Source organism: Vigna unguiculata, chromosome 3 (assembly GCF_004118075.2).
Source record: "Vigna unguiculata cultivar IT97K-499-35 chromosome 3, ASM411807v1, whole genome shotgun sequence".
Lineage (NCBI taxonomy): Eukaryota > Viridiplantae > Streptophyta > Magnoliopsida > Fabales > Fabaceae > Vigna > Vigna unguiculata.
In genome coordinates, this window is record NC_040281.1 from 38,572,068 (window position 1) to 38,715,883 (window position 143,816).

The 143,816-nt window shown below is 32.5% G+C and overlaps 4 protein-coding genes, 1 non-coding gene and 2 pseudogenes across 5 annotated transcripts; 4 read left to right on the top strand and 3 right to left on the bottom strand.

Annotated features, from left to right (window-relative positions):
* Positions 1-13,048: 13,048 nt before the first annotated feature.
* LOC114178866 lies at positions 13,049-14,511 on the bottom strand (annotated as a pseudogene).
* Positions 14,512-37,862: 23,351 nt separating this feature from the next.
* On the top strand, positions 37,863-41,324 carry LOC114175667 (inorganic phosphate transporter 2-1, chloroplastic). Its single transcript, XM_028060445.1, has 3 exons — positions 37,863-38,798; positions 39,296-39,487; positions 40,122-41,324. Exons 1-3 carry the CDS (start codon positions 38,109-38,111, stop codon positions 40,941-40,943), a joined length of 1,704 nt encoding a protein of 567 aa, XP_027916246.1. The 5' UTR covers positions 37,863-38,108; the 3' UTR covers positions 40,944-41,324.
* A 236-nt stretch (positions 41,325-41,560) lies between these two features.
* On the bottom strand, positions 41,561-42,725 carry LOC114177570. Its single transcript, XM_028062967.1, has one exon. It carries the CDS (start codon positions 42,659-42,661, stop codon positions 41,831-41,833), a length of 831 nt encoding a protein of 276 aa, XP_027918768.1. The 5' UTR covers positions 42,662-42,725; the 3' UTR covers positions 41,561-41,830.
* On the bottom strand, positions 42,322-57,413 carry LOC114175424 (serine/arginine repetitive matrix protein 2). Its single transcript, XM_028060189.1, has 17 exons — positions 56,910-57,413; positions 56,773-56,815; positions 55,774-56,199; positions 52,775-53,082; positions 52,503-52,694; positions 52,232-52,417; positions 52,073-52,147; positions 51,907-51,973; positions 50,665-51,784; positions 50,537-50,593; positions 49,261-49,355; positions 49,001-49,128; positions 46,620-46,945; positions 46,155-46,407; positions 45,318-46,064; positions 43,652-43,898; positions 42,322-43,381 (listed from the first exon to the last, which is right to left on the bottom strand). Exons 1-17 carry the CDS (start codon positions 57,246-57,248, stop codon positions 42,897-42,899), a joined length of 5,094 nt encoding a protein of 1,697 aa, XP_027915990.1. The 5' UTR covers positions 57,249-57,413; the 3' UTR covers positions 42,322-42,896.
* A 9,980-nt stretch (positions 57,414-67,393) lies between these two features.
* Positions 67,394-74,259, top strand: LOC114178132. The gene is made up of 4 exons (XM_028063860.1): positions 67,394-68,084; positions 68,574-68,726; positions 68,818-69,023; positions 73,792-74,259. The coding sequence occupies exons 1-4, from the start codon at positions 67,665-67,667 to the stop codon at positions 73,997-73,999; spliced, it is 987 nt and encodes a 328-aa protein (XP_027919661.1). The 5' UTR covers positions 67,394-67,664; the 3' UTR covers positions 74,000-74,259.
* A 22,001-nt stretch (positions 74,260-96,260) lies between these two features.
* On the top strand, positions 96,261-96,367 carry LOC114180050. Its single transcript, XR_003603625.1, has one exon. It is a non-coding gene; the product is annotated as a small nucleolar RNA R71 (small nucleolar RNA).
* Positions 96,368-112,835: 16,468 nt separating this feature from the next.
* LOC114175425 lies at positions 112,836-116,785 on the top strand (annotated as a pseudogene).
* The last annotated feature ends 27,031 nt before the right edge of the window (positions 116,786-143,816 follow it).

Sequence of the window (143,816 nt, forward strand, 5' to 3'; positions counted from 1 at the left end):
TCGAATGAAAATCTTTCTTGAATTAGTAGACAAAGGGGTATGGGATGCAGTGGTAAATGGACCTTTTAAACCAATTAAAATAGTGGATGGAGAGACTTTTCCTAAAGAATTCTCACAATGGACCCCTGATGAGAATAAGAGGGCACATTATGATGTTAGAGCCAAGAATATTATATCTTCTGCACTAACATTGGATGAATTTTACAAGGTCTCTGTGTGTGAATCAGCCAAAGAGATGTGGGATGTTTTGGAAGTCACCCATGAGGGCACGGATGAGGTTAAAAGAGCTAGGAAAAATACTCTTATTCAAGAGTATGAAATGTTCAGAATGAAGACTGGGGAAAGCATATGTGATGTACATAAGAAATTTACACATATAGTAAATCACCTCCTAGCTCTTGGCAAGACCTTTGACAAGGAAGAGCTCAACATCAAGACCTTGAAGAGTTTAAATAGGACATGGCAACCCAAAGTTACTGCTATTTCAGAATCGAAAGACCTCACTAGCATGAACATAGCCACACTCTTTGGGAAGTTGAGAGAACACGAACTAGAACTTGGAAGACTCAAGGCAGAAGAGGATGGAGAAAAAAGGCACACAATAGCTTTGAAGAGTGCTGTAAAATCTGCAACAAAACAGAAGAAAAAAGATTCTGCATATGACTCCAATGATGGAAACTCTAACAGTGAAGCCTTGAGCTTAATGGTGAAAAAGTTCTCAAAATTTTTAAAGTATAAGAATAAAACTAATAACGGTCATGTAGGAAACAAGAAGCAGTCCATATCTGGAACTCAAACCTGCTATGAGTGTGGCAAGACAAGACACATCAAGGCAGATTGCCATGTGCTGAAGATGAAGCAGAAACTGGAAGAGAAAAATGAGGCAGAGAAGCCCCTAAAGAAAAAGAAAGCCTACATTGCCTGGGAAGAAAATGATTCTAGCATTCCAGTGAATCTAATGACAGCACTGAAGAGGAAAATAATTTGTGTCTGATGGCTAAAGCAGAATCATCCAAAAGCAGTGTGAGTAGTTTCACATCTGAACATGAGGAAAATAATTACTATGAACTGCTTGATGCATTTAATGAACTACATAAGGAAGCTACAAAACTGCAAATAGCAAGCGTAAAGGAGAGATTAAATGGCTTGAGGGTAGGATAAAACAGTTAGAAGAGGAAAATGAGAATCTAATAACTTGCTTGGAGAAATTAGAAAAATCTGAAAAGCATCCTAGGTCCAGATGTGAGCACTGCTAAGGACAGCTAGAAAAGATAGAGTATTTGATGAAAACTCTCTCAAAATTTACCCTAGGAAGATCCAACCTAGATGCCAACTATTGGTCATGTTACAAGAGGTGATAATAACAAAGGTCAAATTTTAGGCATTGCCAAGGTGAAAAGTTCCTCTTCTATTGTGATCAAGTATAATTGTTGGTTGAAGTACCCTCATATTTTGAATTTACTGCATGTTTGTTCACTAAAAAGGAAGTAAAATGTGCATTTTTTTTTCATATTTCTGCATAAATTAATCCATTAGGTAATTCTCTAATGGATTATCGTTTTCCTGCTATGGCTAATTTGTTTCTGAACATTACATAATTCATTAGATTAGTCATCTGCTAGTACTATAATCCTTAACTTCCTGTATGCACTCTGATATTCCTGCTGTTGGATATGTTTATCCATCCCACTGGTCTTGGTTTTTATTTACTCTATACTTCCATAAATTTCTGCACTACTGATTTAAACTGATATTGCAATACTTAATTGCTGATTTGATTTATGGCTGTCTGCACTCTGATGTTAACCTGTGCTACTGATTTCACCTACTGTGTTGTTAGTATTGTCATACTTTGTATTGTTACTCTGTGATGTTCATGGTATGTGCTGGTTTGGTTGTGTTACACATCCCCTCATCTTTTAGCTAATGTCCAAAAAGGGGGAGATTGGTATATTGTTGGTAGGGGGAGTATGTTAATGGTATATGGTATGTGCTGTTGTTGTTGTTTGCTTTGTTGCTGTTGTTGTTTGCTTTATGTGTTGCAGGCAGGCCTATCACAGTCCAAAGTTTTGGACATCATCAAAAAGGGGGAGATTGTTGGTAGGGGGAGCTACTTCACCTATGAATGAAGAATGGTTTTGATGATGTCTACTGGATTAAAATAGAACATAGATTTGGTCTAGTTAGGTTATGCATTAGGCTAATAGTTTTTCTTTATCAGATGTAAATTAGGCCTGCTTTATGCTGCAATGGACCATTACACTCTTGCTTGTGCAAACATGAATAGCTAGCTATTTAACTAATGGATTAGCTGTGAGTATTACACTAAGGCAGTGAAAATATACTCACGATAATCAATTAGGTAAATTGCTAATCCATTAATGACAGCAAAGAAAGCTGTATAAAAGCTGGTTTTAAAATCTGTTTTAAGTCTAGAGAAAATTGATAGATTACAACAGTTTCCTTCTGAGAGAGAGCCTTCTGAGAGTAATAGAGATATTGAGCATTCTGGAAGATCATTCAAGTGCAGATCCAAGAAGATTGATAGTTGATTCTACCATGATGGGTCTTGCTTGAATCAAGGAGCATATTGTCAAATCTGCACAACATAGGTGTATTCGTTTCTTGATTTTGTTTATTGTATTTCTGATTACAATTGCTTCAGTGTGTGAAGTGTAGGCCTAGGTGCAATTGTGTGGATGCATTGCTCCTAGGGGGAGTTCTTGATTGGCAAATCAAGTTCTTGGGTTTTAGGGTCTAGAATTATATAGGTGTGCTTGTAATTCTTTGATCCTATCCATGTTAGTGGAATCCTCCTAAGTGAGTTACTTAGGAGAAGACTGGATGTAGATTCATCCTGAGTCGAACCAGTATAAATTCTTGTGTTTTGTTTCTTTCTCTTCTCTCATAATCTTTCTTGATTGAATTAAAACAGTCCATTAATCCAGAACTGTGAAATTGATTAATTGAGCTTTAAAACTTAAAGATTTCTTCAAGATTCACCTTAAAACAGAAGAAAAGCCTATTAATCAATTCAGATCCCTTTGTGGTTAAGATAATTAGATAGATCTGTTTTAACAATTAAGTCATATTAAAAATATTATTTCATCTATTTAAATCTAATTTAATAAGATATCGTGATAATTAGTTAAATTATCTTGTGAATTTAATTAAATTGTATTTAATTTATTCACATGTTTTGAAAAATTTATAAGTTTACACAAGACTAATATTTTTATTTGTTTTTAATAACATTGTAACTTTTTTAATTTTTATTAAAATTGTTTTAACTTTTTAAATATATATTCTCTAAATTTACTCTCTAATTAACTGTTTTCATCAATTTCTTCTGACAAAAATTTGTTCTCATTTATTTTGAGTGATGAAAACTTTTTCACGCATAAAAAATTATTTAGCTACTTTATATTTGAGTGTTGATAAAAAGAATACCATTTTTATAAATTTTATTTCGTGAAGGTGATTTGTTTTTTATTCTTTTTGTAAACCTCCGTTTTTATTTTCTCTTAAAGATTTGATTCCAAATCTATGATTCCAAATCTAATTTATCTTTAAGTAACTTAATTAGGTTTGAATTTTTTTTTAGTATAGTGTTGGTATGTCGGTGTTGTTGAATTTTAATATTATTGAATTTTATTTGAGGTTAGAATCTAGAATTAAGTTTGTGGTCTATTTTATTTGGTGTAGTGATGGGATGTCGAGCAAAGATTTATTTATGTTTGATATTTGTCCTGTTTGTTATCGAAACAAAAACCTTTTTTTTGTTGGAAATGATAAGATATAATTATTTGACTAATTGATTCATGGTAAAAATATATAATTGCAATTCTGATTGATGGAAAAGTTCAAGAACTTACTTAGATTTATTATAAAATATCTTTTTGAGTGTGATTGATATTTTCTCTTTAGTTCCATCCTTGAATAGTCTTATCGAGGACGTAAAAAATGTCGTTAGAATATTCTCTTCTAACAAGTCTCTTGATTTTGTTTAAAGATCGAAAAACTTTCATTTAATAACGACTTCTAAATGAGAAAAGATCATTGTGTTCTTTTAAAACTTTAATAAAAAATTATAATTCATTCTTTTAAAACTTTATTACAAATTATAATGCCCTTAATAAAATTAGAATTAATAAAATTAGAAGAAAAGAAACTAATTTAATATCTTTAAAATATTTTTTATATCTTTACTATATCTATATAATCTAATAGTTATCTTATTGAAAACCTTTTACATTAAACCAATATTAAATTAAAATAATCTAAAAAATAATAATTCTAATTATAATACATGTACATAATTTTATTATGTTGTTTAAATTGTATCTTGATTCTTTTTAATATTATTTTAGAAATAATAATACTAGTTATCTTAAATTGAGAATTTTAAAACAGTATTGTATTTTTAGATGACTTTGATAATTGTACATATATGGTTAAGTACGTGCCTACAACTTAAAGGTCGACATAAGATGAAAGGGGAGACACATATGTTATCGCTATAGTATGGATCCACCTAGTCAAAAGGACAAGTCACAGAGAAATTAAGGGTAAGTAAACATGTTAAGCTAAATCTTAAGATGACCTAATCCTGCATAATCTAGGCCCAACAATCTTGGCTTATCCAGGTAGTATAAATAGCACTATTCATGCGGTAAGAGTCTGATCACATTTATTGCAACAATAATATTTACTGTAGTAACTAACTTGAGTGTTAGAGTGTCCTTGTAGTCACCCTTGCCGCCCAGGACTTTACACTTTTATCGGAAGAGGATATCTCGACATAAGAAGTAAAGATGACTAGTGACTTATAGATAAAATTGAAGATTGGACTCAAGTGCCGACCTAAGACATCTCAACATCGATAAAAGATTTATCCTTTTACAAACATTTTGGTCCCTACAAGAACAAAAATGACTTTTATTTTTTCATATTGTTACAAATTTATTTTTATTTTATTGAATAATAATGTATTAAATTCACTAATTAAGAAACTAAAATGTAACTAATATATGTGTATTCTTATCACGTTTAAACCAAAGACGGAAGTATATATTGACAGATGGGCATTGTCCTCCCAAATTCTTTATATTTATATAATTTTATATATGATTTCAAATATTTTCTTTTTTAAATTTAATATATTTTTAATATATTTTATATATTTGATATTTGTAATATATATAAAGGAAAATTTCTTTCTTTTTTTTCTATATTTTGTTTTCCAAATTTATCTTTTAAATAAAACTTTTAAAATTTAAGTAATTATTTTATTAATCTTTTAAGTGACCATTTGTTTAATTTACCTATTTTTTCTCAATTTGAGTAATTTTTTAAACATAATCATAATAAATGAGAATTAATTACAGTAAAATTATAAAATTTATTTATATTTAAATTTATAATTATAAGAATGATAATAATAATAATTTTATTATTTTTTATTATCATAAAAAAATTAAATATAATGATTTTATTTTTTTATACAAAAATTATATTGGACTTAATTACTATTATGGTTGTTATTTTCGTTCAAAAATATCAAGTTGGTCTTTCAATTTTGTTTTGTTTCAATTTGGTCTAGATTTTTGAAAAATTGATACAATTTGATTTTTTTTTGTTAAATTTCTTGAAACATATAAAAAAATTTTCTTCAAAATTGAACCTGTGAATAAGAATGATTTGCTTTGTTCTTGTAATTAACATAGTTCTAATGTAAATTTTGATAAAAAATTCTTGATACATGATAAACCTTTGGTCGGACAAAAGTTTAATCAAAACTCAATGTCCTCATTTAAAGCATATTAATGTAGCAATGATGGATAACCGAGGATCAATCAAAGAGATAGACAAAGACAAATGAAAGATTTGTTGAAATTGATTTGTGAAAAGAGAGGAAATCTAATAACTTCTACTCAAATTAAAACTCAAACAAGTGTATAATGCTATGAAAATGCAAAAATGCAAATTGTTCGATGAAATGCCTAAATGAAATCTAATGCACCTAAGGTGTTTGATAAAGAGTTAACACTAAGCTATATGTGCCAATGCATGAATATGCAATGCAGCGTGCCTAAATTCCACCTAACTATGCATGACACTTCTAATACCTAATTAGAGCTTGACTCAACCTCTGAAAATAATTTACAACTTGAAAGTGCAAAAATCACATTTCTGCAAAATTCCCGAGAGCGTTTATCATGTGTGGATATAGGGCACTATCGAATCTTGAACCTCAGTGCATGGAATGCAAATGTAATAATGTGAAATGATCATAAATGGTCTCTATTGAAGAATCGAACAGGAATCATGCAAAAATGTAAATAAAAGTCAAAATCGCAATTTTAGAACCCTAATTAACTAAAATAGCGAACAGATGCATAAGCGAGCAATTGGATGCAACAAATGATGAAATGAGTGTGGAAATGGTTCAAAAACATCACATATAACATCATGAATCAATAATTTGCAACACAAAACCAACATAATCGAACATGAGCTGCAAATGGAACAATGAAACTTCGGTAGAGTTGCAATTCATGGCTTAAGGGGCATGATTTATGTCTGATTGGCCTTAAATAAAATGACATTTGATATAAAAGTAAGATGACAATGCACCTTTTGAAATTTAGAAAGACTTCATCCTAAATTTAGTGTTGAATTTGGCAAATATCACTCAATAAAACACTCTTAAACCATGGTAGCAATCCAGCATAAAAGAGAAAGGAAATTCAACACAATTAAAGGGTGAAAATGTAAAGACATAATGACTTGCTGCTACTGGCTAAACCAGGTTCATTCCCTTTGATTCATTGCTAGCTTGGACTTCATGACTTGCTACAACATGTGATTGAAGCCAATTGGCTCAAAGCAACTTTAGCTTTCTCTTTTCAAGTGTTCACATGTTAAGCTCTTCTCCACTCCTTGTCCATTTAATTACGGTCCACACCATTTAGCAGTCCTCCTTGGTTAGAATCAGCTCCAACATATCTCTTTCTGCATTTTAGGACTCAAGAAACGAATTAGAACCTACCAAACAATGCTATGCTACAATTATAAGCACCTAAGAGGACTAAACATGTGAAAATGAGTTTCTTTTAGAGTGTCATGCAACTAGGAACCACTTTTCAGCCATCTTAGAGTTAGAAAATGTGTATTTTGATGTGCTAAAACTTTTCCCACAAGTTCCAACCCATTTGGAATTGAATCTCAAAAAGTCAACTCAAAGTCAACGATTTGGTCAACAATTCCAAGAAAAGTCAATTATGCCATTTTGGGGTAACTTGGCTGATTTAGAATTTCTCCGCTGGCCTTCTTGAACTCTAAAATGATGTTTTTGGCCTTCCTTCTACATTCCACTCAAAAACCTCTAAAAAGGATGTTAGTCACACCAACTATTCCTAAACCTCTAAAGCTAGACCAACTCTACTTCTATGCTTTTACACTTAGACCATGACCAAACTAAAATGCTATTACCTAATTATGCGCCTATCCTATATGCTAGACTGAGCCAAAATAACAATGCTCCTAAAGATTGCACTAGAAATGCATAAAAACACTTAATTACACTACTTTTATAAAACTAGACTTGGAGTCCTTTTAGACAAAATCTATGCTAAAAAATCCTATTTAACCACTTAATCTTCCTAAAACAATGCAAAAAGACTAAGAAAAACTCATTAGACATGGGACTTAACAATCCACTTCAAAAAATTTAATGAGAATGACCAAATTGCATCAATTTTAAAAAAATCATGGCCAAATTAAGACTAAAAAAAACCAGAGGACCAACTTAACATTTTTAGATAATAATTGGGAAAAAAAAGTAATTTAACCAAAATTTTGGCACCCCCAAAATATTGGTCAAGGATTCGTCACTGTGTATGTGTGTCTATATGTCTGTGTGATTGTTGAATTGTTATGCATGTGATGTGTGAAGTGTTTCCAAGGAGGAAATGCTATGTTTGAGTGGTTTAGGAGGTGTATTGAATAAGGATTCTTTGATGAGATTTTCCAAACTACACTAAATATACAGGCTCATAAAAAAAAGTTTTTTTTTGATAAGAGCCGATAGAGGTTCTTATAACATGAATTTGGTAAGAAAGAAAATCATTTCAACATGTTATAAGAATTAAATGTGTTATAAGTATTAAGTGTGAGGAGGACTTAGTTCCTAATATATATGACCAAGTAGAATGAGGACATGATGCCATAACTGTAGTATGATATAGATTAAAAATCAATACACTAGTCTTTCAGAAGTAATAGATTCATTAGGTCATTAGATGATTCTATGTAATGATGTGTGTGAACTTGTTGATAATTTATTTTTGTTAGGGCTTCTATCTCTTTTATATATATGCTATAGCTTACTTTGATTTGTAGTTGTATTTTTCATGTCCTATGATCATGCATTATATGGGAGTAGAAGATAGTATATGTGGAGAGGTTGAGAATTTTTCTTTTTGTACGTGTATAATTCTTCATATCCCTCTAGACAATATAATTTATAAATTTATTTTAAATTTTTTATTGAGAATTATTGTAAACATATTTATACTGGTAAATAATTTATACAAATATAAAATACTTAGTAGACAATTAGTTATAATGCTGTTACAAAACTGAAATCAATTACTAATTGTGAACCTTTATTCAAAATTGTCAACTTGATGATATTGAGGTAAGTATACTTTCAATATAGGTGATATCTTAAACCTTCTATTTTATACTTCAAATACTCTAATTTTTATGTTTAATTCTATCATATTTTTAGGTAACAACTATTTATACTCTATTTATGTTATTTTAAAAAAAAAGTATAAATATAATAAAATAAAATAATGAAAACGTTAATTTTTCTTTATTTTAATATTGAGATTTATTTATAATATTTTCCAACTATAGTTACTATTTCTAAAATGGATAGATCCAAAAGCTTATGGATTAAGTCGAAATAAACCCACTTGACTTTGAATGTAAAAGGATTGGGCAACAAATAGTCTAATATCATTTAAGCCACAATGCTAGGACCAGTCTATTTTAGGGACTATCCATTCCAAACTATTTTAATAATTATCGATATAAGTAGGGTTACACTTTCCAATATATTATCTATTGGATATCCATTTAACTTTCAATTCTTAATTGAAGATTTATTTAGTCATACAATTAAGATTAATTCTAGAGTAATAAATAAATTATATTTAGACATCTTTAAACATAATTATACTAGTAAACATTTTCTACAAATATAAAATGCTTAGTACACGATTAGTTAGAATGTGACTCCAAACGATGGGTGTTATAAAACTGAAATAAATTATAAATCGTGAATCTTGTATTCAGAATTGTCAACTTTGATGGTATGAGGTAAGTATAGTTTTCAAAAGGAGGTATATGTAAAATTCTTAAAAAAAAAAATAATAATACATTTTTTTAAAATAACAAAAGCAGTCCAACTCTTAGTTTCATACACATAAATCTTTTTGTTGTGAAATAAATTTTCCTCCTTATCTCAATTTTCGTTCTCCAATTTTTCACTTTCACTTCATCTTCTTTGTGATCAAAGGTAGGAGTTTTGATCGTGACGGAGCTGTCTTCGAGTCAACCCGATCAATTGCGTTTTTGTTTCGCGTTGTGATCTTTTTTGGATTTTATTTATCTTTTTAGGGTTTTGGTTTAAGTTCTCTACTAATTCGTGTTTCATTCCTTCGGTCCAATCGCTCGTGCATTGTCTTTAGGTTGAAGAAGAGTTTTCGTGACTCGAAGGGTTTGGTGGGTTTCGTAAAGTTGTTTCGGGTTGTCTTTCAAGATAAGATAAGCTAATGATTGTCTCTTAGTATGTTTTTTCGATTTAGTTATGGTACTATATGTTTGTTCTTGTTTCAAATTTGGGAATTTTGTTTTTAGCAAATTTGGAGATTTTTGTTAATTGATAGTTTAATTCCATGTATTAATAAGAAAAGTTGAGTTTTCAAAATGTTATTTGTTACAAAATGGATGCATCTCTTCAAAGATATTGTGGTTGTCTATTTTATGAGAAACATATTGAATTTAGTGGGTTATAGTGACATGTTGAAAGTTGATGTGAGGTTAAGTTGTGGATTTTAGAGAAATATGGTTCTTGAGTTGAATGGAAATAAAATTGTATTATTTTTGCAGGTTACGTAAAATGTGGTATAAGGTTGGATTTTGGGGTTGTAACCATGTTTGAATTGAGAGTTTCATATTACTTAGCTAAGGTCTTCCTTTTACTCACATATGGATTTGGCAAATGTAGAATATAGGTAGTTTAGAATTAAATTGGAATGGGAGATCTTGATTGTTGCAATTGTTCAGTTTGGTATCATTTACAAACCACTTTAAAATGAGTTTGAGAAGAGAAAAGTGCAAGATACCAAATTATACTGTAAAACAAGTCAAAATCTCACAACCAAGAAACATATTGTGTGGCACTACCCAGTTTCCTGTACTACAACCTATTTGTAGAATGAAATTTTAACAGCTGATCCTAGACACATAATTCTTGACTTTGACTAGTCAGATCTTGAATTAGAAGTCTGTAGTGAGAGCAATTTTTATCGTAAGGTCCTCGTAGATTAGGTTATTGACAATCTTGACCTTTGTTGCTTATTCGGTGCATAACTTTCTCTATAGCTATTCAATTAGGTTGATTTTTTTTTTTGCATTTGGTTCTTGATTCAATCATCTTTAATTTGAATGTAAATATAAATTTTTTTGGAGCTTTACACTAACTGCAATTTCATTTCTAAAGTCCCAAACAATTTGTACAATGTGTTGTTAAATTGGATTGGATAGAAATGATAAGAATTAGTTATTTCCAAGAGAGACATATGTCGTACGGTTTCTAATATTTGTTTTCAAATGCCTGTGTGAGAATGTAGCTGATTCCATGGGGGAAATCCTATTTGACGTAATTAGCAGTGTGTGCATTGATGTAAGGAGATAGTGCTAGAGGTTTATCTTGATACTCTAATCCTCATTCAAGACTCATGTAGAGTAGAATGGGATATGTGTGAGAGAGGCAGAAGGTCTTGTTATTAAGAACGACCCAAGGGTTCTTATGATGATTAAAGGGACTAACCATTTTTGTGGTATGGTGAAACACATTGACAATGATTCTACAGGTAGTAGAGGTCATCACAAGTGCAAAAAACACCAGGAATCATACATCAATGTTTAGATCCAAATAATTGAGTCTAGAGTGTCATTATGTGTGATGGGTTACTTGATATTGCTTAGTTTGTTGTATTTGGCGCATTGTTTTGCAATTCTATAGTGTTGTATATATGTGTCTTTTGTTTTGTTTGCAATTAGTTTACCTTTTTATGTGTTTGTGTACTTGTGTTATTCTCTCCTTTTGCAATAGTCACCATTATTTAGTCTCAGCAGATGAGGATTTAGGTTTTGTCTCCCCTGACGATGATGATGATAATGCAACTGTTTATATTTTAGTTAGCATTTTAGTACTCGTTATCTTTTGAAAAATTTTGTAGTTACCATCCTTTTTAACTTATGTTTTTCGGCTAAATTTAAATTTATTTTAATTATAATTTTACCTTTATGGATGATTATAAATAATGTAATTTATATATTTTATGTATACTTTTTGAATAGTAATTATATAAGATCATATCAAGTAGTTCTAGATTATTCTTTTTGAGGTGTTATAATATCTTGAACCTTCTCTTTATACTTAAACACTCTAATTTTTAAGTTTAGTTATATCCTATTTTTAGGTAACAATTATTTATGCTCTATTTATGTTTTTTTTAAAAGGTATAAATATAATAAAATAAAATAATAAAACGTTAATTTTTCATAATCGTAATATCGTGACTTATTTATAATCTTTTAAAACTATAATTACAATTTCTAAAATTGATAGATTCAAAAGCTTATGGATTAAGTCGAACTATACATACTTGACTTTTTAATGTAAAAAGATTAGGCAACAAATAGTCTAATATAATTTATGTCACAATGCTAGGACCAACTTATTTTAGGGACTATCCTTTCCAAACCATTTTACTAATTACTGATATAAGTAGGGTTACACTTTCCAATGTAGTATCTATTGGGTATCCATTTAACTTTCCATTCTTATTTGAAGGTTTATTTAGTTATACAATTAAGATTAATGGTAGAATAATAAATTAATTATATTTAGACATCTTTAAACTTTGCATAAAAATAATTAGTTAATTAAAATTGTCAAGAAATTGGGACTAAAGTAATCAAGATTAATTTATGATAGAAGAAATTTTTTTATAATTAAGTGATGACACATACTTTAAATATAAATTGAATTTGATTATGAGAGGTGATTAATCTTACTTCTCGACTACAACTCATAACGTCACACTCTACTGGTCAAGTGCTCAATAATATGTAAATAACTTTTACTTGAATATATATTTTATTTAGAATTTCATTAAAAACTCGACTATTTTCTCTTAATTTAAATAAATACTTAAACTATTATTTTATGATGCCATTGTGTTAATTACTTTAACTTAAATTATTTTATTACTAATAGACTTGCTTCACACATTGGAACAAATAACTTGATTGATTTCTTAATTTCCACCTACATTCTCTCTTTCTTACTTCTTTCTCCGAAGCCAAACAAATCTAAAACAGAGTAAGAGATTAGAAATTATGACAGTAGAAAACAGCATTGTTCTTTTCAAAATGAGAGTCGGCAGTTGCTAAATGTAACTTCAGGGGTATGATTGTGTAATATACAATCTAGAATCTTTGACTTAAGGTATTCAAGCCACTACCTTTGACTCAGAGGTGAGAAACTTAATCACTTTGTATTAAAACAATTAAACTGTACTTCTTTCTCATTTTCAAAAGATAGGGTTAATTATTTATTTGGTTATCAAATTTTTATAATCTTTTTCTAATTCTTAAAAAGAATAAAACTTTAATATTTATAGATTTTATTATTGAATAATATAAGCTAAAAACTGTTAACAGAGGAAAAATATGCAGAGAAAAATCATGAAGAAAGTTGTTTAGAAATTAAAAATGAAACTAAAAGACAAGTTAACCTTTATTAATTACTTCATATTAACTTCAAGGTTGGCGTTGCAGCATAAAAGCTTCCTTGAGCCTCTTCTTTTTCCCCTGTTGTCGATAGAATTCTTGCATATATTCCTTGTACCTGTAGTTTCTGTAGATCGGAGGGTGCTCCTCATCTGTCATCTCCTCCATGGGGCCAATAAGTGTTTCATCATTCGGTGCGTAAAACATAGCCAGCGACAACCGTGGTAGCATCTTGTTAGTAACTGCTCTGTGAACTGGACTCTTGTACCTCCCATTACTCAGTAACTGATGTTTATCAGTGTCCAAACAATAACCATAACTGTAACAACATCGATTCATGACCTTATCTCTAATAGTGTTATCTTGAATCACGATCAAAGTATAGTACATACCTGGATCTGATCAGCTAAAATGATGACGAAGGCACCGGGGAGAGGGTCAACCGCCACCCAATTCTCATCATACTTAACTTGCAAGTCAGGGACTCCATTGAACTGGTGCAGTAGAGTGAGTCCAGTGATGTCGGCGTGCTCATTCAATCCCATGGTGAGGTCCGGTTGAGGACATGGTGGATAGTAATTTGCTTGTGAATAAAAGTTAGGGTTCTCACCTAACCTTCTCACCAAGGCATTCTCCTCTAGACCCAGTCCTTTCGACATCAAACTCAAAACCCTATTCATCACACTGCCTATCTCCCTTGCATATGCACTCAACACATCTCTGTATCCAATCCCACAAATTAAAAAAATTTAAATCATTGCTTTCACAACCAACAAAAAATTGAAAATCTCACGAGATTATTCGTGGTTGATACCAATACTCCGGTGGTTTTGTTGGCAAGTGATGGGTGAAATCCTCCGATGGATGCCAAGGGTGAGAGAAAGTTTCGCTCCACATCGTAACCTTCGTTTGCTCATCATCATCACTCTTCAAATAGTAGTTGAAGATTTTTATTCGTCGAGAGTGATCTTTCGTTTCGTAAATGGCTCTTTCTTCTGCAGGCAGCTGAAAGAATTTGCTTACAGCAACAGAAACGCCGTGGCATAAATCTGGTGGAACTCCATGGTTGATGACCTGAAACATTCCCACTCCTCTGCATGCCTCTGACACAGTTTTCACCAAACCATTTTCGCACTCATCATAGCCTTTCAGGTCAACGATGGGAACCACATTCACATCGGAAACCTCTGAAAGACATGGCCGTTGCTCCTCTGGGAGAATGAACTCCGGCGAAAGCCTCAAAACAGTGTTATTTGCTAAGCGATATGGTTTCTTCACTTCCATCTCTCTGAATTGCTTTTTCAGAATAAGTTTCATCCATTAAAAACCATGAATCAGATTACTATTCTGCTAATAATTTTTTTACTTTTTTCGATAAACATTGCGTAGCGTGCACACAATGAAATACATCCAAAATCAGCATCTTGCCTAGATAGACTTGATTACAAAACTGTTTAGTTTCCTTGTTGTATCGTCACTCACAATGTTAAGTTTTAGTTTAATGTGTATTTTATAATTAATTCTTTATTTGTTTAGGTTTAAGTGTGGATACAATATTTACAAGATAGAAAATAAATTTTTATTTTCATATATAATTTAAGATTTTATTTTAAATAATATCGTATAACATTAAGATGATACAACACGTGAAAGTTTTATTTTTACTCTCTTCATATGGTTACGCTTTAAATCACTTTTTTTAGAGAATGATATTACAATTTTTATGTTTTGACTTTTATTATTTATTTTTGAGGGTCATTAATTAATATATTATATTTTTTTCTTTAAAAAAATTAATAACTTACACTCAACCACCTTAGAAAGTAAAAAAGTGAGTAGAAAAATAGAAGTTAAATTATAAATTTCCTTCTTCTAATATGAAACGTATTTGATATAAACTATGCATTGTGTTGTTTATTAAATAAACCAAGTGCACAAGCTGAACCAATGACTTTGACTTGGCATAACAACATATCAAATTGCCACACTTTTTTATTCTAATTGCAGAGTGCCCCTTTTGTTTATTTAGACTAAACCCTTTACCGTTAAGAAATTGCGATGCATCTTAAAACCTTATTTTTATTAAATTGTGTTGTCGACTTATTTGATTTTCGTTTAATCTCAACCCCTTTGATTAATGATGGATTATATGATATCGTCACTACTACAATTTCTTCCCTGAAACACTATCTAATCTCTAACTTTTAAAATACTCTGTATGGTTGCAAACAACAGAACCCCCCACTTTTTTTCTCAAAGAAAAATCCATCAAGGTTATTTCCCCCTGCACCGCTTTTTTTTTTTTTCTTTTTCTTCCTCCACCACCGTAAAATTCATAATCTCAAATTATCCTTCATTAAACTACAATGAAAAGGTAAAAGTTACAGCTTATCTCATTTTTTTAATTGTGCAATCCAAAATATATTTTCAAATCTAGAAATAGGTTTCAAAATATGTGTTTTGAAATACATTCAAATAATATATTTGAAAATGTATGTTCTAAATTTTCATATTTAAAAGATATAATATAACAATTCATAATACATTTTAAAAAAAGTATTCCAAATTTTATAAGAATACATTTAGAAAATACATACAGTTTCAATTGTGTAATTTGATAGATATTTTCAAATCTAAAAATGCATTTTAAATTGTATAATTTAAAATGCATTTAAAAATTAAAAAACTTCTGAAGTAGGTGTTCTGAAAAATATTTCCTCTTTACTCCTTGTTCTTCTTCTTCCGTACTTCTTCTACTTTCTCTCCCATTTTCTTTGACTTTGTCAAGTCAGAAATAAATATTGTAGATATATTTATCAAATGGTTGATGCATCAATAAGTATTTGAGTCATCGAGGGGAATGAGACTATAGCCCATAAATTAGTTGTAATAATGGACACTCATCTTCACATGAATGACAATCCCATGGAATGGAGTTCAATGGGTAACAATAAAGTTGTTGTTGACTAAAGTACACCAACTAATTTGATTAAATTTTATGTCTAATTCCTTTGACGATGTGTACTATAAATTGTGACAATAATTAGGTTGAGATATATTCATTATTAAGGTTTTTTTTAAAAAAAATACTTCTTAGTAAACCCAATGACAATTTATTGTAGGGGTGTGAGTCACAAACCACCTTTTGATAGTTTACCTAGTGAGTGTGATGGTGGGGCCGCCATTGTCAGACATGAGGAAGTCTCTAGGTGACACTCATGAAACAAGATACATGCACAAGGCCGTAATGTGCACCCACTGATTAGAACCTAAAATGAACACTGATATTGTACGTATTATTTACTAAAAATCAGTCACAGGGGATGTAGCTCAAGACAATTAAGTCTCTGCATCTTCTCGGGTGGAAGTTTATAAACACTAGGTGTAAGGCTCAAATCCAGAAGGTTCCTTATGTTGAACTACAATATTTTGTTTTAAAAGATAATATATTTTCTTTTATTTTATTTTTTAAATTATGTGGGGATTGATGGAAATATTTTAATATAATTTAAAAAATAAATAATTAAAATAAAAATTCTACTGTTACTAAAGTTTTCATGAACTTTTAATCTTAGTTAATGTTATTTATGACTAACAGCTATATTTTTATTACAATTTACTCTTATGTCTCCCTTTTCTACCTATAAATAACACTTAGGTGCATGAAAACAGATACAACAATATACAAAAAATACTAGAGTTTTCTCAGGAGTGTTATTCTTCATCTTTTTTTCTCTATACTATCTCTTAAAACAGTAGTGTTATAAGGTTCAGAGATCCTCTGCTGCACTCAATCGAGGTTGTTGTATTTTGGGAGAGAAACACATATGATTTTTTTTTTGTCATGTGCAGTAGGACGTTTTCTCTCCAAAGATAGCGTTATGCGTGTCCCTCAACCCAGACTATTTCTACTCTTTATCTCATTTATTTAATATTTATTATTTATTATTGTTATAAGACTTATAGGATCTCTAATTAATATTATTTGATTCATTTATATGTCAATATTATTATTGCTCTAATAATAATAATAATTATTATTATTATTATTATTTTATTATTAATAGTATTGTTTGTTTAATATTTTTCTAACACTATACACAAAAGAAGAAAGTGAGGGTAAAAATGTCATTTCATCATTGTTATGTAGTGCAAAGAAGCATTAGGAAGTTGGTTTTTTAATCGAAAATACATGAAGGGTCTCCATGGTGAGAAGAAGACGTCCAGTTCAGTGAGAGTATTATCATTTGTGGTTTGGTGCACTACAAAGAAAAAATTTGCAACAATAAAGGTTTCTATGAGTGCAGTTGAAGTCCAACCAAAGCTATAACAGATTTTGGCTTTTTTTTTGTATTTTAGGGTCCCTTTGACCAAAAAATTGTAAAATGGGGTCCGTTGATTTTTTTTTTTTAAATTGGGTCAAGTCGTTAACTGGGAAGACGACTTCCGGGATGAAATTGTCCTCTACAAGGCTTGTTTCATTTTTTTTTTAAATTAAGGTCGTTGCGTCAGATAACGACTTCTATTTAATAAAAAGTGAAGTCGTCCTGTAACATGACGACCTCACTTTTCATTTTTTTTTACTTTTCAGTTTTTCAGTTTTAATTATTTATTATTTTTTTCCTTATTTTATTTTTTAAATATTTTATATATTTTTTAATTTAACTGTTTTGCTTATTTTATTATTTTCCAGTTTTGATAAATTTTTTTATAATTTTTCAGTTTTCATTATTTGTTTTTTTTAAACGGATGAGTTTTCAATATATTTTGAATTTTTAATTTTTTTTTCAAATTTTGTTAGATAAAAAAATTATATTGATTGTATTTGTAATTAATTTTATTCCTACAATAAATTAACTTCATAAAATAGATTAGATAATATAAACTTACATAATAAAAATAAACTAAAATTGGATAAAACAATAAATTACTGACGATAAAGACAATTTCCTCTATGATGTCCTTCATTCTTACAATATGAACATTTACTTCGTCTGTTGGGATTTGGTTGATCCATTTCATTATGGATTCTATTAGTTGGTGGTCTTCCCCATACCCTACGACGCATGTTTGGGTCTGGAATGAAATTTAGTGTGGTGTATGTGGATCAATATTATTTATTCTTAACCGGATGAAATTGTATTTCATATGCTTTGTTGATGTTGTAGAGGCTATAAACTGGATGGATATATGAGGTTAGATCTACATGGGAGAAAGAGCACACAACTATTACATGATGACAAGGCAGTCGAAGAGCTTGAAAGTGACCACAATCACACCACCAATAATTTAATCTAATTGTAAAAGACATTGGTAGGCGGTGATCATGTGGAGAAAACATCTCTTGAACTTCAAATTCATTATTTTCTCTTGAGTATCGACGGACTTGACACATTCTCGCTTGTTTTTGATTTTTTCTAATAATAGCAATAATTTCCTCGGGATACTAGTGGCCTGCTCGTAACATAGAGTCTACCTTAACCTCTCTCTCAACAAACCATGTTGCGGTCCTTTCAAATGTTGCTTTAATTAAAGCACAAATTGGTAATGAACGAGTTCTTTCTAAAACAGAATTCATACATTATGCTAGATTTGTTGTCATGTGTCTAAATCCACTACCCCCATCGTAGGCCTGAGTCCACTTTTGTAGTGGTATCCTATCAATCCAAGTTGTCACTTCGGGTGAATGGGATTTCAATGCCGCCAATTTTGCATCCAATAAAGGTTGTTTGACTTCGTAAGCTGTTAAAATGCAATTATATTAGTTAGTTTAATTTAGGAATACCATTTTTGATGAAGAGATAATATGGTGAATGAAAAAAAAAATTATTACCCATATTCTTTAACCGACTTTTCAACTCGTGATTCTTGAACTTTTTGTTGAAGTTTGAAGCAATATGGTGTATGCAGTATACTGATTGCAGACCATTTGCTTCCCATTCTACTTATTCATATTGTAGTGCTGCCAATATGCCTTTCCCCCTATTCGTTATCAAACAGAGGTTTGATTGTGGTGTCACGTACTCCCTTAGGAGTTGAAAAAACCATATTAAGGCCTCCTTTGTTTCTCCTTCCACTATCGCGAAGGCCAAAGGGAATATATTACGTGACTCATCTTGAGCGATTGTTGTTAGCAATGTCCCTTGATATCTACCTGTGAGAATGTCACATCTACTTGGACAAAAGGCTTGCAATAATTAAATCCTTGGATGCATGGTCCAAAAGACCAAAATACTCGCCATAATATAGCAAGAAGGGTCAGGTTCGTCATTGACAACTACAGGAGGTCCTGTGCATTGAATTATTGTGTCGGGGTTACTTTCTTGTACAACTTGATACCATCGTGGAAGTTCATTGTAAGACTCTTCCCAATATCCAAACCCCTTAGCAAGGGCCTTTTGGTTACCATTCCAAGCTTTGTCGTATGAAATCGAATATCCGAAACGATTTTTTATTTCGGCTATCAAACTTTTGATAGGTACGGAAGGGTTTTCCTTTACAGAGTTCATGACTTCATGACAATAGAACCAATTTGGTTGGAATCAAGATTGACATGATCTGCAGGTTGCATGGTTGACAAACATGTGTGTGAACCGTCAATCTTCCTTATTTCCCACTTGAAACTGCGCTTGTTATAAGAAGCCCGTAAACGCCATGGGCAACCCTTTTCGTAGTCGATACATTGACATATATATTTATCATATTCGCTCTCAAGAACCACAAATCTAAAACCATTATCAATATGGTCTTGCTTTATATATGACATTGTCGACTCCTTTGTGTCAAAACACATGACGATACTTAGTTGTTGTTCACTCGCTGGAATTGAAGTTTGAAAGGAAGTGTGACTTGAGGAGCCGCTTTGACTTGATGATCCCCAAACCATTGTAGGGACTGTGTACTGGTTTGGCAGTTAGGCCCACTGTGAGTATTGACAATTATTTGGAGTTGGTTCACCTATGGTATCCATCTCATCCTCACTAAACTCAAAAAGAATATCAGGATACTGATTACACGAATCAACCATTGTATGAAAATTTCACCACCAGAGAAATAATAGAAATTATGGCTAAAAAAGTGTTGTGCACGAATAACTTTTCACACATAAGTACACGTTTGAAATGGGTATGCATCAGAAACCCTAATTTACTGAAACCGTAATTAATGTCAACGACTTCCTCATTTAATTTACTGAAATCGTAATTAATGTCAACGACTTCCTCATTTAATTTACTGAAACCGTAATTAATGACAACGACTTCCTCATTTAATTAACTGAAGTCGTCATCAATGAAAACGAGTGCTTTAATTTTGTCTGAAGAAACCATATTAAATGAACTGGGTGCTTTAATTTTGTTTAAAGAAAACATATTAAATGAACTGAAATGTAATAACTCGCTATAATGAAGCCGCTGACCACAACCACGACATTAATTATCATACTAATGGGAAACCGGTCCAGTAGAGGACGATTTTGGTTTCATTTAATAGAAATCGGTCCTAGCAAGCACGGTTTCATTACACAGAAACTAGTGTTGCTGCGCACGGTTTCTCTCTGCTCATGTGTTGATTCACGTTCACGGGACCTGCCTCTTTCACGGGACCTGCCTCTTTCACGGGTTTGCTTCCAACAGTGCACTGCACAGATTCCTTCCTGTTCAATTTGCATGCAATGGTCTACTACGACAGCTTTTCAACAATTATTTTGATGCTTTCAGAACCTCATTCATTGTTAATTTGAATGCAGGGTACAATAATTTAGGGAGTGCAACTGGACACCAACCAATGCAGTAATATATTTCATACATTGGCTCATTTCATACACACTTTGCTCTCACTTTCCTTGGGTTGCCTCGTTACAATTTGCTCTTGTTTTCCAGCAACACTTCTTCACCAACTTCATTGCTACTATTTTCAAGGTTTGCATTTTTTTAACTTTTAATTTGCAAATCACATTTTAGTCAATAATTATGATGTTTATAATTAATATTTTCCTCTTACTCTAATTTCCTTTCACCCACTTTTTTTAAGCATGGTTAACAACCGACACCTTCCCCCTGATATGTCACTACTTCGCCTTCAGCATGAACATATTACGAAGGACTTATGGGAAGGCAACGAACGAGTTCTTAGACCAAGACGAGCTGGAGTCTGGATTCTAAACAACCAAGATTTAATTGATCCGCGTGTCAAATTTTTAATGGAACTGGCTGGTTTTGGAGACGCATATTCCAGACATGGATGTCAACCACCTTCTAATCACTTCCTTATTAGAAAGGTGGAGGACAAAAATTCATACATTCCACTTCCCACATGGAGAGACCACTATGACATTAGAGGATGTGGCAGTCCTCCTTGGCCTACCGATAGATGGAGATGTGGTCACCGGTCCCACCATCGTGCAAGACATATTCTCGATGTTCCACGAACATCTGGGGATAATTTCACCACCGACGGTGATAAGAGGAAACTCAATTAGAGTTTCTTGGTTAAATAGTACTTTCCAACAACTCCCACAAAATGCAAACAACAATGTTATTGTTCAATATGCAAGAGCGTACATACTAACATTGATTGGAAGCATTTTAGTGCCAGACACGTCTACCGCAAGGGTACATGTGATGTGTCTTCTCAAGCTAGTTGACTTGAATGTAGTCAACAACTATAGTTGGGGGTCTGCAGTTTTGGCCCGTCTATATCGTGGCCTAGATCATGACATTCACCTAAGGCAAGAAAATATTGGTGAATGCATGATTTTGTTACAATGTTGGGCTTGGGAGAGGATCACTTCTATAACTCCATAACTTGACCCTTTAAGTGATGAGGAAGTGGTTGTAGGGGATGGTTTCCTCGTATGCAGAAGGTAAAAACTAACTTTCTAGCAATTATTTGTTTTTTTATTCTGCTTTCCTTGTAATTTAACTTACTTCAAATTCATACACTTTTTAGGTGGATGAACCAAGCAGATCGGAGAAATGCTGGTTCTTTATTAGTTAGTGAATTTCGCTTGAAATTTGATCAAATTCGTACAAGACAGGTAATAATTAAGTTAAGTAATAATTTATTTTTCTAAATTTGAAACTAATGTCTACAATTTTTTTCAGTTCTTGTGGAGGCCTTATATTCAAAATGAAGTTCGTCGATTGATTGCGGTTGACATCCCTATAGTGGCTAGAGCAACAATCCCTATAATTTGCTTCGTGACAGTCGAATTCCATCAGGCGGATAGGGTCATGCGTCAATTTGGTTTAAGACAGAACATCCTGCCTGACCCAATTAACCTCGATCAAGTCCACAGGGATGACTTGAGGGGGAGAAATGAAAGAGATTAGGTGGCACATCATCACCGTTGGATTGTAATTTGAAATGACCGACAAAATGGGGTCATTCAAGGTACACCATTTAGCGGAAACAGCCATTTGCGTGATGAAACACCCTACATGCAATGGTATATAAACCACATTATCCGCTATATATCTCCAAATACGGAATCTTCCGACGATGAGGTCAATTTTACTACAATGTCGTACATCTCTTTATCATGCGTACTTATTCGTGGGAATGACCTTGCTATTTATTTTACAGTATGATATGTCACAAGAACCATCCCAATTTGCTTCACAACCCTACACTGGCCATATCGGGTCTTCTCCAGATTTTATACATCATCCCCAACAATTTTTTGGGCAATCGTCTATGGGTCACGGTTAAATGTTTGGACATCCATACCCTCAGTTTGGCAACCCATCAAACACCTAATTCCAACATATCCCTTCCTCGTACGATTTCTTCCTGCATCAGTCAGGTTATGGTGCTGTCCATCACAAATGTTTGACACTTCAACCATGACACCACCATTCGCCTATTATCCAAGATTTTCTTCATCAATGTCATTCTATCCTCCGCCAATGCCTTCTCAAACTCCTCAAACAACGGTTCACCAGCCCCAATTTTCTCAAAGTCATCAACATGAATATGATGATCATGATGAACCACACCAAGAACAACCACCAACACGACCAACCAGACCCAGAAGACGACCTCCATGTGGAAGTGGAAGACATAGATGATTTTCTACTAACTTAATTGTTGTATTTTAATTATTAATCAATGTTAAAATATATTAATGTATTGTTTATTTCTATTCTATTAATATTTTTTACTGATTATTCTTCCAAATCCTAAAAAATAATCAAAATTTTTTTATTACGAAAAAAAAATGAAAAAGTGAAGTCGTCTATGTGTGAGCACGACTACACTTTTTTCGTTTCAAACAAATCGGTCCTCTGCATAATGACATCATCTTTTTAAAAAAAAAAATTAAGAAACCGGTCAGAGAGATGACGACATTGCCTCTGATATCGTTACCCTCCCTGACGACTTGACCTACTTTGGCAAAAAAAAATAAATTAACGAACCCATTTATGCAAATTCGAGTTTCAATAGACGCTAAACTACAAAAAAGTTGCAGATTTTACTACATTCCCACGGAGTTAACCACGAAGCCGACCATGGAGTCAAGTACTTCATTAAACCGATTGAAATTTTGATGGAGAAAACAATAACAAACAATATACCAGAGAATGCAGCGGATATAATTTCCCCTAACTTGCAAGAATCTATGAGGAGCAATAATCAAAGAGCAGCAATAATAAATCACCAAAAGAACAAATAAAGGCACCAAGATTTTTAACGTGGAAAACCCCTCAAATCAAGGGTAAAAACCACGAGTCGTCCAGACCAAAGAAATAGCTTCACTATGATCAACAAGAGTACAAAAGAGTCTCAATCAATAGCACAAATTAGTGTCAACACCCAACCAAATAACAAAGCAACAAAGCTTTCAGTGTAAAGTGCACCACTAAATGACTTTACCTTTAATGGGCCACAAACATCAGAATGCACCAATTCAAGCAATTCTGACTTCCTTGAGGGAGGATGCTTCTTAAAAGATACTCTGGTTTGTTTACCAGCCATGCAATGAGAACATTTCTCCAATTCTGCATTTCTCAATCCCATAAGCACATCCTTTTTAGCTAAGCAGTTAAGCCCTTTCTCACTTATATGACCAAGCCTCCGGTGCCACAAAGATGCCTCCATATACATAGCATTCACACTGTCTTTAGCAACCAAAGCTTTAGTCCAGTACAATTTAGATTGTTTCTCCCCTCTGGCCATAACCAAGTTACCTTTAGTGAGCTTTCATTTACTAGAACCAAAGTGGTTGTCATAACCACAATCATCAAGCAACTGCACAGAGATTAAATTAAAACGGACATCCGGAGCATGTTTGACTCTTTTAAGCAACAACTGCACTCCCATGTTGGTTTGCAGGCAAACATCACCAACATCAATCACTTTAGACTCACCATCATTACCCATCTTCAACACTCCAAAATCACCAAAAGTGTAAGATGTGAAGAACTCCTTCTTAGGTGTAACATGCAGTGTAGCACCACTATCAATAATCCACATGCTCTCATCAGATACAAGATTAACGGACTCAAAGTCACGAAGAAGAACAAGATCATCATCTGTAGCAGTAGTGACACGATAATCATCATCATGGTCATTCTCTCTCTGTTTGCCCTTCTTGTCTTTGTTCTCCTTTTTCCACTTAAAACAATATTTCTGAATGTGCCCAGTTTTATGACAAAAATGACACTCTAAATTCTTGTATCTTGACTTGGACTTGCTCCTACTCTTCTCTCTACCACCTTTATGTTCCTTTTTCTGACTTCTCCCCCTAGCTTCTGTAACAAGCATCTCAGACTGAGATGAAGAACCATGTGCCTTCCTTCTCATATCTTCATTAAGAGCACCGTTTTTTGCCATCTGAAAAGAAACAACACCATTCGAGGCAAAGTTCATAATTGAAACCCGAAATACCTCCCAAGACTCTGGTAGAGTATTAAGCAACCATAATCTCATAACTTCGTCATCAAACTTTATGCCCATTCTTGACAATTGATCTAGGAGCCCTTGAAACTCATTTAAGTGATCAGAAATAGAAGAATTCTCCCTGTACCTCAAATTCATCAAGCAATTTAACAAATACAATTTATTATTGCCCGACTTAGAAGCATACAAAGACTCAATCTTCTCCCACAAAGCTCTGGCATGTGTCTCATTAGCAATATGATTATAAACATTATCTTCAACATATTGCCGAATAAAACCACATACATGTTGGTGCTCAAAGTCCCATTCTTCTTCAGACATAGAATCTGGCTTCTGTGTAGTAAAGACCGGAAGATGTAATTTCTTGAAAAATAATAAATCTTTCATCTTGCCCTTCCACAAATGATAATTTGTACCATTCAAAGCAACCATCTTTGCATTTGCCTCCATCATTCAAACAAGTAAATATAGCCCAACCAAGAGCTCTGATGCCACGCTGATGGGGAAAACAATAACAAACAATATACCAGAGAATGCAGCGGATATAATTTCCCCTAACTTGCAAGAATCTATGAGGAGCAATAATCAAAGAGCAGCAATAATAAATCACCAAAAGCACAAATAAAGGCACCAAGATTTTTAACGTGGAAAACCCCTCAAATCAAGGGTAAAAACCACGAGTCGTCCAGATCAAAGAAATAGCTTCACTATGATCAACAAGAGTACAAAAGAGTCTCAATCAATAGCACAAATTAGTGCCAACACCCAACCAAATAACAAAGCAACAAAGCTTTCAAATAGAGAAGAACAAGAGAGGAAAACCTCTACAAATCACTGCTGCAGTGCGAAATTAATATCTCCCAACTCAGACCTCGTATAAAAGATCCGACCGGTCAGAATGAAGAGCAATGAGTTCCGAACCTGCTGTAAAAATTTCAGCCCGATCCAACGGTGAACGAATCCGCAACACCGAATTTACTGCGACAGCTCTACGAAAAACGTGAACAGAATTTTCCCTCTACCTCTCCCTCTCCCTCTATGTGTTAGGGCTTTCAGTGTATTCTGACTCTATTGTTCTACCTCTCTCTTTATTTTATAGCCTCCTCTCCTCTAGGTTAAATGAGATATGGGCTTCCCAAATTTTGGGCCTTTTCTCCACATAAGAAGGGAGCCCAATACCCAACAAATTTGAATGAGAAATCTAGTAGAATGTTACTACAGAAGGCGTTGTTAGAGAGATCCACAAACATATCAAGATGGAGTAATTAGGATTTTTTCGATGAAGAGATCGTAATTACAAAATCATAAAAACATAAATTTACGACAATTATTCAATGTGACGAGATAAGTTAATAATCACATCACCAATTAAAAGTCATGTTATATAATTAGAAAAAATAACAAAAATTTAATTGAAAAATATATTTTTGTTAAATATTAAATTGATCATAAAAATGTATTAAGAATTTAATTGAAAGTTGAGAGATTTAAGATTTACCATGAATTTAAAGAAAACAATAAAGTATGAAGAGAAAGGTGCACGCATCATGTGTGAATTGACATCCATCGACACTACAAAAGCTATGTGCATTTAATTTTTTTCATAGTCACGTGAATCTGGATACCCAAAGGAGTAAACTCCAAAAAATATATATGCATTGTAGATGTCACATCAACCAGAGCTTGGAGATATTGATCCATGAATACGCATATAGAGTAGAAGGCATTAATATAATGTATTGATTTAGAGAGCCTAGGGAAAGTTTTCTCCAAGAAGCACGAGGAGATTAGAAAAACCGATATAATCTAGGAATAAATAAGTTATATCAAGAACAAGATATTGAGGAATATCTTCACAATAATGCATCCACGTGATTTAGATCGTTCTTAAATGGGTTATGCAAATAACATCCCATAGTTTTGTATATGTAATACTTGTTATATTCAGATTTATATAAAGACAGTTTAATGGTTTACCTTGTTTTGATATTTTGTTGAAAAATATTGCATTCTTATTTAATGTTCTATAACTGTGGTTAAGTCACCAATAGGTTTCTTTTTTTGTGACGATCTTCTATAGATGGTAAGACGTACACCTCAATTAATTTATCCTAGTTAGCAAAATCATTTTTATTGAACGAGAAAGCTCTTTTCAACGATACTCCTTTAAGTCATGTATGTTTCTTCCACTGTCCTTTTGTATATTTTTCTCTATCTTATGTTATTGTATAAACTTTATAGATACCGATACAAATTTATCTACCGATAATTACATATGAATTTTAATGTGTGAGTAAATTAAATATTTCTTTTGTGATTCATATTTTATGTGCTACAGAAAATATTTGGAAGCATAAAACCTTGATCATCCTCAAAAAGACAAAGAGCATCCACAACAACACAACCAACAGCAAAGTTATCAAGACCAACACCAAGACTATTCTAAATATTAGTTATTTATAATTTTGCATTTCTATATTATCATTTTTAGATTGTTTTTCTGTTAGAACCTGATTTAGAGTATATCATTTTAGAGTTTCAATATGGATTATGAGTTGTCGACAATTATTTCTTTTTTTTAGGTTAGATGTTGTTACTTTAGTTTTGGATTTTATGTTGTTTTTAACTTGAATTTGGATTAAGTGAAGTGTTGGTATGAAATTTTAATTGTTAATAATGTGTTGGTAAAATTTTATTTCATTTAATTCAAATTTCATTGCAATTGACATAGAATATAAAAAAATGAAAATAAAACAAAAAAATATTTTTTAATTTGAAAAATACATTACTTAGATTTACATATGAAATAATGCATATGTAATTACACTAGCTACAAGTTATTTTGTATGTAACACACACAACATTACCTTCACATTTTTCTTTATGTGACTTATCTACGGATTATTCCATATATAATTTAAACGTATGTATACTTCCAACATTACCTATAGATTATTCTATATACAACTTACATATGGATTATTTTGTATGTAACTTATAAACAAATTATTTCGTAAATAAATTTTTGTATATAGTTTTCTATGAATTCTATTATCTACGAATCTTATTTTGTATGACAATTTACCTAGGCATGTCAAAACAGGCTAGTTTGGCCCGTTTTGGGCCGATCCATTTTTGACCCGCCAATTGGCGGGTTGGCGGGCTGACCCACCACCTTCTCCCCTCTTTTTTGACGTCCTAGATTTTTTGAATAAAAAATCCATGAATCCAAGTTTCTCTTCTTCTCCTTGGTGATCAGTACCGCAAAACAAACAAAACCAACAAATCTTTCTCTCAGACAAAACACAACATATATGAACATTTGGGCTTGAGACAACAAAGACATCCCCAATTCGAAGAAAATCATGAGCGAGCAACCATAAATCCCCACCAACCCTATCAACGAAATCACCGAAACAAAAAATGAAAATCCCCAATTTGCAAAAATCATCACAACGCAGGTATAGATCACAGATTCACAACATAGGTTCAAAGAAGAAATGAAACCCCCAAATCAAATAAATAAGAAAATCTATAAAACACTAATTTTTCTCAGGAAAATGAAGAGTGGAAGGGATATTCAATTTGAAACCCTAATTTTGATCAAAAGATCAAACATTAGAAGGGAAATCCAACAAAGTACGGACCTGTGAATGGTGGAACCTATCGTTGTGGTTGCTATGACCATCGTGTGTGTTGGTGCGCCTGTGGGCTCTACATCGTCATTCTGGTAGAAGAAGACGAAGAGTCCTTTTGGTCAAAGAAGAAGAGAACTTCTACGTGAAGAAAAAGAACGAATATGATTGGTTAAGGGTTCTTTCTCTTCTCGGAGAAGACGGCCAAGCAACACAAAATGCGCGTAAATGAGTCAATAAACAACATTGTTGTAAATGTAAACCAGAAAAATAACACTACAAGAAAAAGTAGAATTATCTACAACAAAAATTCGTAGATAACATGTAAAATTCGTAGGTAAAATAGTTTTACCTACGAATTATTTACAGACAAAAATTCGTAGGTAAAGTGATCGTAGTTAACTTATCTATGGATCAGATCAATAGATAATTACATACGAATCAGATTGGTAGGTAATTACCTACATAGGTAATTACCTACCGATCTTATCTATATATAATTATTTACTGATCTAATTTGTAATGTGTTTCAAAATTTTAATTAAATTAAATTTTTCTACAATACCTGCGTGATCATAACCACATTAAAATACAAAATAGTAATTAAAATGACAAATATAAAGAAATAGATAATTAAAAATATCATTAATACAAATAATTGTTATTACAAAGTTCATATCTAAGTTTATTGAAAAAATCCCCTAAGTGAAGTGGGTTGGCGGGTTATAACGGGTTGGCCCGCTTTGTAGCCCAACGGACTGGCAAGCCAAGTGGAGTGGGTTGGGCAAGCTTCCAGGTTCAAACATGCAACCCAGCCCACCTTTTTCATGGCAAGCTGATAGGCCGGTCCGGCTAGTCTGACCTACTTTGACGTCCTTAAATTTACCTACATCATTTTTAGACACATATTTTTTATATGATTAATATCTAATTATTTACATATTTCATATATTACATACATATTTGTTTCGTGTGAAAGATGAATTATATTTTATAGTACGAACTATAATGCCAAATTAGTAATGTAAAAACATAAGAAAAATAACTCAATTATGTTCTTTTAAAACATTTTCTCTATTTTCTGAAAGATATTTTAAAGGATAACATATTTTTGAGCAAGAAGAAAATCAAGAGATAGACAATTTTTTTTTATATTAGTTCATATCAATTATTAAGACTATGTCTTCTTGGAAACTTTCAAGTTTCAGTAATATACAAAAATACACACAAGGATTTTTTTCACAACCACTTTCCCCATTTTTTTCTTTTTTACATCTCCAAGAAATCTCTCCAAATATTATGTTTGCCTCCTTCTCCAAACAATCCCCAAGTATTATTATTATTTTTTTAATATTAACCACTTCATACCTCTACGTTCTCTAAAAAAGTTAATGAAAGTATTACTAACCTAAACGTCTTAAATAGACAAATGTAAGGATTAATCTTGTGTTTTAAGCAAATTAGTCACACTGCCCAGCAAAGCTTGATTTCAAAAGGAGATTCACAAATAATTGTGGTTATCTTTTTATTTGTGGAACTTTATATATGGAATTCTCAAAAGATAGTTACTACAAGATATCGACAACATTATTCAAAGAGTATCATCAAGATTTGATGAGACGAAAACAATATATCATATATAGTTAATTAACATTTAATATTTTTCATCAATTAATAAGTAACTCAATTTGCTTAAATTGCTTTCTTTGGTAAATTATATTTGACTTTCCGCAGCATATTGACACGTATTAAAGAATGATTTTATGCTCAAAGTACGTTTTATGACGAATTTGTTTCATCTAAAATCTTAACTTCAATAAATTATTTGTTCATAAATGTTGAACAGAAACATAACGAACTATGAAAAATAATAATAATAAATTACATTTATAGTTGTAATTACACATAATTCTACTCAAGTCGTGTTTCATGGTATTGTTTCAAATATTTTAGATTTAAATATTAGCTCAGATAAATAATAAAACAATGTATAATCTATGTACTCTTAGTATAGGTCCATGTCCTTTGACCCCAATCTCACAACGTTTTGATTATAATAGTATAAAAAATAAAAAAGTCAAATACAAACTCTTTCACTCTGGACAAAAAATATCATGAACTTAGAGTCTATTATATAGTTACTAACACTCACCTCATTGGTTGTCCTAGATGATGTGAAACTTTTCAAAACATGTTATTTTCATCGGCCCAACATTTTTCACCCTGATTAAAATAAATACATCTTCATTGTCTATACCAACAATCATACTCCATCATAAGGGATATCACTTGAAATCAAGTCGTCCCGAGAATTTCCACTCGAAATCAAAATATATCAAACTATCACAAGAATTTCTACTCGAAATCAAACCATCCCAAGAACTTTCACTCGGAATTAAACCATTCGAAGAATTTTCACTTGGAATCAAATCATCCCAAGAATTTCCACTCGGAATCAAACCATCCCAAGAATTTCCACTCGGAATTAAACCATCCCAAGAATTTCCACTTGGAATCAAACCATTCCAAGAATTTTCACTTCAAATTAAGTCATCCCAAGAATTTCCATGCAACCTGCATCAATGCTAACCAGTGCCCATGTATAATCACCACACACCTTGCGTAAATATTAGCTAAGCTTGCGCATAAACACCATACACACTTTGTCGGGACCATGCCGCAACCCACGATGCAAAACCACAGAACATTGCAAAAAGCCATAGATCGAACATCTGCACTTCGCATCCACCGTGTCATCTGATTCCCTCGCCAGAGAAGCAACACCTACTAGTGTAGGACCTCCATTGACTCTTGTTAAAGCATATATGTAAACCACATAGAACTTCTTCTACACATATGTCGCAAACTGTGACTCACACATATCAGATCTCCATCGTACATCACTCACTAGGCAACCCAGTTGTAGATTCACTGCATCAACACAACACTGACAATGATCCTTCCACAAATTTATTATTGCAACTTCAACAATCAAGGATGATTCTCCAACAACAAGGAATTAATCTTTTCTGATGTGAAAGATCAAACTATACTGCAACCACAAAACATACTAATTTATTCTTCAAAATGTGAAATTTAACTACATTTAGTCTAAAATTTTCTAGCCAATTGCATAATACAATATTTTCAGGACTTGTGGTAAGGTTGGAAGGAAGAGTATCAGATACTGTGAGTTTAACTTCTCCCACTAACACTTCAAAATTATAAGATTGGTTTAATAACAAATTCTCGGTTCAACTCTCCCTATCAACAAAATAACAATTTAGAACCTGAGTTTTTTTATAAAGTAACGATGAGAAGTAATTGATAATTATATTCAAATATATCAGAGTCATCTTCGTTAGACATCAGGTGCCATACATCCTCCTCAAACCTCTTTCCTCCTTAACCAAAGCTATAAGACAACGCACTTCACTCTCTGCACCACACGTTTTTTTTTTTTCTTAAATTCTACGTCCAACCTTTTTAAAGGCAATTTGTAAATAACTTTTTATTCATCATTCAACATAAAATCCTAAATTCCTGTGGTAGTTGTGCAGTGTCTACAAATGTGAAACAACAAGTTGTTAGCCAAAGACAAAGATCTTGAGAAGGCACATTATAACAATATATCATGCTACACTAAAATAATTTATTCAATTTTTTTTAAAGCAATTCACCCACATTATAGTTTAATGGTACCAAAATATTAATCACCCCATTTTTTATACTTTTTAAAGTATATCAAAATTATAAGGAAATAGAGCTGATAGATATCTCATTGGTATAGTATAACTTTTCTAGTTAAAAATAACTAAAATCTCACTTGTTACTGAAGTATTATTTATGGTACTTCTTTTTCTCATTAAAAATAGTATAAATATATTCTATTTATACAAAATAAAAATAATTTCCTACTACAATTACTTATTTCTACCTTAATCTTACTCTCTGTTAACTTTTTTAATTAATTAGTTTTAAATTTTTTCAAATAAAAATATTAACAAGTTGATAAATTTAATTTTTTGAAACATGATATCTTTTAGAATGTAATTTATTATACCACTACTAGAATACTACGAGTATACTCATAATATTCCTAAGTATGGAATACGTAGTATTAGACTTTAAACTATCAAAACTAGCAAATTTAACTCAACCGGTCTTACGTAGATCAATGGACTATTTAATGAATTTAAAAAAAAAAAAAAGTGAATATAAAAGTAGAAGTATATTTTCAAAATTTAAATTATATTATAAAATTAATTTTATTTTAGATAAATAAAGTATAATATATATATATATATATATATATATATATATATATATATTAATTTTACTTATACATAAAATTATTATTTTATAAAATGAGTAAATGGAAATAAATGAGAAGTAGAGATGACAAATAAATCCGGCCCTGTGGGTATTGTCTGAACTCATCCCCGTTTAGACGAAGAATCTTCGCATTGACTAGGTATTGGTATGGGTATGGAGAATCCCGACTTTTTCAATTAGGTATGGGGATGTACATATCTCCGTCATATCTTTGTCCTTGTTTAAATTTTTAAAATATTCACAATTAATTAAGTTACCATATATATATATATATATATATATATATATATATATATATATATATATATACTTTTTATTTTTTATTTTTTCTAATTATTTAGTTTGTCATGAAACTCATTTGCATCTCCAATATATTTTTAATTTATCATAACCTTTATGGAATTATGTTAAAATGATGTATGTCAATTAAAATTTTTTTATGTCTCACATTTGAATATTTCAATTATTTTTTAATATTGTTATTTATTGTATATTTTCCTTTCACCTGAGAATGTTTAATACTCTCAATTTAAGTGTTTAATAGCATAAACTTTCATTTACTAGGTAATATAAAAAAAATTACTTATTATTATTAATTTTTGTTTCATTTGAAGAACTTTTCTGTTTCGCTAAAATAATTTTTGTTATTTCTCAACCATTGAGTATATATGTTGATATTTGAAAAGTTTTCTTAAATCTTTAATGTATTTTTCATCTTATCATACCTTTGATTATACTTTTATTTTTTGCATTATGTGATTCCTTTCAATAATCTCTCAAATTGTTTATAAGATACACATTTGTTAATTTTTTAATATTTTTATTTCTTGTTTATTTACATCACATAGCATACTATTTTGATATATTTTATCTAGTTATTTTTTATTTTCTAACTCATTATCAATCATACTATAATTGTCTCACTATAATTGTATAAATAAATTTTATTTGCTATAATATAAAAATTTAATATAATTGTCATGAATGTTCTTTTATCAACATCCAACATATATTAGAGTTCAAAAGATACAAAATCTATGTTAAAATTTTATTATTATTTTTGTTCTTTGTGTCATTTTGATCAAATAATGTATTATAACTTTTATTAGTGTATAAAAAAGAGATTCATTAGAATTTAAAAAATTGAAGTAAACAAACATTTAAAATATATTTTAATTTGAATATTTATTTTCCTTTTATATTTTTTAAAATATTTTTAAATTTTATCAATTAAGTTTCATTAATATTTGCAAATTCAATAAATATTTTGGTTCTTATGAAATTTTATATGGTATTCTAATCTAAAATGTAAACAATTATAATTTATTTTAAAGTATTTAATATCGAATAAACAATCATCCTCATAATACTGAATATTTAATAATATTATGTTTACTTTGCCGTAATTTTTTATTGTTTTATGAAAATTAATATTAAAGTAGTAACAAAATGGGTACAGGTATGAGTACGAGATTATACCGTTATCCAATGGAAATGAGGATGCGACAAAAATTTGATACATGTTGAATTTGAATATGGGGATGAACATAATTTATTTTTATAAAAATGGATATGAAATACCAAAACCTGTGTCCCGCCATGTCCGGTTGTCATCCCTAATGAAAAGACAATTCTTTTATATAATGCATTGTCTTTAAACTTTTTAAACGGATCCATGATTGAAGGCCGTATCACATTTATTACAACAACTTCTTCTAACAAAGCAGCACGTGAAGAAATAGGAAGCAAACAAAGGAGGAAGCTAATTATTGGTATTTTACTTCACAGGAAGAGGGGAAATGTGCTTAAAAAGTTACGGTTGGAATATTGGAGAATCTCACTAAATTGACCTTTCCTTATCTACATATTTGGAGCTATACTGTTGCTCTGCGCAATATTTGAAGTGGTTAAACAAAGTCAATATTTACAGACAAAATCTCAAGAGCAACTTCATTATAAAATCACAAATAGAGTCACATGCAAGCTAAAGAGAGGAATACATGCACAATTTCTTGTATAAATACAAACACAAATTTAAGCACAATTAAAAATATAAACACTTTTACAATAACAAATACATATCCAAATGCAAACACAAATAGAATTTTTCAAGACATAAATATTTCATGCATTAAGATATCATCATTATAGTTTACCAAGAAACGTAGGGAGAAAAAAATATGAAGATGATAATATTGTTTCATTTTGTTTTAATCATGTATGTTAACAATTTTGTGATGTTAAAAGTCCATTTTCATTATGTTCTTGAGTTTGATTATTTTGAATATAGTTAAATTTGACATGTTTCCTATAAATTGTTTAGCAACACTTATTATATTTTTACTTAATGTTATTAAAAGTGTTTTATAAGGTACAAATAAAAGTATGAAATATTTTGGTCTAATGCAATTTGCTATGATTTTGTTAGTGATTAGTTATGGATATATTGTTACAATTTGTTACACTTCTGTTGAGGATTAACTAGAGATAATTTATTATAATTTGTTATGGATCAATTAAGGATCAATTGTTACAATTTACTAGGGATTAGCAAAAAATTAGCTAAAGAAGAGTTGTTATAATTTGCCATGGATCAACTAGGGATGAGTTAGGAATAAGTAGTAATAGTTTTATACGAATCAATTATGGATTGACTAGGAATAAGTTATTATACTGTGCTACGAATCAACTAGGGATTTACTAAAACTAGTTTGCTATGGATCAACTAATATTAGTTAGGGAGACATTGTATATATTGCTACAGATCAGTTAGGGAGTAACCACAGATTAACAAGTTTTCTTTAAATTCATTAGTGAGACATTTGCTACAAAAATTGTAAGCATTAGTGATAGAGTAACTCCTTCGCTACTTAGCTACCTATATTTAGTTACGACATAGTGTCTTTATTGTTTCCTCGTTAATCCTTTGATGAATCGTTTTGCAAGGGATCGGTGATGGATGAGTTAGGAATAATTTTGTCGTAACTTTCTTGTAGTGACAATTTATTTATTCTAAATTTAAAACTTAAATATAAAACAATATATCACTTAAGTACATATGATGTATAGAGATGTCAAAATGGGTTCTAATCAGTGAGCTAATTTGTCTCGCCACAGGTTTGAGCATGTTATGTTGCACAAATTTCTGTTTTTATAAATGTGGATTCAATTGAACTCGATTCATTTGATCGTTAAACGAGTTTGAGCCAGGTTGAAGGTAGGTTGACTCGTAACCCACCACACTTTATTAAATTTTTTACCATTTTTTATAACTTTTTTAATTGTAATTATTTATTACTTCTAATTACATAGATTCACAACTTGATCTTTTTAAATACTAGAATATTATTCAATAATATCAGAATAGTTTGGATGTTTAATTTATTTGTTTACTTTGATATTTTAATTTTCAACTACTATCTTTATAATAGTATTTAGATAATTAAGTGAATATTTTGATTCCACTAATATAAAAAAAGTGAATTGAGTTAATCCATTTTTATTGTATATTTAAATAAATATGTAAAAATAAATTACAAAAATAAAATATTCGTAAGTGAGTCAACTCACTAACTCATCAATCCGTAGTCGTAGTGTCAAACAAAGATACAAAATTTCTAACACACCAGAAAGTAAAACGAATTAAACTGAATTTTTTTTAGTTCAACTCATAATGAGTGAATACGTGTGAACTGGATTGACACACCCTGATAATTTATTAACTAATCTAATACTCAAACAATTGTTTAAGTCTTGAAACGTAAAATATATCTATTCATATTCTATTCTTAAAATATGAAATTTAACCACATTGGGTCTAACTTCAACTAAAAGAAATTTCTAGCCAATTACGTAATACAATATTTCCAAACTCATACACATAACAATTTACAACCTGAGTTTTTTATAAAGTAGAGATGAGAAGTAGTTGAGAACTATGTTCAAATATATCAGAGTCAGGCATCAGTTGCCATACATCCCCCTCAATCTTTCCTCCTTCACCAAAGCAAGTGTAAGACAACGCACTTCACTCTGTGCACCACAAGTTTTTCTCTTTTCTCCTTTTTTTTCTTAAGTTCTACGTTGTCCAATAACCTTTTTCAAAGGCAATTTGTAAATAATTTTGCATTCATCATCCACCATAAAATCTTAAATTCATGTGGTAGTTGTGCAGTCTCTGACCCAAAGACAAAGATCTTGAGAAGGCACATGATAACAACACAACATCTTCGCTCAATATCATGTTCAATCCAATGATGGCTCACTCAACCAAAGTCAGATTTTAAAGCATTCATAAACAGTAGTTCGTAATCACTTTCTCGAGTTGTTGAAACTCAAACTTTTTAAAGTTTTAAGGACCGAAATATATAAAAGTTTATTTTAATTTAAAATAAAAGTTAAAGATTAAAAATATATTAAACTTATTTTTAATATAATATATTATGCATTGTGTTTTTAAACCGATCCATGATTGAAGCTCGTGTCACATTTACTGCAACAACTTCCTCTGAACAAAGCACCACGTGCAGAAACGGGGAACCAAACAAAGAAGAATCTAATTATTAGGTATTGTACGTTACCGGCATAAAAAGAGTGAAAAATTACTTAAGAGTTACAGAAGGGTGGATTTTGCACAACCGAAAGTTGCAACTGTTGTGAGGCCTCTAATAACCGAATTAGTATCTTGAATGCAATGGAATATTGGAGAATCTGACTAAATTGACCTTTCATTATCGACATATTTGAAGCCACACTGTGTTTTGTGCAATATTTGAAGTGGTTAAACCAAGCAAATCTTTACACGTGTAACACGTTGAGACAGCACATGTAGAAGTTTGTGTTTGGTTGAAGATAATGGAGTGAGGGAATTTGTCTTCCTATTTTCAACCATAAGTTTTCTGACAAATAGTTGGTGGCTACAGATATATTTTTGGAAAGAACGCAGAGAATCACCATTCACCACTCATTCCCCTCCACACTTCGCTATGCTCTCTGCCACATTCCCCTCCCTTGTCCTCACCCACCACCACCATCACCACCACAACCTTCACCGCTCAACGCCCAACAATCTTAACGAATAATCAAACACAAATTCCGACCAGACACACACTTTTTCACATCGTTCTTCCTTCCTCAACCAACATGAATCCCTCCTGTCGCTTCGCTTCGGCTAAACACACTCCCTTCCTTCGCAACTCTCACGCCACCTCCATTTTCTTCCTCCGAAACTCCCACCGCGTCAACACCCTCGTACCCTCGCTACCGCCGATACCGCCAAAACCTTCCTCGCTTAGCATTCTCAGGTTCAGGCACTTGAGCGCCGCCAAGCGCTTTGCCACGCTGTCGTCTTTCGCCGAAGGGGAGGCGGAGGGGCGGAAGGAGGGAGTTCGAGCGGCGAACGGCGATGAGGTGGATGGGATTGCGAAGGCCTTTGACATATCATCGGGAACCGCGTCGGCCATATCGATATGCATGGCTTTGGCGGTGCTGAGCTTCCCGCTGATGATGAAGTCGCTGGGGCCGGGGCTGGCGTTGAAGACGAGGGTGCTGTCCTACGCGACGTTGCTGTTCGGGTTTTACATGGCGTGGAACATTGGCGCCAACGACGTGGCGAACGCTATGGGGACCTCGGTGGGGTCGGGGGCGCTGACGCTGAGGCAGGCGGTGGTGACGGCGGCGGTGCTGGAGTTTTCGGGGGCGCTGTTGATGGGGTCGCACGTGACGAACACGATGCAGAAGGGGATTCTGTTGGCCAATGTGTTCAATGGGAAGCATACTCTGCTCTTCGCTGGCTTGCTCTCTTCTCTGGCTGCTGCTGGTACTTGGTTGCAGGTAAAGGAAGCACGAAAAAACAAAAACAAAACCTCCTCTCTCTTTCATAATCTTCTCATTCATAACGCAAAATGAAATTGAAACATAATGTCCTCATTCAAAATCATCTCCCTCAACAACTATGCATGGTAGTGCTCATAAGATCAGGTAGAATCAGATGAGAACAGAGCTATTAAACTATTGTCGTTGTTATACTTACTGAACTTACAGACAAATGTGCTAGGAATTGCGACTTTAGATTCAAGTTTAAAACCTTCTAATTAAAAGAAATATTTAATTTAATTGGAATGCACTCTAAGCTTCTTGCCTATTTTATATCGTGTTTCAAGATTGTAATATTTAACTCAAACGGAGTAACCAGTTTTAGTAAACTTTCAAATTATTGATTTGTTCTTATTATTACTTTGTTCAAGAGATAAATGAAGAGTAATGTTTTGTTTATATATTGAACCATTCCAATGAAATTGAACATCTATTTATTATTTTGCTCTATGCAGTTTGCATCATATTATGGTTGGCCAGTATCTACTACACATTGTATAGTAGGAGCAATGGTGGGGTTTGGTTTAGTATATGGAGGTCCTGGAGCTGTTTACTGGGGTTCACTAGCAAGGGTGATCTCTTCCTGGGTTGTGTCACCACTGATGGGAGCAGCTGTATCATTTCTTGTCTACAAGTGCATCCGAAGGGTAAACTCTTGAATCCAACATGCTGTCTTCAGGGTTCTAGCATTTTCCTATTCGATTTCAAACGCAGACTAGAAAAAAGTAATCAAATTTCAAAAGAAAGGTTCTTTCGGTTCAAAATTATTTGATTTTAATGTATATGCACTCTGAACGAAAAAGGTTTAAACTGCTTGTGACATCTCATAGTTTAACGAGCTTAATGACATGAACTGTCAAACTCATTAATGGTGTGTTTGGTGGAGAGGATGAAACTAACATGGGTTTGGTAAGAAAGACAGAAAGAAAGATAATTTTCAATCTTCTATACTATTTCTCACTAATTTTTACTCATCTTAGTCTCTCCATCATTTTTCTACAACCAAACACTATTTTCAGTCTTCCATTTTATTCTCAATCAACTTATTTCTCTATTCTTCAGCAAACAGAGCATAAAGGATATGATGACTGGAACAATGTAAAAATTGTCTATATAAATATATATGAGGAGTACATCAAAATTAAACTAAAATATTTTGTGCTTAAGATTTATTATTCACACTATTTGTATTCATTTTCGAACTTTTTTATTACTTCAAAATTTAAAGTTTTCAATCAGAAAATATGCTGAATTCCTGCTCTTAATCCTTTCCCTGTCCAGTTTGTATACAGTGCACCTAACCCCGGACTAGCAGCAGCTGCCGCCGCACCAATTGCTGTATTTCTAGGTGTTACCGGGATTTCATTTGTTGCGTTTCCCCTTAGCAAGAGTTTTCCTTTAGCTTTGGCACAAGCTTTAGTGGGTGGAACTGTTGGTGCTTTTCTGGTTGACAGAATCATCAGAAAGCAGCTGGGCCATCTTCTTGTCAAGTCAAATACTCCAAAGCCTGAGCCAAAAGAAGGAACTGTCCACCACAACATAGGATTCCTGGACGATGTTGCAGGCCCAAAGGGTGCTCAATTGGAAATAGTTTATGGAGTGTTTGGTTACATGCAAGTTCTTTCAGCATGTTTCATGTCATTTGCTCACGGTGGAAATGATGTCTCCAACGCCATAGGTCCACTGGCAGGTGCACTGGCTATCCTTCAAGGTGGTGCCATGGGAGCTGAGATTGTCATTCCAACTGATGTTCTCGCTTGGGGAGGATTTGGAATAGTTGCAGGGCTAATGATGTGGGGTTACAGAGTGATAGCTACAATAGGAAAGAAAATTACAGAACTTACTCCGACCAGAGGATTTGCAGCTGAGTTTGCTGCTGCCTCTGTGGTTCTGTTTGCTTCAAAACTGGGGCTACCCATCTCTGGAACCCATACTCTAGTAGGTGCAGTAATGGGTGTTGGATTTGCAAGGGGATTTAACAGTGTTAGAGCAGAAACTGTGAAGGAGATTGTGGCTTCATGGGTAGTTACTATTCCGGTTGGTGCTGTTCTCTCAGTCATCTACACTTGGATCTTGACTAGGATTTTGTCCTATATTTTATGAGGGTGCATTCTGAGATATGAAAGCTTATATATAGGTGGTTAATTCAAGTTACTGTCACCATCTTTCAAAGCATTGTTTTGTGCAGTACAAATTGGAGAAGAGGGGATTGGTGTGGCTGCACATGCATCGTGGATGGAAGATTCTTAACTCAGTTGGCAAGGGATGAATCTTTTATGTTCGGATGTCAAGCCTGTGATTACTATGTTCATTTAATCTCGGATGGAAATTTAATAAGAAAGAAAATGAGTGGAGCATTCCTCAGCTCCAGCATTTTTAGACTTTTACTATTTTTTATTAATAAGCTTCATTGTTATGTTAAAAGGTTACAGATTCAGCGATATTGATCTGTATTTAGTGAATTCATTTAACCTTGTTGCCTCATCTCTGCTTAAAATCCATTTGTTAAAACATCTTATGAATAGAACTGTGATTCAATTAGACTTCTTAATCTCCAGCCCAATCTTATAGAGCCATATAATGTAAATAAAAATCGTACAAGAGCAATAACAGAGCCTGAATTAGAAGGCGATCACTAAGAAAATAAAAAAATCTCTAAGATAACAGGAAAATCTGAATTTAATAAAATAAATAAATAAATGAGATGTGATGGAGATACCTGGGTTCAAAATAACGAGATAACTCACTTTCATTTGTGGTGTTAGATTTGTGAGAAGTTCCGCCGATGTTAGCAATATTTTTATGCAAATGGCTCACATTTTTTTTCTTCTTCTGTCTAATACACATGCCAAGGTTCCTTATGCACAAGGAAACAATACAATTAAAAAAAAAGGTGGGAATTATGTATTGATTTTATTAAAATGGTGTAACAGCTATCCAATAGAGAAAGCGGTGATTCAATAGCAGAATAAGAGCTCTACAGCACAAAATCATGGCGAGAGTTCCCTCACAGTTGGGAGGCTAGGTTGCCATGCCAAGCTCCGATATGGTCGTGGCTTTGGAAGAGGTGCCACAAAAGGCTTCTTCCCTTTTATTCCTTTTCGTCTTGAAGGTCTTGGGGTTATGGATTTCTCCCTACGGACATAGAAGTCCTTTGCAGAGTAAAAACAGTCCTCTACACCTCCTTCACCTAAACAACCATCCACATTTGACTCCACCTTCTCTACACCTAGCCCCATTCCCTCTTTCGCAACACTGTTGCTCCCTTCTCCTCTCGGAGAAACACTTGTCCTTTTTTCCAACCCTTGCCCTGCAACTCCATTTGCCTCTTTCATTTTCCCATTCTCTCTGTGACTGTTTCCACCATTGATGATTGTATCCAGCGTCTCATGGCCTGCTACACCATTTCTCTCCTTAGGAGACCTGGTCTTTGTTTCCACCACCACCCCATCACCCTCTTTGCTCTTCTCTTCCTCTGAAATTTTTCGTTTCAGCTTCTCCACGTCTTTAAACGAGATCAGGATATATTTGTGACCAGGCACCAGAATCTCCTCTCTCCATAACACCGATTGATGCGGCACTCTGAACACTTCTGGCCGTGCAACACACATCCCTGGATACTTTGTCATCAACTTAGACGCAGGAACTGCATGTCTATACAGTTCCTGATGTCCACCCGCGTGAGTTATCCTCACAACAAAATCCCTCGACTGTGAGTACAATTCCGGCGATGGCACCCTCTGACTCTGATGGTTCTTCCTTCTGGAACCTTTATCTCTGTGTTCCACCCGGCCTAACGAATGAACCACACGCTTCAGCATAGCCTGCACCTCAAATTTATTATTATGCTCTCTGAATCTTTCACCATCTCTTTTAGAAACTAGAGCTGGGTAGCGGAAGAGCGTGCGCCACGCAGATATTATTTAAAGAGAGACATCATAGATGCTTCTCAGTTTCCTATGGCCGGCTTTCTCTATGGCGCGATGAATCCGAGGTTGTGCCATGTGCAAACAAAGGGAAAGCAATGGCTTTTATTTGAGTGAGGACAAAACAAGTTCATAGACTTGATAAGAAGGAATCAACCCTTTCCTCAAAATTAACTTCACTGTTTGATACCGTGCCATGCCAGCTCCAAAGGCACATTCTTGTGCCAGGATCATACTCCCATAAACCCGACAACACTTGGCGCTCGAGTTTCTTGAGCCTCCCACTGATCCAGTTGTTGTGGATAATGTAACTACCCTTCTTCAAACATGCTGCTTTAACGTCTATTTCCCACCATAGTTCTTGGTAAGCCCCGTTTGGGAAAAGGTCTCTGTCTAAGAAATGTACCGTTAGGTTTGTTTCAGGTTCCACACATTGGTTGTCACCAACGCGGTTGGATCCTCCTTCGCCGCATAACGTGTCGTAGAAGCTTGGCTGCTCTGATAGACCAGAAGTTTCTGCATGTCTTACCACTTTCTCTATAGCAGCAATTGTCTGAGTGTCGGAATGAGCGTAATAGAAGCCGGAGTTTAAGCGTCTAGGTAGGTTTATTGGTCCTGCACAAATGACAACAAAAGAATATTTGAAACCTTGGAAACATCTGCATCCAACCTCGGAAACATTATGTTCGAATGTCTTTCTCTCTTTTACTCACTTGTCAGTCCAAAACTATCATTACCAGTGCAAAATAAATGATCATAGAATAGAAATTTTGCTATAGGTAAGCAGATAGGTTTATACTTTTTTCTTAATCAAATCATGGTAATGGATGTTTTATGTTTCTAGTTTGGAAAAGTGTGAATTCTAAGTGCAAAATAAGCAAGAACCTTGTTTTTTGTATTCATCAGACTGTGCAGCAAGAACAGCAGGGCCAAAAGAGTGAAGTAAGGGAACTGGGTTTTTGAACCAGTATACATCAACATCACTGAGAAGTACATTGTAACCTAGCTTCAGAATCTTTAGAACAATTCTTGACTTCACCTTTGTCACCCTTTGGAAGCACTTGGTGCCAAAGTGGCAGTCATCAAAACTTATGTTACTTGGAGCTGTTGGATCTGTGAAAACTGGAATTCCCTGTCTCAACAGAAAACGAATAACTGCATTCAGATACAATAAAATATGATAACTATACTGAAATAGTTAATTAAGCTTCGAGAGCGTTTAGGTAATGGCAGCATGAACACAAATAGAACTTTTTTGTATTATTATTATTATTTGAACACAAATAGAGTAATCAACCGTTATTGGTTTGTAACCTGCATGAACAGTTTTCACATTTGGCCAAAAACTAGCATAAGTGCGTTAACAACATTAATGATAGATTCGTCTCCTATACTTCTTCACAAATTGCACGTTGTACTAAACATAGCTAATGTGTATAGCTAATGATGAAAGACTGCATAAGTTAAAACTTAAAACAGCTTTCATGAGCAATATAATAAGATGAAATTATCTGAGTTTGTACAGGGTTACCGCATCAGACGTGATCCCAACCAATATTGTTTTATACTCGGACAATTTGTAATCTATTTTTTTATGATTTGTGGTATATTTTTATCGTTAAAAACTATTCAAATGCAGAACATTTTTCAGATTTTAAAATCTCCCCACTAATGCTGTTTTGTATATTGTTAATGAATTTGCTAAATTATTCACGTTTTGAGAGAAATATTGTAGCATAGCTGACTTGATGGTCCAAAACTACTAAACCATTTCAGATATCACGACTATGTAATTTTAGCTTTCAAGATTTTAATTATGTCAACTAAATATTGCTTGATTTCTAACTATGTAATGAGTTCTCAATTATTCAAACATCGAAGGTCAATGTTACGTATCTAACTTATCTTAAGCCTGAAAAGATCAACACTCCATTTAAGAGAACGACTCATAAGGTTCTTGGTGTTCATTTTGATGTAATAGTGTCAAGACCCACTAATATCATAAATAATATAGTTAAGTTTGAAGTATCTCCTAAATATGCTAAATATGGATATTTTTAATTAAATTTCAATTAAATTCCTTTTTATATATTTAATATTAAAAAACTTTATACATTTCTATTGACATCAGTTAAATATGGAATGATACTAAAACAACAAGTATTTTTTTGTTGTTTTAATTGAAAACATTTTAGATAATGATATCATTATACTCTTTGATGTCTTCCATCTCGTCACGTGCCACAATTATGGGACTATCATTGTTAGGTCCATGGTGATGACATGCTCTCTTATTATTCAACATGTTTTCAATAATGAAAGTCATTTATTAGATTATAATTTATAACTTTTAGCATATAGAGAAAAAGTTGGATAACAGTCACCTTATTCATCTAAGGGACAAATTAAACAATGTATATTCAATTGAAAAATACATAAAAATTTTGAGTAATTAATATGGGCACATTTAAAAATATCAAAATTTGTAAGAGATCAGTTTAATTAAGCCTTGATTTTGCACAAATATTATGCAGAGCAGGAACGCACATACCTGCAAGATGGAGAATTGATAAGTTTCCTGATCAAGGGCACACACAACAAAATTTTCAACAAACAGTTCTCGTAATCTGCAAACCCAACTCATGAGCATATCCTTGTAGCTATATCCAGCAACGGTAACTATAACTGTTTTATTTTTGTCTGCAGTGATAGACAGGAGTGATTCTAACGAGAACGGAAGCTCCAGAGTTGCTGAAATTTTCATCTGATCCTTCATACAGCAATCTAATGATGCAGTTTGTGGTTTCTGACGATCAACACAATACATTGTATTTTCCTTTAACCAAGATGGAAAATATTTTTCCTTCATCAGGTTTATTGCACCCTGGTGCCCAATTGAATAAACAGCATTTTTCTTGGTGTCAACCATAATGTACTGTTTATTGCACTTCAAAAGTTTGACCAGGTTAGAGTTATCTTCACTGTAGAAGAATGAGCCATAGTTTGCCCCAACATGGGAATTACCAATGTACTCCCAATTTCTATTCTCAACATCTAAAGCACTAGAATTTCCTTGTGTGGTCAAATAGAAGCTTGTGATGGTGAAACTAGCATCAAAGACAAATCTGAACTCAGATGACATTGCTTCATGAATCACCCAATTGTTATGTACACCTTTACCATACAAGAAAGGAGGAAGAACTCCATCATGTAGAGGCACATCCTTGCTGTTCCACACCATCAGCATTCTTGTATAACAACGCTTCCCCTGCCAATTCTGTTGAAGTATTTTCTGCAGCTGAAGAAGAAAGGACAATTCAATTTAGTTTTTTGAGCATAGAAATGTCTTCAGTGAGTAGTTTTTCCCAGATTTTACAATTTTTCATACCTGCTGGATCTTCATCCGTTTCCCATTACTTGACTGCCAATGTTTCCCAGACTCATCCAAATGGAATGGGAAGGAAGAAACATTTTGAGGTGAAGCAACAAGAAGCCAATCATGATCAAGTTGATACACATGGTTTAGGGTGGAGATGAATCCAGAAAGGATAATGGTTTCAGGGTCAACGATAACAGATATATCTGATATGTATGAGCTTGATTTTGCAATCATGGAGTGGAAAAAAGGAGTACCTAGGAAGCTGGATAAAAATCAATTGTTATAAAGCAGTAATTAAGATATAATAAGTTGACGATACAAGAACTTTTACACTGATAATATACAAAAACAAACACTAAAAGTAATTTAGTCTTTTATAAGTGTCTAGTATACCTTCAGTGTAACAGAATCTGTTTCAGACAGAAGAACTAATGAATATCAAATCATGAATACTAGGCCAGTTTGTTTACTTACGTAAAATCAATGTTCGTGTCTGCTAAAACCCTGGAATCAAAAACATCAGCAAAAGAGGCAACGGAAGGATCTTGACTGTACAAAACAACAGTAACATATGGAGACAGAGCCAGCCATGACCTAACAGCAAGTGTCTGTTTGGTCCCAGTAGAGCCCTTAAAGGGTTTTGGAGCTGTGAATATTGTAATACTTGTGGAATCCGATATTACATCTTTGGAAGCTCTGCTATGATCCTTCAATGAGGGTAATCTCTGAGTGGCATAGAGAGAGAGAGTAATGAAGACAAACCCAGATAGCCAAACAGACCATAGCTCCACCTGAGATCCCTGCAAATCAAATAGAAGATTAATTTACATGTTTTGAAACAATGTTTTTAAAGAATGCAATTCGAGGAACGGAAAAATTAAGGACCTTCATGGGTTGGATTAATGACAAAATTCTGTCCTTGTTTTGTGAAATCTTCATGGGTTGTTAACAGAGAGAGAGAGAGAGTGAGTGAATGATACTTTACCTGAAAGAAAGAAATGCATCTCTAACAAACCCACTAGGCCCCGACTAAGAATGTGAAGTTTGACGTCACAAGCACGTTAAGGGTTGCAAGAATTGAATTGAATATACAAAGCTAGAGATGAAAAAGAAGTAGCTAGTCAAGAATCAAACGCGTTACATATACTAAATTATAAACACTATCATGATTCATGAATAAAATCGAAGTTAATGACGTTCAATGTCGTTGCCTGTGTTTCTGCACCATGAATTCATGAATGGCATGTGGACGTTACCAAATGAATACGTAAAGGAGACAAAAACATGGCTATGTGCTCGAAAGCCGGTGAGTTGGTTAAACCAACACAAAAACGTACATATCAATTACCAACCTAATTACTGTTAACAATGAATAGTAGTTTAGTGATAGGTTAGTGCTTTCTTAACCAAAAATAAGTGACAACCATGATTGGCCCTCTAAGAACGATAGAATAGGACCTAGAAAATATAAAAATACAACCTTAACATATTACCACTTTAAGATTTTTCAGACTTGCTCAAAATGAACTTGTTAGCCTAACTTTTTCATGTCAAAGCATAAATTATTTTACATTTCTTGCAAGTTTATTTCCATTTGCAATTTTCTCGTTACTTTTTCTTCTCAAAACTCAAATTCTTTAAATTTAGAATTTACTTTCAAATGATTTATTCTATAGTAGTTTATATTTTTTTCGTGTTGTTGTTTTTCATAGCATATATTACGTTTACTCTGTTATAGTTTTCAAATAAATTTTACATTCCTTCGAAAAAAAATTTACACAATTCCTTCAAAAATTTGTTACACACTATTTTGAACAATTTTAATTATTCTCGAATTATGAAGCTATAAAGTTAATCTTGTAATAAAAGTTGGAAAGGAAGATAAAAAACGATGTAAGTTCAATTTTCTCACTACCAACTAATATTTGAAAGAAAAAAAATTATCCTCAAATTATGAATAAGATTATTCCGATGCATTGTTTGCTATTTTAAACTTGTTAAAGATAACAAAGTAAAATCATAATATGGATTTTCATAATAAATTTGATATTTTACGCACTAATTAAAGTTTTGATCTAATTCGAATTGGGGTTTCGTATATCCCTATAATGAAAACATAGGGTTTGAATTTTAACTAGAACACAGATTTTTATTTTCAGTGCTACAAATAGGAATATATGGCATGTTAGATTCCCCTTGAAAAGTCATCTATTTGAAAATAAAAGATATACTAAGATCCATGAATAAAACATTTACTAGTAATATATTGTAAAGTACAATAGTACCTCGAGGCTTCATAAAATTATGCAAATTTTTCCTATTTCTATCCTTACATCGACTCTCTTAATTGTTTGTGTGTGCGTGTGTATATCGGAAACAGTAGGAGCGTGTATTGCCACTCACTTTAACTTAAGCAATGTCATTAAACCAAACACGTTCAATTCGTAACTGTTTAGCACAGTAAAATTACCCGATCTAATCAATATTTGCGTCATAAGGGTAGTGTGGAAAGGGAATAAACACGGGAAAATTGGTCAGTAGATTAATTTATTAAGATTTATCTGAATCATTCAGATAAGGCATCCACCAAATATTGATGTTGATTGGATCAAAGATATATCGGAGTTCTGATGATGAAAAAGTAATCTATCAATTTTTTTCATGCCTTTTTATACACAAAAGCACATTACACCACACATCCAGCTCTACCTAGTTATATACTACCCTTAAACAACAGTAGCAAAACCAGGAAGAAACAACAGTATATATTGAACGTACAAAAATGGGAAAAAAGTCAGCACTACCTATTACTTTTGAATCAAAATTCCCTTTGCAGTCCAAAGACAAGATATCACATGCTTCGCCCTACTCCTCCTAATTGATGTTTTGGTGAATGAACCTCCACGATGAAAACTCAACCTTCTCTGTTTCCATGGTTCATCTCTGCCGCCGAACAGGTGATCTGGATCTTGACCTCCTTCCCCTACATAAAAAGAAACCAGTAAATAAACAAGGCACCAAGTAATCAATAAATATGAATCCTGACAAATTCACCTGTGCAGCTTAATCTTATATGATGGAAGTTTGTCTGAAAAACATAAATCTTAATCTCAGAAAAACTTAATGGCAACAAACCTGGAAGAATCAAGAGAAGAATAGGGAGAATGCCTGCGCTGAGAACGCTTGCTATGAGGAGACCGCGAAAGTTGTCTAAAAATGAAACCACCGTACTGCCTTGGTGAGTTTAAAGTATACAAAGTCTATAAATACAACTCAACCTGGTACAGTGTCAACACTCCATTCGAAGAGGTCTATTACAATAAATCTTTTCTGTTTCTTATGAATACGATCACAGTCAAAAGTCTTATATTCTAGCTTCAGGGTAGAGATATCCTAACAATTATGGATAAACAAGTGCCAAAATTTGTGCACATCAAAAGTATCTTGCTCTTGTATGTCTTATAATATATTGCAGAGATAAATTAAAAGGTAATACACACAGTAGACAAAAAAGTACACGAAAATGTGTTTATTACTGCAAAACGTGAACAACACGAAAAACATTCCATGTAGCAGGCAATACGATAATTTAACTTCAACTACATAAAGACCCAAATGATTGAATCTGTGGCATGGTATCAGCTTCAGAATCCTCAAACTGCCAAATCATAGGCTCGATAATTTTTCTCAAAGAACCAAGGTATAAAATAAGTCAACAGTTATATTTTCAAATTTGAAACTTTTGGTAACAGTAAGTTGCACTAAGATGCAGCATAATCCTATAAATAACGGCCAGCATAAATAATCTAATTATACATAAAATATGTATCAGAAAATACCTACACAAACACACATTTAGATAACAATCATCATATTAAAAAAATTGAATAAAATTACACAAATAAAACTTTCTTTTCACTGAAAAAAGTGAATAAAACACATCATATTAGAAAATCCAAAGTCCAAAAACAATGCCCAATAAATTTATCCATTTCTGGCCTTTAGACAGCAATAGAGCTTCAGCGAAGATTGAGGTAAGCAATTAAGTCCTCACACCTAAATCATCTGAAGATTGACCTAGAGCTGAGATCATTAAAATAAAATATAGAGAAGCTGATAGTGTCAACATCTCAGATTCACTTAGCACAAAAGTTAAGATAACCTACTCTTAAATCACCAACATTCTATTAATAACAAGAGAAGGAAAACGAATCAACTGACACTATCAACGCCCAGCATAAAACATTAATCGTATGAATATTACTATAATGGTAAATTATTACACACACTCAAATACTGATATAGCCTATAAACACAGTCCAAGATGCTCTGGAACACAAACTTCAATATTGCAAACCTGAACAGTTTAAGGATCTCTTAATAAATGATACCTTCTTTTAGATCTGACAGGAGACGGTGACAAGTCACGCTTTCTTGAATGCAGCTTCCTGCATTACAAACATTATGAGACACTATATATAACAACCAGACAATTGAGGTTTAAGAATATACTATAGACCTTTTTGAGACATCTGATCCTTCACTTGAATTACCAGCATGATCAACACGATCCCTGTTGGTTCTACCTCTACTACTTACTGAAGATGAACGTCTTCTCCTATGCCTGTCAGGATTACTTGCATCTTTTTGCCTTGATTTATGTTCCCCCTTATCCTTTGTATGCTCCCTTTTCCGGCTAGTATCGTCAGTGGTACTACCTCTATGGGATTTTTCAGCTTCCCTTTTATCATCCTTGACATCAACATGAGATGATCTTTTCCTTGAATCTGATTCCTTTGCCTTTTCCCCATGCCTGAAATGGTGTTCTTTCACCCTTTCTTTTGCCTCACTGCCATAATCTGCTTTTTCCCTTTTATGATTTCTTTCATCCTTCCTTTTATGATTCTCATGACCTTTTTCATCTATCCTGGTCTTACTACTGTTTAACTCCTTCACAAAGTCTTTCTCAGAAGTATTCCTGTCAGGCCGCTCATTTTTTTCAGATTTTCTTCTGCTTTCCCTACCTGAATGATCATCTGTTGCTTTTTCCACACCAATGTTCTTTCCAGGCAGTTCAGATCTTGGTATCCCTGAAGTATCTTTAGAACTAAAGCCATTAAATCTATCATGGCTTCTTTGGATGGCATCAAGTCCATTATCCCTAAGATCTTCAGACACCACTTTGGAAGAATGTGAAAGATCGGATACTCTAGTAACCTTGTCATCATGCAATTGATCAGAAGCAGAATCATTGGATGGTATAGACATGGCTTTGACCTGAGCATTCACAAAATTAGTTTCATATCTACTACGCTCATGAAGTTGTGAAATGCCATTAACAGATACATCATGTGTATCTGGCAAAGGTTGCTTAATCCCTGACTGGTAAGCAGCATCTTTTGCAGGAGTTGGCACACTGGAACTCTCAATTTCATTGTCTTCATCATCAGCATCAGAACCATAATTTCCAAGACCTAAAACATCTCCAGGAGAGCTAGAATTAGATTTTTCACTGGTACCATCATTTTCTACTACCCTCTCTTTGACTGGTACTAAAACCTTTGCAGATGCCTTAGGAACTGTAACTGAGGGTGGAGAAGCAGGTGCCTTAAGGTTTGAGGTGACAACCTTGTGACCTACTGCAGGAAATAAATTGTTAGAACTTATACTATTTAATACTATATTAGTAGAATAAAATTATTTATTTAGAATAATAAATACAATTTAAGAGAAAATGAGAGTGCAACAGACAACTATTTACCTTCAGCAGTAAGATCATCTTCAGCAAGAACTTTGGTTGCGATTTCATCAAACAATTCATCAGTAACCTAAGAAGAAACTGTAATTAGAACTACAATACACTTTTTCTGACATCCAGTTCACAGACTTCAATAAGACCAAAAATTTACATTTTAAACAAAACTGACCTTCAAAAGAACTTCAGTCAGAACTCTTTTTATTTCTTGGTTGATTGCTGCAGTTCTAGCTACCTCAACTTGATCCTATACAAGAAATAATCCTAACTAAATTAAAAATGATAATGGAATTTTCTTTTCTTGACAAACTTTAATGTTAAAAAATAAAACCTCTTCATCTTCTTCATCCTCAGCTGATCTAGATGAATCGATGCTTTTACTATCTGCCTCATCACCTCTCGTATATGGCTTGTCAATGCCATCATTTACAAATGCTGCTTCCTCCTTCAGATTCTCTGCAGGAGCAGCAATGACTGTTTTCTTTATTTCCTCTCTAAGCCAGTTTGGAACTGAAGCCTGAAATAACAGAAAATGAGGTTTGGTGACATACACACACACACACACACACACACACAAGCATTAACCTTTGCAACATACTTACCTTCTTAGGACGATCAGAAACACTAGATACCCCATATGCATCAGCAGAGAAAGCAGCCGTAGGATGAATTGTAGTTCCAGTGCTAAGGGTAAAGGGTGCACCACTTGGTGGAATAGTTGAAGGGAGGCTAGGTCCAGGAAACCTTCCAAATGGTGGTGCCACATGACCAGGAGTGGAGATAGAAGGGTCAAGCTGGTAAATTAACCAAAAGCCAAAGCATTAAAATGAATATATAAGTTGACCAGGAAAACAAAAGGTTTCAAAATTAAAACCTGTGGCCCAGAGGCAAGAATTGGTGGATAACCAACACCAGGGGCCACTTGAGCTGCCCAGTTATTCATTGAAGTACTTGAATCATGATGACTATAAGTTGATTGCATCTGCAAGTCATTATCACGATTAAACCTGGGTGCAAAATCTAATGGTTGATCAGCAAGACTGATAGCCGAGTCCACTGAGTGGCTGCCCGATGCAAAAGGTGGTGCATGCATTGATGGCTGCACATGACGTTCTTGAGATGATGAACTTGACAAAGGGAAGACTGAGTATGATTGTTGAATCTGATCAGCAGCCTCTTTACCTGCCAGGTCCAACAAGTCAATATTCAAATTACCATTGAAAAATAAAAAGGCAAGATACAAAAAATGTGTAAACTTTAAAAAGCACTTTCACACTGTCTGATATTTCAAAGTTCCAACTACTAGTTATTCTCCAACTCATTTTTAGATAGGCAAAATTGAGTATTATATCTACTATTACATGGGCCACAAATAAACCAGCATAACTGATAAGAGATGGGATAATCATTCCTTGTCCTGAACAAATTTATGAAGATGTAATAACTGTTATAGGGGTAAGGCAGCGAGGTGCCAAAAAAGGCATAAGGTCCAACAACTCATTAATTAATCCTATTACAATAAACAATGCTCAGAATATGAACAGATGGCTAACATAAAACAACTATGTGGGTAACACTTATAAATAAATTGACTTAACAATTAGCTATATAATGATATACATAGAAGTAATAAAGGATATTGTTCAATTCTCACTAATGGGTACTTCATCTAGACTTCTGATTTAATATACAAATAAGCCTTGTTATTGCTGAGAACTTGGATGGTGAAAACATGTAATCAATCCCCAATTTGAGCCACCTAGTTCTCAGCTCAAATGGCTTCACATGAAAAGTGGAAAAATATAATTTGCTTGACATGATAAAAATTAAGCAGATTCATATATGTTCCCTATATTTCTAACAAGAGCACAGCTTTCATTGAAACATCTATTATTTTGAATTACAGCGAGTTCAGTAGCACCTAACACATGAAGAAATTAATATCATCCTGTTTCTCAGTCTTCCTTCCCAATACTTGTCCATAGAGGACAACCTTGAAGATTAGCTGCCATAATCCCAGAAAAGACAAGTACTGATTCTGAAAAGGAAACCCTTCTTATCCAGATACTGTAAATTTCAAACCTTCCAGCCAAAGTGAACATTGTTGAGTTTTAGTATTAGGTTTCCCGTTTTGTTGAGTTATTTGTTGACAATGGGGATTAGCTGGTGCATAATCCTTGGGTGAAGTTATTTTGGTGGTTTCTCAGAGGAGATTCTAGTTTTCATTGTTTTCCTTCAGCTTTGTGTACGTGAGTCTAGTAGATACCTTGTACTCTCCCCTCCCCATCAATTAATATTTCTTTTCCTATCCAAAATAATCTATAAAATCACACTAGTAGTCCATTAAACAAGAATTGCGATAGGCTGATAGCATATCTTGTTTAAAAAGACAGCATGAACAACATGTCAGAACATGAGTGACTTATCATGATCAATTACTAAAATTATATTTTTAAACATAATAAACTTATTTGCGTAAAGACAGCATGGACAACATATCAGAAGACGTATACTGTTAATGGGTAATCAAAACATGAGCGATTCATGATCAATTACTAAAAATATATTTTGAAGCATAGGGATTCTTAACTTTATCTCTTTTAATTCTAGAACTTTGCAACAGAAACTCTTTTCCCAGCTGTCCCCCATCTCTCCTAGGCAATTGTCCCTCTCAGATCTACTGGTCTGGGAAGAGGCTCACCTCCAATCAACCTCACCACTTGTACCAGACCATCTTACCACAATAGGCTCATCGTTCCCAGAGCATCAACACAATTCCACGTTCGAATTACTGTAGTGTCTAGTCATCTGGGTAGCATGTGACAGCATTTGAGCATTTTTCAGAAGCCATCTTCACAAGCCTCTCTTCCACAAGATTCTGGCCACAGCCACCCAACACTGGCTTGGTTTTTCATCCCACGCAGGAAGTTTTATTAAAAGCCCCAACATTTTCTTTTCTGGGTTGTACACGAGTTGATCAAAGCCCAGTTGAATTTTTGTTTTGAAAAAGAATTGGGTCATACAACCCACAACCTGACCCAAACCCAAACAAAAAATAAAAAACCCCACCTGCTCTTCACTTCATTGCACCACACTTTGTCATCAACTACATCTTGTCATGTTGCCACCACTGCCACCACCTGAGTTGTGCAACTGCCACCATCACCTGGTTCGTCCCACCACAGCACCTGGTTTGTCTTTTTGCAGCAGTGCCACCCACTACAGTTCACCTCCTTCTGCATGGCACCAACCCACCTTGGTTCGTCCCATCATTGTGCCACCATCATCCACCCACCGTGGTTCATTCTCATTTATTTTTCTTTTTTCTGTTTGTTCTTTGTTTCTTCAACACAACCCACCCTGCCTGACTTTTTTCTCTTCTTTTGTATTCAATACTTCTTGACGAATATATAAATCTAATACCACAGTTATTAAGTTACTTGAACATGGTGGTGTTTTCCTTTGATTTGATTTTATTCGAACTTCTAGACTAACTATTATATTTCGTTATTGTCATTAATTATATACTTGTTTTACATTATTTTGCATTTCAAGTATATTTCTGCATTTTTCATTTATCTATATGCATATATTGCATTTGTTTGGTCTGTGATGCTTCTATAATAACCCATTATGGCTTCCAATATATTTTTTAAAGGACTTTTAGGTACACGATATTTTCCTGTTAACTGGTATCCGATTACACTGTCATCAAATCATTATTCATGTGATTCAACCAAACAATATTTTTTAACCAAATTTTGACAGGTTTGTATCACATATATACATTAAAGGAAAATTCCAGAATATTGATTTATGATCCATTCCACAGAAGCTTCACTTGCAACTTCAATAAACTAAATAAACAATTACCTGCAACAGAACTATAACTAGAAGGTACCTCCTGCTGATGAACTGATGGATTTGCTGGCATGTTCCCTTGTTCAAATGAAACATTTGAATCTCTGATGCTGGTCCCATCTCTAGCACTGTACGAATGTCCATCTTGAGCATAAGATGTCTCCAAACTGACGGGTACAGCATCCTGGGACTGTCCTGAAATTCGCTGTGCAGATGTATCTAAGTAGGAAAATTGTTGATAGCTTGATGTTGAATGGGATTGGTTTTGAACATCAGTATAATGTGAGTCAATCGATTGCTGATACTGATCATGATAGTGATTTTGCTCGTGCAATCTTCCAGCTGGTGAAAAATGTGTTTGTGGATGCTGACTTTCCATGGCAGCTTTAGCTGCCCAAGCTCTGGCCTTCGCAGCCCAATCTTCTTCATTGTTATGAGCTACCAATACAACATTATGTCACAACAACACAATATCCACTGCATTAAGAATGGACATACAGAAGCTCGGGGATTGGGGTTTCCAAGATGTCATATAGAACTTAAAAATCACACAGTGGCACACAAAGTCAATAAAATTATGCTGTTATTTTTTCCAATGAAAGCAACGCATATTAACAGACTAATGACCATTTAAACAAGTTGCACACTACAGTTGAAAAGTGGAGTAATTCCTCAGACACATGCAAGTATCTATCTTAGCCAATATTCAGTGTCAAGTCACGACTCAATAAGCTCATGAATACATACAAATACAAATGAATCACAAAGAAAAAAACAGTGTATTTGACCCAAATAACTTGGCATTAAATCAACTATCAAACATAAGCTAACAAAAAAATGCAAGATTCGTTTTTCCCCACTCCGTTTTCTTCTTTTTTCTGTACAAATGGTTCTCTCTCAAGTGAATATAACATTAAACTATTCCACACACCAATAATAGACAACAAAACCTTAATTATGGCACGAACAAGAAAACAATGTTTCCAACGTAACATTAAAAGAACAACTAACCTGGATAGCCCTGGTTAGGTGGCAAGTTTGGATTGCCCCATTCCTACAAAAATTTCACGCAATTAGTGAACCTATAACAGAAGAAACCCTAGCGAATCAAAGAGGCAAAAACACGAAGGGCAAGAAGGATATTTCACCTGAGGATAAGGCTGAGAAATGTGGGAGTGAGGGGTGAACTGATGAGGAGGCGCGTGAGAGCGAGGCGGAGGAGGAGGGAACGGGCTCGGATGGTACGAATATGCGTTCGACGGAGGAGGAGGAGGAGGCGGCGGCGGTGGTTGCTGCCACTGCGGCGGAGGGGAAGGGGTCTGCGAAGGGTGGTATTGGAATTGGGAGGACAACCAGGGAGCTTGGGGTGGCGGCGGCGGTATCTGGTGAAAGTGGTGCGGGTGATGGTGGGGATCCGCCGCATGCGGCGGAGGAGGTGGCGGTTGCGGTGGTCTCATGTAGCCGTGATGTTGCTGGAAGGAATCCATGGATACCTGGGGGTTATGGGATTTGGATTTCAATGCGACGCGTTTTGTCCTATTGCAAAGTCCGAAAGAAGGAAAAATTTTAGGATGAAAAAGAATGAGGGTTCAGGTAGACACCGTATGGCCACCCGCTTGCGAAGGAAACTCTTGTTCCCACTCACTCTTCTCCTCCACTCTACTATTGTATGGAGAAAATAACTAATAAATTAGATAACTAATAAATCAAAAATATTTATTTAATAATGATTTTGTAAAAAAAATAATGATTATATATTTTAAATTGTATTATTATTATATTTTTTAATTAATTACTCATAAAATAATAAAATTTGAAAAAATGTAAATAACAATTACAATTAATTGATATATGAGAGGCTTTTATACTGTACAGTGGGGAGAAGAGTGAAATTTGGACTCTTTTCAGGAAACCAAAAGAAAAAATTCCCCAAATAGACTCAATTGGTGTTATTCACTAAAATGAAACTTCTTTCCAATCTTATTACATAATTGGTTCCGTGGCTTCAGTTTCGCATCACGGGTTTATTCACTCATTTAATTAGAACCTTCAAGAAATTTCAAAAATGGTCCTTAGTACAATTTTTTTTTTACCTTTTTAATATTTAAAATGTTTAAATTATTTTTATTTTATCAAAAATAATTAATGACTGAATTATGTATGTTAATTAATAAAAATAACATTTATAATTAGTATTAAAACTTATCTTTGGATTTGTGAAAGTAAAATAAAGTGATTTGAATTAAATAAATATGTATTTGACTTGAGTGAATTGTATTCGAAAATAGTTCCAATTCAAAAATATTTTCTTTGAATAGACTCAATGAATTTATTTATGATAGTAGGCTATTTTATTTAGTATACCTACATGACTCATATTTACAATATCATTATTATTTTTTATAGACTCAAATAGTTCAACAAGTATAAAATGAGTGTGAGATTATATAAGAAAATAGAAAATTTATGATATATATATATATATATATATATATATATATATATATATATATATATGATATTGTTTATGATATAAACAAAATTTATTAACAATAACAAAACTCATTAAATTGTTATTCATAAGTTTAAAAGTTTTAAGGGTTATAAATACATGTTATCACGATAAGTATTATCATTTCAAAATTACTTTTAAACTAAAATGTATTTTTGTTCCTCCTATTCATTTGAAAATTTCAATTAGACCCACAATTTTTGTTTGGTGAAATTAACACTTATATGTTTTTAAGATGATCCAATTAGTTCATTTTTGTTAGATTAGTGTTAACGTTATGTTTATACATGTCACGTATTGGTTTGTAGTATTTCTTTTTTTTTTCAGTTAAAAAAAAAGATTGTCATGTGTCAGGTCAACATTAGGCTATGTGGTAGTGGCAATGCCACATGTCCATACATCGCCATGTGTTAGTGTCACATGTCACATGGCAGTGTCTATATTCAATTTATTTTTTATATTTAAATTTTGTATTCTTTCGAGTTATAATTTTTTTAAAATGAAGCAATGTTATACCTCTCTAAAATGTGACCAAATCAGTAATTAAGTCTAATTACAATTTATATATATGTTAAAATAATTTTTTGAAATTTACACATCATATCACTCTGCCTAAATATTCAAATTAATTTTATTTTTCAATTTAAAGTTAGAAATCATGAAAAGGTATTTACTTTTCTTCAGTGGCGGATCTTGACCAACATTGTTGGGGGAGCCAAAATAATACATCCAAAATTTATACATTTAATTATTAGCATTGATACCATAAAAATGAATACATAACTTAGTATAACAATAAGTTACATCATTAGCGGGAAATCAAACCACACTTAAAATCCAATTATAAAAAACACATAGTACAATCCATTTTCTTCTATATTAATAAAATAAAAAATTAATATACAATATATTCATTAAATAAATTATTAAACTAATATTTCACTATCAAGTGAGACAAAAGATCATTACCTTCTTCTTTATTTCTTCGAGAATAGAAGAGAATAAATAACTAAGATATGAGAACAAAAATAATAGATCTTTTTCTCTTGAGAAACAAAAGAAAATAGACATATAATGGAACCACAATTAAAAAATTTGATTATAAAAAACACACAGTACAATACTTTTTCTTCTATGTTCATAAAATAAAAAAATAAGATAAAAGAAGTTCATTAAATAAATTATTAAACTAATATTTCACCATCAAGTGAGACAATTCTTCTTTTCTTCTTCAAGAATGGAAGAGAACAAAGGAGAAATAAGAGCAAAAATAAAATATTTTTTTTCTTTTCAAATACAAAAGAAAACGAAAACAGATAAGAATGAAATATGAGAACAATCTGTGAGAAACTCAAACTATAATAAAAAAATAATAAAAATATCTTGATAAATCTTTTTATTCTTTACTATGTACGATTTTATATTTTATTATCTATTACCATTAATTATTATTTTTATAAAAGAAAAGAATATTTAATTTAATATTTATAATAAAAAAATCAAAATACATAATATCCATATAAAATAAAATACCTATCATAAAAAAAAATTCTAAATTTTTGGGGGGCCATGGCCCTCCCCTGCCACCATTATGCTCCGCCAGTGCTTTTCTTGATATTTTAAAAGCTTTGTCAAAAACATTTTATGATGGAAGTAATGGGTTACATATGTTTGTTTTGAATGAAATAACATTCAATGCAAAACAAAATAGTAGAACCTTAATCAAATGTTATAGAAAGTTGGTTGAGATTTTTAGGGAATGTACCAACATGACATTAATTGTAAAGGGCGCTAGTGATAGGAAGTTTTATTAAAAGTCAATTAAAAGATTCATAATTCATATATTTATGGTTGGACTTGATGACGATTTTGAGCAAGTTTGTGGAGAAATCATGCACAAGGAAGTGCCACTTGATTTAGAAGAATGTTATGCATTCATCTAGGGAGATATAATTTGATGAACAACTTTGAAAAAACAAAAAGCAACCAAAGTAAAAGATTCTTAAAAGGGTAATTACAAATTTACTCGGTGTAATAAGGAGGGACACACAAAGGAACACTGCTATGAAATCATAAGATACCTTGAGTGGTGGGATAACAACCAAGCAATAAATAAGATTCAAAAAGAAATCCAAATGTTGTTGTAAATGTAAATGAAAGAGAGGATGACTAAGGCCTGATGCTTGTTACAACTACAAGCAACAATGATTGAAATGGTAAGGCCTTAACAAATTGTTAAACCTTCCTCAAAAAGTAATTTCATAGTCAATGACAATAAATTCATTATCATTAGGGAATGAATTGTCTTTATTTCAAATAATTTGAACCTTGATATTATCCTTGTTATTCCTTTTCTAAAAATATAATTTATTGTTTGTCTCTCAAACAACCAAAGTTCTCTTATTTGTTGTAATTTTGTGGCACGATTGGTGTTTTTAAGGACATTCAAACGAGGAAAATGATTGGTTGCGATATTAGGCAAGGAAGATTTTATTACTTGTATTTGACAGCAACAAATTCAAAGATACTTTGTCAAGTGTTAGCAATATAAGGGTCTCTAGAAGTAAAAAATGCAATGATACTTGGACATGACATAAGCATTTAGGACATGCATATTTTAGTTATATATAGAAATTATTTCTAAATGTATTTGACAAATTGACACTTCAAATTTGTATTGTGATGTTTGTGAGCTTGAAAAGAGACATAAAACTCATTTTCCTTTCATTTTAAATATTTTTTTCTTTTATGATCATTCACTTTAATACATGTGATCCATCTAAGGTTAAAATGTTAGATTGTTCAACATGGTTTGTAACATTTATTGATGATTGTACTTAAATAACTTGGCTATGTTCGATGAAGTCTAAAAGTGAAAACAAAAGGAGTATTTGAAATTTTGAAACTTAGTACAAAACACAAGTTTAGGTATTATGCAATGACAATGAAGGAGAATATATGCAATCAAAATTTCAACATTTTTTAGTATCCAAAGCAATTGCTCATGAGAGATCTTGTCCAAATACTCTACAACAAAATGGGGTAGTTGAACGAAATAACCATCACCTATTGGAGATTGACTAAGTTGCACTGGTTGGAACTAATATGTCAACAATATATTGGGGAGAAGCCTTCAAATAGCTCTTCAGTCACTTAAAAATGCAACAATAAGTTCTAAAATTATTGAATTAACATGATTTTTTTTTGTATTATATGGCTTATATTCACTTACACAAGCATCAAGGAAGTAAGTTGACTCAGAGTTGAAACATGTGTTCTTTGGTTATGATGATCACTAAAAAGTATATCAGTGCTACAATTCATAAACCAAGTTATTGTTTACTACTATGGTGTAGTTTTTCATGTGACCTTGATATATTCACTCGTCTAATTGGTCTTGTGACTCCTAATTTCGCATCATGGGTTTATTCACTCATCTAATTGGAACATTCAAGACAAAAATGCTAAAAAGAAACAAATTTTTTTTTGGGCCCGACAAGAGTTGACATTGGTCCTACGTATTCTCATTTAAAGTGAGAAATCAAGATTACGTAGTTCTTTAAAAAATATTTAAAAAACTATTTGAAAAATGATTTGATTTTTTTGTGGTGAACCTGACAAGGACTGGCCTTGCTCTTACGTATCTCACAAGGAAGAATCAAGAATCACGTAGTTCTTAAAAAAGATGTGATTTTTGAAAATGTTGATATTTTTGTATTTTTTTTGAAATTTTATATTTTTTGCAATTTTTGAAGTACTTGAGAACACATGTCACACGACGCAAGCGGTCGGACAAACACTAAAATAGAAGAAAACTATTTTTGATATTTTTTAGAAAATAAGTGTCACACGGTGCGAGCAACGGACATACACAATAAAGTGAAAGAGAACATTTTTATTTTTTTGATTTTTCTATTTTTTGCAATTTTTGATAATTTTCAAATATTTTATTTTTCAGAAATAAAAAAATAAAATAAAATAAATAAATAAAAGATAAATAAAAAATAAATAAAACAAAATAAAAAAATATAAAATAAAATAAAACAATTTAATTAAGAAGGATGAAAGTGAAAAACAAAATATGAAAGTACATGAGTAATTAGTAAGAGATACATGAAGTAAATGAGGTGTGTTAATTAAGGGTGGTGGTGCGGCGACTAAATTATAAAACAAGCCCACAATAGGAGTAAAACACAAGTGAGTGTGGGAGTTAATAAACTTAGGGGTGCAGAGAGTACATGGGAACAAGCCCAACTGAAATACAAAGAAGGGGTGCAGGGATAAGAAGTGGGCATGCACGAAGAAAAGAAATGAGTAACATAACATAGCATATCGGGGTGGATGGGGTAAGAACAGGGGTGCATGTGGTAATGGAGGGGGCGAAGAATAAAGATGGAGGTGCAGCGAGCAAGCAGAAGCGTGTTAGCCCAATTTCCACTCAAACTAAACTTAATTAAAAAATGAAGCTTCTTCTTCTTCTTCGACGATGCATCAGCCTCTTCTCCTTTCCCCTACAAACCAACACGACCCCAATCTGCCACCGCACGCCGGCCAGAACCCGCGTCGACAATGTCGGCCACTGCGAGTCGACGACCGCAAAGGAGTTGCCAGCGTTCAGACCATTTTCTCCTTCATTCTTTTTCGCGTGCGAGACCCTTCCTTCTCGTCATTGTCCGCCAGAACGCCCCCATCTTTGCTTCAGCACACCACCACGCGGCTAGCTTGCTGGCGACGCCAATCGACGCTGGAGATGTCTACCTCCTTCGCGAGACTCAACGACCTGTTCTCGCGCACGCGACCTTCACTCTACCTCCGACTCGAACGACCTATGCTCCGACGCCCAAGGCCACTGCCGACAACACCCAGATCACCGCGACCCAGACCGCCACAATAGTGCCATTGCCGCTGAAGTTTCAACTCACTGACGGCGATGTCGTCGACGATTTTCTCTCTTCTTTTGGTTTTGTGTTTCTATTTTGGGTTGCAATGATGAGAAGGTGCACGATAGTGATGATGATTTCGTTTATTGGGTGATGGAGCATAATGGAGATGTTGATGGTTTTACGAATGGGGATCAAAAGTTAAGTTTGTGATTGGTAGTTCTTGGAGAGGCTGATGTATGTTTGTATCTGTGCAGGTGGAATGTACGGGCGAAGGTGATGACGTTTGTTGGTGACCGTGTGGGATGGGTTGGTTTGTGGTAAAAAGTTGGGTTGCGGCATGAAGGTGCTGATAAGTTTTTTTTTTTGGCGTATTAATGATGCGAACTATGTTAGGATGACGGAGAAAAGAATGCTGAGGATCTATGTTTGATTATGTGTTGATGAATGATGGTGAAACAAAGAGGATGATGTGGTGGTGGATTCTGTCTGGTTATGGATTCCTAAACAAGGATTGATAATGGAAAATGGGATGGGATGATTTGTTTATGTTGGTGTTGAATAAAGTTATGTTCTTTATTGTTTTCACACAGGTGCAATGAGAATAAACAAAATAAACAAAATAAATAACAGATTTACTATGTTCACCTCAAATCATCTCCAATTCATACATTCATGAATATCAATATCAAGTCACATCAATATCAAGTCATAGTAATAGAAGCTCCAATATATACATTCATGAAAATCAATATAAGTCACGGTAACAGAAGCTAAGAAGGAGTTAAGAAAATAAAACTTAATGTCTTAACAACTTTGCTTCCGTTTTCAATTTTGACTTATTCTCTCCCTCTCTGATTTGTAGTGCCTTTTCCCTTTGTAGTAAAAAAAAAATCAATCTCCCTTTCATGAATCTTCCTCTTTTATTATGTAATTCTCTCATTTGTTTTGTTTACTTCTCTCTGCACCTTCCAATCTCGAAACGTAAATAAGGCTGAGAGCATATGTTGCTTCCTGCTCTTTCAGTCATCATGACCATGTTACATGTCATTCTCAATACAAAAAATCATGATAGGATAGCAGACATGGGTCTGATAACAGAGACCTTACGTTACCTCTAGCATTCTTTTTCTTTTTCTTATCTTTTGTTGTTTATTTTTGTTTTGTTTGTTTATTTTCCTTTTTTTTTTCATTAAATTAGAATGATAAATGTAAAACAAGATGGAACTATACTAACAGAAAGAAAAATAATATAATAAAAAAATAGTAATAATAAAAATAAACATCACAAATAAATAAATAAATAAACAAAATTAAATTAAATTAAAAATAAAATAAATAAATAATAATAAATAAATAATAATAAATAAATAATAACAAATAAATAAACATAGATATTTATTCTTTCTCAAACTAAAACGTATTTTTTATTTTATTTTTTTACCTTTTTATTTTAATTTAGTTATTTATTTATTTTTCTCAATTGAACCTTAATTAATTTTTTTCTATTATTATTTTCATCCTTGTTACTTGGACGAAATTGGGTGTTGACATCATGTAAAAAAATAAATAATAAATAAAAATATTAAAAATGGGTAGAAATAATCAAATGTGAACCTTAAAACTATTTGATTCATTGAAATTGATAATACATTATGTGAACATAACCACACAAAAGAAAAAATATGTAATCAAGGTTATCATAAAAGGGAAAGTACCTTCGAGATGTGAGTGAGTTTTGTTAATATAGAATAAGTCAAACAATTAGAAGAGAGGAGTAAAAAATATGCAACGAAAGAAAAAAGAAAAAGAAAGGATATGAATCTAAAGAGTAAGACCATATATATACGAATCTCAAGGATATGAGTTTTTTTATGTAACCTAATAATGGGTACTTTAGTAATTTAAAAGGGATAAGGATGCGAAGAAGGATGGGTATTGGGACAAGTATGAAGACGAGGACAAACAAATACATAGATCCTCGTCTCGATACCCATATTTCTACCTAGTCAATGCGAGATTCTTCTTCAACACGATGACAAGTTCAGAGAATATCCATGACAAATTACAAGTTAGGTTCTTGAGAGATTATTAGATAAGTTGGGAATGTATGACATCTATTTAACAACTTGAGGGAGGTGTCACGCTGACATCGTGCCATGTGTCACGCTGACATTGTGCCATGTGTCATTGTCACACCAGTTGTCGTTGTCTCTGTCTCAATTTGGTCCCTGTATTTTTATTTCCTCTCAATTAGTGTCAATTTTTTAAAAATTTGTGCAATTTCGTCCCTCTCTAAATTGAAATAAAATTTAAATTTTACATAAATGGTATGCAAATATTTTTATTAAATAATTTTTAACAAGATTAAGTTTATTTAAATTTATATTTTATATTGAACTTTATTTAAAATTGTTTTAAAGTTGTTAATAGAAAAATTCAAAATTAATTTCTACTAAAAAATATGTTAGTCTTGTTTATCGATTGTATTTCATAAAATAAAATAAATTTATGAAAATTTTCAACTCTTTTAAAATTTATATTTTACTTTAAATTTTATTTATATTGATATTTTATTACACCATACTTAAATATTGTTGCTTTATTTGAATTTATATTTTAAATAATTATATATTTTTAAAATATGTAAAATTCAATAATTTCTATATGCATGTTTGAGTTGGTTTAAAAACAATAATTATATGTAAAATTGTAAAATTTTAAAACAATTTTATAATAATTTAAAATAAATAAATTTAAAATTTAAAAATAATTTTAAATAAAATTTAATGTGAATTATAAATTTAAATAAGCTTAGTCTTGTTAAAAATATTTAATAAAAATATTTGTATAACATTTATATAAAAATTAAATTTTGTTTCAAGTTGGAGAAAAAAAAATTCTACAACTTTTTAAAATAATTGGACTAAATTGAGACACAATAAAAATACAAGACCAACTTAAGACTAAAATAATTACACTTGATGTGTCAGTAATAGATCACACTACTACCGTCACATTACACTATCATTATCACGTGACGCGACTTAAACTTGCCACGTGAAACGTTTTTAATATTTTTTAAAAGTTTAAAAATTTTAAAAAATAAATAAAAACAGAAAAAAGAAGATTTATAAAAGAAGATAAAATGACATAATTATGTCTCTATGCTGAAAAAAGTAGTCACCAAGATAGCGAAAAGTAAGAAAATAATAACCAATGTGATTTTTACAAATGTAGTTTCCTTAGTAGATGTTGCTTACCAAATCTAAAGGGGAAAAGGGGTATGAAATTTATCGTAAGAGCTTTCATTTCATCACCTAAAAAACACCTGAAAAAAATACTAAACAAAAAAAATATAAGAGTTTATCTTGATGAATTATCATTTTATCCCACAAACACATGTGAGAATTTGAAATTTCAACTTAAACTAAAAAGATTAGAAAAAGATTATAAAGTATAAAAAACTTGCTCCATAATAAATTATAAATTATGATTGATTATAAAAGAACCTTTCTCTATCACCTCTGGAAAGACATTATTAATCTTTGATAAGAAAAGAAAAAAATAAGAATCAACTTCAGAATTATAGAGATGTCCAATGAAGTTTAATGAGAAGAAGTTAGAAAGATAGTGAAATATGTAAAAATGAATAAATAATTAATTAAGATTTTAATTTATATACTCAACATAATAATGATAGTAGTTAGAATCGGAAAATTAATGATAACAAAATAGCAACAACAATTTTTATAGCATTGATGATAGTGATAGTGATACATAAAAGTGATAATAATGTGGTAAGATTAGTAATTGTGAGTAACAATAATAATAATAGCTATAATTTTATAGTAATAATTTTGAATAACTGATACATTTTTAAATTTTTATAGTAATAATTTAAATTTTATAATAACTGTTTACGTAATCCAAAGTATTTTCAAATTTTTAACTGATACATTTATTAAAATTTATTCAAATAATATTTTAACAGTTAAGTTTATCATCAAACTTTTTAAAATTTATGATACATAACAATTTTACATTTGACATGCTTTCTATTTAACTAAACTAAATATATTTCACTTTTTCTAAATTAATTATTTTGTATGTGATACGAAATATACATAATGTATAAATACTTGTTAGATTTTTCTTTACATTAGCAAGCTTTCCTTTTTCAGAGTTATTAATGAAGGGATTGGAGAAGTTCATTTTCCTTACAAAATGGAGTTGATGGGGAAAGGGATTGGTAACGTAGAATGAGTTTAGGAAACGACAGCGTTTGGACGAGAGAGGGTGCCACACGTCACTGGCCTAGACGGCGCCACGTTCCCGTCTGAATTCTCACCCAAAAAGCGACAAAACAGAGAGGAAAGAAGAAGCTATGGAAGATATTTACGGAACAATGATAGAACTGAACAGTAGAGAATAAAGATATTTTTGGTTCTGCTTCTGTGTTCGTTATTAAAACCAATCAATTTCTTGCTCACTCTTTTCTATTCGCTCATATGGCTGTCAACCTTGGAAACCTGGCGCTGTTACTGGACCTGGCTTCGCCGCGCGGCGCGATTCTAGAGAGGAAGACTCGTCCCGTTGGATCCGACATCGTTTTGAGCTCGGCACCCTCCAAGAGGGACTCCCCCTCCTCCTGCTGCTATGCGCCCGAGGGAGACGCGCGGAGCCGCGTGGTGCTGGCGCGTGGAAAGTCTAACTCGGAGAAGAACGGCGTGGAGTTTGACAGCGACGAGGAGGAGGAGGAGGAAGGCGGGATGGAGGACTGGGAGACGGAAATGCGGCGGAGAGTGAGGGAGTTCGAGGCGAGGAGGGAGCTGGAGACGAAGGCGGAGGAATTACAGAGCAGCGTTGATGAAGGCAGGGAAGAAACTGAGGAGGAGAAGAGGATGAGAGTCAGGAAAGAACTCGAAAAGGTTCTTTTTTTTTTTTTTCTTAAAACTCATATGACAACTTAGACTTCATTATCGGTACTGGTCTTTTTTTATATATGAGACCTAAATACCTAATTTATGCTGACCAAATTAAGATAGTTATATTGGTTAATTTTAATTAATATGTCAACTCTAAGTAGCTGTATGTTTGTCGTGTTTAAGAAAATAATGCCCTTATTTGTTTTTTTATTATGCATGACATGGATTATTTTAGAAGTCAATAAATTTAGTTCGCATGCAACGTCTGATTAGTTGCATTAAGTTTGGTAACTTGTGTTAATTTTTAGCACAACCTTTTATTGTGCATATTACTAAGTGAAGCTCCAGTCTAGAAAAACTAACAAAAAATGAGTGATGAATTAGCTCTAGGTTTTGTTCTTTTAACACAGGGTAACAATTTTTGTATGGAGTCTATATGTTGAATTGGACTTGTTTCATATTTGTTGTTTATTGGTTTGGTGGATCAATCAGGTGGCTAAGGAACAGGCAGAAAGGAGGGCCACTGCACAGTTGATGTTTGATTTGGGCCAGAAGGCTTATGGCAAGGGCTCCTATGGACGTGCCATTGAGTTTCTTGAAGCTGCTCTCACTATCATTCCAAGACCTACATTATTTGGTGGTGAGGTTGGTTCTTTCTTGCCTCGCCTAAATAAGAATTTCTGTCTGATTGTTTTAAGAGGAGGTAAAAGTAATTATAAAAAGTTGTGTATTTCAGATTCAAATATGGCTGGCTATGGCTTATGAGGCCCATAACCGCCATAAAGATTGCATTGCTCTATACCGGCAATTAGAAAATACACATCCGAGTATCAGCATCCGACGCCAAGCCGCAGAGCTTCGGTACATTTTGCAAGCGCCAAAACTCAAGATATCCCAGGAGGAGATGGTGACCATACCCTTGATTGGCTCTAGTTATGACAGGTGACTTCGTTGTTCATTTGCAAGTTAGTCTCCTTCAAGTTTTTGTTTATTAATATCCTACTTTACCTCAGGTATGATAATGCTGTTGTTGTTTGTGTTACTTACTACTTTCGGTGTAGTAATTGACTGTGCATTATTCTCATATTAAATGGGATTCTTCTAACTTGTGCTGAATAGATATGCTTGCTTTCTGGTAAAGGTTTTAGTGTTTTGGATTGTCAATGATTCATTTTCAACAGAGAATACATGATTTGTAATTTGAATGCTACTTGTTCATCGAGCTAACTTTTGAAGGCCCTTAATAAGAGGGGAAATGTGTTGAAACAGTATTTATGTTTGAACTTATTAATATATTTATATCGCCACTCATTTACTTTATATGCATATGACATCACTAAGCAGAATGTGCATTATTCCAAGCTCAGGTGATACTGGATTTGATATTCATCCTATGTAGTTGATTCAATTTTGGTTAGCTAGTGATGTAGTTTATGTAACTTAATTAATGTCAAGGTCATTGTTATCGGTGCCTTAGTTCATAGTTCAGTGAGAATTAATTAAGTTCCTCTTGCTTCCGCTGCCTTCAGATTTGATATCATATTGACTATCATGAAGTCCTTTCTTTTCATTGAGATATTCATAGGTTTTTGCTCGATTTATTCTTTTATGAATCGCTTAAAAAAAGTTCATCCAAATTCAAGATCTAATAAATCGAATAATTGAAAATTACTCTTCAATTTAACGAATTTGTGATTGCCGAATATTAAACTGATTGATTAATTTTTTATACCGTATTCCATCTTTCTTTGACAAATAAGACAATAATCCTTGCCGTTTTCCCAAAATTTTACGTAAACTTGTTTGGGATGAGTAGTCTTTTCGGTGCAATTCAAAAACCTGCTTACAACTCCCACTACATGTGCTATGTCAGGTCTGGTGCAAACCATAACATACATTAAGTTCCCTACTGCAGATGCATATGACACTTTAGACATGTGACTTCCTTCTTTCTCTGTCTGAGAAGATTGCCTTTTTAAGAACTTTAAGTGAGTTCCCAAAGGTGTATTCCTGGTTTTAGCATTTCCAACATTAAACCTGCTAAACAATTTTTCTATATATTTTTCTTGAGATAAGTTTAGAATACCTTCAGATCTATCCCTAGAGATTCTCATACCAAGAATTTGCTTGGCTGGACTAAGATCCTTCATTTCAAAATTTTCTGACAATTGTTTCTTCAACATGTCAATTTCTGTCATATTAGCACCAACAATCAACATGTTGTCAACATACAAGGCAATAATGATATAGTTGTTAACATATTTCTTCACGTAAAAACAATAATGTTCTTCACATCTGTGAAATCTTGAGTTTCTCATAAACTCATTAAACTTCTTGTACCACTGTCTCGGTGCTTATTTCAATCCATACAAATTTTTATGAAGCTTGCATACAAGATTCTCTTTGCCTTGTACTTCAAAACCTTTTGTTTGTGCTACTTCCTCAAGATCTCCATGTAGAAATGCAGTTTTCACATCTAACTACTCCAGATGAAGATTTTCTGCAGCTACTATACTCAAGATAACTCTGATGGTAGTCATCTTGACGACAGGAGAGAAAATTGCTCTAAAGTCAATTCCCTGTCTCTGTTGGAACCCTTTCACTACGAGTCTAGTCTTATATCGTTTGCTGCCATCTGGTTCTTCTTTTAACCGATAGACCCACCTGTTTTGCAAAACCTTCTTTCCTTTTGGAAGCTTAGTTAAAGACCATGTCTTATTCTTCTAAAGAGACTTAATCTCATCTTCTATTGCTAGCTCCCACTTAATAGATTCATCTCCCTGCATAGTCTCAGCAAAATGCTCTGGCTCACCAGCATCAGTTAATAACAAGTAATGCAATAAAGGAGAATACCTTTGTGGTGCTACAATTGTTCTGCTAGACCTTCTAGTCGGTAATTCAAGAGTTACTAACTCTACTGTTTGTTTAGGTTTTGACCCAGACCCTGACTCAGGCTCTGACTCAGGCTCTACTTCTGTATTCTGCCTTCTGTTGACTACATCACTTTTTGAAATTTCTTCTAATGATACCTGCTCTGGTTGTTTATTTGCATTTGCAAATTCTGCAGTTCTGTCATTTTAGAACATGTTTTCATTAAAAGTAACATTTCTACTTCTGATAATTTTCTTGTTTTGGTCATCCCAAAACCTGTAGCCATACATGTCATATCCATAACCAATGAAATAACATCGATTTTCCTTAAGGTTCAATTTATTTCTACTATTAGAGTTCAACAAAATATATGAAGCATAACAAAAAACTTTCAGATGTGAAAGGTTTACCTAATTTTTAGACCATACTTCTTTAGGTAACTGATAACCTAAAGGAACTGATGGTCCTCTGTTTATGAGATAGGCTAATGTGCTTATTGCATCAGCCCAAAATACCTTGGGTAATCCTAACTGGATTCTCATACATGATTCTCATACATTGCTCTTTCATTCAAGGTTCTGGTGTTCCTGGAACCGTCTTGATCATTCTGATTCGTTCTCTGAACAAAACTCTTTAGATTGACTACTGTCATATTCTCCACCATATTAGACTTTAAACATTTAATCTTTAAACCTGTTTGAGTCTCAATTTCTTTTTTCCACCTTTTAAACACAGAAAACACATCAAATTTATTTTTTAAAAAATAAACACATACCTCTCTTGTAGAGTCATCAATGAATGTTACATAATACTGGGAACCTCCAAGGGATTTCACTGGAGCTGACCCCAAACATTTGTATGCACTAGTTCTAATCTTAATGTTATTTGCACTGATGTCAATTGCGCAAGAACCCATTTTTAGGTTGATTAGCCTACGAATCAAATACACTTTATTGGCTGCAAATGGCTTCTCATACATATTTGACAACACCTTCATCTCTCACTACTTCTCTAAACTGAGATTCCTAAGAAGAAAAAAAAAAGAACCAAATCTTTTCTGATGTGGAAGATCAGACAATGCTGATACCAATTGTTAGGAACAAGGCAATAAAGGAGAGAAAAATAAACACAGAGAATTTAACATGGTTCAACGTACAATGTGTATGCCTACGTCCACGACTACACTAGGAAATATTTGTATTTCTGGTGTATTTCAAAGCTTTACATAGGGTCTCTTATATAGTAAAATAAAGAACCACATCTCACAATTCTAAGCGATATCGGACTAAATCAAGCACTATAATACTAACACATCGGATGGATATAATTTGAGACAAATAACTTGGTTAGTAATGGTGATTAAAATATTAAATAACTAGAATAAGATGGATCCACGTCCCATCTATTGGTGCTTTAGTAGAGTTACAGAGCATATTTCGTGGTCAAGTTATCTAAGAAACTGGTAGTGTATAATATTTGTTGTAATGTTTAAACATACATTAGTTTTTAATTTGTGTTATTTTGTGAGTCTTGTTCTTCTATACTCAAATGGTTTGCATTGTCAGCATGGTCCATTAGCCTTCCATTCACAAACATATCTAGAGCTATTTACTTTTTAAGTTTTATCTTGCTATTTGACTTCAACTTACGTAAGCAGTAGTATGGTTTATACAACTTGCACGTTGTGATAATTTTCAACTGTTCCATAACCAATTACGACTCTGCAAACGCTTATATTATGCTATTATTAGTTATACAATAGAATTGATCAGGTCTTTCTAGGTGGCTTTTTGAGTATTATGCTAAGATCGTATGTAAAGCGAGAAAGAGCTCTACCAGCTCCCCACTTATGTGGTGGAAAAGCAATGACCTTTTTGTCTTGCCGTGCCACCACTTTAAGCCGTGGGCTTTCATTGCTGAAGCGGTAGTCCAGGAGAGACTGATGTTGTAGAAAAAGGGATTTTTTTGTTATGGCTAATGCATAGACACATCTGTTGTTCTGACAGCCAAAATGATTGGCGACAAACAATCGATGATTATTCTAGAATTTTATTGCAAATAGAATTGCAAATCAGTAGGATTAGAAATAACTATTTTTGCTTCATCTATCTTAAGATAGATAGTGTCCTTTTCATATTATAAACCCAATTGATTTGGATTTCCATCTTTTCTTGCTGCCCGTATTACATTTATACCTAGTGTGAAGCTTTCCTTAACGTGTTTATAATTATTTTCTTGTATGTGGTTTACTGCTTTTATGGTGACCTCAGTTGTCAGTGGTCTAAAATAAAAATGATTTTTCAGTATTTCAATGCGTAAAGAGAAGACTAATTAGGTACTCGCTGATGGTGAACATTTAACAAATCGTCAGACAATATCAATGGCGCTATTGTTTAATAATTAACTCAATAAGAATCAGTGATAAAGCTGAATTTTTGGTAAAGCACATGGTAACTGAATTTGTCACTCAGGTAAGTCAAGAATGTAATTATGGATGCCCAATTCTTTCTCTTGATGGTCCATATTCTTTTTCAATTTTTCCTTCGTCTCTTTTAGGCCTAAAGGTTTAGGGTAACATGTAGGACTGAATTAGCTGCAACTTGCTGAAGTTGTATCATCCTTTTCCGTTCCTTTTGGTTCTTACAAAATCACCATATGTCTCTTTAAATGCTTCAGTTTTCTAGTGAAAGGAACACCCACTGGCATTATTACTGAGGAGCGTTATAACTGCATATACATTGTTCTTTTGTTATACTGTAATTGCATATTCAAAATTGTGGTTTATATCCTTCTTGCTACGTTTGTGATGTAAAAAATATGAATTATGATGTAATTGTAGCTATGCGGCAACATGGAGTGATAAAAACAAGGACAAGGATCGAAGAATGAGTGGATCTGTGACGAGTCAGCTTCCATCATCCAAGGATTACCTTGCGGACTTTCTTGTATGGAAACCTCCCATTGGGTTGGGGAAAAGTCGAGCATTCTGGGTTGGCTTAACGATATGGTTGGGATTGGTTGGAACCGTCCTCTTTATTCAAAGATAAAGTACACTTATATACAAAGTTGGACTTCTCCAATTGTGATGTATACATTCTAATTTGTTGCTATAGTTTTTCTTTTTAATATAATGTGAAGTCCATGGTGTAATATTAGAGAATGTATGGAATAGATTTGTAAAAATATTGTATGTATAAAATAGATGAATATGGTATTTTGTTATATTTCCCTGGTGTGATGTTCTTATGATGAAATTACAAGGATTATCAGTAGTTCTACTAATGAAGAAAGCAGGTGTTTAGCAGAATTTCTCAATCTCTGTTTATACCCTCTTTGTTGTCTGCTATACTAGTAAGCAGGGTCTGTTGGAACAGGGAATGCAAGGTCTTATGGTTCGTTATTTATTGGTATTGTAATAAGTATTTTATTTCTGACACGAATAAAAGTGTTCTGCAGTGCTTTGTAACAGCAACTTTTTGGGACCATTTCTTAGACATCATCAGCTTTATCTATAATCAGTGACTTTTGTCTGTGGGTTTATGCTGTCCAGCTCCAGCACTAGCAAAGCAAGACCACAACTGAAATCGCACTGATGGAATAAGAAATTCTGCAGTCATACTCAGTTTTATGCCAAATATAAAAATTTAAGTTGTTAAATACCATCTGAAAAGGAGTAAAATATATTTAGATCCTTTTAGATTTGGTTCAAATCTAGTTTGGTTTCTACATTATGTTAATAATGATTTTAGTTACGTAAGTGTGGTCAAGTTTCGCGTTTGATCATCCCAGTCATATTGCTCCAATTTAAATTGTTGTTTCTTATCATGTCAGTAATTTGGGTTTATGTTTCGGGAAAATCATAGGATTTTGGAGAATTTTGTCATTTTGGCTTTGGATTTTCGGGCGCCTCTAACATGAATACTATGAAGGTTATTTCTTCCTAAATTTTCAAAAGAAGGAAAATAATAATTTGAAAAAAAAATTGACAAACTTTGACAAAATTTTCATAAATAAAATTAAATAGATTAATATTTTATTATTTAATTAAAATAATAGTTTTTTTTATCTAAAGAAGTAGTTTGTCAAAATATTTTCTTTTCAAACTATCATTTTTCTTTCCAAAAATATGTATTCTCATAACTTTTTTTTTTCTTTCGAAAGATACAGTCTAAAAAATAATATTTTACATTTTTATATTATACATTTTGAAATACAACATAAAATATATTTCAGATTAATTAGTTTAAAATATAGATACATTTCAAATTTTATAATATGAAATATATATATATATATATATATATATATATATATGTATATATATAATATTTTGTGTTATACATTCTGGAATATAAAATAGAAAATACATTTTTAATTATATATTTTAAAATACAAAATTTAAATAAAAAAACCTTCCAAAACAATGCATAAAAAGATTTAACATTGATAATTGTTGGGTCTTTTGAGTCTTTGGGAGATAAAACAATAGTGTTATTTGTAACGTTCCAATTAAACGGATAAAATCAATTTAAATAAAATGCCACATATAAAAATATATAGAGAGTACATAAATTTGGAATATGACGTACACAGTACTCAAACATATTCATAACAAAAGGAAAAGGTCCCACATGGCCTAAACGACGTACAGAGTCTCGTCAAGTGCGAGAGAGAAACTACTACTACTACACTCCAAGCTGTAGGCCCCCAAAGACGTCCAAAGATTTCATCAAACTACGACATCTTTACTATCGTTACCACTGCTAGAGATTCTCACATCTGCTCACATAAATGAGGTTGATGGTCATCGCAAAGGTGGAAACCACACACAATCATACAAACAGGCAAAGGGTAAGCTAGTGAAAAGAAAGTATTCACATCGTACACTCAACATACATTTCCATATTCAACCATAAGTACTGGGAAAACACACATGATATACCAAACCAATTAGAGCTCCAATAATAAACTATCCGGTACCTTATTGAGGCACCACAACGTGACGGTGGAATTACGTCCTGGCAGTGAGGCGTCACCACGAGGCCTTCGCGAAATTACACCCTTACAAGAGGCACCACCACGTGGCCGTTGTGAAATTACGTCCTGACCTTGAGGCATCACCACGTTACCCTCGTGAAATTACGTCATAATCTCGAGGCACCACCATGAACTCTCACCTCGAGGTTCATGGAATTAGGTCCAACCGTTGAGGCACCACCGTGGACTCCTCCTAGAAGGGCCCACGGAATTATGTCCATAAGATAAGGCACCACCACAAGCCCCACCACAAGGGTCATGGGATTATGTCCTAAGCAAACCTTACTCATGCATTATCAACCAATCATGAAGTTCCTATGCATATCATTAACATGTCATTTAGTATGAATGATCAACCATCAATTATATCCCATACCAATTCATTTGTCCTCACCCCTAACATACATAGTACATGCATATCCATCCCCTTTATACATAATAAATCACTGAACCAACCAATCAAACAACCATCAGCATTCATACAACAAAGCATAGCAAAAACCAAGCTAGGTCTCGCTCAAGCTGGGAGTCCTCGCTCAGGCGAGAGGAGTGCTCTCGCTCAAGCTGCAGACTCTCGCTTAGGCGAGACTGCGACAATACCCCTGGAAGGTTTCGCGAACTCTCGCTTAGGCGAGGCGGTCTCGCCTGGGCGAGACTGTTCGTCGCTTAAAAATACAGCCCCTCGCCTAGGCGAGCGCTCAAGCAGAAACCTGAGCAAGTTCCCACTATTCTCGCCTGGGCGAGATGAGCTCGCCTGGGCGAGTATATCAATTCTCACCACTGTTCCACGCATATTCAATCAAGGACTCACTCATGACAATACCCAAAGCATTTTTACATCACCATAAGCAACATACTATCACCAGAAATACGAAACAGAACCAACACATACAAAAAGTGAATAAAAAACATGAAGCCTAGCTTCCGTTACATGGAACTAGCTAGAACAGGGGTTCAACTCCAACAATGGGACGCAACAGTACAAGGAAGAGGTGAGCTAGTTGGAACAGAACAAGTCTTAACATAACTCACAATGAAACCCTATCTGGAAAAAAGAACAATGAACGGAAAAAGGGTGTATGAGTTGCAGAGTACCTACGTGAATCAAGAAGATGAACGGAGCTCACTTGATTGAGATTGAGTAAACCCTAGCAGAGCTTCTGGGAGAGGTTAAGGACTTGACGGCTGCGATTTCTGCGAATGAATGGAAAAGATTAGGCTAGGGCAGACTTAGGGTATGGTTCCCCTTTTTGGGCCAGCCTTAGGCCCAACCAACTTTGGGGCAACCATTAAGGATTTAGGCAGAAAATAAATGGGCCTTACATTGTTTATATTAATGGGATACGATTATCTGATTTATTGTTAAAGTGACTTTCGATACAGGGTCTCATATAATCCAATCACCACATGAACCAGGTTCTAATATTACGACTTTCGATACAAGGTTTCATCTAAGCTGATCATCACATGAACTAGGCTCTGATATTACAGTTGAGTCTTTTGAGAGAGGATCACTGGGAGATACAACACCAATGAGATACAAGCCCAACCCACACATAAAGGACTCATATCACTCTTAACTCAAAATTTTAAGGCGATGTGTTTATGAGCTTCATCCTTATATATTGTTTAACTTTCTCATTTTTATCCAACGTGAAATTTAGACTTACACTTGAATTCTCAACGTTTCAAAGGATATTTCCTTTAGTCACTTAAGGGAAATGATATTTATAAATTTTTTAATTCGACCTTCTTTCACAAGTTAAAAAAGTCTCTAAAAAATGCATATAAAAAATTCTATAACATCAAAATGTCCGAGAAAAACTCCATCAACTAGACTCGATCTATGAATTTGTTTTTTAAGGGAAAAGTCTTAAATGTAAAAATCCTAAAAATATATTTACTTCACAAACATATATGCATTAAAATTGTTAATTTGTTCCAATCTTTGATTACTTACAATGTAATCTAAATTAAATTGTTAATTTTAACATTGTTAATTTTGATATTATGATTCAAGATAACTAGATAACAAGTCTCAATATCACAAAGAAAAAAAAAGAGAATAAATTTAATTTTACCAAGTCAAATTCACTTTAACTCTAACCTTAATCCTAACTTAAGAAAATTATATTAGTGTTCATAGTGTGGCATATCACAACACAAGCATAAAGGTGGTGGTTTTAAAGATTACGTTAAGAAGGGTTCTTCTACCGAAAATGTTATGGTATCTTATACTCTCAAGGTTTAAACAATGATTCAAATGCAAATAATATTAAACATATAAATCGACTAAAAAGAACATGATCATTTGAGGTATCTCATAGATGGTTTGTAAATTGTAATGAAAGAAAATTGATTACATGTTTTCAAATACTAACAACAATCCAAGGGATATTAGGCTTAGACTTGGTATAAATGGAATGAAAATATATGACATTGAGTAAGAGTAACATATGTATGATTTAATATATACATGTATAAAACTTTTCTTTTTAAAAACTCTAACTTACCAAAATTTATGTAATTATGTTTTTTATAAATTATGATAATCACTTGTTATTCGGACAAGAGAGCTAAAGTATATATAAAATGAATTATATATTTGTATATTTATTTTAATTAGGAAAGTTTTATTTTAATTTTTTAATATATATATATATATATATATATATATATATATATATATATATATATATATATTAATATAAGGTTAGAAAGAGAATGTTACTGTAATAATAATAACGTAATGATTTATATTTTAGTATATTTTGAAAATATATTATATTTTAATTTTATTTAAATAAGACATTAAATAATTTTTTATTATTAGTTTATAAATTTTGTATAGACAATTTATATTTTAAGAAAATTAAATTTATTGACAGAAAAATTTTGTTATTAATAAAATAAATCTGTAATAATTTTAATTACATAAATTATTCTATACATTTATTTGTGAGTAAACATCTAATATATACTTTATTATTCATCTCAATCATCAATAATGGAAACCACGGTAATCTATATAAAACTTGACCACAAATAAAATGTAGCTTTAGATAAAATTATCTGTCGGTAAACTTTTGTTTTTGGATAAAATATTTAACTTTTAATCATTTTTACAATTTAATTAGTTAAATCATTTTCTAATTATGCCTTGAATAAATACATTAGATTCATAGTTTAATTGAAACAAAGTACAATAGTATGTATAATTAAAAATAAAAGAAATACATGTTTTCCAAAATCTAAAGATTAACAAGAAACACAATTAGAGAGAGTTGATTAAGATAATTTATGGTAAATTTGTGTTGTTGGACCTTTCTCCATTGTTGGGTCATATGAAAGTTATAGTCATTGAGAGATTGTAGTTCTATACATATATTGAATCATTGACTTTGATATTACCATTGGGTTATGTTTCATATGAGGATTATAATTGAGAGATTGTAGTTCTATATATACATAACATTGATTTTACACATATAATACATTTAATATCACTTTTAATTCAAAACTTTAAGACAATGATGTTATGAGTCTTTATTCTTATATAATATTTAACTTTATCTATTATATCCAATGTAGAACTTTTGATTCACATTAACTATTTTCATCATTCCTCCATTTGATGAAATTTGAATTAGCATCATAAAGTAAGTTTCAAAAGTTGAGTCCATACATAATACAGCACAATAAGTGGAGTGACATTTTTACTTCATATAGACATTAATTATTGGTAAAATAAATGATGCAGCCCTCAATCATGATATAAACTAAGATAAAAAGGTTTCACAGACATGGACATGCCTCCAACCATGATTTGCATAAAAGTAGGTGCAGATAAGACCAAACATTCTAAAACACACATAAAATAAATAACTAGGTATCAGGGTATATGCTTGGTGACACCTCCTCTTATAATAGTCTACATAAAATAAACATATTTACAATACATATATGGTGAGTGGCATCCTCTACAGGAACTAATCCTAGTTAGTTGTAGATAAGTTTAAGTGCGAGAGTAAGAAACGATGTGGGACTTGCATTCCTTATTTTTACTAATCACTTGTGCCTCCTTTACTAAAACATTTCACCAACTAATTACCTTGTCTTATCAGTTATTCTTTGCCCAAATTGGAAATAACAGCGTCCAATGATAAAATGATTGGCTTGATTTAACATTTTGAACATGACATACAAAATCTTATTTTTCTTTGGGACTCATCAGAAACATTCTTAATTTACGGATACAATTTTAAGGAATTGGGTAAATTAGCATATGCATGCCCAACACATACCCTTCAGAACTTTGCATTTGTCTTAGACCAACAACTATTATATGTGCACAAATCAGCATAGATACAACAGATGTAGAAAAATTTAACTTATCTTTTTTTATTACATTTTTCTTTTATTTAACTTTTACTAAACAACCTTTTTTGTTTTCACTCAGTTTTTTACATTTCTTTTTCTTTTTTCACTTATTTATTCTTTCTCTCCCATTCTTCCCTCTGTTCAGTGGCGGAGCTATTTGAGGGAGGGCCCTGGCCCCAAGATTTTTATTTTTTATTTTATATATATATATATATATATAAATATAAAAATATATTTAAAATATATTAAAATTTTAAAATTATAGACAATATATATTAAAAATTAATAAAAATTAAATTTTTTATTTTTTATTTTTTTATTTAAACATAAAATTTAATATAAATACATAATAAAACATAAAATTAAATATAATAAAAAATAAAAATATTTAGGTTTAATTATTCTTTTGACCCTTGATTTTATTTAAAAATTGACAGTAGGATTAGGTTAATTATACCAACAAAGCAAATCATTCATATTAACAGTTTCAATTTTAGTGGAAAGATCATTGATATGTTTCGAGAAATTTAACGAAATTTATCATACAAGACGATCAGTTTTTAAAAAATTGGGACCAAATTGAGACTAAAAAAAATGGAGGACCAACTTAACATTTTTAAACGAAAGCATGAATCAAAAGAGTAATTAAACTAAATATTTATTAACCTAATTTTTATTTTCCTCTTCATTGTCTTTTTAATTTTTCACAAATTGTAACAATCTCCCACTCTCATATGTCTTCTTTTTGTTTTAAAAGAAAAAAAAGTTAGACATAAACTCATTATATTTCTCATTTATCCTCTTCCTTTCCTGTCTTTTGTCTTATTTGATAATGAAAACATTATTTTTTTATCTAATGAGCTTTTTATATATATTTTTTTGTGAATATAGAAAAAATAATAGTGTATTATGTATTAAGAATAATGAATATATTTTTCTTTTAATAATTACATGTCTCAATTTTTTATTAGATTATGATCAATTATTTTTTAGTATTATTTTTAAAAAAGTATGTTGATAAAGAATGAAAGAATAAATTAATCCTTTAAGAGTGATGAAAAGAAAATTATTTACTAAAACAAGATAGATTCTACCTCTTCACATATTTTAAATCATTATACTAATGATAAAAAATATTCTATTTTTTGAAGTATTATACTAATGATCCAATCTAATAATCTCAAAATTATATTACTTTGACCCCTCCAACACTTTTAGTCAAGATCCGTCATTGCCTCCGTTAAACAAAAATAAAATAAAATGGTCTGTCATATGTTTTAGAAAAATAAATTTTGTGAATTTTATTGTATATTTTTATAATTCCACTGCAAAATAGGAAAAAGAAAGAATTAATTTTCTATGTATTATCCAAACATGCTCTTAACGCCGTCTACCTATGTCTTGTCAGGAGTGTTTTTATTGATTGAAACTACTGTTTTGCTATCATGCAGTGCTTTTAATTCAACAGGATTATTTCAACTACAGATTCTTTTGTGCTCTTCACTATGGTTTCTTGTTAGGGTGATTAGACTCTTGTTGCATCCTTATCATCCATTCTAATTGTGGTGTTTAATAAACATCAAATTGCTAGTGGAAGATGAGTAGGATAATTGATAATTTTTTAATTATTTTTTTATGTGGAAGTGATTTTGAACTGAAAAGTCTTTAATAAGAAAATGTTACGTAGTTTTTAAAAAAAAAAATCATTAGTTTATGTAAAAGTTATTTATGAATATATATATATATATATATATATATATATATATATATATATATATTTTGCCAAACATATTCCTATCTTCTTATCTAAGTATTAATTTGGAATTTGTAACACTCTATTTAATTTAATAAGCGAAATTAAATGTAGCGTCACATAAATATAACATACAAGTGCAGTCCGGAAGTTTGAAAACTCAACTTCTTACAATCCCAAGACACAACACGATGTCCAAAAGAAAACAGAATAAAGAGTTCAACCAAAAGTATATAAATCTAAGGACGAACAAATACATGGGTCACAGCCCTAAAGAAACTCGTAAGGAATTATAAACCAGTCCACGCGGACTATGCAGAAGAATCTCCACCACCCTGTTGCCCACGGGTGTTCCTCGCATCTGCTCACACCAACAAGTTGATGATCATCGCAAAAGAGAGTTCCACACAACAGATCACACAACAAAGAAAGTAGGGTAAGCTAGAGCACAAAAGATTTCATCCATACAGTCAAAATATATTCACCATACCATACATACAGGTCAACCAAGCATGTTATGACTCCTCAAGCAATACACTAAGATGCGACACGACTCATTCGAATTCGTATAACTTGGTCGGATTCAGCGGATGCCCGCACTTGTGGTGGATACCTCTACTCACCCCCGAGCTGCTCACCCCCGAGCAATGTGTTACAAGTGTTACGATGGATCAATTTTCCTCACCACAAGGTTAGCCCTTAATGAATTTCAGGCCTCCTGCTACTCTCACCACAGGAGTCAGTCTACTCTAGGTGAGACTAACTGACTCCTTAAAGTGTCAGGATGCAACCTTATCTTGAATCCTTACCTAGTTATACAGATGGGGCACCACCATGGGCTCCCACTAATAGGGGCCATGGAATTATGTCCCGACCACTGAAGCGCGACCCTGAAAGTCTCACCTAGAGACTCCAAGGAATTACGCACTGACACAGGCCAAACATAATCACACAACCAAATATATTCACCATGCATGTATACGTTAATCATACCAACCTTTAAAGCCAACGCCTTTCATGTTCCAGGCCCAACCCATCTCAACTCATCATAAACCATCCATGCATAAAGGATTTCCAACTCATCTCGTTATCATGCCTCTTTAATACCAACCATTTCATTAAAACCTCATGCTAAACTGATATCAACCCATTATTCACAATTCATGACTTGCACCACTCATTCATACTCATTCATCTCATAACTTCAGCACAATACTTAAAATCAAGCAAGCATTATCCATACAAATCCAAGAAAACAATCACACCTCGCACTACCTCGCCCAGCACCTCGCTCAGGCTGAAGGGTCTCGCTCAGGCGAGAGACTCTCGCTCAGTCGAGCCCCCTTCACCTAAGCAAGGGCCCAAAAAGGGGAACAGTAGCTCACGCGAGGTCTCGCTTAGGCAAGACCCCTCTCGCTTGGACGAGATGCTCGCTCACTCAGGAGCGACGTGGGTGTTAAGACTTTGGCAAGTGTACCAAGTCGCACAAGTAGTAACCGGTAAGATCGGGATATCGTTTCCCAAGAGACTCGTGTATACTAAATAATTGTGTAATTAGTGACTAATTTAAACTAATGAATAAATTCATAATTTGGGTTTTTGTATGCAAGAAAGTAAATATTTCATAAACAAGTAAAATTGAACTTGGATATTTGAAGACTCTAGAAAATGGTAAAGACTAGAAATGCAATGGATTGATATTGTTGGAGTTAGACTTCACCTACTTCACTCTCATGTATATTAAGCAATAAAACTCTTCTCCATTAATTACTAATGTCAACCCACAAGTCTACTCAAACTCTAATCCCTTAGTTGAATGAGCCTAGGTTTCCTTATTTAGAGTCAATTCCTTGAATCCCTAAATAAACAAACCCGCTTTACAAATTAGGGTTTAAGACAACTAATGGGTCAAGTTCCATTCCTAGATACAAGTTCCATTAGGTATCTTGTTCCAATTCAAGGTTTCAAGAGATATTTTCCAATACCTAATGACCCAAATATCATGCAATGAATGGGTAAAACAAAGCAAGCTTTAAATACATAAACAAAGATACTAGAAATCAATGGAAGAAGCATATATATATATTCAAACCATTCGAAAATACATGAAAGTTCAGTGGCTACATCTAACCCCAACAAAAATGGGTTTAGCTCTCCATTGTCATGGAGAGCCCAAGCTTACAAAATGGAAAATGGAAGAGAAAGACATACAAAGAGGAAGATGGAGCTGTTCCCACAAGTCCTAGCACTCCTCCAAGCTCTCCAAATCGCGTTGCTCGAGCTCCAAAATGTCCAAGATCCATTTCCCCTCGTGAAAACAGAAGAAAAAGAGCCAACTTGCCACATCAGCGAACACTGGCGCCTGGCGGAAGGGTCTCACCGCCAGGCGCAAGTCACCAAACAAGGGGCAAGTCTTCCCGCTACCGCTCGACGGTGACCAAGTGCCGCCAGGCGGTGACCAACAATGACCCGGTTAGCACTAGTCTGGCGCTTGGCGCTGCCTTTGTGTCACTAGGCGCTTCCTATTGACATTTTTGCACTTCTCCTTGCTGTTCCGGGTTACTCATTTGTCTGGGCTCTTGGAACAAAGCTTCCAATCTATAAAAAGGACATAAAAAATGGGGATTAGTGGTATATTTAGATCAATGTAACCCACAATGTATTTATTTACAAAAGTAAGGTAAAATTAAGGATTAAGTAGGTTAAAAGCTTTGGAAGAGATGATTTTGCTAATGAAATATAGCTTAGATAATGGTAATAATTAACATTATCAACTCCCCCAAACTTAAAACCTTGCTTGTCCTCAAGCAAAAAGGTAACTTGGCATATATGAACAACACAATAGCAATGATCTAGCAACTCAAGAAAAAAAATGTCAATTGTGCTTGCTCTTATTTGAAAGATTGTGTAGCACATGTGTTTCATTAGCAAAGCAAACTAAAGTTATGGTGTTCACAAAACAAAAATTTTACAAGTGCATGCAAGAGGTTAAAAGGGATCAACAATCATGGCAAAATGTTTCCTTGATCAATGGGAACCACTTCTCACAAGAACAGGTGTTTCACTCAAGCCCACTAGTGTATGGATATAAACAACATTCTCTCTACCATCACAATGTCACACAATTTAACTTTGCATTTTTTTCAAAATGGCTAAAACTTTCACAAGCATGCTATCATCACAAGGTCTTTTATGGCTTGTATCGTGGCTAGACTAAGAAGGAAATTTGGTTTTTCAGGATAACAAAAGTACCTTGAGCTAAGAGAGCAACTAATCAGATCATGAAAGTATTTTTCTCCCTTCTCTATTGAACCAATGAAACCAATTCCCAACTTGCTTGCACCAATTTTCTTTTCTTTTCTTTTCTTTTTTTTTCTTTTTTTTTCTTTTTTTTGAATTGAACCAAAAACTTTACAAATTTTCCCATGCTCCCTTGTATTAGCAATAATTCCCCCAAACTTGAACCATACTCATGACTAACAATCATTTGCTCTCTCAAGCTCAAAGTAAGGTAGTCAATATCTTCACTATGCTCAAGGTTCAAGGAATGAGGCTCAAAGAAGATTCAAAGGGTTTGCACAAAAAATCAGCTTGAAAAGAATTGGCTTAATTATGTAACAGGCAAAAAGAAAGATGGCATTGATCATTTGTAGCATGCAAGTAAATGATTAGCAAATGAACTCAAGCAAAGTCAATTATGAGTCCACAGTGATAGCATTCACACAAATCAACTCTGGGGCACAACCTCTCACAGGGTATTTGGGTTCCACAATTGTCAACATATGCCAAAATCATTGATCACAATTAAAATCAAGCATCACTATATCAAAATGAGAACAACCACAAGCTCATGCTCACAAGCCAATTCACATCACTTCATAACAAGCACAAAAGATGATCATGAAAAGTACCAATTCAATGCAAAAGATTAGCTCACCACAACCAAGTTACAAAGTTCTACACTATGCTAAAAAGTTCAATATTATCAAAAGAAAGTTAAAAAAAACTGAAATCTAAAAGCATAAATTAAATCAGGACTATAAGCAAAACAAGTCCTGCAAAATGTGAATCACTCTCTCCAAGTGCTCAGGCGTCATCCTCGTCCTCTTCGTCTAGCTCCTCATCCTCATCATCTACAACAGGTGAGGCTCCACCTCCCCTAGTAGTAGTGGCCTGGGCCCCAGGCCAAGCAACAGTGGCAGCAAAATCCTCAGCTGATGGGGTGTGCAGCTCGGGAATCGTTAGGGAGATGCCCCTAAGCATGTCTGCATTGGCCATCCCCAGCCGGTATAAGGCTTGCATCTGGGCTTCCAAGAGCTGAAGGTGATCGAGCTTGGCCTCTAAAGCCTGCAACCGCATGTCAATGGTAGGAGTTGCCTCGGGCTCGGGTTCTGGCTCAGCCTCTAGTTGATGGCGCCTCCTAGGTCTGGGAGCAACTGAGCAGAACCTCTGAAAATATGAAAAGTCCAAGTCTTGCAAAGGCTGCAAAGATGGGTGATGAGAGAGGGATGGCCAAGAGCGGCCTTGCCAGCGGCGTTGACACACCGGTGGATCTCATTTGCAATAAACTGCCCTACATCCATCACGCGACCTGTCAGGATAATGTATAAAATAGTGGCGCATCCCTCCGTAAGGTCAGACACATGGGAGCACGGGGAGATGTTGGCGTGCACAAATGCTGACTAGAAGCGGGCTAAGGGGTGAAGGGAACCTCTCTGAATCGTGCCCCTGTGAAATCCTTCACCCGCCAAGCAGAGTGCTTGGAACAGCTCTCCAAGAGCCACACCCTCATCATCCAACACTGAAAACTGGCACTCCACATCATCAGCCAACTGGGTGCCCAAAAACTCATTGATCGTGTTAGCATCAAAGGGCACCCTTTTCCCCCGCACATAGCTGAGAAAGGTGGGAGTTGCTGAGGTGGTAACCTTGGCATTAGCATAGAATTCTTTTACCAAGGTTACACTAAAAGTGCTAGGGTAGCTACCCAGCCTTTCCCAGCCACGCCTGATCAACTCCAACTGAAATTCATTGACCTCCCCAGGCTTGAGAATCACTTTCCTCTCTGCCACAAATTTTCGTTGCATGACCACTTGGAAGCGGTCCTCATTATCCTTTGTGAGGAAGTAGTGAGAGTGAATTCTCTCCTTTCGTTTTTGCCCTTTTGAAGGGTTACAACCGGCGGTTATCATTCTTTTGGGATTTAAGGAGGATGCCATCTGCAAAATAAGCATTGGTACAAAGAGACAATTTAAATTAGCATTGGAGTGAGAGATTCAATAAAAAAGAAGAGTTAATTGCATCTAAAGACTAAACTAGAACAACAAAATATAGATTCCTTCAGATGCCAAAAACTATTGCAGCTCTAAAGTTTGACAATCCAAACAACAATTGAATGAAAATGGGAAAAAGAGAGCAAAAATAGGGGCCACTGCCTGGCCCCTTCAAAACGGCCGCCAGGCGCTAGCTCGCAACAGTGAGCTCTGCAAGGCGCCACCGCCTGGCGGTAAAACAGGCCAAAATGGCCACCGCCAGGCGATACACAACAGGGCAGCCAAAAATTGCAGTGAACGAGCACAAAATCAGCAGAAAAACCAACTACAATGGCAGCCCAAAAAGCAAACACGAGTTTATAACCACAAATAGCAACAAAAACAATGATTATCAAGGCAAAGCAAAACCCTAAACTAATGAATCAAGAATTTTTAAACAAAAACAAGCATCAACTACTCTAGAAACGATGAGAAAAACACAAGAAAGAGAAGTTACTTGAGTGAAATACTTGAGTGAGTGAAATTCAAGAAGTGTTGAAGCGTGAAGAGTGGTGGCTGGCAAGGAAAGAGTCGAGAGGAAGGGACTTCGCCTGGCAAGAGTGTGGCGGCAGTGTGAGTGAGTGTGAGAAAGGCACGAGAATGGAGTTTGGCAAGAGAGTGGGTTCAGATTAGGGGTTAGGGCTTTGAAATTAGGAGAGGAATTGGGAAAATAGAATTAGGGATTTGAGGTGAGAGTGGGGAACCAGCGGCACCAGGCGAGATTTAGGTTTTGAATTATGAGGGAGTGGGCCAGTTGAAACACAATTAAAAAGCCCAAACCAGTTCGCGCAGCGCTACCGCCTAGCGGTAGGTCACGAGCCGCCAGGCGGTATACCAGTAAAATGCCATTGGACCTCTTTTTCTGGTATGGCGCCAGGTGGGCGCTAGGGAGCCGCCAGGCGGCTGGCTCCTGGAATGCTCCCAGGGGCTGAATTTTTCGCTGTCGCCAGGCGGGAGGGTATTGACCGCCAGGCGGTTAGGCTGCAGGGGTGGAAATTTCGTGTTTTTGGCTATTGGTTGGGTTGGTTTTGACTCAATTGTGCTCCCACCAACCTTTCACTCTTGCACACATACTTTTTCAAGCTTTTCAACTTCAAACCAAGCATTCACACTCAAGCAAACATTCAATTCCCTTAACAAATGCACAACTTAATTTAAGGCATGATTTCACTACACAACTATGCTACTCCTATTCTCACAAACAACCAACTTTACACTACACAATCTATGATGCATAAAGGTTGAACTCCATCCAAAATGCAACAACAAGCACATGCTATCACATCCTAAAACTAAACATGCTTAACAACATTCTAGGCTATACTTCCATAAATACACAAATGCATGCAGCAAAATTAGCACAAAGTTTAAACATCAATTCAAACACAACAATCTATGCTAACACACTTCCCACATGCATAAAAACACAAAGTTATCTTAAAAACGAAAATTAAAAGCTAAAATGAGTTTAGAGCGCTAGGTTGCCTCCCAGGAAGCGCTTGTTTAACGTCACGAGCCTGACGGGTAAGACGCTTAAGCTTGGTTGGTGCTTTTGGTGTGCTCCTTCCCAACCTCACACCTATACAACTTCAATTGATCACTAGTCACCAATTTAGTCCTTCTAGAATAAGGAGCTTCAATTTTAATTCTTCCATCAACTTTGATGTCTCTAATAATCCACAACCTTGCCCATTTTGACTTGAATCTTCTAGAAGAAATCTTCAACTGTTCCTTTCTCATCACAATTGGTTGGCCAGGTCTAAGTCCATTAGTCCCCATCAAAGAGTGGTGGTGAACTAGAGCATCATCTTTCTCTTCCCTCTCTTCATTCACCTTCGCAGAGAAATAATTGGAGCACTTTTCAAGCAACTTTGAAGCTTGCCAAGGTCTACTAGTCACAGATAAGACTTCATTGGCGACCTTAAGACTAGTTTGTTCATCAGTCCGTTCTTGCACAGCTTCAAGAACATTGAACGTCACCTCCTCATCTTGGTCTTTCAATTTTAGCGTTCCATCATCCACATTGATAACAACCTTTGCTGTCTTCATGAATGGCCTCCCAAGAATGAGTGGTACCCCTTCATCTTTCTCCATTTCCATCACCACAAAATCAACTGAGAATTTAAGGTTATTTATTTGCACCACCACATCTTCCACCACACCATAGGGGTATTTGACAGAGTTGTCTGCTAGCTGCAAGGTCATCCTTGTTGGCTTGGCTTCGAGACCACCAATCTTTTTAAGCATAGATAGGGGCATAAGATTAATGCTAGCCCCTAAGTCAACAAGAGCTTTCCCCATATCTTGATTTCCAATGGTGCAGGGGATGGTGAAGCTACCCAGATCCTTGAATTTTGGAGGAAGATTTTTCTGAATTATGGCACTACAATTCCCTTGCACTTCAATGGTTTCCTCTTCTATGTACTTCTTCTTTTTGCCAAGGAATTCCTTCATGAACTTTGCATAAGAAGGTATTTGTTGCAGTGCTTCAGAAAAGGGAATCTTGATCTCAAGTTGCTTCAATATGTCTTTGAACCGAGCTAATTGTCTCTCTTTCTCTTTTCTTGAAGGATTTTGAGGATAGGGAAGGGGTTTCACAACAACTTTCTCTTTTTGTCTTTTCTCTTTATCCTTCTCTTCACTTTTATTCTTTTCTTCTTCCAACACAATCTCTTCATCAACTTCTTCCTTTTGAATCTTTTCTTCATTCTTTCTCTTTTCTCTAGCCTCCACCTTTTCTTTAGAACCTAGTCCAACCTCCTTTCCGCTTTTAGTGAAGATGGCCTTACATTGCTCTTTGGGGTTGGCTTCGGTGTTAGCAGAAAAAGAACTTCCTCGTTGATCAGCCAATGCTTGGCTAATTGCCCCACTTGCACCTCCAAGTTTTTTATTGATGCATCAATGTTCTTTTGATTTTGAATTGACATTTGCAAGAACTGTTGCATCATGTCCTCAAGCTTTGAGGTTCTGTCAGTCAGAGAGGGATGTTGGTAAGTTTGCTGATGTGGGGGCCTATTGGAAGGTCCTGCTTGACCCATGTTTTGGTGAGGTTTCCATCCTTGATTATAGTTCCCTGGTCGGCCTTGATTGTCCATATAACTAACTTCCTCTTGAGACGTGCTTGGCATAGCACATTGCCCATTGGAATGGTTTCCTCCACATAACTCACAACTTTGCACTTGTTGGAGTTGAGCTACAGAGGCATTTTGAAGCTCTTGAGGAAGTTGTGACAATTTCTTCATCAGGGTCTCCAGCTGCTGAGTCATAATCTTGTTTTGAGCCAATAGAGCATCTTGAGATTGAAGCTCTAGAATACCCTTCTTTTGAGAATGGGCTCTTTCAGTATAAGCTTCATTATCATTAGCTGCCATGTTCTCTATTAACTCATACGCTTCCTCTGGCGTCTTCCACTTGATACTCCCACCGGCAGATGTAACACCCCAGATGGATATTACTAGATAAAACTGATTTTTCACAAAATATACTTTAAGAAAATCAGACATTTCAATAAATTCCCAAGCGCGGGAAATTTCAAACTTGTCTCGCTATAATCCATTCGTACTGTCTCATCTTTATTACAAGTTCATAATGGATAAAACATCATAATGTCTATTACAAAAGGTAGGAAATCATAGCATAAAGAAAATCCCCCATCGGTAGCCCCGCTCTGTTGCTAAGCATCAGCATGATCACCTGAATTCACGTCTGCTCCCACGTAACAAGTCACGTGATCATCGCCAAACACAAACATACAAACAAGCAAGGGTGAGCTGAGAAAGAAAAATTATACAAATAATAAGATAGTAAGAATTGACCCTCACCCAATCTAACTTAGTCAATTTTAGTTTATCGACCTTTTTATAACATTATACCCCAATCTCATAACCTATATGAGAAAGATCCATGCACAACCTTGGTCCTTAGGGATTATCATGCTCCCACGAACCTACCCGCTCGTGGTCCAACTCTACGGACCTCCCCGCCCGTAGTCCAACTCTACGAACCTGCCTGCTCGTAGTCCAACATGCGTGAATACCTACTACGAACCTCCCCGCTCATAGTAGCCTCAAGTGTGAGCACGGAACATACGAACCTCCCCGTTCGTATCCCCACACAAGAGTACAACAGATACGAACCTCCCCGCCCGATCAATCACGCATCTCAAACCTCCGTTACGAACCTCCCCGCTCGTAACAAATCCAGCATGTCCCTGACCAAGTCATCAAGCTCATCCTTGCAAATCCATTTGCGATGGACCCTTGCCCTACACTATCGCCTGACACTTGCCTAAGCACTACCAGGCAAAATTGGATTACAAACCACCTAGCCCACAATATCTAAATCACTTTATATTATTATATTATCTTAAAATAATATAATAATTCAATATTTCATATTATATTATCTTTAACATAATAATCCTAGAATACGTAAACTATCAAAAGTTTACTGAAAGTCTATTCAAGTTGTTATCTAATATATATAATACTGCTAACAAAAATATAATTGAAACTATACTCCAATTTCTCTTTTTTTTTTGTTTTTGTAATTTTTTTTTTGTGTTTGTAAAAAAAACCATAACTTGACCTTCCACTGCCATTTAGTAAAGAAGTTACTAACACACGCATTGGTTGTCAAACCAAAATAAAACTCCAACCTTTTATAGGTATAAAGGTGGTGAAAGCTGCCATGATAAAACATCTATACCAAAATTCAACCAAGCAAATGCCAAACAACCCTAACTTCATCTGATTAAACTTTTCCCTTACAAAAAAAAAAACTAAATATATGTCAAGTAACTAAAAGACGCTACATGCACCGAAAATAATAATAATAATAATATACTCCACGCTTACCATATACTGAATTATAAAACAACGACTAGAAGTACGAAACCCCCAAAATTATCCTCATTATATAAATGAAGCAAATTAACCAGTATTAGTTCCAATGTGTAAAAAAAATAAGAACTCTGCATATAGTCATCCATAAAAAATGCATTTAGCCCAAGGCAACAATAACCACCAGACCTTAAATACTTTAATTTACTTTCCCATCACCAAACACAACAATTCCAAACTGTAAAAGTTCCCAGAGCCTTACAAATCATAACTATAAATTTATTAAACTACCCAAACATAATAATTTAACAAAATACCAAACCTCCAACTCCGATCACCAAAACCCTTTTTATCTTTATCTCAATGTACTAATTCCTAAATAAAAAAATATTGGACCTGTGATTAACAAGAACATCACGTAATGATTATTTCCACACCGCAAAACTCTTAATCTAACTTTTTATACCTTATAAAATTACCAACGCAATGAAAATGCCGAAATGCTTATAATGTATCTTAAACCTTATATAATATAAAAAAAAATTACCGTAGCCATATATACGTATAACAAGACCAAACAATCACCTTGGCAACTTTTTATGGAAACTGTAAAGATATATGAACCCCTATTGCCATTTTTTTTCTTAACATAATATACGAATCCTTCACAAAAATGATTGCCTTTAATAAAATAAAGAAACCCAAATATCAGTGAAATCAGTTTGAATTATAACAAATAAAAGAGACTTAGCTCCCAGTACACAAAAAAAACGTAATCCAAAATGGTATTTCACAATTTCACCATGGATTCATCCCTGAAGAACTTAGAGATCATATTAAAATCATCCATAAAACTCACTTTATCCTTCTATAATTCAACTTACAATTATTGTTCTGCACATAATCAAACAATACTAAGGAAAAGAAGAAAAAAGGTTAGCTCCCCTTACCTGGTGTTTTAGCTTCAACAATTCCAAATGAATTCTTCCTTGTTTCCCAAAGCTCCCCTCCTTGCCTCCACTCTAATTCCCTCTCTGGATTGCAATTTCTCAGAACTCCCTAGCCACACAATATGACTCTTTGTTTTCTCACTCACTCCTCCCCCCTCACCAATTCACCCCAAAATAAATAAAAAAAATTATAAAAACGAAATTAATTTAAATTTAAAGTTTAATAGCCATTACTACACCTAAAATGCTACCTTTTTGATTTCTACAGTTTTTAGATCATTTAACCACTTGGCAAAATAGTAAAACATAAGGATAATATATTCGCTCTAGCCGAGATTCAAACCCATATCCTTCCTACCCATCAAACACATGCACACCAACAAACTATCACATGATTCCTGTTAATTCACACACTCGTATGAACCTAATTCATGCTTTCACGTTCACGATATAATTGCAAAATAAAACAGAATTAAATAAATCTACTAATGACATACTCAAGACTTGAACCCAAGTCCACTCAACATAATCAAGTACTCTAAACCACTTAGGTTAACATTGTTTCCTGCTTAGGATTTATCAAAGAACTCTCTTATGGTAGTCTCAACCCCTCATTTCTTAGAGATGGCAAATAAACCCGTGCCCGTGGGTATCACCCGAACCCGTCCCCGTTTTGACGGGGAATCCCCACTTTGACTGGGTATGGGTATGAGTATGGGTAATACCCGAAATTTTCAACTGGAAATGGGGATAGGGATGGGGATATATATATACCCGCCCAAATACCCGTCCCCGCTTAAATTACTAAACTATTTATAATTTATTAAATAATCTAAAAAATATATATAAATAAATAATATATTTACACATATAATATAATATAATATAATATAATATAATATAATATAGTATATATACATATAAATAAAATATACTTTTATATATATATATATATATATATATATATATATATATATATTTACACATATACATGTAATATAATATAATATAATATAATATAATATAATATACATATAATATATATACATAATAATATAATATAATATATATAATATATACGTATAAAACAAATTAATCATTTAACTAGTGAGATCTTTTATAAACAAATTTATAACATTAAAAATTTATAAAAATTTAAAAGAAATATATATATATATATATATATATATATATATATATATATATATATATAAAAGCATAAAATATCTACGCATATACATATAATATATATACATAATAATATAATATATATTATTATATTTATATTATTATATAATATAATATAATATATACTTAAAATAAATATATATCTATAAATATATATATATATATATATATATATATATATATATATATATATATATATATATAAACATAAGATATCCACACATATAATATATATACATAGTAATAATAATATAATATATAATATAATATAATATATATAAATAATTATATATATATATAAACATAAGATATCCACACATATAATATATATATATATACATAGTAATATAATATATAATATAATATAATATAATATAATATATATATATATATATATATATATATATATATATATATATATATATATATATATATAACATATTTCTCATTCTCTTTGTTTTTTGTTATATAACATATTGGCAATTGCTTCAGTTTTAGATCCAAGGTACAAGATGGACATGTTAGAATATTATTTTTATAAATTGTATGGTAATGATTTTGATCTGAAACTTAGTAGGATTCGTCAAATGTGCTATGATTTGGTTTTGGAATATCAATAAAAAAAGAATGAAACTTCTTCTTATAGAGCTACATCATTGGAGTTGGGAAAGGATGTTGATAATGATGCGAATGAATTTTTAGAGTTTATGGCAAAAAAGAAAAAATCTAGAACTACAGTTATGAAAACAGAGTTGGATTATTACTTGGAAGAAGATAATTTGCCGGTTACACAAGAATTTGATATCCTATCATGGTGGAAAACAAATGGGTTAAAGTTTCCAACCCTTCAAGCAATTGCAAGGGATGTTTTAGCTATTCCAATAACAACTGTAGCTTCTGAATCTGCTTTTAGTACTGGTGGTCAGATATTAACTTCTCACCGTAGTCGACTTCATCATATTACTATAGAGGCTTTGATGTGTACAAGAAGTTGGATATGGAACTCAAACCATCTAGGTAAGTTACTCAAATTTATTAATATTTTTTGTTAGTATTTTTTGTGAATTCTCATCTAATATTCTACATTTGGTGTTTGTAGGTGTTAAAAAATTAAAAGAAAAAGATGTTCTCATGAGTGAAAATGAATCTGATGAAGAAGGTACATTATATTCTAGTAATTAAAATTTTCAATTTCAATTATTATATCATATCTAATTTTTCATTTTTTTTCTATGTGTAGGTGGATCGAATGCAAATGAAACCACTGATCATTTGTAAAATTAAATATTTTGGTTATTATAAAATTTTAGTAATGTGTAATTTTTTAGCTTTTATATAATTATTTGAATTTTATTTAGTTGTTATTTGATACTTTAATTTGAGATTTATACTATTATAATATTTTCTTAATATTTGACATCATGAAAATCAAAAAGAGTATGTTATTTTAATATTGAATATTTTGATAGTATCATGATTCCGTTGGTGTGATTTTTAAATTTTTTTTATAAAAAATATTTAATTGATATATGGAACAATAAAAAAATGGGTATGGGTATGGGTATGGGTATAAGAAAATACCCGTTACCCGGTGGGGATGGGGATGGGTCAAAAGTTGTATACCCGTTGGGTTTGGGGATGGGGATGGGGATGAATTTTTATTATGAGGATGGGGATGGGATCATGATACCCGTACCCGCCCCGCCCCGTTGCCATCCCTATTTCTTATACTCTATTAATTATTAATTTTTATGAATTTTCTGGATCTCACAGCAGAGGCATCCAACATAAGCTTTGACTGGGATTTAAGCCCTGCCAAGAAAAGAGTGAGCTGTGTAGGTTCATCAAACCCATGAATGGGAGTCTTTCTGAGCAGTCCCTTGAATCTGTCCCATGCTTGCCCCAAGGATTCATCCACGTCTTGCTGGAAAGCAGAGATTTCTTGTTTGCCTTTGTTGATCTTAGATTGAGGGAAATACTTGCTCAAGAATTTGGCAACCACATCCTCCCAGCTAGTGAGACTGTTTTCAGGGAAGGAATTTAGCCAGACTTTGGCATTTCCCGCCAGAGAGAAAGGGAATAGACTCAGTCGAATGGCTTCATCAGGCACTTGATGGATTTTCGCTGTATTGCATATCTCTAAGAAGGTGGCCAAATGTGTATATGGATTCTCATGAGCCAATCCATTAAACTGATTACTTTGCACCAAACGGATTAGAGCTGGCTTCATCTCCATATTAGTAGCATTCGCCGTTGGTCGAGCAATACTGTTAAAATTAATGGTCCCTGTGAACGCAGCATAATCTTCCAGAGTGCGTCATGCACGACCTCTACCATCACCATTAGGGTTTTCGGCCATTTCTTCTTCAGGAAAAGAATCGAGATTCTGAGAAGTAGACAGAAGAGTGTCTGAAGCAGAAGAGTGATGGGCGACTTGTTGTGCTTGAGCTCGCCTTCTCCTTGTGGCACTATTGTTTCTACGGGCGGTTTTCTCTATTTCAGGATCGGCAAGGAGTGGTTCTAAAGATGTAGTCCTCCTTGTACGGACCCTACCCTACATAAACTATAAAGCAACAACAAAAGCAAGCTCGAACTACAAGTTAGCCCAAAATTAATGTGCGTATAGAAGTAAACAAAAACAATAAATATGAACAAAAGAATTTAGTCTAAATAAGTCAAAAATCACACAAAAGTCTAGTATTAGACACGGGTCCCCGGCAACGGCGCCAAAAGCTTGTTAAGACTTTGGCAAGTGTACCAAGTCGCACAAGTAGTAATCGGTAAGACCGGGGTATCGTTTCCTAAGAGACTCGTGTATAGTAAATAATTGTGTAATTAGTGACTAATTTAAACTAATGAATAAATTCATAATTTGGGTTTTTGTATGCAAGAAAGTAAATATTTCATAAACAAGTAAAATTGAACTTGGATATTTGAAGACTCTAGAAAATGGTAAGGACTAGAAATGCAATGGATTGATATTGTTGGAGTTAGACTTCACCTACTTCACTCTCATGTATATTAAGCAATAAAACTCTTCTCCATTAATTACTAATGTCAACCCACAAGTATACTCAAACTCTAATCCCTTAGTTGAATGAGCCTAGGTTTCCTTATTTAGAGTCAATTCCTTGAATCCCTAAATAAACAAACCCGCTTTACAAATTAGGGTTTAAGACAACTAATGGGTCAAGTTCCATTCCTAGATACAAGTTCCATTAGGTATCTTGTTCCAATTCAAGGTTTCAAGAGATATTTTCCAATACCTAATGACCCAAATATCATGCAATGAATGGGTAAAACAAAGCAAGCTTTAAATACATAAACAAAGATACTAGAAATCAATGGAAGAAGCATATATATATATATTCAAACCATTCAAAAATACATGAAAGTTCAGTGGCTACATCTAACCCCAACAAAAATGGGTTTAGCTCTCCATTGTCATGGAGAGCTCAAGCTTACAAAAAGGAAAATGGAAGAGAAAGAGATACAAAGAGGAAGATGGAGTTGTTCCCACACGCCCTAACACTTCTCCAAGCTCTCCAAATCGCGTTGCTCGAGCTCCAAAATGTCCAAGATCCATTTTCTCTCGCGAAAACAGAAGAAAAAGAGCCAACTTGCCACATCAGCGAACACTGGCGCCTGGTGGAAGGGTCTCACTGTTAGGCGCAAGCCACCAAACAAGGGGCAAGTCTTCCCGCTACTGCTCGGCGGTGACCAAGTGCCGCCAGGTGGTGACCAACAGTGGCGCCTGGTTGGCGCTAGTCTGGCGCCTGGCGCTGACGGTGGCTGCCGTCTGGCATTGCCTTTATGTCGCTAGGCGCTTCCTGTTGACATTTTTGCACTTCTCCTTGCTGTTCCGGGTTACTCATTTGTCTGGGCTCTTGGAACAAAGCTTCCAATCTATCAAAAGGACACAAAAAATGGGGATTAGTGGTATATTTAGATCAATGTAACCCACAATGTATTTATTTACAGAAGTAAGGTAAAATTGAGGATTAAGTAGGTTAAAAGCTTTGGAAGAGATGATTTTGCTAATGAAATATAGCTTAGATAATAGTAAAAATTAACATTATCAGTGGGTCGCCTGAGCAACCTTTCGCGTGAAACATCTTGGGCGAGTCTCTATTGATCTCGCCTAGGCGAGACAAGCTCGCTTGGACGAGAAAACCAGAGCTCACCTCTGTTCTCTCGTGCATTTACACTCAACAGATTCAAAAATGGCACAAAATCATCACACCCCAGTTCATATAACATACCAAACATATCCAAACGGCAAAACAAAGGCACAATCAATATTACTCAAAAGAAAAGGGCGGACCCTAGCTTCCCGTACCTGGAAAACAAGCTAGTGGAATGCTCCGACACGCACATAGTGAGCAAAACTGTCCCTAGGATGGTCAACAAGCTGGAACGAACGGTAAAACAGAGAAAAGGGACGGGTTATTACCAAATCCTAACGGTAAACAATGAACATAGACCATGAAAAGAAGGAACATGAGCTGAGGATTGACTTACGTGGAGTAGGAGCTGGTGTGAGTTAGCTCGAAGAAGACCTAGAGCAAACCCTAGCAGAGCGTTCTGTGAGATGGAAGTAAGGTGACGGCTGATCTTTCTGAAAGAGTGAAAGCGTACACATTAGGGCAGACTAGGATCAGTTTTATCCGTTGGGCCAACTCTTAGGCCTATCAGATTTGGGGCAGCCCTTTCTGTTAAAGGCAGAAAAAGAATAGGGCCTTACAGAATTCGGATGTTGAGTTTGCATTATACATGTACTCTTTATACCAAATATAAAAATGTCCAAAAACTAAAAACTAATTACTAATATACTTGTTAAGTCTTTGTAGATACCATAACCTTTATTTGACTGTTTTACAATTGATTTTGTGTATTTATCTATAGGTAATTCAACTAGATACTTCTTTTAAAACTTGATATTTTGTATTTACATGTTTACGGTGTGTCTATGAGGAAATGTAAGAGTACTCAAGAGTGAGGGGTTGAGGAAAGTTGAATGATGTAAATATTTTGTATATTATAGGTTTATAATGCGTTTCTATTCTTTTAGATAAAATGCAATTTTTATTTTGAAAAACTTTATCGAGAGGAGGATTATAAAGATAATTATACTTATATGAATTATCCACTAAATGTGAGATGAGATGTTCAGTAAATCAATTAGTAGTAATATGGTTCCATAGTAATTAAGAGTGTCACATAAGCCATTTTTGTTTTAGACGATTTTCGCATATAATTTTTCTTTTACTTTTCAATTTTTTGTTGTTGTTTTTTTCTCACACAATCCTTCAAAGAAAATTTAACTTCTCATAAAGTATTAAGAATTAATATCAAATTAAAGGGTTAATAATGCAAGAAGTTAGCCAAATAATAGAGACTATATTTTTTTATAGAATACAAGGGAAATAAAATTGAAGAGGAAATGCATTATAGACCAACATTATAATAAACTATTTATCTTCTTATATATTTTTATAAACAAATTGATTTAATTATAAAAATAAATAAACCATTATATAGAAAAAAAAAACCTTCTTCAGTTCTAATAGTAATCAACCAATATATATAAAATATCAAACTAAATACTGTATATAAACTCTATATAAAATTATTAAAATATCAATCTGTCTATTATCTATAGACTAAAGAGACAATGCAGTTTAAAATACAGCTAAACGAATTTAATTGATAATCTAATAAACAATTTACAAAGAAAAAGAGTATCAGATTATTCCAACACAAATATTTGAGTACAGTAAAGAGTGACCAATCTAATAAACAAATTTAACACTAATAAACAAATAAAATCAAATCACCAATCTAATAAACAATCTTTCAATCTACTTTTAAGATCACCACTCTAGTAAACAATGTTTTAAAACTCCTTTTAAGACAGTATGATTTAGAATCATTGGATCTTTAGTCTTATTTTTATCCTTACTGTTAATGAAATCTTATCTTTTTCTCTGACGTAATTTTCATACATCAGAATAACATGCTTTCCTCTTACTTAGAAATTTTACAGTGTTTTCGGATCCACTCTCTGGGAAAGAGAGAATCACGGATCTGCGGAGAACCTTATGATATTGGCATTCGTGTCTGATCTGGATGCACCGAAATTCTGAGAAAAACAATATTTTTTTACTGTTTATTTCTTCAAACATAATATCAAAAAGGTGTGGAAGAGGAAAGAGAAGCACATGTATACCAGGTTTTAATTTCAAATAATAAAAATAAAAATTAATAATTTAATAATAAAAAATATTAATAAAAAACAATGTTAATAAAAAATTACTAATAGATAAAATGTAATAGTAATAAAAAAAATAAAATTCTCTTCAGAAATTGTTCATATTTTTACATTTTGATACTTTGTTGTTTGTAGGTAGTTGTGATAAAGTCGCAGGATGTTATATCTTTTAGAAGAGGATTGTCAGAGATATTTAATATTAATGAGATATTAATTTAATCCACAAATAAAGAATTAACATTGTTCTTAATTCAAATTTTTGAAACGATAATTTTATATGTTTTTATTCTTAAATGATCTCAACTTTCTTATTTTTTATTTGAACTTAAATTTAATATTTAGATTCCTAATAAAACAGGTGTTAGTCGGCAGTGCAATTGTTGGATGCGTTGCCTGGTGTTGTGATGGTCCCGCTGCTATGGAGGTGGTGGTGCGGGTGTCAGTGATAACGTATCATGGTCCATTGCTGGTGGTGTAGCCTGGTCCTGGCTCAGTGAGCTAGTTGCTCCATTGCTGTCAAGGAGTTCTTCCTCCTTCTTTTACCTGCTTGCCTTTATACATATGCAAGATGTAAGGAAATAATAATGACAACCTGTAATAATCATAATAATAATAAAATTAATAGTTATAATAATAAAAATTATAATAATAATAATAATTTTTGTGTTAAAAGTTGAGATGTTAAACTCAAGAACTCAAATAAAGTAAAAAATTCTTGAGTCAAAGTTAATGATTGCTTAAACTAAAATAAAACTAAAATAGTTGCATTTAATTTTGTGGTTATGAGTTAATATTTTATTTATAAATAAAATAGTTTTATTTAAACTGCTCAACCATAAATTATTTCAATTTATTTTTTTATCAATTTTACTTTATTTCAACATAATTTTATCATTTTATAACAATTCATGTCTCATTTTAACGTAATTTACACTAATTATATTTTTTTAATAATTATTAGTAATTAAAATAGTTTCAAAAAAATTATAATTAATTTTTAAATTAATAATTAAAATAATTTTTATCTGTTATAAATTAATGATTGTCCATTGATTTGATACACTTACTCATATAATTTCATATTATTGATACTCATATGATTCATTACTTTTTATATAAATATTTGTATTAATTTGGTTGATTTGTTTCCTGTATGGATTATATGTTGTATCTATAGGAGTCTTCCTATCAATAATAATATACAGATGAGCTACTCCATATTCTCTCATTCTCTATTGTTTCTTCTCTTCTTTATTATCTATTATTCTCTCTCTTATTCGCTTTATTTCATAACATTATCATAAATTAATCTTTAAATTGTCAAAATTTTCGACTATTAAAAAAGTCAACCTCCATATTAGATTTTAATTAAAAAATAACTTTTAAATTAATTTCTGAACATATTTTTTGTTATTAAAATTCGTCATCAATTAAACTTTTTTTTTTTGTAATCTGTATTTTACTCTTCTAAAACAAACAACCTTTACTTTTATTAATTTTTTATCTTTTTCTATTTTTCTTTTCATTTTCCTTCCCATCTCTATCAAACCTAACAACTTAACGGTGATCCTCTCTCATGAAACCTAAGCTAAGATATTAGTTTAACAGGCATGTTGGAAGAAGAAAGCAAATAACTATTATGGAGTGAGTGTTGGCACAGTGAAAGAGATGTTCTCATTAACATTATTTCAATTATTACAATCACGTCAATTGAGGTCATATTTGATAGAAAGGTTAAATTAACTTTTAGCATTTTGCATTCATTAACACATTATTTAGTCTGATCGGCATTGTTTTACGATAAATATCTGGAACAGATTTTCTTTATGTTTCGTTTGTGTTTTAGTATTAACCACAAATATATGGAATATATTTTCTTTTATGTTTTGTAGTATTTATTTAAAAAAAAAGAAGTAGGAGGACATTTTATTGTAACAGCCCAAATAAACAAATAAAGGTGATAGAGTATTTTTCCAACCCTTCCATTTTAAAGAAATATTTTTATATTAACTGATTACGAATATAAATACAAAACATTTCCTATTTTTCCAATTGAGATAGAAACGAAGGTAGATATACATATATTCATCTTGTTTCCATTTTCATATTTATGTTAAATACTCATTTCGTACCGTTCATTTTTTTTAATGATATAAATAATAAAATTATACTTATAAACAAAATATAAATAACTTTTACAATTTGATCATAGATTATTTTTATTTATTTTTAAACATGATTAAATTTAAAAAACGGTTAAATAACGAAACAGTTAAATTTGAAAAATAGTCACTTAAAAAATAAATAATAATAATAATAATAATAAAAATAATGCGTTGTGTGTTATTTTTTTATAAATAATTTTATTTATTTAGTAGATTTATTTATTTACTTTAAAAAATATATTTAAATTTAAAAAAATTGAAATTAAATATTACGATAACTTAAAGAATAAAAATGAAAAAAAAAGACAGAAAAAAATCCTTATATATATATATATATATATATTATTCTTTTAGGTTTATAATATTTTTTTTAATTTTTTTTCTCTCTCTTGACTTTTTGTATCAAATAATTCACTGACATGTTTTAAAGGCACTTTTCCTCGTCTTATCATATAACTTTGTGTGGTTATATTTAAATTGTGGATTATGAATCATAATAAATTAAATATTTTTTATGTTTAATATTTTTTATTTTTTATATTATTTTCTTTACATAAAAATATATAATTCTCAATTTTAAGTTCAATTATATAAACTCTTCACTTATAAAATATGATTTAATATATTTTATTAATTAATAACTTAATAAATAATTCTATATAATGAAAAATAATAAAACCATACAACAAAGTATTAGAATTCTATAATACCACAGATATAAAAAAAAAAAAAAATCTTGTCTCCATTTTTTCAAATCTCGCAAATTGAAGTTCTGATAGTTTTATTTTCCACAATTTTTTTATGAAAACAGTGAACAATTGTTTATGAAGTGAAAATTTTAGAATTTTTATAATAATTTTTTTTTATATTTTCATTTTTTAAAATATTGATCTAATTATTGGATGTATTTTTTTTATGTTAAACTAAATAATTAACGAAAAGTATTGGTTAATATCCATAGATTGTAATAAGTATTGGTGTCCTAATTTAAATGCTCTATATCATTATGTTTTATTAGTAATTATGAAAAAAAAAATTATGATACGATAAATATCCATAGAGAATTACAAATAGTTTAATCTTCAACAATAATAGTTAAAAATCACAAATTATATTTCATAATTTATTAGATTAATAATGTTTAGATGCACAAACTATTTACATTGATATTAATTTTTTTTAAAGAGATTATCATAATTTAATTAACATTATTTACAACTTTAAATCATTACTTTATATAATTTATTGATTGTGGGTGTTGGGGTGGTTTAAATAAAACTATCATATTATATATTATATTTGGTGCCAATAAAACTATGTCTATATATGAAATTTTTTTATATTTTTAACCCATTTTTTAGTGGCAGATTAGTCCGATCCAATCCATTTTTGGCGGGCCAAAACGAGTCGTTTTGCCACTCCTACACATAGGCAGTGACTCATATCCATATCTCTTAAATTGTCATGGCTTTTAAGACCTTCCAATAGAGTTTTGAGAGTAAAATGATTGTTATGATATCACTATAGACTTAGGTGTCTCACTTATAAACACCATGTGTTTATTTGATGACTCGTACAAAGATAACTTCACTCTTTTTTTTTTCATTTCTCTTTAACTTTCCAAAAGCATGTCTTATTTGTTGTTACCCCACTCATCATTAAAAAATTCATAAGATAAAAAATAATGCAAATTATTAAAGTAATATTTTAATATCAAGAAAGAGTTTTTTTTTTTCTTCAAAAATGGAATAGAACAAATAAGAAATGAGAGCAAAAGTAATGAATTTGTATTTAGTTTTCTTTTCTGTTCATAAACAAAAGGAAGACAGATGAGAGTGAAAAATTAATACAAATATGTAAAAAAATGAAGACAATAAAAAAAATAAAAAATATCTTAATAAATAATTTTATTCTTTTATTATATTTTATTATTATTATTTATTAATATTAAATATTATGTTTTATAAAAGAAACAAAAATATACCAAATTTAATTTCCATCCATTTCTAATATAATTTGAAACTTTTCAAAAAATATTTGAAAATTCCTAATATATATACATACAATCCAAAATTTTTTTAAAAAAATTGGAACATAAAACCCTCGCCCCTTAAATGATCTACCTCTGATTATGCGTGTAATATATTATAAATTAGTTATAACAAAAGATAAAACTAATAATCACTTCTAAAATATAAGAAAACAATGACCTCTGGAAAAGACCCAAATACCCCAACTTAAATTCTTGACAACTGTCCCATTTTTAGGTTTTTTGGTAAGTTTGCTTCTTCCGTGATCTGGCCATTTTCATTTCCATTTCTGACGAATGTTTCCCTATGATCAAGCTTCGATTTTGTTCGATTGTGTGGCCAAAGAAGTCATTTTCGGTTTCCCGCCTTAGATAGAGGAGTACTGCATGATTTGATTGATTTGCATGGATTAATTAATGAGCTCAGTTCCTTTGCGATCAAAGTTCATTGTTCTATATTTTAAAAATTGTTTCAGCTGGGTTCTTTTCTTCTTCCTCAGTTTTTACTCTCCGTTCTGTAGTATCTTACCCCATCTTCTTCAGGTTTTCCATTTCTTTGGTTTTTGTGGTTGAGTCTTTATTTTTTTTTTCTGAGTTCGTTGTGGGTTTGTGTTATTTTTGGTTTTCCATTTTTTTCCGTTTAATATTTGTTATTTTTTCAGTTCTCCAGTTTTGTTAGTTTTTCAGTTTTGGATATTGGGATTATTTATGTTTGTTGTCTTTTTAGTTGGTTCAGTTTTGATTTTGTAGTTTCGTTCGTTTTTTTTGTTGTTTTAGTTTTGTATGGTTTACCAGGTATGTATTCTATGTTTTTGAGTTTCATGAGTTATGGTTTCAGTTTGTTCTTTCCGTTTAAGAGTTGCTGTTATTTTTTTGTCAGATTCTGTAGTTGGTGTTATTACGTTGTTTGTATGTTAACTTGGTGTAGGTTGTGTTTGTATCTTCTGATGGCGAGAAAACTTGATCTCATCAAAGATATTGATGACAAGAAAGAAACATTGAAACTTGTTGTTAGAGTGAAAGACTTGTGGTTTGTTCAAAACCGGGATAACAGTCGTCATATTGAGTTGATTCTTTTGGATCAGAAGGTAATGCAATTGTGATGCTATTTTATGTGTTGCTGTTTTATGTGTTGCTATTTTTATGCTTTTTTTTCCAGGGTGATATGATTCCTGCCATGGTAAAAAAGGAGGATTTATGTTTGTGGGAAGAAAAAGTGGTAGAGGGTCAAACCTATATAATGCATAACTTTAAGATATTGAAAAATCAAGGATAATTTCGGGTATGTGAACATCCTTACAAATTGTTGTTCATTGGGGCAACAACTATAAAACAACAACCAATTTCGAGTATTCCACTGAACGTTTACAACTTCAAAAGTATTGAAGATATAGTGGATGGAAATTACTCTATTGATCTGGTGTATGGTATGTACATATGATGTTGTTCTTTGAAATTTAGTATATGAAGATTATGAGTTGAATGGGTTGTTATTATTTGTTTTAGATATTATTGGAGTGGTTGACAATGTGAGGTGTAATCCTCAGTCGAAGAATGTGGTCTTTCATATAAGGGATATGAGGTTAGTAATTATTTACTATGTTTTTTAATATTGTTGTATTCTCATTTATGACTTGATATTTTTAAACTATTGTCGCATTTTTTATAGTTTTGCAGTCATTGGTTGTACGTTGTGGGATTCATATTACTTCAAGTTTATGAGTAATTGGAGGGGTGAATCAGATTCCTATCTTCTTGTCGTTATGTTGACACAAGCTAAGATTAAGCCGTGTTCAGGTTTGTCCATTTTATTTGTGTGTTTTGTGTTTTTGTGTGTGTTGATCTTGCTGTTAATTTAGGACGGTGGCCAGTCTCAATATCCAATTCCTGGAATGGTTCAAAGCTCTTTATGGGTGAAGAATGTACTGAGTTAGTTCGATTCAGGGAGCAATGGATAGAGTATGTTTTGTTATATTTTAGATACTAACATTATGTTTAACATATATTGTATTATAATGTTTTAAATTTTGTACTTAGACGTTTTGGCAATGAAGTTAATCCGAGTCAAGAGTGTAGCCAATTGAGTTCACCGTCCCAGTATAGTGAACATGAGAAATTTATGTATAAAGCTGTTGTGCGTACGATATCTGAAATTACATGTATGAAAGAGGTAATCAGTAAGTTGTTCTGGGTTTTTGTAACATTTTTGTTGAATTTATGATTTATTTGTTGATATAAGTTTGTTTTGTTTTGTAATAGGAACAATATTGTGTTACCGTTCCAAATACTGTAAAGTTTAATTTAGGTAATGGTGGATGATGTTATCCAATATGCAATAGTTGCAGGAAGAAGATTGATGAAGTAGGTCCTTTTAAGTGTGTTCTCTGTGGGTTTGATAATGAAAAGCATGGAATTAGGTTTGTATTTATATTTTAGATATTTTTCATGTTTACATCAGTAATATGTTATTAAATAACTAAATCTTTTTGTTTCAGATATAAGTTAGAATTACAGGTTACAGATGGAGACAGTTACAAAAATTTTGTAATGTGGGATCAAGACTGTACTAACTTGATTGGTGTATCAGCTATTGAATTGATGAATAAGATGATTGAGGTGATATTAGTTTGTTTGTCAATTGTTTCACTAAATGGATGTGTAAGATTGCACTTTTTTAATTTTAGGATGGTGAAGATGATCCCAAATGTTTTCCAGAGGATTTAGATGCTTTGCTAGGATGTACTCTTGCTTTTAAGGTTAGAGTTCAACCAAGTAACAGATCTTCCTCTGTAATGAAAGCTTCAACCAATCCTGAAACTATTGCTTCAATTAGAAGTAAACTTGATCCTAAGATGGTAGGTTAATATGTTGTACCAAGAGAATTTATGTGTTTGACTTATCCTTCATAACATGATTTTTTTACTATTATTCATATGTAGATTAAGGACAGCAGTGGTGAAGGTACATGTGATTCGAGTACCGAAGCAAACTCCAAGGGCGAACCCGAAAGAAAGGAGGTCATTCTCTTGATTATGATTTAGTTGTTTTTCCTTTTTATTGATTTCGTGATGTAATAACTTAGTTTGAGATTATGTATTTAGTACTTTGATTTTCAATGACAGGATAAAGGAACTAAAGCAGCAGGTATATGCGTTTGGAATAAGCAACCAAAAACAATTGGGTCTATTAAAAGTGCACCTCATGGGATAAAGGTATATGTAATATCAATTTTTTTTACTTTCTTAATTGTAGATTTTTACAGTTTACTTTTGGCTGAATGATAGCCCAAAGAGTCAAGCCCCAAGGCTATATGTGGTCTCAATACGCAATCTCAAACAATTGGACTGAATATAAGTGGTCGTCATACAAAACAGGTACGTCTAATTTGTAAAATTTTGTACTTCTTTCATAATTATAAATTTATTCAAATTTGTTGAATGAATTTGACAGATTGAAGAGTCAAGTCCCACAACTGTATGTGTTTCCACAAAGCAATCTAAATCATTTGATGGATCCACAAACAAATCAAAGTCTGGTGGTTCCACTAAAAGTGCATGCCATACAGGAAAGGTATGTAGAGTTTAAACTCATTGTATACTTAATTTTGATAGTACTATTGATTTGAAGTAAGGATTTTATGTTTAAAAATCACAGAACAAAGAAATCATTGGACAGACAGGTTTTGATCAAAATACAGAAGCTGATATGTGCATGGTAATATATAATCTATTCTTATGTTAGTTTTACATGTTTTTGTAATCCACAAAATAAATATAATAAAAAATTGTTTGGAATGTGCAGTTGACTTTGAGTGGATCCGCAGATCATGATCCTTATATTGACTTCTGTGTTACCCCTACCAAGGAACTGTTGTTCGACTTTGAGGTTGACTGCGACCATCTGGATGATATTTCAATTGCAGAATTTTCTAGGTCCAAAACTAAAAAGCAGATGAAATAGGAGAAGCTCTAAGGTTGACCAGTCAAGTTTGTAAATACATATGGATTTTGATGTCGTGATGATCAAAGTTGGTGATGGTGTCCTGTATTTTGGAAATCATTATCATATTAATGGTTTTGTCTACATTTGGATTTGCGGACAGTTGTTTATTTTTACTATACCATCGTTGTAATATTTTATCCACGAACTATGTTTACCAAATATTATGTTTACCAACTATATTATTATGTAAATGTTATTATTTACTATTGCACATCAAAATTCTAAGTTCCATTCACAATTAACTATTATGTTTGGAAATGTGTTTAAGTTATTTCGTCGTATATTCAAATTGATATTCTATCAGCTTAATCATTTAAGCCTGTGTGAATTTATCGTCCTAAGTTCCCACGCACATTCAATATATTATACTATTTATTGTGTAGAAGGTCGAACTATGGTTATAACATTATTGTATGCATGAAGAGGTACAAAATATAAGAATAAGCAAGGTAATTACAGATAGAATTAGTAATAAATAAGAATTCTATAGACCTACAAAATGTATGTTTATATATATAAATATATAACGATAACCAGCATTTGTTAACAGATATATATCAAAAAGATTGTTGTTCTTCTGATGGACCTACGAAATACTATTGTGGTTAATTGTTGGACAAAACAAACTACCAAATACAAAGGCTATACTTTTATCTTCATTACATAGATAAAATTCGATAGTTCCTTATCTACACCAAGTCTGATTATGGTTCATTCCTTTAATTTGTTCTGCTTGCAGAATTTTTTCCACCCACAACTTAAGTAGCATTATTTGTTCCTTCTTCCAGATCTTTGAATTGTACAAGGCCAACAATCACCTTCAGCATTGACCAATATGTATCGTGTTCTCTTCTTAACAAGAGCTTTAGCTGCAAATTCGGATTCCAAGTACTGAAAGAAAATCAAATCGGTAGTTATAATTAGAACACATGAAAATACATTGCACTATAACATCTAAGGTCAAAAATCATATACCAGTGATGATGATTTGGTATCATTCTCAGATAAGCATTTGGCCATTGAATAGTAAAAATCTGCAGGGTCATAGTCTCCGAGATGTGTATCATGGTTACTAACGCTGACCACTTGAGGAGCATAATTAATTTCAATTCCCTCAGATGAAAAAAGCCTAAATAAAAACGTATTTCTGTCAACATAACTCATATGTATGATTTTGTTTTCCTTGACGTTGAAATATTCAGCCATCTCTAACACCCCTTTCTGTAGAATCAAGTCACCATTTGCCGACTTGTGTATACCAACATCATGTTTCTTGTAACGTGGATCAATTAGTTGAATGTTGTCATAATCCAATTCATGTGCCCAAAAAATAACAAAGGCATAGTCCAACTTAATGCATGTCTGCACCAGTTTAAAAGTATAATTAATAACTAGCTTAAGAAACCAAGATGAACTTATGAATCTTAAAATAATACCTGAGGTAAAAATAGTTCTAATTTATAGCAAGTGAAAAACCTCAAAGAAGATAAAGGTCGTTGGGGATTAGGAACCAGTTTCGGAGCAGGATAATCTATTTCTTTCATAGCCAAATTGAAAATACGAATCTGAAAGTAACGGTGTCCACAATATAGTATCCCCAACCAGTATAGATCATCCAATTTATAAAAAATTGAAATTTCCCGTGCTATACGAAAGCTTCGATTTTGCATGAAAGGCTCTTCAAATTCAACCATAAGATAGTTTCCTACCGAATCACGAAAGTAGTTTGTCCCCATCTCCATATGTTGTCCCCAGTAGTCAAAGAAAGTTTCATCAAAACGAACGAATCCTACCCAACAGTTTCGAAACGAAAAGAAGTCATCTTTTTTATTCATCTTTAGAAAGAACCAAAGTATTACATATAGCAAGCAAGGATTTGTTTACAAAAAATCTATGTATTTACGGTGTGGAAGATGATAACTTGATGAAAGTTTGAATCTTTACCACAAATCTAACAATCATTATCAAGAAAAATGAAATCATAAGTTCAATACTTACCCATGTTGGAAATACCAAGTGCAGTGAACTCTGGAACCAATTCTTGAAGGAATACCATCTTGCAGAATTGTTTTCGTTTGCCTCAGAATTCGACATTTCAGAAAATTTGGTTGGTGAAGTTCGAAAGTTTTTTGGACAATGCAGAAGTGAATAGTAACAGACTATATATAACTCTGAAACAACTTGAAACTCATCGAATGGAAGGTTCTACGCCAACCATCATTACTTTTTAACTTAATTATAAAAATTATTTAAAAAAAGAAAACCTTCATTAATAAATGTAGACATTTGGATGAATGAAGTACATGCAGAATGACTTTTAGGGGTTCAACTGCCCCATCCTATACAATCAATCATTTCGATAATAAAGGATTAAATGCAATAAACTAAACAAATAAAATTAATTTGGCGTGCAATTTATATTTTCCCTCATCTAAAAGTTTGCTTAAGATATTTTGTTTCAAAGCTTCAGGTATATCAAAGACTTAAACATAGAAGAGTTATAGGAAGACCAAATCCAGAAATCAACTAGATTAAGTTTCAGGTACAATGTGTTCTTGTATTATTTTTTTTATTTCTATATCATTGTTACCTGCTTTGTGGCAACAACAAGATAGTAAATATGGACTGGGAGAAGTTTTTAATTCGTCAATGTAAAACAAATATTGTGTTTGGTTTGAAATACAATATGCAATACAAATGTGTACAATGATTTTGTATGAACAACAATATTATTTGTCATAATTGTTTTAGTAACAGTTTGATGATGGAGCCCAATGCATCTTGCGCAAATGCAAGACTAAAAAGAAAGTTGATGCTCAAAGAAAAGAAAATGAAATGTGTAGAGAAGACTCATAGAGAACTACATGATGAAGATCATCGAAGGAAAATGAATTGTACACCACTGTCTGATATTACAATGATGGATTTCTTCAATCGGCAGATTGAACCAAATAACTATATCGAAGGAAATTATAATCAACAACCACGTCAAAGGAAAACTAATGCTATGAGCTTTAGATTTCATAATGAGACTTTTCATCGCCAAAATCTGCTTCAGAAGTTTCAAGTTGCAATAGAGTTTTCATCAGAGTTTCGTCAAAGTTCAACAGGTGAGTCATCATCCCATGCTATAGTACAAGATGTTGCACTACATCAAAGTACAACTCCCCAGATTGAGAATATCGTTAGAGGTAATACTTTCTAAATTGGTAGTATATTATTTATAGATTGTTGAAATTTTTACTATATGTTTGACATATACGAATAACCTTTTTCAGATTCACCACCTGACCAGAACGAAGACATGGAACATGACTCTATAGCACAAGATTGGGAAATCGAACAGCCCATGCATCCTAGATAAGATTTTATATAATACCTATAATTTTTATTATTCGTATATTGTACTTCATTTAGTAAGAGTATATTTGAATATACACAGTGTACGCAGACATTGGAGATCCAATATTCATATGCAGGGAATGCAAGGCCTACATGTGGTACGAGGAAAGGATTAAAAAGACCAGGAGATGTGTAAGTCCGACTTTCCATTTGTGTTGCGATAATGGTAAAGTTCAACTACCAATTCTAAAAGAGCCACCAATTGTTTTGCAACGTTTGTTATTTGACAATGAATCCAAAGAAAGCAAGAACTATCAAAGTCATATTAGGACATACAATATGATGTTTGCCTTTACATCTCCTGGAGCTAAAGTTGACAGAACTTTTAATAATGGAAAAGGACCGCCCAATTTAAGAATCCAAGGTCAATCTTGTCATAGAATAGGGAGCCTTTTACCAGTACCCGGTGGGCTTCCAAATTTGCCCAACTATATATTTACGACACCGAAAATGAAGTTCAAAATAGAATGGAATCATTAAGGTACATGAAAAGTTTCTTCTATTGAACTTAAACAAAGTTGAACAAGTACTTATATTAGCTCTTACTCTTCGCATGAATCAAGATAATATTGATTTGGAAATTGTCAGCAAATTAAAAAAGATGCTCAATGAGTTCAATGTTCATGCTAAATCATTTAGAATGGCAAGGGACAGATATAGGAACCAACCATTTGATGATTTGAAATTGAGACTTATTGCAGACAGGACAAAAGATGGAAGGATATACAATGTTCCCAATGTTTCAGAAGTTGCAGTCCTTATTGTTGAAGATGTTGATACTGCTTCAGGTAGAGACATCATAATGGAAAAGCAATCCGGCAAATTACAAAGAATAAATGAATTGCACACAAGCTACGTAGGGTTTCAATATCCTTTACTATTTCCATATGGGGAAGATGGATATAGACATGATGTCAATCATCGTGATAGACCAGGAATCAACCAGAAAAGAAATAGACTGACAATTAGGGAGTGGTTTTGTTTCAGGTTGCAAACAAGACACTCAGAAGCATTAATTTTGGTTATATCTAGACGACTTTTTCAACAATTCATTGTTGATGGATATACAATGATGGAATCTAAGTTAAGGGTTGATAAATATAATAACATCTGTCAAGCTTCAGGTAGTTCACAAAGGATCATAACAAGGAAAGAGGGTTGTTCTTCCTTCATCTTTTATTGGTAGTAGAAGATTTATGGACCAACTGTATTTTGATGGAATGACAATATGTAGTTATATGGGATTTCCAGATCTCTTCATAACTTTCACGTGCAATCCTAAATGGCCAAAGATTACTAGAGCATTGAAAAAGTTAAAGTTATCCTCAACCGATCGTCCTGATATAGTTTCAAGGGTCTTCAAGATTAAATTCGAACAACTTCTCATAGATCTTACCAAAAATCATTTATTGGGCCGAACTATTGCATGTAAGTAATCCCTTCTATGAATAATGATATAATTGTATTATACTAACTGTTCTATGATTATTTTGTAGTCATGTATACTATAGAATTTTAAAAGCGCGACCTACCTCATGCACACTTGCTCATCTTTTTGCATCCGAGCAGTAAATACCCAACTCCTGATGATATTGACAAAGTGATTTCTGCTGAAATCCCGTGTCCAATTACATGTCCTCAACTACATCAATGTGTTCTAGATCACATGATACACGATCCTTGTGGTACTATAAATAGATCCTTGCCTTGCATAAAAAATGGAAAATGCTTGCGCCCATATCCAAAAAACTTTCAGAACACCACCAGTGTATCAGAAGATGGATATCCACATTATCGTATAAGGAACGATTCATTAACTGTGACAAAGAATGGTGTTTGCCTTGATAACCGTTCTGTGGTTCCTTACAACCCTAAACTACTTCTTAAGTACCAAGCACATATAAATGTTGAATGGTGTAATCGCAGTACTTCGATCAATTACTTATTTAAGTATATCAACAAAGGTTACGACAAAATAACGGCTGCCATAGTTCCACAATAGAACGAAGCATATTTGAATAAACAACCAGTAGATGAAATCAAACAATATCTGGACTACAGATACGTATCTCCATGCGAGGCATGTTGGAGAATATTTTCATTCCCCATTCATGGACAAAATCCAGTAGTAGAAAGATTATTTTTTCATCTATCGAGAGAACAGGCAGTGTACTTTAAGGATGATGACAAAATGGATGATATTGTGGGAAAAGCAACAGTTTCAGAATCAATTTTTACAGGCTGGATGAAATGTAATAAGAAATATGCAGAAGCCAGAAAGCTAACATATGCTGAATTCGTTTCCAAATTTATTTATGTAAAGAAAGATAGATGTTGGAAACCAAGGAAAACAGGAAATACTATTGGAAGGCTAATTTAGGTACCTCCAAGTACTAGTGAAGTGTTTTATCTTAGAAGAATGCTAACCCATGTAAAAGGTGCAACATCGTACATAGATATCAGCACAGTTAACAATGTAACATATTCTACATATAGAGAAGCTTGTTTAGCTCTAGGAATTTTAACAGATGATACAGAATATGTCGAAGCTATAAGAGAGAGAAATATTTCCGGAATTGCAGGTTATATCTATTTTGTTTATTTACACATGAATTGGATTACGAGATTGTCTCTTCCAAAGTAACAAGAAATTCTATAAATTATTTGTACGCAAATTTAACCATTGGAACAGAAATGCTCCAAAACCTGACTTTGATCGAGATAGAAAAATTGCTTGAAGATAATAGAAGCAGTTTAAAGATCTTCCCAACCATGCCATACCCAAATGATTTTGTTGTCCAAAATTGTGGAAATAGGCTTATTTATGCAGAACTGAATTATAACATTGCTGAGCAACGAGAATTGTTCCAATCCAACTTAAGATCAATGACAGGTTCAGAATCTATGTTCTTTCTTATTGTATTACTTTAAACGAAAATGACATTATTTAACAACTGTCATAACAATTTCTTTCAAGTGAAGAAAAGCAATTTTTTTAAAAGATTAGTAAGGCCGTTCTAAATAAACAAGAAGGAGTATTCTTTCTATATGGATATGGTGGAACTGGAAAAACTTTCATGTGGAGAACACTGTCAGTAGCATTTCATTCTGAAGGAAAAATTGTACTAACAATTGCTTCAAGTGGAATAGCTTCTCTATTACTACCAGGAGGACAAACAACGCATTCTAAATTTAAGATACCAGTACCAACATTAGATAATTCAGTTTGCAATATCGAACAAGGATTTGAAGATTCGGAGTTGTTAAAGAAAGCTAAACTTATTATTTGGGATGAAGCTCCAATGGCACACAAATATTGTTTTGAAGCATTAGATAGAACTTTGAATGACATAATGAGTGGTATGACAAAAGAGAATGTTGTTTTTGGTGGAAAAGTGATAGTATTCGAAGGTGACTTTAGGCAAATCCTTCCTGTTATTCTTGGAGGTAGCAGGTCTGATATTTTAAATTCCACAATTAATGCATCTTATCTTTGGGATCACTGTGAAGTTCTAACATTGACAAAAAATATGCGTATGCTACAACGAGGTTTACAAAGTAGTACTGCATCCGAGATTCAGGAATTCTCAGATTGGATTGTTAAAATTGGTGATGGTAAGTTAGAAGAACCAAATGACGGTTTAGTAGAAGTCGAAATACCTAAGGAATTTCTGATTTCAAAGTTCAATGATTCGATAGAGGCAATTGTGAATACAACATATCCAGATTTAATTCACAAGTACACAGAAGAATCATTTTTGCAGAGCAGAGCAATATTAGCAAGTAGAATTGAGATTGTCAATCAAATCAATGAATACATGTTATCACTAATTCCAGGTATGCCAATGGAAGTCATGAATTTATAATGGTACATGTTGGTATGATTGATATTAATAATAGTCTTATTTATATATCTAACAATTGTTTACAGGGGAAGAAAAATAATATCTTAGCTCTGATTTAGTGGATGAATCCACTTCAAGTGATGCTTATAGCAATATCACCTCTGAGTTCCTAAATTCACTTAGTATGTCTGGACTTCCTAACCATAAGATCAAACTAAAGATTGGAGTACCTATAATGCTTTTGAGAAACTTGGACCAAGCTACAGGATTATGCAATGGAAGCAGATTGATCGTGACAAGACTTGCAAACCATGTCACAAGTGCTAAATTGATAACAGGTAACAAGGATGGACAAGAAATTTATATTCCTCGAATGTCAATGTCTTCGTCCCAGTCCCCATGACCATTTAAGCTAATTAGAAAGCAATTTCCCATCATGCTCTCATATGCAATGAAAATAAACAAATCTCAAGGTCAGTCACTAGGTTTTATCGGATTGTATTTGCCGACACCCGTATTTAGCCACGGTCAGCTCTACGTTGCAGTTTCTAGAGTTCAAAGTAAATCTTGATTAAAGATATTAATCCATGACAATGACAAGAAAAGATGCAGCAAAACAACAAATGTTGTTTACAAAGAAGTCTTTCAAAATGTATAACTTAGCAATCTTTTGTTATGAATTTCAAAATATTTTTTCCAGTAATGTTTAGCAATATGATATAGTATTAAACATTGAAGCAGAGACTTACTTTATTTGGACATACATCTAAGCAGACCAATGATGCGTGAAACATCTACCCATGCTGGAAGTTGGAAATCACGATATCAATTCCCAGCAATGAAATATCAATCTCCACGCTGTTAGATACCAGATTAAGAATTCCTGAAAACAATAAGTGAATAAATATCACAGAAACAAATTTGGTATACATTTGATATGCTAAATCCAATAACGATCGACAGAGTAGGTAATTATCTTATTCATGAATATTTAAAGACAAATTTACAAATTTTTCATTGTCCCCAAATTCATAGGCAAATCACAGTGATGGAGGAGTAATTCTTACCCAGATCGATCCATATTTTGTTCTCTGGTCCCATTTCTGCTTTGTTCATACAAGCTGAATGACATGAACGAGTGTAGGAAGTACAATCGAAACAACGAAGCTTTACCATTGCTTTGTACCATTACTCCACATATGCAACGCTGTATTTAAGACAAAACCAACCCATCCACCAACTCATCCTTAATTTAACTAACAACACCACGATAATTCATTTATGCACCTCCATTACATAACAATGTGACTGTAAAATATTTATATATTATTTCTAACTACATAACAGAATATCTTCAACCTAACGGCATTATCATACCAACAATGAAACAAACGAATGGATTGGATGTAATTTCAAATCCGAAAATGAGTGCTGAATATAAATCTATAGGTCCCAGGTTATTCTAATTATTAATAACAAACAGCATAATTGTACATGTTTACAAGAGTCAATTACACAGTTCCAACTAACATATTTTAGATCAATTTATGGACGAAGAACTAATAAAAACTATTACCAATATGTAGAAAGCAGTGGTGAATAATTCTTTGTTAAATTTTCAACATTTGTTATAATGATAATCATATGTTTGAAAATCTGTAATATGTAACATCCCTTTTTTTAATAAACTGTATTATTTATAAAACAATTAGAAAATCTTCTATTTTTACTAACGTTTCATATTTTATCTAAATGTAGTTTAAACAGTAAAAATATATTTTATCATGATATACTTTTTACTTATTTAAAATAATTATAAGAAGAAAACAAAACTAATAAAATATCTATATATATATATTAAAAAAAATTAGGTAAATATATATATACATATATATATATATATATTAGGTAAAAATATTTTAATTAAATAGGTGTGTGTAAAATATATATATATATATATATATATATATATATATATATATATATATATATATATATATGAATTTTCTAAAAGAGATAAAAATATATAGAAAAAAAAAGTAAAAGGAGAAGTAGGGATAAGAAGATAAGAAGAAAAGATAAGAAAGAAGAAAAAAAAAGATAAGAAGAGATAAACATTATCTCTTAATTAATGAAGGCAATTATGACTTGAAAAATCAAATAGCACATGCATAAAGGCTTATATATATGGATGAGGGAGGGAGCTTACGTGAAAGTGAAAGAGAAAGGAGAAAGAAGGAGAAAGAAAAAGAGAAAGAGAAAGAAATGAGAGAGAGAGAAAGAAGAGAGAGAAAGAGAAAGAAGAGAGAAGAGAGAGAAAGAGAATGAAGAGAGAGAAAGAGAAAATAGGGTAAGAAAGTTTAGAGCAAAGATTCAAAGAGATCCTAGTCCTCTTCAAATATTATTGTGCCCTTCAATCAATAAGGTAAGGGGGAGTGAAGTTAAGCTCTTATATATTAATCTTGATAAGCTCATGAATTTTATATTAATCTTTTATTTATTTTGACTCATATGTTATTCTATTTACTTTTATTTAACTTATTTTCATTTATTATCCTCTTATATTTATTTTATTTAATCTCTAATTATACACAGATCTTGTTTACTTATTTATTTTATTTAATCTCCAAATATGTATTGATCCTATTTATTTATTTTATTTTATTTATCTTCAATTACGCACTGGTCCTATTTATTTATTTTATTTTATTTATCTCCAGTTACACACTGGTCCTATTTATTTATTTTATTTTATTTACCTCTAGTTACGCACTGGTCCTATTTATTTATTTTATTTTATTTACCTCTAGTTACGCACTGGTCCTATTTATTTATTTTATTTTATTTATCTCCAGTTACGCACCGGTCCTGTTTATTTATTTTATTTTATTTATCTCCAGTTACGCACTAGTCCTGTTTATTTAGTTTATTTTATTTATCTCCAATTACGCACTGGTCCTATTTATTTATTTAATTTAATTTAATTTATCTCCAGTTATGCACTGGTCCTGTTTATTTATTTTATTTAATCTCCAATTACGTACTGGTCCTGTTTAATTTATATTTTTGTTTATTTATAACGTTCTTACCCTTATCTAATTATTTATTTAAAGTTCTTGTTTGATTCTTATTTTATCATTATTTTTACAATTAAAAATAAATAAATGTGAAGTGAAAGTATATATTATTTTATTCAGTGAGCTTGGATATAAGAAAATTGTATGTACATTTTATCGTTGTTTTATATTCTTTGTATAGTTTATACAATGACATGAATTGATAGTCATCACATTTAATGACCTTTGAAAATATCCAAGAGTATGTCAGTTAAGTAAGAGTTAAGTCTGGTTTCAATAAGTTGAGATTAAACCAGTGTCAAAGTGTTTGTATTTGGGAAGTCACAGTTTGGTACACTGCGGGATGAAAGGCAGGGACCATGGTGGGGTCTAAGGAAGTTTTACCAAGTAGGTGAATATCTGGATAGTTCAGAATAGCGCCCTACACTAGGATATTCATAAGCCAAACTTGGGACTATCCGATACCTGCTCGGCATCGCCAATGTTAGGTAGTGAGTATATATCTCTTTTGTGAGCCGATGAATGGCTAATATTCTCGAGAAAGAAATTAATATGATTGTACCAATGTTTTATGAGAAATACTCAACTACCTAATCACTTCCCAAAGTAACTTTTGATGTTCAGATTGGATCATCAAAAGTGAAATATGGATCCATATGTCTGGTAAAACAAGATCAAGTTTTGTGGTTGTAGGTCCAAATCTAGGCCCCCGGTGTCTGCATTGTTTGTTGAGTTTATTAAGATTGATATTTAAGGCTTATAAAGACCTCACTCCTTTCATATTTTTCTTTCATATGTACCTGTTGCATGAGCAGAAGAGGAACCTACTTAGTGAGAGTTGTTCGGGATATTATTGGTGGATCTTCTGAAGATTGACTCATGGATAATTTCTATTAATATCTTTAGGAGATGTTAAAAATATAGAAAATCTTCTATTCTAATGTAGGACTCTTAATATTTAACAAATATATATTTTTGTAATATTTTATGAACAATTACATAGATGCAAACTACATATATGAATATGAAGTTATGTTATTATTAATGTTCTTTCAAGGATAATCATATGGAAAAAAAAATTGATTCCATATCTTTTTATCAAATAATAATTATTTAGTATAGTAGTCGGGGCGTCACATTTAGTGGTATCAAAGCAGTTCATTCTGTCAAGACCTTGGGTATGGTGTCTTCCATGTTTGTATTCTCTACTAGTAAGTAGAGGTGCAAGTTGTTTGTTCTTACATTTTTCTTGTAAAAGAGAAATGCAAGATAAGTAGACTAATAAAAGTAAGTAATAACAACAATTAATACTTGTAGTAAGGATAAGTTTTAACAATAGTTAAAAAAAAAGAAAATCTAAAGAAAACTAAGGAAATTGTTCATTCTTTCAGGAAAAGATGGATAACGGACCAAACATTACCAATGAGTTGTTGGAAAGAATGACAATTGTCCTGGAAAATATGAGCCAAAAACAAAATGTTGAACCCATGGAAAATCAAGGATTAGAAACTTTTCGCAGGAATAATCCACAAAAATTTAAAGGGGGATTTAATCCTGAAGGTGCTCAATCATGGATAGCAGAAATTGAGAAAATTTTCATCGCAATGACGTGTGCAGATGCAAATAGAGTCACATTTGCTACATTTATGCTCGTTGAAGAAGCTGAAAACTGGTGGAGATTTACAAAACAACAATTGGAGGATGAAGGGAGACAAATTACTTGGGAAGCCTTCAAACAAAAGTTTTTGGAAAAATATTTTCCAGAGGATCTTCGGAGGAGGAAAGAAGTTGAATTCCTTAATCTTCGTCAAGGAATCATGTCTGTAGGAGAATATGCAGCAAAGTTTAACGAGTTGTCAAAGTTTTGTCCTTACTTTCATGATAGAGTTGATGAACGTTCCCGTTGTTCCAAGTTTGAAAGTGGACTAAGACCTGATATTAAACAAGCAGTTGGTTATTTAGAGATTTCTTCTTTTCCCATTCTTGTAAATCGTTGTAGGATTTATGAGGATGATACTAAGGCAAGACAAACTCAGTGGAGACAAGGAGGGCCTTTGAGGCACAAAAGAAATGATTTTAATAATAAGAAACCTTACCAACGTCCATCTCATGCTTCGTGGAATTCTTCAGGACAAAGACATTCCTCTGCTGCCAATAATTCAGGTATAACCAACCATATCAAATGTTTCCACTGTGGAGGACCTCATCTGTCAAGAAACTGCACCACAAGGACTATAACTTGCTTCAATTGTGGGAAGTTGGGTCATTATCGTAATGAATGCAAAGAGTTAATTAAGGAGCAAGGAAGTGGGGGAAGCAACAACAAAGGAAATAATCAACTTGGAAGACCAAAGACAACCGGGAGATTCTTCACGATGAATGGTACTGAAGCTGTTCAATCTGAAGATCTAATCCAAGGTAAATGCATCATAAATGGTCACCTCGTTAATGTACTATATGATTCAGGTGCTACTCATTCTTTCATATCACATGAATGTGTCCAACATTTAAAGTTACATGTCTCTTATTTGCCATATGACTTAACTGTATCTACTCCTACCAATGTTCCAGTCACCACTTCACTTACATGCACAAATTGTCATATTTCTATAGGGAATAGAAAATTTTCTATAAATCTTATATGTCTACCCTTGTCTCATTTGGATATTGTTCTTGGAATGGACTGCTTATCTTCCAACCATGTTCTCCTAAACTGTCACGATAAGACTTTAATTTTTGAATCACACATAGGTGAAGTTTTTGACTCAAAAGAATTAAAAGAGAGTACTACCAACCACAATGAAATCCCAAAAGGATCTCAAGTATACATGATCTTAACTTCTTTAAAAGTCAAGGAAATTCCAGACATTAATAAGTTTCCTGTTGTTTGTGAGTATCTTGATGTTTTCCCTGAGGATGTTCCTGGGTTACCTCCACAAAGAGAAATAGAATTCACTATAGACTTGGTACCAGGATCAAGACCTGTGTCTATAGCCCTTTATAGGATGTCACCTCTAGAGTTAGCAGAGTTGAAAAAACAAATAGAAGAATTATTGGATAAACAATTCATCAGACCTAGTGTTTCTCCCTGGGGTGCACCAGTATTGTTAGTCAAGAAAAAGGATGGAACAATGAGGTTGTGTGTGGATTATTGTCAGCTTAACAAAATCACCATTAAGAACAAATACCCTCTACCAAGGATTGATGATTTGATGGATCAATTGAGAGGAGCTGTGGTATATTCCAAAATTGACTTAAAATCTGGCTATCATCAGATTTGTGTCAAGGCGGAAGATATTCAAAAGACAACATTTAGGACAAGATACGGTCATTATGAGTACTTGGTAATGTCTTTTGGTGTGACCAATGCTCCTGCCATTTTTATGGATTATATGAACCGTATTTTTCATGAATTTTTGGATAAATTTGTGGTTGTTTTCATTGACGACATTTTAATTTATTCCAAAAATCATGAAGAACATGAGAGGCATTTGAGGATTGTGTTACAAATTCTAAGAGAAAGACAATTGTATGGAAAATGGTCAAAATGTGAATTCTGGTTGAGAGAAGTTCAATTTTTGGGTCATGTGATATCACAAAATGGCATTGCAGTTGACCCCTCAAAGGTTCAAGCAGTATTGCTTTGGGAACAACCAAAGAATATCACAGAAATACGTAGTTTCTTAGGATTAACAGGCTACTATAGAAAATTCATTAAAGGATTTTCTAAATTAGCATTGCCTTTGACTAAGTTAACACGTAAGGGACAACCTTTCGAATGGAATGAAGCATGTGAGTTTAGTTTTCAAGAGTTGAAGAAAAAATTAACATCTGCACCTGTTTTAATCCTTCCTCACCCTACAAAAAATTTTGAGGTATATTGTGATGCATGTGGACAAGGATTAGGATGTGTGTTGATGCAAGAAAGAAAAGTTGCAGCTTATGCTCCACGACAACTCAAGCAACATGAGCTTAATTATCCTACACATGATTTGGAATTAGCTGCAGTGGTGTTTGCATTGAAAATATGGAGACATTACTTGTATGGAGCAAGGTTTGAAGTTTTTAGTGACCATAAAAGTTTGAAGTACCTTTTTGATCAGAAAGAACTAAACATGAGACAACGTAGATGGATGGAATTTCTTAAGGATTACGACTTTGAGTTGCAATATCACCCTGGGAAAGCAAATGTTGTTGCGGATGCTTTGAGTCGAAAGTCTATACATGCATCTATGATGATGGTGAAAGAATTGGATTTGATAGAATCATTCAGAGACTTGAACTTAGCTGTAAAACTTAGACCCAATAGCATATGCTTAGGAATGTTAAAAATATCAAGTGAATTCTTAGAAGAAATAAAGAAAGCTCAAGAAAGAGATCAATTTTTGCAAGAAAAGTTGATGGCAAAAGTTGAAGGAAAGGAATATGAATTCCACAAGGATTCAAATGGAATCGTCAAGTTTAAAGATAGAATTTGCATACCTACAGAAGAAGAGTTGAGGAAGCTGATAATGGAAGAAGCTCGTAAGAGTAGCTTAAGTATTCATCCGGGTGCTACAAAGATGTATCAAGACTTGAAGAAAATGTTTTGGTGGTCTGGGATGAAGAAAGAAGTGGTGGAGTTTGTTGCACGTTGTCTAGTGTGTCAGAAAACAAAAGTTGAACATAGAAATCCTTATGGGGAACTACAATCTTTAGATATCCCAGAATGGAAATGGGAAAGCATATCCATGGATTTTGTGACAGGTTTACCAAAGACTGTGTCAGGTCATGATGCAATTTGGGTCATTGTAGATAGATTAACAAAATCTGCTCACTTTCTACCTATTAACATTAGATTTTCCTTAGAAAAGTTAGCTCATTTGTACATAAAAGAAATTATCAAGCTGCATGGAGTACCTTCTAGTATAATTTATGATAGAGACCCTCGTTTCACATCTAGATTTTGGGATAGCTTACAAAAAGCCTTGGGAACAAAAGTTAGGCTCAGTTCAGCTTATCACCCTCAAACTGATGGACAATCAGAAAGGACTATCCAATCTTTAGAAGACTTGTTGAGAGCCTGTGTTTTAGAACAAACTGAAAGTTGGGAGAAATTTCTACCACTTATAGAGCTCACTTATAATAACAGTTTCCACTCAAGCATAGGAATGGCTCCATATGAGGCTCTATATGGGAGAAGGTGTAGAACCCCGTTGTGTTGGTATGAGAATGGAAATTCCTTAGTTTTGGGTCCAGAGGTAATTCAACAAGCAACTGAGAAGATTAAAATGATCAGGGAAAAGATGAAAACTTCTTAAGATAGGCAGAAAAGTTACTATGACAAACAAAGAAAACCCCTTGAGTTTGAAGAAGGAGATCATGTTTTCTTGAAAGTTACACCTGTAACTGGGGTTGGTAGAGCTCTCAAATCTAGAAAACTTACACCCAAATTCATAGGTCCTTATCAAATTCTTAAAAGAATTGGTTCTGTCGCATACCAAATTGCTTTACCTCCAAACCTTTCAAAACTTCACAATGTTTTTCATGTGTCTCAACTTCGTAAATATATTCATGACCCTTTTCATGTGATAGAACCTGATGTAGTACAAATACGAGAAAACCTTACTTATGATGTGCTTCCTGTAAGGATTGGAGATCGAAGGATTAAACAACTTCGGGGAAAGGACATACCTTTGGTAAAGGTATTGTGGAGTCAACAAGATAAAGGTGATGCAACTTGGGAATTAGAAAGTAATATGAGAGAGATGTATCCCCATCTTTTTACAACCACGTGAATTTCGGGGACGAAATTCCTAAAAGGAGGGGAGAAATGTAACATCCCTTTTTTTTAATAAACTGTATTATTTATAAAACAATTAGAAAATCTTCTATTTTTACTAACGTTTCATATTTTATCTAAATGTAGTTTAAACAGTAAAAATATATTTTATCATGATATACTTTTTACTTATTAAAAATAATTATAAGAAGAAAACAAAACTAATAAAATATGTATATATATTAAAAAAATTAGGTAAATATATATATATATATATATATATATATTAGGTAAAAATATTTTAATTAAATAGGTGTGTGTAAAATATATATATATATATATATATATATATATATATATATGAATTTTCTAAAAGAGATAAAAATATATAGAAAAAAAAAGTAAAAGGAGAAGTAAGGATAAGAAGATAAGAAGAAAAGATAAGAAAGAAGAAAAAAAAAAGATAAGAAGAGATAAACATTATCTCTTAATTAATGAAGACAATTATGACTTGAAAAATCAAATAGCACATGCATAAAGGCTTATATATATGGATGAGGGAGGGAGCTTACGTGAAAGTGAAAGAGAAAGGAGAAAGAAGGAGAAAGAAAAAGAGAAAGAGAAAGAGAAAGAAGAGAGAGAAAGAGAAAGAAGAGAGAAGAGAGAGAAAGAGAAAGAAGAGAGAGAAAGAGAAAATAGGGTAAGAAAGTTTAGAGCAAAGATTCAAAGAGATCCTAGTCCTCTTCAAATATTATTGTGCCCTTCAATCAATAAGGTAAGGGGAGTGAAGTTAAGCTCTTATATATTAATCTTGATAAGCTCATGAATTTTATATTAATCTTTTATTTATTTTGACTCATATGTTATTCTATTTACTTTTATTTAACTTATTTTCATTTATTATCCTCTTATATTTATTTTATTTAATCTCTAATTATACACAGATCTTGTTTACTTATTTATTTTATTTAATCTCCAAATATGTATTGATCCTATTTGTTTATTTTATTTTATTTATCTTCAATTACGCACTGGTCCTATTTATTTATTTTATTTTATTTACCTCTAGTTACGCACTGGTCCTATTTATTTATTTTATTTTATTTACCTCTAGTTACGCACTGGTCCTATTTATTTATTTTATTTTATTTATCTCCAGTTACGCACCGGTCCTGTTTATTTATTTTATTTTATTTATCTCCAGTTACGCACTAGTCCTGTTTATTTAGTTTATTTTATTTATCTCCAATTACGCACTGGTCCTATTTATTTATTTAATTTAATTTAATTTATCTCCAGTTATGCACTGGTCCTGTTTATTTATTTTATTTAATCTCCAATTACGTACTGGTCCTGTTTAATTTATATTTTTGTTTATTTATAACGTTCTTACCCTTATCTAATTATTTATTTAAAGTTCTTGTTTGATTCTTATTTTATCATTATTTTTACAATTAAAAATAAATAAATGTGAAGTGAAAGTATATATTATTTTATTCAGTGAGCTTGGATATAAGAAAATTGTATGTACATTTTATCGTTGTTTTATATTCTTTGTATAGTTTATACAATGACATGAATTGATAGTCATCACATTTAATGACCTTTGAAAATATCCAAGAGTATGTCAGTTAAGTAAGAGTTAAGTCTGGTTTCAATAAGTTGAGATTAAACCAGTGTCAAAGTGTTTGTATTTGGGAAGTCACAGTTTGGTACACTGCGGGATGAAAGGCAGGGACCATGGTGGGGTCTAAGGAAGTTTTACCAAGTAGGTGAATATCTGGATAGTTCAGAATAGCGCCCTGGACTAGGATATTCATAGGCCAAACTTGGGACTATCCGATACCTGCTCGGCATCGCCAAGGTTAGGTAGTGAGTATATATCTCTTTTGTGAGCCGATGAATGGCTAATATTCTCGAGAAAGAAATAATTATGATTGTACCAATGTTTTATGAGAAATACTCAACTACCTAATCACTTCCCAAAGTAACTTTTGATGTTCAGATTGGATCATCAAAAGTGAAATATGGATCCATATGTCTGGTAAAACAAGATCAAGTTTTGTGGTTGTAGGTCCAAATCTAGGCCCCCGGTGTCTGCATTGTTTGTTGAGTTTATTAAGATTGATATTTAAGGCTTATAAAGACCTCACTCCTTTCATATTTTTCTTTCATATGTACCTGTTGCATGAGCAGAAGAGGAACCTACTCAGTGAGAGTTGTTCGGGATATTATTGGTGGATCTTCTGAAGATTGACTCATGGATAATTTCTATTAATATCTTTAGGAGATGTTAAAAATATAGAAAATCTTCTATTCTAATGTAGGACTCTTAATATTTAACAAATATATATTTTTGTAATATTTTATGAACAATTACATAGATGCAAACTACATATATGAATATGAAGTTATGTTATTATTAATGTTCTTTCAAGGATAATCGTATGGGAAAAAAAAATTGATTCCATATCTTTTTATCAAATAATAATTATTTAGTATAGTAGTCGGGGCGTCACATAATACATATAGTAGGATTATACATTTTGTTATAACTATATATTTCTACAATACGTAATGAAAAATTACTTTCAAAATGTACAAACTATTACTATTAAAATAAATTATACAAAACTTGAGTAATTGAAATTTTTTTAAACAAGTTGATTATAGTTTATCATAAAACAGTTGGACGTCATTGTTGAAAACAAAATAACAATTAAACTTGGACCTCATTGTTGAAAACAAAATAACAATTAATTGTTTATTAAAGACCAATTCATCATCACAAAGGAAATTCAGTAACGGATATAAAAACAAAAATATAACTACGGATAAACATATTAACAATATTGAGCACACAATATTAACACAATAAATAAAATAGTAGAGTAGTTAATAAAATATATAGATGTACGGTTAAAACATACTAAAGTATTCCAGGTGTTCAAAGTTTCCGACAAGATATAAACTACTACATAAAAACTACTACATAAGGCTTTACAGTCTAAACCTTAACTACATGGATTACATTTTTCTTTTCATTGTCCATTCCAAATTGAATGATATCACCAGCAACCAACAGATTATATTTGCATAATCTTTTCCACCCACATGTGATATAGCATTCATAACAAGTTCTTCCAGTCCATCGAATTCTACAAGGCCAGCGTCTGCAGGTTTCATTGGTAATGAAATATCTCTTCCTATCCTTATCCAAAAACTGTTTAGCAAAATTCGAGTGCAGATACTGCAACACAATGAAATTAATTTAGACAAACTAGCAAAACCAAAATACCAAGATCAAATTAAAGACAATAAAGAATTTGCATACCAGACATGAAGCTTCAACATCATATTGAGTTAGCTTCTTGGTCAGGTTATGATTTCCATTATCAAGGCCATTACTAAACACCGTATGAGTATCATTACCAGTGGAAGTATTACCATCATTGTTCAGCAGTTCAGATGAAACCCTCTCATACAATATTTGTATTCCTTCAGCCAAGAAAATCTTATAAAGAAAAACATTGTTTCCTATATAACTAAAATGTACGTAAAAATTGCTATTCAAACAATAATACTTAAAGAACTCCGCGAAACTAAACAAAACAAAATAGCCATCTATATTGATGTCCACAAAGAACTTGAACGTTTTGTATAGGGGATCATACAATTCCACCTTGGAGTCCAGTTTAAGATCATCTTGACAAAACATTCGAAATTCCTCTGGCAAAACTATAAATAGCTGTTTTCAAACATGAAATAAAAAACCAATATTACCTACAATACACATATGTATACAACGAAATAATAATAAACAAGTATAAAAATTATTAACTTTGATGTATCGACCATCAGTCGAAAACATTAGAAGAACTTAGGTGAGCATGAAGGTTTACATAGTTTTCCTGATCCTCCTGAATTCCCTACAACAGGATATTGTACTTCCTTCCAGTGTACGTCAAATACTCTTAACCTAAAATATCGATCACCTCAATACAGGGTACATATATATATGCAACATCATCTATATCATAAAAATCTAAAATCTGTCTTCCATCGACAAACTTCCTGTCGGCCAAAAGCCTTTCCTCGAATTCAATATTCAAAACATTTCCCCTCGGATCTGAGAAAAAATTTGTCCCTATTACCAACGTATTAGCCCATTCCAAAAAGAACCCTTCGTCAAAATCTAAAAACTCCTGAAAAACAAATTACCCAGATTTTAAGGTTGATTCAAAAAGCCAAAAAGAAACGATCTTATAACAGAAACGGCTACAAGGATGAATGCATGATGATATTAAAGTCGCCAAGAAATTTTACAATAAAAAAGAAATTCAAAAAACGAAACTATAAACTCAAACCTGTCTACGATCCATAAACATTATGGAGTTCTGGAAAAAGTTGTTAAAGCTAAAGCGTTTTGCACTTTTGTCCTCCATGTAAGCAGATGAAAATGGAAGTCTCTGGGGCACCCGATTCTTCTAATTCAGGAACATAAAAATGAAAAACAAAACCACTGAATGTGTACACTACACGAAACTGAAAAGCCAAATCAAATCTGCAATGCACTCTTTGCAGAGATACGAAAAAACTCTCTGAACTTTTCGGAATATGCGTTGCCGCCAAAAACCGACATATTTTTTCAAGAAAGTAATTATTAATATATCTCACATATTTTCCCTTTCAGCTTTTTATTATTTTGGAAACACACAACCTTTTTTTAAGTAGGTTTTTCGAAAGAGTATTTTCTTATATTTAGATTCCTCTACAACTAATTGAAACATAAATTAAAACTATATCGATCAATCAAATAACAATAATTTTATTTACTTTTAAAATTATCAAATATCTAATAATTAAAGCAAATGAGTATAACAACAATAACATAAATACAAAATACACACAACAACGATAACAAAAAAACAATAAAAGGCCCGTACGTACGCACCGATCTCATACTAATTAATAAAAGACATTCTTAGTTGAAAACACACTTTAACATACTTTCTTAAATACTAAATTATTATTTTTTGCGCTCATTATCTTCTGTTTTTCATTTACTAATTTAAGCTTCAAAATTATATTTAAAAATGTAGTTTTAGTTGATGTTCTGTTTATTCCTTATCAATGTCAAGTCTATTTCTCGTTAACATACAAATATAGATAAATTTATATTTTAACAAGTCCACTAAAGAATTAACTTTTTCTGGTAACTTTTTTTATTACAAGTTGTATATAGGTAAGGTTTTTTCTAATAATCAGAAACGACATCTAAACATCTTTTAGTGATATGATAGAATAAATATAAATTAAAATGAAAGTAAAGTCGAAGAGGCCATATAAAGAAGTTCCACTAGGAAGATGAGCGAATACAATCCAATTCACTAATTCAAAATGTTAGTGTCATGTCTTCCATGCACATTTCTTTTTCAATCCTTTTCTTTTCCTTCATCTACAGGGACCTATGATCATTTATTCCACTTTTATAAACATGATGATAAGGTCCTCACAAATGTGATGTTAAGTTTATCCCTCAAATATAAATAAATAATAAGCCTAAGATTCAACAACTTAGACAGAAGAATAATAAAGTAAGCAGATATTCTCATAAATTTTGTATTTTGTAACATATGTTCATTATTTACCAAATTACATTTTACTCTGCAGCCGCCTGAGAAATTCTCAACGTTAGTTACATTTCTGATTCTTCTTCTGCTCAATTGAGAAATCGATTGTTGCACTAATTTCTCTTCTTGCATTTTTTTTCAAAAGAATTGTTTAAAATTTAAAATAAAAGAATTGTTTAAAATTTAAAATAATTATAATTACCTAAAATAATTTTGAAACTTTCATTAAAAAAAAATTAATATTTGTATTTTTTTTTTCAATTTTGTTTAAACAAATGTAAGTCGATTTTGTAAACAATAGTGTTATAAAATATGTAAATGGGAATTAATTAGTAGTATGATCAAAATAACTTTAAATTGTTAGAATATACTTTTTTTAAGAAGAGTAATTGATTATTTATTTCAAATTCTTGTAATTATTTAAAATTGGTAATTTATAAATTAAAAATTGTTATAATTTTTGAAAACTTCTAACCATTATTTTAGTATTATATTTATTAACTAAGACAATGACGTTTTTGTTTAGGGTTAGACTAAAATAACATTATTTTGAAAATTAAATTAATCGGCTGTTTTAATTATTTAAAAGCAGCTTAATATTTTGAAAAAAATGTTTAAATTCGTTTAAATAAAATATACACAAATATAGAAAATATTAACAGTAATTTATAAAACATTACAATTAATTTTAGCTATTTTTAATTGTAAACAATATTTTTTTAGGGTTAGAGTAAAATAAAATTATTTAAAAATTAAATTAATTGGCTATTTTAATTATTTAAAAGTAGGCTAAGTTTTGTGGAAAAATTATTTAAGTTTGTTTAAATAAAATTAAAAAAAATTAACAAATATTGAAAATATTAACGATAATTTATCAAAAAATTACAATTAATTTTAGTTATTATTAATTGTAAACAATATATATATATATATATATATATATATATATATATATATATATATATATATATTAAAAAATAAGATAAGTATATAAATCAACGGCAATTAAGTAATATATTCTTTTGAAATCAGTGTCTCTAAATCGGTTCTTCCCAATAGATTTCTCAATGTGCTAGTTTGATAAATAACCATTATCTGGGTAAATAATAAATAAATTGATGTTATTTAAAAGGTCCATTAATGATTGGATGCTTTGATAATATTTGATAATAAATCATTTAATTTTTTATTCATTTTGTTCTCTTAATTTAAATAATTTTACTTGATATTTTATTTATATTAATTTTTTTTTCATTCGTTAATCTATGCAAAGACTAAACATGATCACAAAATATTCCCTAACTTTATCTCAATCTGTAGATGAAAATTTGGGTATAAATACGTAATAAATCTAGCAAAAAGTTTAAAACAAAAATCTGATATACAACTTAAAAAATATAAATGCCATGCATCAAACAAATAAATAAACAGAACCCAGAATTAACTGCCACCATTCGGAAAATATCTTCTCTTCGACGGCGCCAATCACTACGTCCACTTGTTCAACCATCAAAACATGAAATTTAAAAGAATGAGACTTCTTAGGATCATTTTCTACTGTTTTAGATTTTTTTTTCTTAACTATCGTAGCTTCATCTCTTCTCTAAACTATTCATCCACATTACTATAACTCAAACACATCATCATCATTGTATATATTACTTATACAAGTAATATATTTACTTTTATATATATTATTTTTTAAAGAAGATGATGGGAACATATTTAAAATACGAGGAACTTTCATTTTAACTTATATTTTGGATTCCTCTACTCTAAACAAAATTCTCACTCTCTTTCTTACATAATACCACAATCAAATTTAAATAATTTTTGTTGTCACATAATGAAACTGACTTTAATATTTTAAGACATTCCATTTCACTGATTCTCAATATTAATGTAATACTAATTCTTTTAATTTTTTTCTCCTACTATATGAGACAACAGTAGTTATGAAAAGAAGAACTACCCCAACTACCATGACGATGATAATAAATAGTTTAGTTTCAATTGCATTATGGATTTATGTTTTATATTATATATATTTCAATTATATTAATGATTTACGTTTTTTATATTATATTATCTTCGAATTTGAGCATGTTAAACTTTACATATATTATTCTTGACCTTGATTTCATAAAATAAATATATATATTTTAAATTTTGAATTCAGAGATATGTTTATTAGTATCAAGAAGTGGTCTAACATACTCTAACAATAATTCTAATTTCAGATTAAGAAAATAACTTTTAATTTAACTTAATGTCATAAAAATAACATGAAAAATAAAATGGATAAGTGTATTTTATTTTTCATGAATAAACAAAGGACACACACAATTAAAAGCTTCCTAAAAAAAATAGTACACGAAGACATATTCCCACCTCTGACCAGAACTAGTAACTACACTGGCCAAGGCATTCATTGCAGTGAGATATAACATTCTCATCAAAATTATTTTGGATTGTTAAATCGGTTCATACATGAGAATATAAAAAAATCTGCTTGAATAATTCAGATCATTTGAATATATTATCAAAAGTCTTAGAAATTATTAGTTTCTACTTTATAGCACTATCTTTTTCAACCGAGTAATATTTATTTTCATTATTATGTACCGATTTTTTTTCTTTTCTTTTTTTATTCAACCCAATAATCTCTACCAACCATCTCATAAATGTACGGGACTGGCAGATGATCTCTCTCTTTCAAGTGAGATTAAGCATAAATTTGAAATTTGAGTTGTTAATATTTTTTTATTGAACAACTTAAAAAGTTAGCCTTTTAATAAAACAGAAAGTTCTGTTTTCATGAAAACAAGTTTAGAAACTTTGGTTAACCACTTCGTACATGCAAAAATTATAATGGCTAAATATTTGGGACTTATGATAAGGATTCCTCGTCTAACAAATTATATTATGGGTAAAGTTACGAGTTTGAATTTTCGTACAAAATCATGTACTTATAGAAAAGTGGTATTAATAACATCCTAAGACTGAGAAAGACAGGAAGCCAAATCAAAGTGTTCGTTGTGTTCAACGAGTGCATCTCGACTTTGTAACAACAGTGCTAAAAACTGATTATATATAAAAACATATGTTATTTCATTCAAGAACATTACTAAACAGAGTTGTCGTACAATCTCGTTTTATTCATTTCTTTTTTATTATGATAAATATAAATTAGTTTCCAACCCGTTAACTTTTTTATTTTAATCTCATTCATCATTCTCATAAAAAATTAGCATCTTTTATTTAGCATCAGTAATTAAATTATCCTATTCTATACTGTTTAAAATTCTTTTAATCTAGATTTCTCAAAAAAAAAAATCTTATAAGAAGTATGTAAGCAACACGAAAATAACTTTCTCACACTTAAATAATTAAAAAAAAAAACTTAACAAATATTGTACAAGTATTTAAAAGGGTAGTTGTCAAATCTATTTGTCAAAAAATGCTTTTGGAAATTATAGGATACTTTCCTCGTCCAACAACTTATAGTTTTGCTATCGAAACAATTCAACTCTACGTCAAACTTTATAGTTCAATAATTAAAAAAGAAGATTAATAGAGTGTATTTCAATAATTAAAGTTTAATTTCAATTATGATACAGTTAATTTGTTGACTGAAAAATGTGATCGAATTTAGAAGTAGAAATTAGTTCAGAAGCTAATACTTGTGGAATAGTTACATATATTTAAGAGTGAGGAAAGAAATACTCTTCAAGAATATATAGCACGGTTGTAGTTTATATAATGAGAGATTATGATGTATTTTCACAATAAAAATATTATTATCGAATATCTTGATAATGAACACTAATTTGTATTTATTGATAAATATTTTTATTATTAATAAATTAATATCTTGATAAATATATTAATAAATTAAGATTTGTATTATTGCCAAATATTTTTGTAAGTAATGTATTTGACGATCAATTTAGTTGGTAATTTTCATTGATTATTTGTGATTTTTATTACCGACGAATATTTCGTCAATAAAATGAGCGACAAATTTATCATTATTTTTATGAAATTATTTTGTATATTAAGAGAAAATGGGTGATAAGAAAAATAGAAGAAAAATAAAAGGATGAGAAAAAGGAGGAGGAGACGAAGAATAACAACAAGGAGGAAGAGGGAAGAGGAAGAGGGAAGAGGAAGCACAATAGTGGCGATGGCAGCGCAGTGGCCCAGTGGTGGAGGTGGCGCGACGACAGTAACAAGATGGCACGACGAAAACTAGTTGAAGGTGATAATTAAAGTTAGAGAAGAAGGAATAGAAAGAATATGAAGAGGAAGATGAATTATGAATATGAGGGAAAAAGGAGCCAAAGGTAACAATTAATGACGATAATGATTGAATGGGAGGAGGAGGAGGAGGAGGACACTATTAAAAATTCTCATATTCCATGATTTTTTATTTTGCAAATTTGTTAAAAAAATTTGCAAAAATGTTTTTTTGCTATTTTTTCTAAGAATCTTAATTAACAGATAATTCCTTCGTGGGTAATTATTTTCTACAAAATTATAAAATTCGCAAGTATTTCCTATAAAATTTGTTGTGAAAAGTGTTTTATATAAAATATTTTGCAAAAAAAATTAGCAATAATTTCCTATAAATTTTTTTTCCATAACAAATTTATAAGTATTTCTTACAAAACAAAATTGACAAAGTAATATAAGTTTTTAGTAGTGAAAGAAGAAAGAAGATCAAATCACATCATGTACCAACAAATTTTACTTATAACTAAATCACATCATGTACCAACGAATTTTATTGATGACTAAAATTTTTCGGTAATTATCTACAAATTTATGATAGATTACACTTTGTGAGAGATATTGTTGAATCTAGGATGATTAAGATTATGAAGGTGACTTCAAATTGCATATAAAGTCTTTGTCAATATCAAGATTCAAATATTATTTGAAACAAATTATTTCTTTTTCGATGATAAAGAAAGGTGATGTGAAAACTCTTTTGTGATTAGTTAAATGGGAGCATTATAATGTATTGACTCTAAATCATAACTGTTTTATTAAAAATGCAAAAAATTATCTACTATAAAACATCTAATAATATTAAGTTTTCTTGGACAAGTCTACCACCTATATTAGATACTCCTTTATCTTAACTATTTTAGTAGTTTTTTGTTATTCTATTTTATTAGTTTTATATACAGAGAGGAGAGAGAGAGAATTTTATGAATATGCAATATATATTATTTAATGCATACTTTCTATACAAAACTCTCAGTTATAATATGACTATTTCTTTTATTCTTATTAATGTATTTTTTTTTATTGCTATATATTAATGAATGAACCCAACAACATCTAAGTTTTTCCTTGATGCAAATGCATCCCTTCAACTAATTTATAGACACAGAAAAGGCGTTTATAATGGCACACGTTTTATTCATGCATATGCATTCTGTACATTGTGACATTAGAAGTGTCCTTATCCGATCATCAAGAAATTTTCAATTTCATTTCACCATTTAAACAATTTAAAGAGGCACGGAAAATAAATAATAGAACACAACGGTGGACCCGAAAGGAAGGGTAGACACAAGGATGTAATGGTGGTGGAGGCCTTTGCACCGGTGGTTGTTTGTATAAATTTAGAACCTCTATTTGTTACAAACTTGTTTAATTCTCATTATTGCTCATAATTTCTAATAGTAATTTTAGGTTTCAACCATGTCATATAATGATGGTGATAATTAAAATAAGGGTTAATTATGTTTTTAGTCCCTCAACTATTATCGTTTTTTGGAATTGGTTCCTCTCCCAAAAGTTAAACCATTTTGGTCCTCGTGATTTTGGAACTACTGACTTTAGTCCCTAATTTGTGAACGGCGTTAAGTCTGTGACTGCGTGGCAAACGGCGTTCCACCTAGGCTGGTTATCTGATGACACGTGTCTACTCAGATGCTGACACGTGTTAAATTAATATTTATAATTCATAAATTAAATTTTTTTTTCTTCATTTTGAGCACGTGCAGTTGGCCTTTTAAAGTGTGGAACCGTTAGGTTTGTGGAGGTCTGTGAATCCATCGAAAGCCATTACCACGCCATCGAAGAGAAAGAGTTTGGAAGAAAGATGTGGATGTTGAAATCTGAAGGAACGGAAATAGAAAGCCACCACGCCATCATAGAATATTGAAGTGCTCAAGATTTGTGGGTCAACATAAAGGTAGGTTGATTTGATTAATTGGGAATTTTTTGTGTTTTAGGGTTTGTAAATGAAGAGGAGTGTTGGGTCGAAGGGTTGTCCATTGTCTTCGTCTTCTTCTGCGCAAGTGGGATCTTCTCATTTTGGAAGAAAAGTTTGTGGTTGTGGCGACCAATTACTGCTTCTGAAAGCAACTACTACAAAGAATAATGGCAGATTTTTCTTCAGGTGTCGAAATTGGGCTGTACGTATATGTTGTTATGGTGTGTGTTTTGGTGAATTTGTTTGTGGGCATGTCTCAGTTTTCTAAAATTTCTTACTTTGTTTTGTAGACTGAATCACATTGTAACTATTTCCGATGGGCTGATGCGGTAGAAGGTGAAGTCGAATGAAAGCCTCAATGTGACGAACGAAAGCCTGAATGTGAAGGAGAGAATGAAAATTTAAGTGGCAGTGATACAGTGATACTTCAGTTGTTGCAGAAGAATGCCAAACTAAAGAAGAAATTATCGGTGGAGAGAAAAATGGGAGAAATAAAGTTATTTTTGTTCATTTTATCTTGGGGTTTTACTGTCATACTTTGTGTTCTGTTTCTGTTAAAGACGAATTGTAAGGAATAAGGTTGAATTTAAGTGCAGATTCTGGAATGGGTTGTTGAATTGAAGTGCAGATTCTGTTTTTGTTTTTGTCAATGTTATGAAGTGCAGATTCTGGAATGGAATGTTGAATTTAAGTTTGTTAAAGCTGGTTATTTAGATTAGATTCTGGAATGGAATGTTGTTAAAAATTTTTATTGATTTGGATTAATATTGGGAGCAGTAATGACATGAATGGTTGGTATGATATTTTGAACAGATTTAATTGGTCATATTTTGAATCAGTTGAAGTCCATTAATGTGCCCGCGAGCAAGAATTTTTCGCATTGCTTCCCTGATTTGTAATTGGCACCATTAACCCAGATTTGTACACATGCTTTTGTTCACTTTAATAACCCAATTGGCACCATTAACGACCATTTATATTTGGCACCATTAACCCAAATTTGTACACTTTAATAATCCAATTTAGAAAATGGAGCATCAATTTAGAACCTGCCCATGATTGATAAAGGACGAAGCAAAAAATAAATGTTAACAGTACATGACATATACTATTGAAAACAGTGATCCAAGTGGTCCTAGATGTCTGCTAAAGCTAAAACAACAACAGCTGGAACTCTGCATCACAACTAACAAAAAATACATTTACTTCAAAATATCCATGTGACCATCACTACAAAACACAACTCCCAATATTGTTCACATGGGTTGTCCGCTAGGTGGGTTGCTTGAACTTGCTTGTGAACCTAAAGTTGGTGCACCGCTTGGGAGCTTCCATGACCTTCCTCCCTTCCTATTAAATTTCCTGCTTGTGGTGGTAGCAGATCTTAAAGTGGTGTTCCTCCCGGATGTCTTGCCAGTAGCAGCTGTAGTTTTTGCAGACTTCTTCCTTTTCTGTTTTCCCTGCAAAGACCGCACAGTCATTAGTTTCAACTTCATAATTACATCGTACTTCATTTGATTATGATAGACAGATTTACCTTGTTAGTTTTTCCCTGCTTGCAGCTTCTGATATTGTGATCAAACTGGCCACAGTTACTGCACTTCATTCTAAGATGCTTCTTCCCCAACCTAGAGTGGCTGACATCTTCATCAGGTTCTCTTCTTCTTAATTTTCGTGGCCTCCCAGGAGGAGTCTTAAATATTGGGGGTAGGATTTGTGGTCCATTACTTTTAGGCCACAGTTGTTGGCCATTAATGGGTGAAATTGGTGACCCATAACAAGCTTCATAAGCCTCCCTTTTGTAATAAGCATGCACATAATCAGAGGGCTGTTCTACCTTGTAATTGATTGCAGCCACGGCATGTCTACATGGTATGCCAACTAAGTCCCAAAAATAACATGTGCAGCTGTGGTTTGTGAGGTCAACTATGAATTTATCCATGGTGAATCCTTGTGTAACTTCAAACTTACCATCTCCAGTCCAAACAACAAACCAGTTTCCACTTTTCTCTATTTCCCTATCTAGCCTTTTGTTAGGTTTAGGCATTACAACACCCGTAAATGCAGTTAATTTTTCCCGCAAATGTGCAAACCTACTCATCAAGTATGTCCTAATCCACTCCATCATTGTTATAATTGGTTTATCCCTAGCTAACAATATAGTGCTATTAAATGACTCTGATAAGTTGTTCATGAGGACATCACACCTAGAATATGCACTAAATGCATGTTTACACCAAGACTTACGTGGAATTGTATGTAACCATTCAGCAGCTTCTTGATTGACCTTCTTGAGCTCTTCCATACTTGCTTCCCAGCCTTGGTAGTATGTGGCTTTAGCAGCAGCCATCATGAGATTCCTAATGACTATACCACCACCAAATCTCTTCTTGTAGTTGCTGTACAGATGCCTTAGACAAAATCGATGCTCCACTTCATGCAATAGTTCATCAAATACTTGCATCAGTCCCTGTAAAATGTACGTATACAATAAGTCAATCATACATATAATTTATTTGGTGACACTTAAGTACATGAATTTGAATTTACCTTCTGCTGGTCCGAAATAAATACTCATCGATTACTTTGAATGTCTCCAATGTCCTCTAACAATAATGTTAGGAACCACCTCCAAGTCTCCTTGCATTCATTCTCTACAACAACAAATGCCAGTGGAAAGTACTGGTCATTTGGATCCCTTGCCACAGCAACTAAAAGTTGGCCTCCATAGGTAGTCTTCAAATGACATCCATCAACACCTATGAATGGTCTACAGCCATTCACGAACCCTTTCTTGCACCCATCTAGACACAAATAGAAAGAACCAAACCGTGGCTGCAATGTGGGCTGAGGTTGATTAATTTTTATCTTAACTGTTGTTTCAATAGACACTCTCCTTAGCTCTGCAACATAATCATATAGCATATTGTATTGCTTTTGCCCATCTCCTTCAAGAATGTCCATTGCAATCTCTTTTGCTCTACAAGCCCTCCAGGGGGTTATTGCAACACTGTACGACCTTCGTACATCATCAATTATTTCATTGGCTGTCATTCTCCCAACATTTCTAAACTTATCAACTACAATTTTGGAAACCCATTCCTTGTTTGCATTCTTGTTAACAAAAACTCTGCCACAATTATGACTATCAATCAAGGTCTTCACCCTAAAAGTTTGACTTCCTCCAACTTTGCTGCATAAAATCAAAAATTCACACTTCCTTTTGCAAATAGCCCTCACTCGGACATCATCATTCTTCACAAATTTAACTTCTCTACCATTCAACACAGAATGCTCCATCAAAGCTTGCTTGAATTGTTTCAAGGAAGAAAACTCCATCCCAAGTTTGAATTTGAATTCCTTGCACATGTCTTCGCCCCTGAATATTGGGTATTTCCTCCCACCATCCCCATAAGCAATGTCAACATCACTATCTAGCTCATCAGTGCTGTAGTGCGCATCTATTTCATGATCAGCAGTACTCTGTTGTGTGGTAGAAGTACCCACACCTTCACTTTGGTTTCCTTCAGCTGTAGGTATAGCAGTTGTTCTTGACCTCTTCCTATTTTTCCACTCTTGTTTGAATTTTTTCCACCTGTTTAAAACTTGAGAAAAATGCCTGCGTGGAATATCTTCCAACCCAAAATAGTCATCATCATCTCTATGTCTTTCTTCCTCACTCTCATCCAATTCATCACCTTGATCATCACCTGAAACAACACCAGATTCATCACCAGATTCAGCACCAGCGTTTGATTCTTCTTCATTTGGTCCAGCAGCAGCAGCGTTTGCCTCTTCTTCATTCACCTCACCACCATTATGAACAGCGTTTGATTCTTCTTCATTTGGCCCAGCAGCAGCAGCGTTTGCCTCTTCTTCATTCACCTCACCACCATTATGAACAACACTTTCTTCTTCTTCATTTGGCCCAGCAGCAGCAGCCTCTACTTCATCTATCACACCAACATTAACAGCGACACCAACCTCTTCATTTGCCCCAGCAGCACCCTGTTCTTCAAGTATCACACCAACATTAACAGCAGCAACCACCTCCTCATTTGTCCCAACAGCAGCCCCTTCAATAAGTTCAATAACTTGAGCAGAACTAACCACATGCTCCACATAAATCTCAACCTCCTCGTTTTTATTTTCTGCATATTCGGCCAACTCCAAAGCATGTCTATCGTCACATAATGGCCTTAGATCTCTATCCATTCTCCCCTTCTTCGGCTTCCACCACATATAAAGTTCTCCATCATACTTAAAATCCTTCTTCAGAATACCCAATGCTTCGAAGTACGACCACATATCTGGATCCAGTCCACAAACTACATGCTCCTCTCCACCTTCGTAACGCAGCATCCTTCCCCTAAATCTTTCAAACTTCCCCATGTGCCGAAAAACCACTGAAAAAACCATCTGTATAACAACCAAAACACAACCCTAAACCCATCAAACCCAACCACAAATCGAACCCACACTAACACAGCCGCTGCAAATTGGACCTCCAAATGCGCAATAGATTCCCCCCAAATGAAAACCATTGAAACCTTAAATCAGAGTGACAAAGGAAAGAACTTACCTCTGCTTCCAACCAATGCTCTGCTCTTGCAACCTCGTCGAGAAAGCCAATCACGAGCTACGCCAACAACTTCAAACAACCTCGCCCAGAACGGAATCTCGACGTTTGGTTTTCCACTCTCACCGGCACAGCAAATGAGCTTTCGCGGAGAAAATCTTTCTCCCTAACTTAGGAACCAGAGAATGACGCTGCTAATTCATAATGCCAAGCACGTGCTCAAATTCACGGTTTTAAAATTTGTATTATAAAATAATTATTAAACGACTTAATGAAGAAAAAAAATTTTAATTTATGAATTATAAATATTATTTAACACGTGTCAGCATCTGAGTAGACACGTGTCATCAGATAACCAGCCTAGGTGGAACACCGTTTGTCACACAGTCACAGACTTAACGCCGTTCACAAATTAGGGACTAAAGTCAGTAATTCCAAAATCACGAGGACCAAAATGGTTTAACTTTTGGGAGAGGGACCAATTCCAAAAAACGATAATAATTGAGGGACTAAAAACATAATTAACCCTTAAAATAAAGCAAGCTAAACGAAAACAATATTAAAATAGTTTCAAGAAAGGAAAACAATCATTTTTCAGAAAAAAACAAAATAAATAAAACTCAAATTTGATGAAAAGTAAAACCAGAAGTGGCTGATATTCTAATAAAGACTCCTTTTCTGATAATCACATATAATACGTTTTGTTATTCCATAATTAATCAATAATACGAGAAAGACATTCAATTTGACTTGTAATGATTTGAACGTAATGTTTCACTCATCATGGTTGACACGTTGATTTTTATTTTTCGAAAAAGAAAAATCCATGTCAGTATCATCATACAATCAGGACAACAACTTAATAAAGTTCGTAACAAAAATCTAATAATTTCATTGACAATTTTTTTACTTTATTGTCCAGATGAAAGGACCAACAATTTTCCACAATTCACGCTCAAGCAATTTTTATATTATATTTATGTATTTTAATTAACGAAAATTATTATTCAACAGACCTTTGTATTTATCATATCAATCTTTGACAGAGTATAGTACACACGTTAGATTATATGAAAATAAAACAGGGTCCCATAATTAAAATAATGTCGGCTCTTTAGAATTATTAAATTCAAACTCGTCCACCACTACTAAAATAAAATTTGATATTCATGTGGCCTACCTAATTATATCTAATCTAAAACCAGATATTTTACATTTGTCATGTTTTCCTAGAAAATATAGTGAAGCGAGATGGAATTATTTGCTATTACAAAATGTTTAAACATATATACTTTACCCAAATTTAATATTGGTATTGCTACATAGTCGTATCTTAGTCTAAAACAAAATATATTACATTACTTGTGTTCCATAAAAAATATTAAAGCAAATTTGATTATTTCCGAACAAGATGATTACACACATATACTTTATGAGTTGGATGTACTATGATCAAGAAACGAAAAAAAAAAAGTAGGTATGAATGAAACTATTATTTATTTTTGTGTTACCTAATTTAATATTGAGTTATTATTAAAGTTTTCTAGCATTATTTACATGTATAATGTCCTTTATTATCTATATCGATCGTTGTAATCGTATCGCTTAATTATATTTGTGTTTTGTTTTAAACATGTATTGTTAATAAATTTGGTACCTACTATTAAAATATATTTACAAGTTAAATTTATTATTACAGTGTGTTTTAATAATAAAATTACTAAATTATTAATTTCGATACAAAACTAGCATTTATAATACTAAATACAATCACTAATTTAATTTAATTTTATTAGTTAAAGTTATACATTTTAGGGTTAAATAAGTTTTTGTTCTCTTAACTTTAAGTGAAAATTGAAATTAGTCATTTTTTAAAACTTTGACCTAAGTTAGTTCCCAACTTTATAGATATGAGAATTTAGTCCTTTTAGTCCAATTTTATTAAATTTATTTGAGATTTCAAATGCGTTTTGAGATAGTTTCTTAGTTAATATTGAATTGAAAATGTGTTAAACGGTATAAAAAACTTAAATGCTATTATGAAACGCATTTAAAAATCAAATAAATTTAATAACATCTAGTTAAAAGGAGTAAACTTATATATATATATATATATATATATATATATATATATATATATATATATATATATATATATATATATATATATATATATATATATAAAGTTGAAGGACTAAATTGGACTAAAATTGGAAAAAGAGACTAATTTCAATTTTTATTGAAAATTATCAAAAATATATTTAATCTTAAATTTTATTAGAGTTCAGGCTTATCAACTTTTAAGTTTCTGATAAATTTTTTGGTCTATTGATAATCAATAAATATATATGTTTTAAATGAGTTCTCCCTGTTTAATTTTTTTATTAATAATCAATTGATAATTAAT

Bases quoted from the DNA above. Each gene is read 5' to 3' on its own strand.
- LOC114175424 (XM_028060189.1), bottom strand. From the start codon at position 57,248: ATGGATTCCTTCCAGCAACATCACGGCTACATGAGACCACCGCAACCG. The intron at 56,816-56,909 runs GTGAAATATCCT...AAATTTTTGTAG, and splicing joins TTTCTCAGCCTTATCCTCAG to GAATGGGGCAATCCAAACTT. The intron at 56,200-56,772 runs GTTAGTTGTTCT...TTGTATTGGTAG, and splicing joins ACCTAACCAGGGCTATCCAG to CTCATAACAATGAAGAAGAT.
- LOC114175667 (XM_028060445.1), top strand. From the start codon at position 38,109: ATGAATCCCTCCTGTCGCTTCGCTTCGGCTAAACACACTCCCTTCCTT. The intron at 38,799-39,295 runs GTAAAGGAAGCA...TGCTCTATGCAG, and splicing joins CTGCTGGTACTTGGTTGCAG to TTTGCATCATATTATGGTTG. The intron at 39,488-40,121 runs GTAAACTCTTGA...TTCCCTGTCCAG, and splicing joins TCTACAAGTGCATCCGAAGG to TTTGTATACAGTGCACCTAA.
- LOC114177570 (XM_028062967.1), bottom strand. From the start codon at position 42,661: ATGCTGAAGCGTGTGGTTCATTCGTTAGGCCGGGTGGAACACAGAGAT.
- LOC114178132 (XM_028063860.1), top strand. From the start codon at position 67,665: ATGGCTGTCAACCTTGGAAACCTGGCGCTGTTACTGGACCTGGCTTCG. The intron at 68,085-68,573 runs GTTCTTTTTTTT...TGGATCAATCAG, and splicing joins TCAGGAAAGAACTCGAAAAG to GTGGCTAAGGAACAGGCAGA. The intron at 69,024-73,791 runs GTGACTTCGTTG...ATGTAATTGTAG, and splicing joins ATTGGCTCTAGTTATGACAG to CTATGCGGCAACATGGAGTG.